At 32.8% G+C, this 144,179-nt stretch overlaps 1 long non-coding RNA gene across 1 annotated transcript; it reads left to right on the plus strand.

Moving 5' to 3' along the window:
- The first annotated feature begins 24,610 nt into the window (after positions 1–24,610).
- Positions 24,611–110,553, plus strand: LOC146998030 (uncharacterized). The gene is made up of 3 exons (XR_015039990.1): positions 24,611–24,849; positions 86,558–86,769; positions 109,894–110,553. It is a non-coding gene; the product is annotated as an uncharacterized LOC146998030 (long non-coding RNA).
- Positions 110,554–144,179: the final 33,626 nt, after the last annotated feature.

Below are 144,179 nucleotides of genomic sequence, written 5' to 3' on the forward strand. Positions count from 1 at the left end.
TGATATGCTAATTTGCTTCAGCTGATAATGCTTCAGCTGATATGCTAATTTTTCGACTTCGTCCTTAATTTTTGCACACCAGTGTATATATATATATATATATTTATTCGGCATATATATAATCGGTTAGTTGACGTTTCAAGGGGAACAAATTAACTCTCGTTCAATGAACAATAATTAATAAATGCGAAGGTGTTTGGTCTTTTATTTAAGTAATAATGATGATACCAAACTGGCAAATTAAGTTAGGCCAAAATTGTAGTTCCGTGAAGTGATGGGATTATAGCCAAAATAGAGTATCAAAGAACTCATTCTGAATGAAGCATTTTCGCTAATAGAAGATTCTTTAGAAATTTTGAGTGAATAGCCAATTTATGTAGTGAAATTTACAAGATACTTGAGTAAATGTCTCTCGACACCTTCGCTTTTATGCACGTTAATTTAAGACTATTTTTATAAAGATAAACATAATAAACAGTAATCTTATCTGGAATTATGAAATAGAACTCAAAGTAATTGAAATAAACATGAGAAAAATAAGAAACATAACTATGTTATCTTTGCAAAAACAAATCAAATAAAAGTTGAAAAATTGAAAGATATATAATAAGAAAGCAAAATGTGAAATGTACATGAAAATATAAAAAGCCAAAAAATGCATTAATTAAGTTATGTCCTTTCTAGTGGGATGTCGGTAAAGTATTCTCTTCTGTGTCTTACTCAGAAGGGGTGTGTGTCCAAAATTCCGTTATAGGCAGTGGCGATACTTTTAATTATCGCAGGCAATGAAACTTTTGAGAAGCTATTTTTGGGACGTGGGAGGGACTAGGAATGTTGGAGGGAGGTTTGTTGCGGAGTTCTTATGTGAGTGAAAACGTCTGTTAAAATCTTGAATATACTAACTAGTGAATGGAAATTGATTCATTTCTGGCTAAATGTCGTGTCAGAACGAGGTAGAAAAAAAAAGAAAGGAAAAAAGCAATTTTCACTGCCAACGAGCTATTTGAAAGATTATAGAGTACGAAATAGGCTCATTTTTTTAGTAAAAGCATAAGAAAAGTCTGAAAACAATTTTTTACATTATATGCAATTTTGTAATTCACTATGTACAAATCCTCCAACTGATAGTCATCCAACGTATACCGCCTTCTCAGGTTTAGGAACAAACTATCATATCCTTATCAGTTAAATGATTTCGAGCAAGTATTTAACGCTTGCCCTTTTAAGACAACGGTTAATAAATCGATTAGGCATTAGATTATTTTTGAGAATTTTAATAAGGAGCAAAATTTCGCGTTGTAGATCTATCGTATCTGCATAAATATTTTTAATTATACATATTACATAATCCTTATATTTATCTATATCTATCTATCTATATATATATACGGATTATATTTATATTATATTTATATGTTATACATACTACAAGTATGAGAGGTGATAATTATCTGCTGATGTTGCTAATAATTTTCACATAATATAAAAATAATGGCAAATATCGAGAGCTTAAAGTTCGTGCAATTACAGAATTTATTTTCACCGGAAAAATTTGGCTGTTAAATTCCGTAAAAATTATGAAATGAAAATATATCTATCTATCAGAATACAAAGATATATTTATTTTCCTTCAAACCATATTTGTATACTGTCAATGCTTTATAAAATCTATACTATTTAATAAAATTTTTTAAAAAAATTGTAAATTATCTTTTGCAGGCACAAAATTGTATGTACTTTATCTTTGATACAGTAGTATTGCTCCAATTAACACTTTTTATTTCTGACATTCAAAATAAGAAATAAAACTCATTTCACTGAATATCTTGTAAAATAAAACCTGTAAAAGAACATTTCATTTGCAGATCACTTTTTTATTTGCAGATCACTGTATATTTACATCATGAATGCAATAGATACCATGTTTCTAGATTATAAGTTAAAAATTAGAGATGTATGAACTTACAAATCTGGTACATAATTCACTATTATTTTTTAGCTTTAAAATTTTTTAATTGCAATTCATTTAAATTTTAAAATGGTGCTTCATTTTCATTAAACAAACGGAGTTAAAAGTTTCGTTTAAGAGGGGTGAATCATCAAATAAACAACACGAAGCAGAATAAGATTCCATGAATAAAATCAGTTTAAAGTCAGAAGTTCCGAAGTAATATAATAAATAAACACAAAACTTGTTGCAACGAGCGAAGCTAATTTAAATGCAAAGAAAAGAAGTTAGTGAGAATTTGAAAGCATTTCATTGAGATAAAAGGATTTTATGCAAATAGATGTTTGAATACCTTGCGCCAGTATATAATTGTCCTTTTCAAACATTTAAATAGAGAAAATATTTATTTGCAACAAATAAATCTTTTCAAATATACGAATTCAACATTTCGCCTTTAAAGAATTTACAGGGTGTTTATTTTGTATTCGTTGCAATGGAATTTGACGAAATAGAAAAATTTCGCCAAATTGTTTCGATGGAAACAGAAAAAAAGATAGCTAAATTTGAACATTTACTAATGAATATCTCTTATAACAGGAATTTGTAGAATTTGAATGTTATCAACTTAAGGCATCGTGACTGGTTTTAGATACATGACAAGAAAATAATGAACTAAAATAATTTTTTTCTATTTGTGATATTGTTAGAAAGAACGGCCTTTACAAATGTCATTTTAAGCTAGATGCCCTATATATAACTTAACTAAATTGTTGTTTTAAATGCTATCTGTATATTGGAGATGTATGCTCATCTCCTAAATCGTTTCTTTGTGAAGTCTTAAAAACTTGCATTTTTAAGGGTTTAGTTTGTATGGGAAGGCATTACCAGTTACCATTACTTTTACTTATACCTATAGGAAACCTTTTTGATGCAGAATAATTCCCATCCATATACATGGCAATGTCAAAAATACAGAAGATCAACAATATGGGACACGAAACTGTGTCTCATTTTCTATACTGTTCTGACATTTTCCCAACAGGATTCATTTTTGTCCATTAGAGTAATTTTTTTTTTTGTCGAAGATAAAAAGCTTTTAAAAGTATTACATTTTTAATGATAGTGACTTCACATAGTGATTTCATTGGTAAAATATATAAGTATAAATATTTCATTGGTGTTATACTTGTATAATCATGCTTCAAAAATAGTTAGGAGTAATTGTAAGAAAGAACAGTCTAGCTTTATGCTAATTAGAAGTCAAATCCAAGGCAGACAAACACTTCATTTAACAGTAAACTGCATCTCCTTCTAAGTATGTTGAATGTGTTTGGGAAATTAAATGAACAATAAACGCAATAAAAAAACTGAAGTCCACTGCTTTTAATTTACTCCGAAAATTGGCTTTGCGCTAGTCGAAACTTTTATCAAAACAAGTGCGCTCTCCAGAACTCCTTTTCCTGAGCAGCTCTAATTTCAGCGCAAACTCATTTATCTGCGTGATGTAGCACGACAGACGGGAAAACTTCGAAATTTCGCTCAATTTCTGAAAGTATCTCTCTTTTTATTACTGCCAACTTCCTTTCATTAAGGAGCAAAGCAAACCTGTAAAGTCTCTTCTAATGGCTACTGCAACTTAGAGTCTTTAATGTTCGTTACCGTTTCTTTCCGATGCTACACGTATAGCTTCGAAGAATTGAATTCTCTTCTAGAAGCCGCATAGTAATTTCATTGATAAATGCGTTTCCAACCTGTCGACCCTTATCGAGATGACGTAGAAGGTTTAGAAATTTTATGTTTTGTTAAACAAAGCGTAGCGGATATATTATAGGGGTAATTTTCTAGAGAAGAGCTTCCTGAATGAAGTGTTTTATTAGCTTGGGACGTCATTACTATGTCAAGAAAGAAGGTATAAATATTTTAGCCTGCAGAAGATAATTTAACATATGACGACTTTAACAGAGTTAATTTTATAGACATTTTAAAAATGCTATTCAGACGGTTGTAGTTTCATTTTATATTTTTAGTGCTTTTATAATTTCTAAATTATTTTATTTCATGTTACTTTCCGATATCATACACAGAACAAATTTGACCTACCTTTCATGCATCAAAGCGGTGTAGTGATTGCATAAGATGACTTGAAGAAGCTAGGTCAACATCTCTGTAAAACTAATTGGAATTGAAGTATCGTTTGACCTAGCTAACGAACAGAACAGACTCATCCCCCAAACGGCCTAATAGAACCTGGTGCCGACCGCTGCATTCCAGGTGCCACCCCATGTGCTATCAGTTAGCTATCCGCAAGTCCGCGCCCAGGGGAGCAAATCTCGCGGGTACCCATAAAAAGGATCATGCTGCCGGGCCATCTCGCCGGGGCTTCAGTAGCCCACGGAGTATTCCGTTCATGTACCCATGCTCAGCCGTGCTTACAGCATCTTTTTCCAATCTTTTGCTTTATAGTTTTGCACGGCACTATATATATATTTATATAGTTATATATATATATAGTTCGCGGTCCTGTAGTGTTCCTTCCAGCATTTTACTTTTTTTATCATTATTATCGACGCTTTTGTGGGTTCCATAATAACCTTGAATGATCTGATGATATTTGTTTCGTTGGCTGAACAGTTTCACTTTTTGTTCGTTACTCTCTTCGAAGTTCATTTTGCAACATACTATTCCCGTTACTTATTGTCTATTACTATTTGTACTCAAATATAACCATTTGCTTGCATTCTTTCAACGATGATCCCTTCGTTGGCAAAGTTACTCTTTTTGGTAAAGGGCTGCAACTAGATATGTAAAGCTTCTTTCCACGCTCTGCGTTTGGAATATTCCTTTCGAAAACGTACGTTGGAAAAAGGCTGTGCCTCTTCATATAGTAGTTCAGAAATGGGTTACTATGTTGTTCTTTCTTGTTGACCTTTGGGATTTGTCATGCAATCTTCTCCCTTGATTGGCACTGTCCCATTCTTGATTCTACAAATAAATGCTTCTAGCAGTTTTTCTAATTTATATTTTAGTGCAGATTTCGGCCGTGGGGCTTTGATCATTTAACTATTTATGTTTTTGATAGGTCCTTCGGCAGGGAATCTGCTAGCTCGTTCCCTAGAATTCCACAGTAGTATTTGACCCATTCGAATCGGATAAGGGTGTCTGGGTTGGAGCCTCTATTGAAGATTCCTTTGACAATTGTGTTCCTACTGTTATGATTTTTTAAGACTTTAAAAGCTGATTAGCTCTCGGATTTGATAAGAATTGATTTGATAAGAACTTTTACATTGATACTGATTGAAGTAAAAATTACTCGGTGGATGATTACTAATTCTGCTTGAAATACTCTCCTCTCTGCCTCCAGTGGAACTTGCCATGTTACCTCCTCTGTTGTTTTGGTTTAAGAATATTGCTGTTTCGAGGTGTTCCATATGAGACTCTTTTAGTGAAAATTATTAAGCGGTTGTTGTCATAATTTCCGTAGTAAGATGGTTTGACTTTGATGTTGGTATTGAAGGCTGGATGTCGTTTGTAAATTATTTCTGCGATTTTGTAATGGTTTTAGTTTATTGTTACATCATCTATTGTAAAGCGAAGTCGTAATTATGGAACGGTTGCTTTCGCAGCATGTTTCTTTGCTTGCAGGCGCAAAGGAGGGATTTCTGCTATAGAGTACATAGAAGTTGATTTGAGGTTGTGTGGAATGCCTTTGTCAACTGAAGAAGAAAAAGTCTCTGGATTATTTTTTCGTTCATTCATTTTTGAAACCCAAATTGTTGTTCCATATTTGAGGATGTCCTGTATAACTCTTCTCTATAGGAGTTTCATTATTCGTTGTTTCGTTATTTAAACCCCAACACCGTCCCTGCATAAAATTAACTTTGCTGTTATTTGCATTGTTTCCTTTTTTAGTTCTTTCAAGTGGTTTATCATTTCTAATTTATTGTATACTAAGAGTCCGAGAAATGTTATTTCCTTGGCATTTTTATTTTTTCTCCTTCTAGGCTGAATTTGGAATGACGAGTTTTTTTGTATGATGGATTGTCTTAGATTTTTCTTGTGATACAATGAGTTTGTTTCTGTCATCTTTTTTAATACCATCCAGGGTTCACATTTTATTAAACGATTTCGCTTAAATGACCACTTATTACTAGGGCTGTGTCGTCTGCAAATGCTAACACAATTTCGTGTCGGTAGGAAAGGGACTTTTGACTATTCGTCACAGGTCTGCAATGAAGCAAGATACTTGTGAACATCCTTTTGTTCGTGTTCGTCTTAACTTTATATTGTTTTGCATCAAAATGCTTTTTCTATCTTTGAAATAGTCATTTAGTTATTGAAAACCAGGAGTTTACCAGGAGAAAATTACCAGGAGATATTTCATGGGAGGCCTGTTTCGCCTACAGCTGTCATTATTTCTGGCCACTATAGGGAATCGAATGCACAATTTGAATCCATACTGATGACGGTACTGTGTTTATTTTCAGCTTTATTTATTTATTTATTTATATTATTTGATCAGTATTGTACTGCAGTTTGGTGGAAATCCCTATTGATTTGGTGTTATTAAATTATTTTTCTAAAGGTAATGGCTGATTCTTTCTGCTATTAATCATTCAAGTATCTTCCCTATGGCGGGAACAGATTTATTTGCCTGTATGAGGACGGTTGTCTTTTATCTTTGTCTTTCTTGGCAAATAATGCTATTTGGTCTGTTTTTAGCATTTTCGAAAATTTTGGACAAAAGAAAACTTTTTTTGTCAGTATTATGAATAATTTTTGTTAATAGGTTGTTAAGTGAATCAGGTTCTGATGCTTTTTATAATTTTCTTTTTATAAAGTTTCCATTATGTCGCGTATTTCTGCCAGGCATTAGCTATCTCTTTTTCTTCAGTGCCTTTTTTCCTTTTGAGCTTTATTGATTTGTTGATCCACTAGTTGGCTTGTCCATAAGTTGGTGGAGTTTTAATTTGAAATGCTTATTAGCAGAGTTTCTGTAATTTCATAATAAATAACCTGTACTTGTTTCTTTTGTATCTTCTCTGATGCACTTCTTCGAAGGTGTTTCTTATATTACTGTCGGATCAAAAGAAGGTTCCAAGAGAAGTTGTTTCTTGAAGAATTGCACCATTGTTTCTTAAGAACTGATAAGTCGAAAGGTCTTTTAGTATAATTTGTTCATTGTAATTTCATTACTCTTACTTTTATCGTATAAAGATTTAATTTAAATATCTAGAATATTTATCATTTTTTGCATGTTTTATTTTCATTTTTTTTCATTCAACAGTAATGCACGTTTTAAAATATTTTGTATTACTTCTGTAAATTTTAAGATTTTTAGAGGATTGAATTCGCATTGAGGTATAGTTAATTCTTTGATATGTAGTGTAAATGTTGTAAAAAATTCTGAGATTGTTTTTAATCCCGTTTTTGCCCTCAAAAAGTTAAGAAGAAAGAAGTGTGTATTCAGTACTCCTTAATTGCTCAGTTTTAATGTTTTCAATAATTACTCCCTGATGAGTCTGTTTGAAACATTAAAATATGAATAATTAATACGCAGATTCCAATTACAGATTTTAGTAATTTCATAAAAAACGGTTTAAATTAAAAAATGTTTTCAAATAAAACTTTAAATAATTAAAAATGTTTAGTAACTAGTTCAGAGTAGTTGATAATCTACAAAATGATTTATTAATCTAAATTTACAATTAAAACTTTTCTTAGGCTTCAATGATAATATAATTTTTATTAAAAAAATTAAAACTAAATAAAATTTTAAATAATTAAAATAATTTAAATAATTAATAAAATTTTAATAAATTTTAAATAATTTTTTTAATGTGAAAATAAAATTTTAATCTTAAGCAGGTTAAAAACTTGATTTTATTATTTATTATTATTATTATTATTATTATTATTATTATATTTTTAGTCCATTTTAGTCCACAAATTATTGCTTTTAAAATACGCGTTTAATTATATATTTTATCTGCGAATATCTCGATGATTAAGAGATAGTTGCAATGTATTGGATATGGTAGCCTAGTAACAATTTGGTGAACGCTTTTCCGAGCAGATACAAAGTTTAGTTTTGTGTTAGGTGGCAGATATAGACAGTTATGAATTTTGTAAAAGCTGAAATTAATTATTTTTTAAAACATTAATTTATAAACTTGTGGTTTTGTAAAATCGGAGTTCATGAACTCATGTATAATTGCTTTTTAAGGATTTTATGAAATATAGCATTAATGGAGTCCTACGACATTACCAAGCATAACGCAAGGTAAATCTGAGTATTAACTTTAAAGTTAGATTTTTGGAGCTCGTATGCTGTGCCTCTCAAGAAGAAAGTAAATTTATAAAGGCAAAGTTAAATTTAAGAACATGCTTGCTAAAATAGTTCTAAGTATACTGTCATCTGTGAAACTAAGTATTAAACTTCAGAATAACCGAGAATTTCATCATTGATGAGACAGACAATGGGTAGAGGGCTGATAACGTATCTCATTCTGAAAGTGACAACATTAGACATTAGGCTGTAGATTGTATTCTACACCAATGAATTAATAATCTAATTGCTTGGCTTGTTGAAATACTGCTTATTTTATTAATAAATAAACTAAATAGTCTTTTAATTTTAAGTATTAAATTAAACTTGGATAGTAGAAGATTGCATTGTACAGTTATTTTTTAAGTTTCATACTTAAATGTAAAAGAGCTAGATTAATAATTTGCGAAAAGGTTTATGGATATAAGAATATAAAATGTAGCCTATATACCACATTTAATTGGCAACCATTAGCTGTACTGAGCTTTATATTAAATTAATTTAAATTGTGCAATAACTACACAGCAAATACAATTATGTACATAATACATTTAAATTACATTGGTAGCCGAAATCCATGGTAACACGAACTTAAGTAATTACAAGTTATTAATCTTCGGTTAACAGCTGCTTACCATTAGGTTCGCATGCAATTATGATTATTTCCAATGGCAATAAATTAATATTATATACTAAGTTTAACAAAGCTATACCTGAAAGTTAATGAATATTCACTTTCTAACCAGGAGGATTAATTAAAATTCACTTGCTGGTAAAGAGGTAAAATTAAATTACATTTCTTCCTATCAACGTAATTCTTAAAGCGGTTATGAATGTTACCTCATAATTAATTAGCCAGCTTGTAAAGCAACTCTGATTCCTCAATAAAAATATTGTACTTTATACTATTAATGTGCTTCCTTTTTTCTCTTTGTACCAAATTAATTTCCGGTTTCCGCAAACAGAAAGCATCTTCAATTTGAAGAACAGTTTGTCAGATTAATTAAAGCTGCAGTAGCTTCATAAAATCTAAAAACTCACGAATCAGTTATCTGCTCTGGTTATAATTCTAGCATTTTATCAGTAACCCTAGCAATCGGTAAGACTGCCTTCATTATTTGCTTAAAATCATGCATTTTTCTTTCATTCGATAATAAAGGGTGATGTAATTTGATTCATACACTTTTAAATTAAAATTAATGTAAATTTCCGTATTTTGTTTTCTTTTTGCAAAAATCAAACTTTTGTCATAAAATTTGAACGAAATGTTATCAGAAAAAGAATAAATAAATCATTATTATTATTATCATTCTTTTGTTTTAAAGGTAAAATATGCTGTCATTTCTTCACTCGCTGTGTGATGTGATGTCAAAGTAAGGGTGAGTTTTTCTCGCTGTTGCTTTTATTACTGTGCAGGCAAGCCTCCACATTTATTCAACATCAAGTCTGTTCACTGCGACTCCTCAATGACAGAGCGAGACTGACGACTACAACCGGTTTTACTTCCTTCTGCTGCTGGACTCCAAACGTGTAGGACGGTTTCTGGACGTTCTCACCGCGGATGACGCCTGTGTGCAATTTTTGTTCTTTTTCGTTCCTTTCTGACGGCCATCTCCATATAGTTTGAAGAGAACGCATTTCGCCTAGAAAATAGAAATTTGTACTGACGATTCAACTAAATTTATCTAGATGCTGACTTCTGCAGTAAATTAATGATCTACGACTTCAAATATCCTCGAAAGGACTTCATGTGCACGTGTTACACCTTCCTGATGGTACGGAAATTCGTCTTGTGTTTCTTAAAAAATATATTGGAATGACCAGTCAACTCAATTTCCTCCGTTATAAAATTTGATTTTTGCTATCATGAAACTTTGCTTAACGAAGATGAACTGAGATTTACTTTGATTGGAATATTACGCATTTCTTGTACGAAAGGTTAGGATTTAAAATGGTAGGACGGATACTTACTGCAGCTGCATGATCACGGTCTATTATTTTCTGTCTGGCTATGTTTTCTTGATTTATGCTGGTATTAATTTAAAATTTCACGATGTCAAGATATAAAACATTTCTCTTAATTCACATTATTTGAAGTGTCATCCTTTGGGGGTAAGTTACTTTAATTTAATATAACTTTCAGATCACACATTTCATCCTGCACGTTTATCAAGTATATCTGGCTTATTGCGCACACCACCATATTTCTTATTACAATTACGTTGAATGGCTAGCAAGATATTCAGTGTAAGAGCGGACTGCAGTTTAAAGAGTACATAATTTTATGCATCTTTTATTATTTGCAATGCTTCTTTGTTTCGCATGTTATTTCTTTATATGTAAGAGTTGATAAATTAGTTAGTGCGAGAATGAAAAAAAATCTTTAGCAGCTGAAAGGACTTTATTGTTCATCAAATATCCTTTGCACTAAGCGAATATTAAGGTATGGTCAAGGCGACAAATAGTCAGGTGCCTCTTGTTTAAAAGAACTATGGACGTTCAAGGTATTATCTAGAAATTCATTGCTTTACTGTACAATAATGAACATAATGCTTAGGGCTAGGAGGGTGGTGCGACATGTCATGCAGCAAATTTTATTCTTGTTAGAGCAGTTTCTTGGAGAAACAATCATATAAGACTTTGGCCATTGAGATTTCCAATCATCGTATCTTACTGGTATGGATTACATTTTGTGAGGATTCATAAAACAAACTATCGCGCTGAAAAAACACTTGAAAATTTAAAACCAATACCACTGCTGCTGTCCAAGGTATAGGTAAAAGAAAAGCTTCATATGTTTGCTAGAAACACATTGAAACGTGTAGGAAAATGCATTCCTTTGAAGGGATGTCATCTCCTATATAAGTCGTAAACAAGGTATATATCATGTGTCTGTTTCCATACGATGTTTTTTGAAACTTTGCAAAGGAATGCTGCGTGTGTGAGATATTTAAGGAATTACCAGGTGATGGATTTGGAACGCTGCTTCTCTACAAATTTTCATAGAATAAATGGCATGGTAAGAAATGAATCGTTGATCTAATGTCTTTAGTCACTTGTTTATGAAGTTCTAGTTACAATTTAATAAATATAAATGACTACATCGTTAAAAACAGCATGCTTTTGTTTTAAATTCATTCACGAAAAGCCGCACTTACACAGAAAGTTACTCATTGTATTTGTGTAACTACCTATTTTAATCTTTGTTTCCATGAAGTGTGCAAGCATATGACGTACATTACTTACCATTTAAAGCTGAAACTGTCTTCTGTTACTTCATTTATTTATTTATATACGTGATTTTGTAACTAATGTGTCTTTCCGTAACTACTGATACAGTGTGCAATAAAGGTAAATTTTGTAAGTTCTGTATCCTCTCACAGAAATAATTGTTCAAAGTCTAAACATTTTCATTAATAATATTCGGTTGTCATTACATTACAAAACATGCTATTAATCAAGATAATTAAATTATATTTACAACTTTTACTATAATTCCGTTATTAACTCTGAGGTTGTATTTGGTCAAGATTTCGAATAAAGACATCAATGCACCTTCAAAAGACTGACAGTAGATTTGAATTATTTCAGAATTATAGAGGTCCTTCTTTTAACATATCTGAAATACTATCTGTGAAAATCAGACTTTAGCAAGCACGAAACTTATATCAGAAATAAAAAGATACTAAATCTTCCATCATTAATTAATGTTAATGTAGTATTAGCAGCCACTTCTTCGGTTTTTTCAGCTAAAATCATTCCAAGATATTTGGAATTTCCATTATTAGGAGGATATCCATATCATTAAAGCAAACAAATTCGATAAAGCTATTTTCCGGAGCTAGACGAAGATGGTTGCTTAACATTTTCGTTTTTATGTTAGACACACAAATGAGGATAAAAAGGAAATAATGTTCCGTCTACTGATTAATGTATTCCTATTTCGTTCTAAGACATATTTATCTGGAATCTTAATCAACGAAATTCCTAACAATTAAGATAAGTCTAAGCGCATTTATAAACATTCTTGAAGTCTATTGTTTTTGTAAGCACACAGAGTTTTCTCTTCTGCAATACATTCGGCTTCTAGTTTATAGGAAACACATTGATTAAATAATGCAGCTTACTTAACAGCAAGCGCGTATTTATCATGGGCAAATAATAAAATTATTCAATTTGTTTATTTTCTGTTGGTTAATAAGACTCTGGTTAGTTTAATAAAATATTTGAAAGTTGAATGTAACTTTGAAAACATATTTTAAATCATTTGAATTATATTTATGTTCCTTATATTGCTTATATACTGCGCAAAAATAATTACTTTTGAACTAAAGTCAGTATGGCTCTAGGAATTGTCTATTCAACATATAAGAGATCATGACTTCCTATGCCTACTATCTTTCTGGAGAATCACTCAGTTTATTTTAGGAGAACTCTTGAGTACTATTTAAGAACAGTAAGCAAGGTAGTCAAGAATTATTATTGATTAAATATTCGTCAAAGCCTTGAAGGTGCGAGTAATTTAAAAATCATTATTTTTGTTAATTAATTGGTTGAGATTTCTTCTATATCATATGCTATATAAGAATATTATAGATCGGGTTTAATAATTTCTTGTTTCAAAATCTTGCTCTATAATTTATATCAAAATGAACCGCTATTAATGATATAATAATTCATTTTGTCATATTCTCAATACCTTCTGACACGGGTCGAGTGCGTGAACACTATATGACAATCTGCTTAGAAACAGTTCTTCTGCCCTATGAAAGTCAAAAAATAATTTCTACATTTCTAGAAATCAGAAGATCAGCATGGGTTACAAAATTCCTTCAGAGGAATGTAGAAAAAAACCCACATAATACATGAATTCCTATTCACCACGAATGTGTAATAATTATTTTCGAGTTTTACTAACAATTAGATGAGTTAAACCTTATTTTATCTTTCTTCACTCGTGTCATAATTTTAGCTCAGCTCAAAAAGTTATGCAAATTTATGTGGCACAGCTTAAAAGTAGGGGGGGGGGCATTACTGAAGTGCTCGCGGTATTATAACTGTCTCTCTGAGCGCTAGTTCCAGTTGTGCCGGTTGAGGCCAAGTAGTTTAGCAGCTGTACTGTTGGTAAATAATTTACGAGTATAAAGATAGTGGAGACCTGCAGAAACTAAAAAGACGGGTGCTAGGTGGATTTGTGCGTCTGAGTTGTTTTAGAAAATTAGTGCATTTAATATGGCAAACAATGCTGAATGCAGACAAGAATGAATACAGAGTGCTAAAATAACTTGATACATATGTTTTCCTGAACCTTTTGGTTGCATCATTTATGGTGCCAAAATACGGAATAGGCCTTTGGGTAAAGTAAAGTTCGACCTGAATAAATTGAATCAATTTATTTAGCTAACTGAGTAATTTAAATTGTTAAAATGAATATCGATGATGAATAAAAGGAAAAAGTTAGATGCCTTTCCAAACGGGTGGCAACAGAGACCATGAAATTGTCGGAAAGCAAAATAAACAAAAAGGAAGGGCCAGTTGAGTTAATTGATGAACTTTTAGCAAAATATTTAGATAAGGAAACAAATGTGACTTGATGATGAAATTTTAAAACTGTACTAGACTGAAAAAATAAAGAAGGAAATAAATTCAGAAACAACAAGAGTACAAAGATAATATTATTATATGTGGAAATTCCATGCGAATATAATCCTGGAAAAAAGGAATGATATTCAAAAAATCTGAGAGAATAAATGTTGTGAAAACCAGATGTGAAAAATAAAACAGAGTAAAGCTTCTTCGTCTGCAGATACCTCACTCCGATGGCAATATATTAAGCTTTAAAAAATTTTATTTTCAATTTGAAGTAGCTATCCACAAAAATACGAGTTTTAGTATTGTAGAGAAATTTGAATATTTAAAATCGTACCTAACAAATGAAGCTGAAATAGCTGTTTACGGGTTAGCTTTGAGTTCCGAAAACTACGAAATTGCCTTAAACATACTAAAAAAGCGATTTGGCCAAAAAATATTATTATACATGCACCTATGTCAATACGTTTAAGCTTCAGTCCATAAAATCATATGACATTAATTCAATGTGTAGATTTTATTCAGAATGAGAGACGCATATTCGAGGCATAGGAAATACAGAAGAAATCCGAATATTTGCAATTTGCATATTATTTCCTGTGTTCTTAAACTCGATCCTCAGAGATTTGTCACCAGAATTTTCTTACAAAATCTTTTCGAAAAATGAAAATGGAATATCGTAAATGAAACAAGAAGTTAAATAGAGAACTTAATTCAGGTGCTTAAGATATGTGACTGGAAACTAAATTAAATTCTTCACAGAAACCTACTCAAATATACTAAGGTTTCATACAAACGAAGTTGATTATAACAAAAAAAAATCAGTTTAATTCGAACATTCCTACTACTTCTTCATTTGTTGTTAATGTGAAAAAATATATATTTTGTGCAAAATTTGAAAATGATCAGTTCTCTTTCTTGTCCCTTATCAACCGAAAATGAAAATTATCCCTTAGAAAAAAATTCCATGTGTTAAGCTTGTTTTTCTAAAGGATGCATTTATAAACAATGCAAGGCGAAAAATGTCTGTGGAGTTAGCAAACACTGACAAGGCAAACCAATGTCAGAAACTTCTTCGATTTTGGAACTTTATCCCTTAACTAGATGAGGACAGGATATTACATATCAGTGAAAGACTCCAGAAGTCAAAAATTACCTTTTAAAATATCCGATTATTGGATTTGAAAATCTTCCCTTCGTGAATATAATCCCTTCATGAATTCGTGGGATGCACACAGCAATGCGTTTCACAAAATTTGATAGAAATACCCAAAAGATACTGGATATTTAAAGGAAGATAAACTGTTATTTTTGTTTCTTTTATGTATTTCGATAAGAAGGATAGTTACCAGAGCCTCAAGGAGGTTGGACTTCTTTTTTGACCCCAATTTTGACACAGTTCACCGAGACGTGGTCCTAGGTTTCCCCCCCCCCTTTATCCTACCATCAAACCACACGAGAGGACTTTCAGTTCGTCATATATTTTGAGTGCCCCATGCCGCAAAGCCGCTACACATCCATACCTTTTCCGGGATTCGAACTCGGTCCTTTCGGTACCGCAGTGGGCCCTCTTAACCACTATACTGTCTGGGCAGCAGATAAACTGTTAAGAACATCTTAAGAAAATGCATTTGGTATAAACGATTTATTTTTTTTTCTGATGTGAAAAAAAATTATCTTTATCATAAACTCGAATACAAGAATCCCCTTTGTTTTCTGTAGTTGGCGGCATAAAGTTTGGTGAACTAATTTGTGCAAAAGATGGTGATGTAAAGAACTAAATCGTGATATTTATTTGTGGAGTTCTTCATTCGGAGTTTGTTGGCAGTATGATCGCAGAAACACTTCTTGCGTTTTCACGATTTATTTCTTGCCGAGGTCATGCTATTCTGAAGTCTTGATGGACAGTGTCAAAACCTTCAAGCAATTAGGACTTAAAATGTATGAACTATCATTAGTCCTCCCCGAGAGTAAAAACCTTTTACGTCTCCCAGAATATTCAGTGGTGCTACATCGCTGAAAAAGTTGCGTGATGGGGTGGCTTCTATAAAAGATTTATAAGATGCGTAAAAGTTGTTTTACAAAATACTGTAAAGAATATTACCTTACCTCGAGATGAATTAGAAATTCTGATTATTGAAATTGAGGGTGTACGTAACCTCTTGTACGTATGTTTTTTTTTTTTTCCCGAATTACAGGAACCTATGCCTCTAACTCCAGTTCACATGCTATTCATAAATATACGCTATTAAAACGTGGAAAGATTAGTTTATCTCCTGCAAAGTTTAATTTTGAATCTAATTTAGTTAACAGGAAAAGGCTAATTAAAAGATTTAACTGTTGAAAAAGATTGTTAAATATGTTTTAGAATACATGGAAAAAAGAATATCCTTTAGTTTAATATTTCATAACTATATCAATTCTACGCGTAAAATTGCTGAATTTAAAGTTAATGATGATAAGTTAGCTAAACAATTTTGGAAACTAGGGATAATCGTAACGGTATTTTCTTGTAGAGATGGAAAATTAAGGTACTGTGAAATTAAATAAGGTACTTCTGTCATTAAATTATCTGCAACTTTTATATATAAGGTACTTCTGTCATTAAATTATCTGCAACTTTTATATATAAGGTACTTCTGTCATTAAATTATCTGCAACTTTTATATAATCTCGATATCAGTGAATAAATTTACTTGTTTATTATATGTTTGTCAACCTAAATTATTGTTTAAAGATTCCAGATCTGTGATGAAAATTTTGTTTTATGAATAAAAACTTTGCAAATTTGCTATCTATTTTATTCCTCGTTACAGGTACCTCTAGAAACAGTTTAAAGGTGAATGATTCTTATTGTAAATGAGTGTAATTTTTCGTATATGTGTTAATGGTTTGAATTGAACCTTTTAAGAACGTCTTTATGTTTAATATTTTATTAGTGAGGATGTATGAATAAGCATCCGAGTTGTTTTCGAAAATGTCGCATTTGATAAGGGAAACAACCTCGAATGCAAATAAGAATGAATATAAAGTGCAAATAAAAACTTTGATGCATACATATACTATATACACATATATATTTCCTTCTTTCTGTGTATTGTGTTCGATATGTCAATAAAAATTTGGATTTAATTAACGTCTTTGACCGAATCGATTTCGTCTGACAAGTAATCGAAATTTAAATTATTCTGTTTGAATTATGTTGAAATGATAAACTGAAACTGAAATTGAATTTTTTGGTTGCATCAAGACCAGTTAGACGTTTAACTTTGAATTAGAATTTTGTTTTGCACACATTTGAAACTTAGCTACAGAACTACCAGTAGCCTCATTGTTTAATACATTTAGACCGAAAAGTCTTACTTTTGATTTTTGTTTTAGTCCAGTAACAATGGCTTAATAAATTTTATGCGGACTTTTTCTGGGCTAGCGTCCATTTCAGCTAAAATGCGGGTAAGCTGGAGTGAGTACAAGAACAAACTGGTAGGCTGCGAGTTCAGCGGTAGAGTAAAAAACCTTAACAAACCCTTTTGGACAACCGTTAAAATCTTTCAGTTTTTTTTCTTCTTTTCATATCGTTATTAGTTTACAAAATTTCGAAATATTCACTACTCAAAAATAGCAGCACGCTCGAGAAGCTTTTAAGATTCGGATTCGAAAAAATGTAGGATTTGGCAGACTGTAGTTTTATTATTAGGCTTCAATAATTAGGAACATATGCGATTAAACCTCGATCCTCACTTTTCAGGTGAAAGGATGTTGCCAAAAATGCTATCACTATGTATTATGTTTTAATAAATAATATAGCGAATATAAGAAATGTACGGCAACACAAATAAACACATGTTGCCATCATATGTTATTTAAAAAATAATTTAGTGAATATAAAAAGTGTACGGCAATACTTAACACTCTATCGAGAATTATAGGCATATGCTGCTGTTAAAAATTTTGAGATTTTTTCGCTGAAATTTATGCCGCGCATATGCGAAGAAAGTGATTTTTAATAATAAAATTAAAAACAGATAAACAGTAGTGTTAGCAGGAGTAAGTCCTGGGGTAGATTGGCAAATCTAGAACTCAGACAGAACCTTAACAAAACCTCTGGTGCGAGGTTAAAATATGAAAACTCTCATATTTTCTTTTTTATTTACTATGAATTTTTCCGTTTTCATTTTAGTTCATTTTACCCTTATTATTTAGTTAATTATACATTTTCACCAATAATACTTAAATTAAGATGAAGAAATAGGACGAGAAGAATTTTTCTCCCAATCCTTTTTTTCCCCCCTCACATAAACATTTTCTCCTCATTGGATAACTAAGTCGTTACGACATAATACAACAGAAAATGATCTAGTACTAATAGTAGTGCCTAGTCGAAAACAGACAGAAGAGAAATAAAGAACGAAATAAAAAGCAGAAAGAAAAGCTTGGAAGGTGGGGAGGGGCATCTTCTCTCTCCTGAGGGAAATCACGTGATCCATCGAACTAGGAGGAGATTCTCTCTTCTTGGAGTAGAGGAATTGTTGATATGACTCATCAGTGAAACTGCATCGCAATAGTACCCTTGGGAAAGAATTCCCTCTGCTCAACGGCACGAAGATTTTCGTGTTTGGACTTACCTTACGTGAGGTCGGCGTTGAGGGAATTCAGATGAAACTATGTTTATAGATTTTAATCTGCAGCTTTTTTTGCGGAATTCTCTGAAGCTTGTCAGCTGAATTAGTATGGAAGATGGTTGGTCTCGGAAATCCTCTTAAATGTTCTTTAAATTTTTAGTTATTTATGTGTAGTATTAGTTGAGTATTTTAGAAACTGAAGAAATATATTAAAGTCTCGAATATTTCTGAAAACCACGTCTACGTAGATGTATTTCAAATATTTATATGTAAACATGTAAATACATACCGAGAGTGTTTATTATATGAATAAAAATCTCTTGCGCAGCTGGTAATAGAACCACGGTTCTAATTTAGAAATAAATAAAGAAAGACAGTTTTTTAGATTTTGATAAATTTGGTCACATAGGGAAAAAAGTACAGATAAAAAAGACGCATGTAATTCAATTTCTTTCAATAAATTATTCCAAAATTAATACCTTTACAGAGGATTTGAATCCAATTTTTTAAATCATCGATATTCTTAATTGTGATTGTATTTTCTGTGACTCCAATCAGCCTATGATTTTTGAACATTTAAATAAACATATTGGACCTTTCTCGGTATGAGGACATGATTAAAAAGTACTGGAGAGTTCGTGAACTAATGGCTTAAGCTCTAATGTTTGACATTTGTAAAATAAATATTCTTAATTGTGTTTTGCGGAAACCTGGGTTTTCTAGTGCAAATCTAAATACAAAACAATTTTTGAATATCATATGGATTACAAAATTCAACACCTAAAATAATAAATAAGCAACATTTTTTATTATTTCTTTTGTTATTGTTGCCTAAAATAATGTGTAACGATATGTAGTTTTGTTGATTATAATTAATAAATAGATCTAATGCTATATGGGTTTGATGATTAATGATTGTACTCAGCCATACTGAAATAAACAAACTTAGAAGACAACAAAGAAGAATCAGAAGCTTGTTCGTATGGAAGTCTGTACATTTTTTGTAATTTATTTCATGTCGTAAAATTATTTTCGATATATATAGCGATAAAATCAAAATACTCTGAATGCTGTATAGTAATGCGTCTATAAATCAGTTATTCTCATCTAAGGGGAAATTACCCCCAAAGAGGGAATATCATAGATTCAGGGCAGAAATTCAGTTTGCCTTTTACGTAAAAGTTAAGTATTTATAGTTTATGAACATAAAAAAGTTTCTTTTATTTAACTTATTTATTTATTTGCCAACATTTTCTATACTATATTTTTGTTGTTGAATTTATATATGTCCGAAAGTAATCTAAATCTAAATAAATCTGTATGTGTAATTTTAAAGTTTCAATTAATAACTTCACTTAATGAAATGTGTGAAATTGTTCAATAAAAATTACAATGGATTTTATGGAAGACGAATATTGATTTTCTCATTTTCCGCATTAAAGTTTCGCTACATAGCAATATTTTCAACGCTTTTTCACAGTGTACTTTTCTGCGAATGGTAAACAAGTATTGTTTCATGCGAAAATTTGAAAATCACTACTTTAATTTATGACTTTCTAAAGTTCAACGTATATCTTAGAAATTCAGATTCGCAAAATTATACGTACATGATTAATACTAAAATGTTTATAAAGCACTTTTCACTGTTCGCACAGAAAAAAGCGACATTAAAACATTCTGATTAATTTACTGCTTTATTTCTCTTTCGGTCAGTTAATAACTTTATGTGTTACATGTGCAGCCGATCTCGGTAAATCAACAGAGGAAATTGTGCTGTAATTTAAAAGCAATATCCAACTTATTAAAGTGTTGCAATTAAGTTTGACTTTTATAACCCCTCCCCTTCCCCCCCAAAAAAAAACAAATATATTGACAATAGAGTGTTGCTTTCCTTAATATCTTTTGGACAGTTAGTCGAAGAATACTAGTTTAAGAAATCAATCAAATAAGGAACGCTAAGGGTAACATATGCTTAATCAAATAAGGAACGCTAAGGGTAACATATGCTTAATCAAATAAGGAACGCTAAGGGTAACATATGCTTAATCAAATAAGGAACGCTAAGGGTAACATATGCTTAATCAAATAAGGAACGCTAAGGGTAACATATGCTTAATCAAATAAGGAACGCTAAGGGTAACATATGCTTAATCAAATAAGGAACGCTAAGGGTAACATATGCTTAATCAAATAAGGAACGCTAAGGGTAACATATGCTTAATCAAATAAGGAACGCTAAGGGTAACATATGCTTAATCAAATAAGGAACGCTAAGGGTAACATATGCTTAATCAAATAAGGAACGCTAAGGGTAACATATGCTTAATCAAATAAGGAACGCTAAGGGTAACATATGCTTAATCAAATAAGGAACGCTAAGGGTAACATATGCTTAATCAAATAAGGAACGCTAAGGGTAACATATGCTTAATCAAATAAGGAACGCTAAGGGTAACATATGCTTAATCAAATAAGGAACGCTAAGGGTAACATATGCTTAATCAAATAAGGAACGCTAAGGGTAACATATGCTTAATCAAATAAGGAACGCTAAGGGTAACATATGCTTAATCAAATAAGGAACGCTAAGGGTAACATATGCTTAATCAAATAAGGAACGCTAAGGGTAACATATGCTTAATCAAATAAGGAACGCTAAGGGTAACATATGCTTAATCAAATAAGGAACGCTAAGGGTAACATATGCTTAATCAAATAAGGAACGCTAAGGGTAACATATGCTTAATCAAATAAGGAACGCTAAGGGTAACATATGCTTAATCAAATAAGGAACGCTAAGGGTAACATATGCTTAATCAAATAAGGAACGCTAAGGGTAACATATGCTTAATCAAATAAGGAACGCTAAGGGTAACATATGCTTAATCAAATAAGGAACGCTAAGGGTAACATATGCTTAATCAAATAAGGAACGCTAAGGGTAACATATGCTTAATCAAATAAGGAACGCTAAGGGTAACATATGCTTAATCAAATAAGGAACGCTAAGGGTAACATATGCTTAATCAAATAAGGAACGCTAAGGGTAACATATGCTTAATCAAATAAGGAACGCTAAGGGTAACATATGCTTAATCAAATAAGGAACGCTAAGGGTAACATATGCTTAATCAAATAAGGAACGCTAAGGGTAACATATGCTTAATCAAATAAGGAACGCTAAGGGTAACATATGCTTAATCTTTTGACACATTTCATCAAAAATATAAAGAAATGCAAACTTTAATATTGACCATCTAATAGTAAGTTCTTCTTTACTTTATCGAAGATATTTTAAAAAGCAGAAGCAGAGTCATAATATTCGCCGACTCCGCCCGCTTATAAAGCTACAGTTTCTTGTTTGCAGAGCCATTATAAGGGTGTGCCTTCATGAGCAATAATCCCAAACTTGAGCAGTTAGTATACCAACTAGAGCTCTATTTATTTACATAGTTCCGCTGTAGTGTTTTCTTCTTTGCGCACTTTTTATTGTCAGAGAGAATAACATGGTCTTTATTGAGCGCCTAGCAAACAGGTAGATCTCAGACATTTATGTAACATTTAGAATATTTGCAACAGAAAATGGCAAAAGCGAAGCTCTCGCTGAAAATGTAAAGGGAGTAAGATGGTTTGATAACAACAACAACAAAAAAAAAAAAAAAAAAAAAATGAAATTTTTCAATTTAAATAGCCTGGATATTTTATAAGTAAATTTCATTGCTTCGTTAAGACGTTTCGTTCAGAGAAAATTATCTTGCTTTTATTATACTACGTCAAAATTTTAATTTTAATTTACAATACTACATCCAAAGCATCATTTGAAACGATGAACTTCATTCGTGATCATATAAAGCTACATATATAGGTTTTTCTTTTTCACAAAAGCGATTTAAACTTATATTGGTATTTATAGATATATTCTGAAATGTGAGTGAACCTACTTTTATTTAATATTTTCGGATTGTTTGGATTTCGGATTTTTACATATTTAAATATTTTTTAAAATAAAAAAATTGCATATGTCACAGAGTCAATTTTTTAAAATTTCTTAACGCTTTCATGAACCATACTTATAAGTTATGATTGCTTCGAAGCTCTCGTTCTTTTATATTTTGGCAATCAGTGCTTATATTTGAAATCATCAATAGTTATTGCTAAGATTCACTGACATTTTGTTTCATAACTTCCGTTTTGTGAGCAGTTTGCTTTCTATTTTTAGGAAGGTTTTTTTTAATAAAGAAAGCTTTTTATTTCAATTTTTACTAGGTGAATATTGGTAACCACTAAAATTATCGATACCTGAGTCAAAGAACATCTTCACCAAAGCTCATAGTTATATTCACTTCTCTAGTTTTAAGATGCAATATTCATGGAACAAATATATTTTTAGAGATTTTGACTACTTCCATGGGTTCTTTCAGCGTCGATTACCGAAAACTTTCTTTTATTGACGGATCTGATTCTATAGAGGAAATGTTTATGCATGTACGTATGTTTCATATAAATAAAGCGTAATGACGAGAGAAAAGTAATAATAAATCTCGATCCAAGGCTCTTAAACCCAACATATAAGTAAGCTTTTCGAAAAATTGCACATCTGTGTTAGTTTACATCTTTCTAAGTTAATTTTCTAGCTTTTGATACTGAAGCGATAGTGCGCTCGTCGGGTAACGCCCATTATAGAGACTGGTGTCTGTGTTTTGTATAAATTGAGTATTAAATACATACAGAACTAAAAACCACATTTATTATACACGTGTGCGTAAGACATACAACAAATTAAAAGAACAATTGACTTCTAACAAAAAATTGATAATGAATATTTTAATGCATAGAAGGAGTTAACTTAGCTAGTAAACTCACTTATCGTTCTCATTGTATGAGGATCTTGCTACGGCAAGAGTCACTCAAATCGAGATTTTCAGAGCAGTCGGTGTAGTTGCTCTACTTGGGACATTTTGCAGATGAACTAAGTGATTCCTTTTTAGTTCTTCTGTTATGTTTTACGTCTTATAGTTCGTTATATTTGAAAACGATATCAGAGAAGATATAGAATCATTGGTTGGTCAGCCCCCTAAATTCGAGAGGCTTTGATAACCGACATTACTAAAATCTCCTGACACTGATCGTGAAGTTTATTATAAAGTCAAGTGGAGGCATTACTGGAAACGTTTGCTTCTGTAATGTAAGAAGAGCATGCCGTCTTACATCTCGTATCAGCTTGAAGATTGCGACTTGTGAGGGAACCGGACGAATGAATTTCTTTGTGTGGTCAGCTGTAAGGCCTTGAATAATAAATCTAAACATGTTAGTTTTATATTTTTTTAATTAGCAAACTTTACTGTATATTTCAAAACCAAATTTGAAAAAAAAAATGCTTCGAAAGTTAATTTTTTCAAGTAACTTAAATATCAGCAGAGCGTTACACAAAATCATAATGAGAAATGAATACTTTTAACTCAAAGTGAATTTCCCTCATTTTGAATATTAAAGATGATCCAACTATGTATAATGTTTAATTTATAATATTTCTTTCTTAAAAGTTCAATAGTTTAATATTTGTATAATAGTAGTATTATTCCTACATATTTATTTTCATGAAATGATATATTCTCGAATTTAGTTGTTTTTTCTTTATTATCACGTACCTTACTAATTCTAAAAATAATATAATTAAATGAATTTATCTGGTAATACTTAGCCTTTCATTTAAAGACCGTCGTCGTGATAATTAAATAAATAGTCTAATATATAAGCAAAGTGGTTCAAAAGTACTTGACAGAAAGGTAAAGGCGGAAAGACGGGAAGAAATAAGCAGATTTCCACGCGCTTTCCATTAGAACGTGTGCACGGATATGGCGCATTGAGGTAGTACAGAGAAGTAGGCAAAAGCAATTCTGCTGGTGTAAATCGTTATCGCCTGGCACATTTCTTGTGCACTTTTATACGAGCGCGGAACCCACTGATATGCATTTTATCTATGGGGCTGCGACGGAAGCGGAGTACTTGTTCAAAAGAGATATTTGGGAATTGTTCTTTGAACCTCCTGTTACATCTAAACTCCGAACTATCAGCGCCTCCACATCTAAACTCCGAACTATCAGCACCATTACATCTAAACTCGAGAATAATCCTACGTAAGAACGTAGTTAGAACTCTGAACCCGAATTTGAATGACTGTTAGCCGGAGAGCGCGTAATTTCCATGTAACCTAATAATTGTATATAAATGTATATCTGTATCTAAATATAATATCTTTATTTATACAGAAGTGTCAGTCTTTATGAAAAAGCTTGGAATTATTTAGATATTTCATCGAATAAGAATTAGAATGGAACAAGCTCGGCTCCCGGGTGAAAGAAAAGGTAAGAGATTTCTTTTTACCTTTTAGAATTCTATTGAGAGATACAACAACAAATTTTGGCATCCCTGCCGGGACGCCCGAGCTAAGAATAAGAATTTAAATTAGACAATAAAGATTAAGAATACAATTATTGATTACTTTTTGAATTTTTGAACTGTTAAGAACATGTCTGAAGAGATTTTAAATAAATTAAAAAAGAAGCGCGCAGCTCTCCGAACATCAGTAACGAAATCGCTTAAAGATTTGGAATCGCAGCTTTCGGAAATTGATCTGAAAATTCATGATTTGGAAGAAAATTTAGAAATATTAAAGAATAATTTCGAATCGCTTAAAAGTTTCGATACAGAATTAGAACCTCTTTTTAAAGTCGAAGAATTTGATGCTGAATTCCAAAAATCTGAAGAATATCGTCAAAAGGTCGTTAAATGCAGTTTCCGTACCTCCAAAAGAATCGACGAATTAAAACGCAAATCTACTGAAACGGTAGTAAATAACCAGTTCAGTACTGACAGTCAAAGCGAACCAAAACATAACGAGTCTGTTCGAATTAAATTACCTAAGTTAACTTTAACGAAATTTTACGGAGATATAAACAACTGGCTAACCTTTTGGAACAGTTTCGAGTCTGCCATTCATAAAAATGATTCATTAGATAAAATAGACAAATTTAATTATTTGAAAGCTCATTTAGGTGGTTCTGCTTTAAATACAGTCGAAGGATTACCGATTACTGCTGCTAATTACGATTCCGCAATTGATCTTCTAAAAGAAAGATTTGCGAAAACAGTTGTGCTCATTTACACTCACATGAATAACATTTTGAACACTAAACCGTTGAAAATCTCGAATGATGTTCGCGCCTTTAGAAAATTTTATGATAATATTTCTATCGAATTAAGATGTTTAGAAAATTTGGGTCAGTCTCTCGAGAATTTATCAAGGGTGTTATGTCCAATAATTCTGAAATCACTTCCCCAAGATATTTTGCTTGAGATTAACAGAATGAGTAATGGAAGTGCGTATTGTAATATTAAAAGCCTGTGCTTGATTATAGCTCAATGTTTATATTCACGCGAAAGGGCGGAAGTCATAAATAAGAATTCAGAGCATTCTACAGCGAATAGTGGGCGCCGTCAGTCTGCGTATGCAGTCCAGAAAATAAACACTCGTCATTTCAGCGATGGAAAGAGAAATAAATTAGAAACGAAAGCTTCTTCTGCTTCTGATTTAGTGTCCACGGGTATTAAAGAAAAATTGATTAAGGCATGTGTTTTTTGCGGAGATTTTTCCCATTCAAACCATAAATGTCCTATTGCCCATAAACTAACGAATGACGAAAAGGTTGAAATACTACGCAAAAATGGCACTTGTTTTAGGTGTTTACAAAATAAGGGTCACATCAACAAATTTTGTGATTCTAACATTTTTTTGCTCCCATTGTCACTCTAAGCATTCTATGATTATGTGTAATAGAATTAATTCCGAGAGTAAAAAGGGAACAATCAAAACTGTCCAGGAATTTGAAAATAAAGTACTTTCGAATCAAAGCAACCGTTCTGAAGTTTATTTACAAACGTTGGTCGTAGGGGTAGCTGGGAAAACCTTAAAGGGTTATTTAAGATTGCTAATAGACACCGGAAGTCAGAACACATACATAAGTCAATATGCTGCTAAAACGTTGAAATTAGAAAAGATAGGAACTGAAAGAATTAAACATGGGTTATTTGGGGGTGTAGAAGTTTCGGAAGATCATAATCGTTATCAAATAGATTTAACTAGTTTAGATGGAAAGTACAGGTGTAAAATCGAAGCACTGGACCAGAGGAAAATTTGTTCGTCACTGCCTAAGATCAAAGACGAAAAGTTGATTGAAGTAATGGAAAAAAGGGGAATCCTTATCAACGACAATCATGCGAATGGAAATCTCTGTCTGTTTCAAGAAAATCCGGAAGAGATTCATATGCTGTTAGGAGCGGACACCGCAGCACAATTGTTCACTGAAAGAATTGAACATTTTGCGAGGGATTACGTAGCCTTTGAGACCAAGTTAGGCTGGACTTTAATGGGCAAGATTAAAGAGAATGCGAATACGTCGAGTTCCCTGTCCGTTCTTTCTTTATCCTTACATGTTTCCGATACAAATTTGTCCAATCTTTGGCGTTTAGACACCTTGGGGATTTCAAGCGAGGAAAACAAAACGAAAAGTGCCTTGGAAGAAGAAACCCGAAAACATTTCTTAAAAAGTGTAAAACGAGATAGCTCAGGGAGATATGAAGTAACCTTACCCTTTATTTTAGATAAATCCGTCTTATTCAGTAACCGTACTGTGGCAGAAAGACACCTCGTCAAAATCGAAAGTAAACTAATTAACACACGCAGAAGAAAAGATTACGAAGAAATATTTGATGAGTGGGAAGCGAAGAACATTATTGAGGTAGTAACTGAGGAAAAGGAGGAAGGAGTGCACTACTTGTCACACAGACCTGTAATAAAAGAGTCTAGTGAAACTACAAAGATACGGCCTGTTTTCAATGCATCTGCACGTTCTAAGAATTCACCCTCTCTCAATGATTGTTTGAGTAAAGGACCAAATTTAATAGAAATTATTCCACGTATATTGAATCGTTTTCGAAAATATCGCATAGGAGTGTCATCGGATATCGAAAAGGCCTTTTGTCAAATCAAAATAGCAGAAAAGGATAGAGATTTTTTAAGGTTTCTATGGTTCGATAATCAACATAAGTTTAAAATTTACAGACATAACGGAGTTGTTTTGGGACTCACATCAAGTCCGTTTCTGCTAGCCGCTACACTAAGTCACCTTTTGGCTACAGTCCCAGAAAAGTTTCTAGAAACTTCTAATATTTTGAAGGTTTCATTTTACCTCGATAATTCGTTAATTAGCTTAAATCATGTAGATGATGTATCTAGGCTCACTAATTATCACTTATAATTAAAATTTGTGTTTGTTATTGGCCATTCTCCCTTCTGTTATCGGCCATATCTCGATCACTGGTAGTAACTTAATTACGTTTTTTGAGCTCCCAATTTTAACCTCAAACATTTAAAGGAATTAAAACAGGATTTACTAACCTATTTTTTCCTACCGCTAAACGCTGAGTAGACATTTCTGGGATTTTATAAGTACATAATTTAAATGCTTGCGTTTTGAAAAGATACTACAGCATGATGTGCTTAACCCGGAATTCGAAAACCGATTTCCTTACCCAACGTGCAACCGAGGAAATATATGTGAAAGGACCTGAATGGGCTTTCTTGTAAGATTTTTAACACACATCTTGACCAAGATTATAGTGAAGGCTGGATTACTAGTCTTAAATGATATTAGCGTTAGAAATTAAAATTCTAAGCGTTATAGAAGCGATGGTGATTTTGTTTGCAGTAATATACTATCTGACGTAATGCGCGTTGTAATATAACGTAATAAAAAGGATGTAGAAAAAATCCTTGCCATTTTACAATAGGAATTAAGGTGAGTTTTTGTAAATAGCGTATACATTATTGACTATAGTCATACTTATTTCTTTCTTTTACTTGCGTCATACACATAAGACTTAATTAGATTATTAGATTACAAGTCAAATTAATTAAGAAAATTAACGTAGCGGTAATGAAATGAGGAGACATGAACATTGCATATGAGAATCTGTTATTGATGGATGAATTTATTAAACAGAATCTGCATGGATGGATCACTAATCTGTCTATATAATATGTCAACATGAATCATCCGTAATCTTACGTCATCGTTATCTTCGGTGAAAGGAACCATCATCATGAATAAACTGGAACCAGAAAAGAAATTTTTTAAAAATTCGAAAGGAGAGGGGAAGATTATGTGCTAAGGATAATGCTAAAAGGAAACACCTTAATTGTCCTTCATCTTTGCAACTTTAGCATCGTCAACATTCAACCCTCACCCCATATTTCAAAAATCTTCATCTTGCACGATAAACGTTTTCAATTTTTAGCATTTTTGGAAGCCTAATTTTATCTTAAAATAATATTAGAATAATAATTTAATAGTTTTAATAAAATTGAAGTAAAATTCATTATTATGTAAAAACTACAGTTCGTTATCACTTATATCAGTCGAGATTTAAATGTCACAATAATTATTATTATAGACGTCTACTTTTCCTTAAATACAATTTTAATATATTCCTATCAAATGCTTATATGTACTAATTCTTCGTGATTTCCATCTTTTGTAACGTCATAGATGTCATTATTCTTTATTTTTATTATTCAGCATAGTCTTAAATATTTTGAATTTAGCATGAGGTTTGGCACAAATAGACTCCTTTTGATTGCAACCAAATCATCAATTTTATAACATTTTGGAGATTGTCTTCAAAATTAAATTGTTAAGTGTTTTCTTATTTTTTTCCTGAACTTTAAGTGTTTGTTTCTTTGCACCTTTAAGAAGTTCTTCGTGGTAAGTTTTAAAATTAGTTTGAAGTTCTGTGTCAATTATTTCTTTAATTTTAACTATGACATTAATTTTTGTACTAAATAACAACTCAGATGGATTAATATTTATTGTTGAATTAATGAATCTGAAGTTGAATTATTTAACTATTGCAGTATAATTTCAGTATTCGAATATGTGGAACATTCTACAACAAAAGTTCTTTTCTCGGCTATGTTGAAGAATAGCATGAGCTGAAACTTATATTCTTGTTTATGGGCAGCTTCATTTACCTTTAAATTATTTTCCATGATTTTTGCATTATTTACAAGTATTGAGGAATGGAGGCTTCATATTTAAGAGTGTCATTATTTATGGTTCTGTTCTCATCAAGTTCTCATGCAGCTTCCAAATTCAATGCAGCACCAATTTAAGATTGACGTTCACCAGTATCTAATCTTCTGATCACTTGCATTTTAGTTTCTAGTGAAGTGCCTTTTCTTGCTTTATTTTCGTGTTTTTTATTATCATCCATGTTAATAATAATTGTCACTATATCAATCGTTATATTATATAAATTTATACTTACAATAACATCAACAAATGTTTGAAAAGATAAAAATATGTTCGTATAACACCGCAGGAAAGAACAAACACAGATAAACTGCTTCGGATATCGGGAAGCCTAACGCTGTATGCAATTTCGGGGAATCCCATAATTCAAATCAAAGAGCGTTAAACCGAAACAGCATTAAGCGGTGTCTTACTATATCTTTAACCGTAAATTAGGATCCAATTTTAATTTTGTTCTGTATTTCTTTTTTAAATAAAACGTGGAAGAAAATACTTGTTCACATAAATAGATTGTGCAAAAAAGGACATAAAAATTTAACAGCTTTATTTGAAACACCTTTAAATTCTTTTTTTTCTTACAAAAGTTAACAAGTGTATTACTTTTGAAATCTTCAGTTAGAGTTCGATCACAGGAAACTTCTATAAAGTTCTTTTTCTCTTCACCAAATTTTGAATTTAATATTTAAAAATACTTGTTGTGATGTACGTTTATATAAAACAAAAATTTATGACAATAAACATTATCTACCAAACTTCTTTTTATTTAGAGCGTTCTTTGCATACCACTTATTGTTCTCTCTTCCAATAAAATAATTTCTTTAAAAAGTGTTAATCTGTAACTCGCATAATAATTCGGACGCTCTAAATCTTTTGTTAGATAATGTTTATTGTCATAAATTATGTTTTAAATAAAAGTAAATCACAAGAATTATCGTCTTCAGTTGGAAATTATTACTTGTTTAGCAAAATATAATAAATATTTCCGTAACTGAAATGAACATGGCAAGATACTAAAGAATAACAGCTAATTATGTTATAAATTGAATAATTAGTCTTTTAAAAGATGGTAAAATTATTCGAAATATCCATAAACTCTTGATGTAAAGCATTCAGCACTCTCTGATTTTATAAAACGATGCAAACTGCGTGGAACCGTTCAAAATGCACTAAAGTTTGGACCATATTCGAAGCTTAGACCAAAGAATTGCAGATTTATTCTATGAAAAATCAAACAATAGTAAAAATTTAGCACTGTAAAATGTTCAGTAGATTTAGAAGAACGGTTTGCAATGAAAGTTATTTAACTCTGAAACTTTTTTAAGTAGACTTTTCCAATGAGTAATTTAGGGATAAGAATAGGGTGTTCGATCAGCAAGAAAAAAATTATTCGTCAACGAGTAAACAAGGAAAATACGTCTGGCGTTCTTAAAATCCATAGTAAAAAAACTTTTTTTGTCATACTAGACATACAGAAAAGTCAAAATGTAATATATTTGGATTAGACAGACAGTTTAATGTATGGCAAAGACAAAATAAGAATTAAATTCGAGTAACCTATTGCCTACTGTTGTTACATACGGGGTCAAGGCATATTATTTGAGAGATGTTTCGCTGCTTCTGGGAAAAAACATTGTTCATTAAAAAATTTGGATTATAGATGTTTATAGAAAGCATAGTATTTCCAAAAAATGTTATGCAGTATTTATCGAAAACAATATAAATATATAAAAATAATTTCGATGAAACCCTGAAAGCATCGGCAAGAAAACTGGGAACGGAAAATCCATTCACGTTTTATCTAGATAATGATCCTAAACACAGAGCCCTAAATATTTGCTTGTGATTATTATAAAAAAGTCTTAAAATTTTCAAAACTTCTTAACTCCTAACTTCTGTTCCCCAAATTTAAATCCTATAGAACATGCAAAGAGTGAATCGAAGAACAAAAATAAGAAAACATTTTTCTTCGAAAGTTCTAATAAAAGCAATTCTTAAGTAAGAATGAAATAAACGGAACTTTTGTTTACGAAAAAATTAGTTGAATCCATACCAAAGCGCAGAAGTATATTTTTACTTGAGGAACAGCGAACGAAATATTGAAACATTCCGTTATTTTCATGTTTTTATTAAATATAAACTTTTAGTTAAATGTTCTCGAATACCTACATGAATTTATTTTCAGAACTTCTTGAATGAGTAATTTTTTTACGAAAAATATTTTCTGTAACTTCGTTCAAAACTAGCAGGTTTTAAACTAGATAATAAATGGTATTTATCAAAAAAGTTAAATTGTTTTGCTAGCATTTAGTAATTTATATTGGCAAATAAAACTAAAACACACAAGTGTCCGATAACAAATGTGAGTCATTTTAAATGCAAAATTAGTAAAATCTCTAAATCACTTTCTTTTCTGTCCGTCTCCTTTCATGAAATAAAAATTTAGGTAACAACTTAATCCAACTTTAACGTATTTTAGAAATACTTCGATTTCTTTTATATCTACTACCTTCATATTTCAATACAGAACAAAATTTAAAGTTGACATAGAGGTTTTAGAAGTATTTTAGTCCCACGTAGATGGAATGTTATCCTTTTCAGAAGAATGAGAACAATTGAATCGTCAGTTCTTAATGCAGGAGCCCCCCAAAATTATGGGACTTTACAAAGCATAAGTAACTACTTACAATGTTATTTATTAAACATACTTTATAACAGTTAAAGTATTTACAAATTATATGTAATATTAATGACAACGTATTATCTTACAGAAACGTCGTATGTTCATCTTGCTTCTTACGGTTGCAAAATACTTACGTCGGAATGAATGAATGGAGTTGGATATTTTGGAAACACATGTTATATATATACATATATATATATAGTTTTAAAAATATAATTTTTCACATTTAAGCTCTAGATATTCTAAATCCTTAATTCCTTCATTTTAATTGCTTTATTAAATAGTTGTTTAATTATATACATACACTGCCCTCCAAAAGTTAAGTAACATGTTTTCAAAGCATGTTTTTCAAAGCTCATTATTACAAAAATGTCGGTAATATTTAAATTCACAGTTTATATGCATGATGGTAACGAAGTTTAAAGAAATATATGCAAAAACAATATCTACAACTTTTACTTTATAGAAATGAACACTTGTATAGAAGTTGGAGAGAAAAAATGCAAAAATTGCAAGTTTTGTTCACGAGTGTTGATCTTTAATTGTTATTAGCAGTTTCGTTAACAATAGTCAGGAGAGTCTATGAATGTTCAGGAAAGTCGTTTGCTCGATTCGTTGAGGTCGAGGCCGAACAAATGGATGGAAATGGGGATGTCACAAGATGATGATGTTAAATGTCTCAATGTCTCTCGTAGCGTGGTCCACCGACTATGGAATCACATTCGCTCCGAGGTTTCTGTGTCTAGAAGAAATGTTCTATGCAGACCAAGAGTTACAACACCTGTGGTAGACCGTTATTTAGCTCTTTTGCTCGAAGCAGAAGCAACATTATTGTGTCTCAGTTCATGGCAAATGATTTAGTGACAACAAGAATTCGCAGCTACTATAGTACCTAGATACCTGCGCAATATAGGTATGTATTCAAGAAGACCACTTGTTTGTGTTCCCACAGAGGTGCCCGTTTATGTTGCACAAGAGGATACGTCTGTTGAACCAGTTAACAACTGGCATCTGTTCTCTTCACAAACGAGTCCAGAATCATCCTGGAGGGTGATTCAGGTCTTCAGCTGATCTGGAGGAACTAACGCTACAACTAATTGCACACTGTTGAAAGACACAGTTTTAGAGGTTGTACGATTCTCACTAGTGTATTTCTCAGTTACTGTAGAAAGTGACGAATCTTACAAAATAGTTAGTGAATAATCACTTAAGTTCGTGTAACAAGAAACAACAAGATGGAAGAGTAACTAACCCTTTATTATTCCAATAAGATTTAACAAAACTCCGTTTCGGAGTGTACAATAAAAGCCGACACTTGGGCATGAACTGAAGAGACTAAGAAATAAACTATAACTAAGATTAATAAAGAGACTAAAAACTTGTGACGTAATATTTCTCCAAGACTAGGTTTTTCTGCCAAAAATGCAATTTTTTGTTCTAATTTATGTTTGTGTTGAACTTTAGAAACATTCTATGTCGTATAGATTTGTTTAGTGAAAATGCTATCTGAATTTCTTGTTTTTATGTTGCTTTCTCAAATTAGACACACAAAACATTCTATTTCTTAACTTTTGGAGGGAAGTGTGTCTTTATATATATAAAGAGATGGAGATGAATGGATAGATAGACAAGACGCAATAATTAAATATTTATGTGGTCTCTGTAAAAATGTCTTTAATATTTGAGTTAGCCAAAAAATCAATTTTGTATGAAACAAAATACAGGATGCAATTATTAATTAACATTTTAACACACACAAATACTGAATGAAGTTACGCATAGAAAATATTTCAGTTGTAAAGTTCTAAAACATACATTTAAATAAAAAAACATGATTATATAAGCAAAGATTTCAAATTCCCATTTATAGAAGTCTAAAATTTTAAAATCTTTATCAAGCATAATTCAGTTTGTTCATAATTCTTAAAATCTATGCTTTTTTCCATTTATATTAAAGAACATAGTTTTAAATTATATAATTTTATTAAGTATCTCAAAGTATTAATATCTTTTTTCTTCATTTTGTGCCTTCATTTACAAACAACAAATTATGTTACTTTCTGTTTTCCAAATAGGCCGGCATAAAATTAAGTTCTCGTTAAATCTTTTAAAAAATTTACGAAAGTTCAACTAATATGATATCGTAAATTATTTAATTAATTCGTTTCATGAATCGTAGATATAGATTTGAGGCAAACCTTTTAAAATCGTTTATTTATGAAATCCTTCCAAAACAGCATGTATGAATATGATAGTAAACATTTTAAGCTAAATTTATGCTAGCATTCAAGACACTGCCTGAGCAACATATGCTAAGCCTATGATCTGAATTACTTGACAAGAAAATCCTTTTAGCCTTTTGGATTCCTGTATTTTGAGTATTATGGCTCAATTTGGGTTAGCTCAATTTTTTATAGCTTATAAATTGTTCATTTCTTTAATTTTGTATTTGGTGCTGGACATTACTACTCACTTTGCTAATTTTCAATTTTTTTGGGACATCTTTGAAAATGGCCAAATGGCTCTACAAGGGAAGTCCAAACTTAAAGTTGGTGGACAATAATTCGATACCACCAGAGTCCGTTAAGGTGCTCTAATCCCTAGTCGCCCTTTAAAAGTGGTAGTATTTTCTCCTTCCTTTAAGCATGCCTTCGTGGTGTAATTGGAAGCTCACTCTGCGTGTATTCGAGAGGTCTAGGTTTGAACCAGGTGAGAACATTGCACATTTTTCGCATCTCCTGCTCCAAAATAACTCTAAAAGGCATTCTAAAAGGATTATTTTATTAAATTGTCATGAATACTAAGTATGAGTTTCTATTAACTAATTTATAAAATTAATGATTGATTACGCTATGCAGTGTTTAAGCAGTTGAAATTGCATAATTGCTTGCTTTGCTTAAAACTGTATTTGTAAATTATTGATATAATAACTATTCTATTAAATTAGACATGAAATTTAGTTTAATAAAATGAAATATATTTAATTATTTTTCATTTGGGAGTATATAATAGACATTTCCTTTTTTATAAGCTCAATTTACACTTTCTAGCAGTAAACTTAGAATGAATAAATAACCGATCAGAAATAATATTAGCTTCACTTTCATAACATCATAAGAAATCTAATCTTAAGGAATCTAATTTAATCTATTTCTGTGCTTCTAATGTCGTATCTTGCCAACAACTGAATAAAATTTGATCCGACGGAGAATACTGAGATGAGTTCATTTGTATAAAATAAAACGAGAAAGTTTTTAAAGATCTAAGATTTTGTTTGCTGGAGAAATTCATACTGTGATCGAAGTGTTTGCATAACCTTAAAAGCTGAAAATGAAATCTAGATCCTTCAAATATCCTCGGAAAGATGTTAGATTTTTGCTTTCGCTAAATTCGTTAGGATAGATTTTTGCTATCGTAAGGGAAGATAAACATATTTTTTCATTGTTCAGATAGCCTAACCGCTTTCAGTCTATTGTTAAAATAAATCTCTGCTAAAAAATCTGGAAGAATTTGAGAATAGCTGAAACGAAAAGAAAGAGAATTACAACTTTTGCCTTGACGTCGAAATGCTTCATGCCTTAACTCTGTCATTTTAATTAAAATTTTTAGCTCATGAAGTATAAACAATGCGTAAAATTAACCATTTCAATGTAAATAAAAAAGCTATAAGAGTAAATATGGGCGGACTCTCGCATTAAAACTAAATTAGCTATGTACATTAAGAATCTCTTTGGATACATTGAGACTTTTATTAATGTTTAAATTTTTTTTACCAATGGCGAGCCCTCAGCTGACTTCGACTTGACCCTTACTAAAGCCAAAAGTAGTGGTCACTTTATTATGGAGGCACCTAATAGGTAGGCCACCTTTGCCTCCTATGAAGTGACGGACAATTACAGCCATGCCTTCTCTGGGATTCAAATTCGGACCCTTTGGTATCGCAGTCAGCTCAAGTAACCACTATAGCGTCTGAACGGCTTAATGTTTAATATAAAATATAGAAAAGTTTTAAATTAAAATTCTTCGCACGGTTTGCTGCAAAATTTATGTTGCTATATATTGATAAAATGAATTCTTTGCTTTTAAGTATTTTACATTGTATAAGATCAGATGCGAATACAGAATCAAAGTTTTATTGACACAGAGTAAAGAAACGTTTAATTCTTACTCATATGTAATTCTTACGCATATGCAATCATCTGCCACTTATGTGACCCAGTGATATACTTGTTTCATATGAAGTTGACATTTCTGGACAGTAGTTAATAGTTTAATTGTGTAAAGTTATGTAATCTAAATGTTAAGTACCCTTAGAAGGAATCCTCTGCAGATACAAACATTACAAATATCACCTATCATAATTAATAGCCACTTACTAATGATTAAAAGCTAATACGAAAAGATTTACATAAAACGAGAATCTGTTCCGTGAGTGAATGTGAAGCATGAGCTCTTACAATGAATAATAATAAAGACGTCAATTATTAAAATAAGTAGTGAAATTAAAATTGGAATCTGAATTTCATTTGGGGCATATTTTCGTACAGCACAATAGCGAAGTAAATAATAATCTATCTGTTCTCCAGCAATTTATAAAAGCGTAACTGTTTCGTTTCGATAATTATATTACTTATATCATTGAAAGTTAATTTACATGCGAATTTCAAATCAGCCTTTGAAAATTAGTTTACGTAGTTGCTGAGAGCATTTCCTGTCTCAGTGCTTATTGGCTGTTAAATGTTTAATTTGTCAGATATATGAAAATCGTTGTTTAAGGAATTGTAGAGATTTGCTGAATGACAACAAAGAAAGAGCAAAATAAGAAAGGAAAAATAATTTGTGAGTTAATCTTAAATTAGTTATTCTGCGAAATTTTAAACTTCTATGAAAAATACGTGCTACAATTTCAATACTTGTTATAACTGTTTAAGATATAATTCATAGAATGCAGCTATAGTTTAAATTTGTATTTGTTACTAAACATAGATATTGTTACGTTTGACAATGTTTTGGTTTACATTTTACTCTCCTTGGAAATTTTTCTGTGATTTTTCACGACATTTTAAATCAATCAAGTACCATCAAACAGCGATTCTCTCGATGTTAGATTTTACTTTCTCTAAATTCGGTAGGATAGACTTTTGCTATCTTGAAGGAGATGAAGATCTTTAGGCATTGTCAGATATCCGCATGCAGTGTATTCCGTACGGTGTTGCTCGAATTTTGAAAATAATTTTAAAAAATTTGAAAGTGTTCCTCCCAAAATGGTGTATTACAATTTTTTATTTTGTCGCTGAGCTGACAATCTACCAGACTGCTGTTTCATTCACTCCTGCTGATCCATTTCGTTTTGTCTTTTTAGCTTTATTATTGAGGACTTTCTTCGCACTTACGCCATATACAATTCAACAGCAAAATTGTAAAAATTTTAAAAGCAGCGTAGCAACATATATTTAGAATCACCCGTGTAGTGCTAAGTGTCGGCATAATTTTTTTTTTTTTTTTTTTTTTTTTTTTTTTTTTTTTTCAGTATCATCTCAGTTTATCATATCAAAAATCAGTTTCTTTAGTCAGATGGCTCGCAAAGGTCTTTTTTTTCTTTTACCTTTTTATGATTAATGTTTTGTGAATTATGTTTATTCAGTACGTAGCATTGTAAATTTATTAAGTACACTGCGGAAACAATGTGGCAGTTCTATATCTCCCGTTCTACTGGGCCAATTGAAAAAATTCAAATTGCGTTTTTAATGTCTCGAAAGCGCGACTTAGGATATATATTAGATTTATATATAGCATCATTCTAATATGGGTATTTTGACACAAAATCGGAATTTTGTGGAATTACATGCCATTTTTTACCATATTTCAGTTCTACGAATGAAATGTTATCTAAATACTAAATTTTGTAAACTTTGGTGCGAAATTGACGGAGAAATTCAAAAATTAAATTTATCTTGGCTTATGTTTTCTCAGTTTTCGCCAAGAATAATTTATTTGGCGAGCTTCTTAATTCATAGCAACCTATTTTCCTTTTTCTTTAAACTTCCTTGTACGAAGTAAAAAGGAAGTATTGTAATCGCGAAAAGTTTCAGGCAGCATATTTCAACGAAAATATCCATTTTGACCGCTATCGAATGCAATTTAACGATTTTTTTGCGTGATAGCTGTAGGTAAGGACAGAATAAAAGACTCGTTTCCTCGAAAAAAAGTATAAAACTGCTTTAAAATTAATTCTGAAGAGAATTTTTCGTGGCGTCTGTAGGAACGTATGTACGTACGTGCGTATCTCGCATAACTCAAAAACGAGTAGCCTCAGAACGTTGAAATTTTGTACATAGGACTGCTATAACATGTAGATGTGCACCTTGTATTTTGGTTGCAATCGGCCGCACCAAACGTATATAAATATATTTATATATATATTCATTCTGTTACCCGGCTCAGAGATCTCAGTTTCTTTAACTCTTATATGTTTGTAAATTGTACATTTTTTGCTTTAAAATGATTGAATTATGTTGTTTTTATCTTCAGTTTAAGGTTTTTATGCCTTTCGTAATTCTGGAAGCAATATTTGTACAATTATCAACAATTTAAAAGCTTTTTAAGTGCGGTTAAGTTTTAAATAACATGGCGGACATATTTGTTTACATTTGAAACAGCAGAATTGTAGATTTGTTGCCAATCTAGAGAGACTAAGCTTCGCAACACAAAAATAACGCCTTCATTTATTATTGCGAATTAAATCATGCTTAATTCTTTCTGGTAAATAAGTGTTTACGATTTACTTCGTAATTTTTAATGCAGATATTTTGAGTTTTTATGTATTTTTGCCTTGTCGCTAAGTAAGAACGGAATTAATTGAATGAGAAGTACTGAATCGTTTGTGAAAAACTGTTTGTTTTCTGTTTTGTTTGCTCAGTTTCTTTCATACATCGTTTTAGCTTTATTATAGTATTTGAATAGAACATGTGGCAACGAAAATTCTTCAAATGATATAAATTTTGTGCATTCAGAGTGTCGATATAGTAAACAAATATAGTGAATTTTAAAGAGTGCATTTATACTATTGTGGTTTATGCGCTGTCGACGAAGTAGATTTAATTCAATCAAATCAATTTAAATGAAATTCAAGAAAAAAATGCGTGCAATTTAATATTCCGTACAAGGAAGTCATGTGGTGTACACATCAGATTTTTTTTATTGAAGACGAGCGGAAAAGAAGTTATCGTTCGTTGCTTTCAAATGACTTTAACAAATTGCATAAACCACATTTTCGTTATTATCGCTTATATTAAATAATCCAAATGTCAAAACGCGCTAAATGACTAGGAATGTAAAGATGTCATTTGGATTCTGTCAATGCCGAGTAGTTTGCAGAGTTCTTTGATTACAGCCGAGGTAAAATTCCTTTCCTGATAGGAATGTAAGTGAAGAGGCACTTCGGACCTGGATATCCAGTGCTGTATCATTACTTCTGCTACTGTGACAGCCTCTTGATCAGGAATAGGATATGCTTCAGGCCACTTGGTGAAGCAATCAGTTACACCGAGGATACATTTGTTGCTATCAACAGTTCGTGGCAACGGTCCTAAGATGTCAAAGGCGATACGTTCAAAAGATGCTTCTGCATTCCAACCTTGCAGCTTGCCTAGACTACGTTTCTTCGGTCCTTTCCGACCTGTACAGGCATCACAAGATCGGCACCACTTTTGCAAATCATCCTTTGCATTACTCCAGTAGAAGCATTCACGAATTCTCTGCAAAGTCTTCATTATTCCGAAGTAGCCTCCTGTAGGGCTGCTATGTAGTTTTTTAAGGACATTCGAAATTCGGAATCTTGGAAGTATCAGCTGCTAACTTTCCTTCATCTGATTCGAATTTCCGGTATAAGACGCCGTTTCGAATGTGGAGTGTGTCCCATAGAGTATGTTTTGCTGTAGGACTATTGATCGAAATGTTCTGGCAGGTAGGTTTTCTCTTTGAATACTCCATTAAGTCAATTATGGCTTTAATGTCACCATCTTCCAGCTGGATTTTCCTGACTTCTTTGTCACCACATGGGTTTTGATCAACCGATGTTGCTGTAATTTGACATGGGACTGGATTAAGCAGCTCGTATTTTGCTTCGACCCTGGAACAACTTCGGCAGCTTTCTGAGAAAGATCATCTAGACAGGGCATCGGCGTTTCCATGTGATGATCATTTCCGAAGATGAATAGTGATGTCATATTCCTGGAGTCTCTGTATCCACCTGGCTATTTGGTTTTCAGGATTCTTGAAATTTAAAAACCAGGTAAACGAAGCATAATCCGCGAGGAGCAAGAATTTTCTTCAGTAGAGATAATGATGAAAATGTTCTACCGCTTTGACTATGGCAACTCTTTCCTGGTCACATAGTAATTCCTCTCTGGTTTAGACAGGTACCTGATCCAGTAGGCCACAACACGTCCTTTGTCGTTTATTTCTTGGTACGAAACAGCACCTATACCCTCATTTCTCGCATCCCTGTCGAGAATAAATGCTTTGTCGAGATGAGGATAGATATTGGATTGCAGCCGATGTTAAAGCTTCCTTGAAGTTGTTAAATGTATCTTCACATTCGTTTGTCCCCGGGAACGTTTCTTAACTTACTCTCAGTTTGTGCACGGGTCTTGCGATGGAAGAAAAGTTCTTCACAAATCCTCCTATAGTAGGTACAATGCCCCAGGAAACGTAGCTGATGAATATTTTCGGGGCGTCTCCAGTCTGTAACTGCTGACACTTTTTCAGGATCCGTACACACACCTTCGACAGAGATGACATGTCTGATGTAAGTCACTTCCTGTATAAATAATTTGCATTTAACGGGACTCAACTTTAAATTGGCTTCTCTCAGATTCCGAAGTTCCTTAGCACCTTTCTACGATTTTCTAGATGTTCTTCAAAATTCTTTCTGAAGATGATGATGTCATCCAGGTATACCACTCAGGCTTCGCAGTAAAGACCTTTCAAAACAGTCCCCATTAAGCGTTCGAATGTAGCCGGCGCATTAAAATATCCAAACAGCATCACTTTGAACTGCCAAAGTCCTTGTCCCGTAGTAAATGCTGTCTTTTCTTGGTAATCAGAATGTATCTCTACTTGCCAAAACCCACTTTTTAAATGAAGTGTCGAAAACCACTTGCTTGGAGAAACAGTGTCCAGGATGTCGTCAGTTCTAGGAAGAACTGTTTTTATTCTTAATCTCTTTCAACCGGCGATAGTCAGCGCAAAATCTAACTGAACCGTCTTTGGTTTTCACCAGGACTATGGGAGATGCCCAGGGACTTGCTGAAGGCTCGATAACATTGATATTTTACATTTCCTTTAGCAGTTTTCCTACCATTTCCTGTTTAGCAATCGACAGACGTCTTTTAATTGGTGGGTTATCTCCGGTATCGATTCTATGGTTTATCAAACTGGTTCGACCCGCGTCAGAAGACGAGAGGAAGAAAACGTCTTGAAATACTTGAATAACACGTTTGGCAGCATTTCTGTATTGATCGCTTAATTGAACATTCTGCAATAATTCCGATATAATGCTCTCTGAAGACACAGATTCTGGAGTGTTACCGTTTGTTTAACGCTGGCTACTGGAGTACACTCTGCAACCACTTCACCTTTCTTAATAACTCTCGCATTCTCAGTTACATTGGCACCGGCATAACGGTCCTCACTATGTCAACGAGTGCTGAAGCTACTAGTACTCCTTTCGTGCTGTTACAGTTGTTGGAATATTCTATGATGCCGTAGCGAAAATTTTTATTTTCGGCTTTTGGTCCAAGAAGTAGAAATCTAGATCTTGCTGTTATTGTGAAATCGTCTTGGGTTATGATTTTGTGGAGAGATTTAACTCCTAAATCAATAATTTCGAATAGTGCTATATCTTCAGAGGCAGAATGCAGTTCGTTACTTTAAAGTCTAAGGGAAAATTGTATTTCTTTAGAAAGTCCAATCCGAGTATGCAAGGATCTGTAATCTCTGCCACATATGCCGTGGGTGGCAGGCGGCACTTCAAAACATGATGTTAATTTTCCATCAATGTCGGTTTTATTACCGGACACAGTCTGGAGGGTAACGCAGTGCGGCGTCTAGATGAGATTACTTTTCAAATGTTGAGCCGTATCTTTTCGAATGATGGTAACATTGGTTAATGTGTCGATGGTCATATTGCAAGGAACTGCATTGGTATGTCCCGCTATGAAAAGTCCATTACTGCCCCCACTCATAACAGAAATCTGAAGCGCTTTAAAATGGGGCTTCTCATTATCAGGCAACCTCCGCCGCGCGGAATGGCCACTAATTAGTTTCCCGCCTTCTTGATAGGAGCGGTATTAACATCCGTGCCCTGGGGTGTTCTGCAGTTTCTTCGTATGTGCCCTTCAGCATCGCAGTTCCAGAACTTTAGTGTCTGTTTCTTGTCTCTAATATTTCGTCTCGAGGCATTGAGTTTTCTAGTTAAATCGTCTAGACAAACAATGAATTGATCCACAGGTTCCTGGACGTAAGCAGCTGTGATTGGGTGGTGGTCTCTACGAGTTGCTTGTTGGGCTGCTTCGAATTTAATGGCGTACAGAGTGCTTTTCAAATCTTTGACATCCGCCATTCGTAGAGCTTTCTGTATTTCAGGATTTCGGATGCCGGATTTCAGAATTCCGGAAAGTACTGCATGGGCATCATTTCCCTTGTTTCTGTCGGGCATTCTGAAAAGGCGAGATGGACAGCCTTTCAATATCTGTTGCAAGTTTCTGAAGAGTCTCCGTAGGCTTCTGTTGACGAGGTTTAAATTGCAGCCTTCTGCAGTCTTTTAAACACTTCTCCCCAAAGCGCAGCTTCAAGCTTCGAACAGAGCTTCGAAATCTAGCCTTTTGTTTTCAGGAAGAGTCTGAAGGATATCCGCTGCGTCTGCTCTCACAGAGGCGGTGAGATGACAGGTCTTAGCATGGGGATCCCATCCCTTCGCTTCCGCCACTATAGAAAATTGTGTCTTATATACTTTCCAGGAGGTGTTCGCATCCTACATGGAGAACTTCAGAGAGGGACGAGCAGGCATGGGTAAAAATTTCAAACAACCGCGTCAATTCTGGCTTCCATAGCCTCGAATTTCTTTTCTATTATGCAGGTAATTTCTCCTTTCATTTCCTCTTGCTTCAATCTATTCTTGAACAGCATGTACTTCTGCTTTAACAGATACTTGACAAGCTTTCATCTTTACTTGAAACGCTTTCAGTTCTCCTTTAACGGATTCTTGGCGAGCTCTCATATCTTTAACAGAATCTTTCATCTCTTCTTTTAATGCAGCAAAGGCTGCCATCAGCTGTCTTAACTGTTCTTCCGTCACTGGTGTTATTGGCATTTAATCCCACTTCTGACACCAAAAAGTGTTGTGTGCGTACGGGTTCGTAATAAATTGCATGCACAAGTCCGATAGAAAGTTAATAAAATTTATTCTTATCACAAGAGTTATAACAAAACGCTGGATGTTTCCTCAGCGATCACACAACATCACAATATCACGCAGGTTTTATGTTTAAAACTACTAAAATGTTAAATAGAACGCAATCCGAAGCACAGAGAAAGCTAATCTGATCTCACCGCGAATTCATTACAATCAACAGCAACAACTAAGTAAACAACTGAGCTGAGAGATCGTAGATCATAAACATTACGTCTGGTGTGCTATTAGTGCTATTACTGAGAGTATTAGCCAGTACGTTAAGATTTGAAATATGTGAATTTAGAGATACATTTTTATGTATCATACCCGAGGGAAAAAAATAACTGAATGTAATAACATAAAATAAGTAATGTTGAAGAAAGCGTTAGCCGTAAAATATTGACTGAATGTGGAGCCATCTATAGGCCATCAAGATAACTTTAACTCAATGGAAGGGCGAAAGGCAGTTATTAGGGTCACGTGATGTTATGCTAGAGTTCCAGTTGGTCTCTTGACCACGTTAAGTAATTTGCACAAAATACGATAAAAAGGATGAAATACTTGAAGAATACAGTTTCAAATATGTACAGTACTATCTATGCTTTGGTAGAAGACACAAAGTCTAGTAGTAAATAAAAGTTTTCGCAAAATATCAAAGAGATGAAATTTAACTGATCTGAGATGTCTCCCTCCGGCTTTTTAAAGCTTTTTAAATCAGCCGCACGAGATAGTTCTAGCAATTTCTGGAATACAAAAACAGTAGAATTACGGTTACAGCTAACATAGTAGTCAATTACATTTATTCAAATTAAATATGCAATACCGGGATAAACTTTTATTCAATGCTAAATGCACGCGCTCTTGTATTTTTTCTTTTCCGGCGTAGCGTTCTCTTAAAACTTGTCACGTGCTGCATTGGACGGGGAAATAAAACAATTTTAATTATAATTTTTCTAAGATTAGGTATTTAAATATGAAATTCATAACAGTATTTCATCTACTTTCATTAGATATGCCTTTTTTATTCAATTCAGTTCTCTCTTCGCAACAAGGCAAAAATATATAAAAACTCAAAACATCTTCATTAAAACTGTAAAATAGAGAAAAACGTTAGACATAAAATACACCAAAAACAGTTAAAAAATTAACGATTAAAATAGTAGCTCTTACGTAAAAACAAGCAGTTCGGGAAACGAAAAGGAAGACAAAATTTTCGGTGCATTTAAAATGAAAAGTTAACTTTTTCTCTCACTGTGCAGAAAGACACGGAAGTTGGTGCATCAACTGACTTAATTCACTGTTCTCATAAGAGTTTCAAATTTAAACAAATGGTGGCTTCATTGTTCCTAGTGCCTCTTAAACTTTTAAACTGTTGATAATGCCATAACTACTGCATGCAAATTATCTAAAGGCATAAAACCGTAACCCTGCATATAAGAACAACATAATTCAATCACTTTTAAAGCAAAAAATGCAGAATTAATCAACTTATAAGATTAGACAAACTGAGCTCATCGAGCTGGGTAGCAGAGTGGATGTATATATATATGCGTGTATTAATATATGCTTGGTGGAGCCGTTTGCAATAAAAATGGGAGATGCACAACTACATGCTTAGCGGTCCCTTATGCAAAATGTCAACGTTCTACACTTAATCGTTTTTGAGTTATGAGATATACATACATACATACGTAAGCACAGACTTCACGAAAAAAATACCTTCTGAATAAATTTTACAATCCGTTTTGGAAAATATTAGTCCGAACGTATAGATGTCACTCGTAAAAGTCATTCAAATGAATTGGAGATCTGTCAAAATGGATATTTTTTGTTGGAATAGGATACCCGAAATGTTTTGCGATTACAGTACTTTCTTTACTTCATTCAAGGAAGTACAGTGTAACTTTCGATGGAGAATTTTAAGTAAACCAGGTTAAAGAAATAGAGTTGGACTTTCGATGTTTGAAAAAGAATTCAGTTTTAATTCAAATATATGTTAGGAACTTCAGATATATGTGGCTAATTTTCATTTGCTACACATCTCACTGTTCATTCGAATGCAGTAAAAACGATTTCGCTTTACATTTATTTCAGATTTAAACTTTCTAATCAATCATAATAATAATATCAAGAGTATTTTTTTATAAATCTTCTAATTTACTTTTCTTTTCAAATTTTAGAGTGTGTAAATGAAATAAGCAACCAAGAAAGAATGAATAAACAGACGAAAGAAGCGGCAAAAGAAAGAAGGGGTATTCCTAAGCCAGCCAATCACAGAACGTAGAATATCACGATATGGCTATGTTAAACAATATGAATATCGATGATAATCAATACTATTATTTAATTATACTTTCAGAAAATGCTGGTCATTTTTAGATCTGGTTCCTTAAGGACAGAATTTTCTGCAAGGTTTCACAGTATGAAAATGAAAATAGCTACCAAAATAAAAATAAGTTCCTGATTTATTATCACTTAATGATGTATTATGGAAGAGCATTCGAAAACTCTTTATTTAGTAGGAAAGGATTGTTTTTAAGGAAATCTTCTTAAATAAACTTTTACAGAATTAACTATGTTGAAGCGTATGTAAAGATTTTTTATATCCCGTCAACGTTAGCTGAAAAATAAGCATATTTTAAAAGTGAAAACGTATTAGCTCCAGGTAAAATTTTTACCTGAACTAATTATCATTAATGACAAACATGCAAAAAAAATTAATTTAAATCACTTAAGGATAAATTACACTAGTTTACATTTGATACATTACATTACTAATTGAAGCTCTAGAAATTCAGCTTATTTAATATCAATATAAGCAGCCGCTTCCCAGTGTAAACCATCCAATTCTAAATTTGGTCGCATCTGGAGAAGCATCACCTTGAAATGGTCTGGGATGACACTTTGACATGAAGATGCCGCCGGTAAATCGCGACATTTAATGAGCTACTTTTCCATCTCGAGTGACGACCAGCTGTCGGACGAGATATCAAAGACTTATGCCATTGTCCGTTTCAAAGTACACATTCCGTGGCCTCATCCTGGCTAATCGAACACGTTCTCGAAATTGGGATTCGGGTGGTGAAGTAGAACTGACTGAAGGGAAAATTCGGAGATATCCAGAAGCGAAAGGAATCGTTTGGGATAGTTTATTTTCGCAGCCAATTAGGCATCATCTGATTAGACCTTTAGGCACTTCCAGAAGAAGTACCTAGTCTCAGTCTGTGAGTTGGTATCGGGTAATTATTAAGCTTCGGTTTATGATGATGATGTGTGTTCTGGGATTGACTTTGTTCTGATTCGCTCTACTTCCCTTTTCTAGAAAGCTCTCGCAGAGAATATTTGATAGAAAGTAAGCATTTGTATTCCTGAATATCGAACATTTTCTCGAAATTACAATTCGAGAACAGTCGAACAGGCTAAAGAGAACTTGATGAACGCGTAAGTGGAAAATGCATACCAGTTAAACGATAGATTCTAAAAAATAATATTACTTGTCCTATTTAGTTATACAGTTATTTCCCGAATATTTTGTTATATGCGACACTGTAGGATGGTTACCTTTCTTATTCAACTTACGAACTATGTAAAAAGTATGTATATAACAGTAAACTTCCTTATAAATTGACGAGTAGTTTTATGTAATTTTCTGTGTCTGATTTGATATTTAAGAACTTTTTAATAGTTGTGGGAATAAATTTGTATTTTTCTTTTTGCAAATTTAGATATAGATATTAGCAATATTAATTAGTAATATTTTCAGAAATATAAAAGTGTTTATTATTCTATTAAAGAAATTAGAAATGCTTCAATTAAATATTAAATTTTTATTATTAATTAAATTTAAAATTAGTAATATGTTTTACAAAAGCTTAAGACAAAAATTAGAAATATTATTAACATATATTAATATTAATGACTATATATATATTGTAGAAAAATTAGGTATTTTTTGGAAGCAGGCAAGATGAAAAATATGCAACGCTTTCGCCGGGAAACGAACCACGGACTTCTGGAATACGCGGCCAGCGTGCAGACCACCACACCACGAAGGCATGCCATAAGGCGGGAGAAATACCTTATAATATATGTTGACGCCAGAGGCGCCATCTGTGAAAAATATGTAATATTTGTGTTCTAAAACGATGACGCAGATGTTTATTGATAGCGCCACCTTGCGGCCACTTGTATTGAGTTTGAGTGTGTTCTGAGAAGCCGGCGGGAGATGTGAACTAACTATGCCGCTTTCTGAGTAATTAATAAATTTTAGTAAGCAGTCCATTTTTGAGTTTTTGTGTAAAGTGATTTATTTAATTATGAGTTTTACTATATATATATATATATATATATATATATGAACTTAAATAAAATAGGAAAATTAAGAAAATTGCCCTAACCGAAACACAAATAACAGAAGTTCAATGATAATTGAATTAAGATTAAAAGAAAATTCAAAGCAAATTCACATATCATATTTAATTCTAAATCAAAAAATGAACTGGTATAAAATATTTTGCAAACCCACAGAACACTCACTTTATCTACATATTTACATCAGCAGAAACAATTAAAAAATTATTTAAAAACTTAAAAGCGAATATATTTTATATTTCCCGTTACATCTTCATCATGGAGTTGTTGTCTCGAGAAATGTACGTGCTACACAATACAAAATTCGAGAATGAAATAAATTTAATCAGGAAATATTTTAAAATTAAATTGTGAATTTACCAGCCCAATCCCCACAGGTTTGAATTAAAAAAGCATTTTGCTTAAATTCAACTAAACACTAAGTCATAAAACGAAAGGGTCAAATTATAGAACAAGTCAAATATAGAAACAAGAATATAGTACAGAGAAAAATTTTAATTTCTTTTAAAATTCGAAAAATTTGAAACAAGCCTGCAAACAAAAAATTATAATTGGTACAATGCAAGTAAAACTTTCTAACAGAAGCTATAAATTATGTATTTATCTGATGTTCTCAATTCAAAACTGTTTTTTTTTCTTCATTATTATTTACTGCGTTCTAATATCAAAATGTTTATATAATATAAAGATTTTGATATCTATATGAAACAAGATATGAATAAGATTTATAAGATTTTATATATATATGAAACAATAAAAGCACAAGGAAAAGACGGAACACTGTTGATGCGTACTTAAATCCATATTCAAGAGGAAGAATTCTGATTTCATAGTATGCTAATATGTTGACTTCGTAATATCTAAAAAAATTTGGCAGTCGAGGCAGTTTTAATTCAATTTTTTTTGCAACTGATATTTGTGGCCACAAGTTCACTTGGCACTCGAGTTGTGCCTATTCAAGAACATTTAGATTTTTGATATTATTGTAATAAAATGCAGCATAGCAAAATTACACCCAAGCAGAGCAGAGACAGAGGCTGAAGTGCGTAGTTGTGCAGTATGGAAACACGGGAAGAGACAAGTTTTGTTTCCTAATTATTATGTCATCAGACCTGCGCAGGCCATAGAAAGATCTAGAAATGACGCAATCCCTAGAAATTATTACGATTTTTAGAAGAGAGAGGGAGAATTAAAGTTTTACTGTTAGTTTAAATTATAATTTTTATCTATATATTTTTTATCTTACATATTCCCTAGACCAGTTCTTTCGAGAACATTCTGGCATGTTATGTAACCGCTACTATAAATGAAAAGTTCGCGCCATTTTTTCATCAGATTTCTTTTTTCCACCTACGCTGTAAGATCCTTTGCTTCCGCTCTTCCCTTCTGTCTTTCTTTGTTTGAATAGTATGACGCAGTAAATTTAAAGCGAATCATATTTAGTCTAAATTACTATCGCGTATGTAATCTTGGAGAATCTAAAACAATAATGATTTACCATTTGAATTGTGGAATCAAAACAGCTAAGTTCTTCTGTGTCATCGTTTCATGCCAAGCTTCAGGCCCTACTGCCAAAATAGGACACACATTTTCGAGGATGCTTCCTTCTAAATAAATTACAAGTCGGTAACCGAAAGAGATTAACGTTATTCATAACGTACTGAATAGTATATATATATATAATACGCGCGACATGCTTGATTCGACGAAAACACGATATGGAATTAGCTGGATTTGAAAACCATTGTGCATTTCCCCTGAAGAGTCCATAATGAGATTCGAATTAGGCTAATTTACCATTTACCGCTCTTTGTATTTTTGCTTATATAACTTTTTCATTTCTATTCAAATGTTTTAAGATAAGATTAAATTAACTTTAATCAACATATTACTTCCAATTTGATTTGAGTTTTTAATTCGCTTTTTATTTGAGAGTATTCTAGTGATAATTTCATTTATCTTGTATTTACACCTTTAATTGCACTTTATTTTAACTTCTCTTAAAATTATTCACTGGAACCACAGTATCACTTCTGCTTTAAAGCAAAAGCACGAAGAATATTATTTTTACCTTGTTTTCTAATTTTTGCAGCTGAATGCGATAATTTCTTCACAAAGGTCTTTTTTAGTTTGTTCTCCTTTCTTAAATTATATATAATAATATATATACTCACTATTCAATACGTTAGTAATTTTATTAAACAGTAATAGTTCAATTTGATTGAATAGTAGAGAAGTATTCGATGAAATTTGATGAAATAAGTTTAAATGAAATGCAGCAAAAAATGTGTATAATTTAATAGACCGTACAAGGAAGTCATGTGGTGTCCACATCAGATTTTTTATGCAGACTTGACGAAATATTCGACTTAATATTCATTCAAAATTTAATATTATCAGTTTTTTGCCTTTAGGATGTTCCTCTTTAAAACAAATGTTCAATTAAAACATTCATCAATGAGACAATGTTTTTCAATCACATGTTACAAAAGGTTTTTTTTTATTCTATTACACACCTGCTCGTTACTTCGTTTTAGCTTACTACTTAATTTAGTCATAAATTATTTCTCAGCGTATTGATTATCATAATAAAAGGTCCATTTTCTTCATGAAATTTCTAAGGCCAGACGGGCCAACAATGACCAATCGACAATGAATAGACCAGCTGCATCACCCTCCCATCTTACAAGTCCCGAAAACAGTAGTGACAAGTACACAAAAGTTCCATTTGGCGGGAGGAAGACTTCTCTGTTATTTATTCATGAGGCTGTCAGGATGTAAAAAAAAGACAGTTACATGGTAGCAAAAAAACTTGAACATACGGGAGGGAAAAAAAGAGTTATCTGCCACAAACTGTGACATCAAAGACATTGTGCTGACCATTCTTCTCGTCATGTCTTATTTTGTGATTCCTCTAAATTATGCTTAACGTTCTAAGTAAGAAACGTGTTATTGTCTGTGTAAGTGATAAGAGACAACAAGGAATATTCGTGGGTCTTCTGGAGTAATTTTAGGCTATCCTAAAGACTTTCAGCACATAAAAATATTAATCAATACAAAAATTATGAAGATAAATATTGAAGTATTTAAAACAATTGCAGTTTTATTACTGGAACTACAGACATGGTTTTATTTTCAAAGCAAAATGTTTAAAAAAATTTTGAGAGCTAAGTAACATGTTTTTAAAAGCTATACTGTTTAGAAGAACAATTATTTAGCAAAGTGATTAGCTATTGAAGAAAGCAGATTGTGTTTTTAGCACAATTCAGTCAGATTTTTCTTTCAATGCGATTAGATGTTTCGCATACACTATAAGTTCCTTTGTAATACTTAGATTGATTTCAGGCAGCAGTAATAAGATGATTTTAGGTATATAAAGTATCATTCTTAGTACTGAAATTTCAGTATTTGGTGAATCATTTTGTAAGACTGCGAAACTAATGTGGTGCTAAAAACAGGATAAAGTCTAAAAAATATAATTCTGCAATTTCAGATGCAACGATATTTTAACTGTGCTTTAAGGCATTTAAGGTTCACCAGCGGCCGAGCGGTAAAATCGCTGAGCACTAATAGTTCCGACTTGGGTAACTATCCGTCCCCTTAGCTAGTTATACCTAGTGTGCTTTACCATAATAAATTAAACAATTAAATCAATAAAAATTCACTAAATATTTTCCAGTGATTAATCTTTCAAACTGCATCTGGAAGTTAAAACATCATTTAAATTAAAAAAGACCAAAAATAGACAGCACCAAGTACTGAAATCAAACTAGGAGAGACACTATTCTATCAAGTTATAGGAAACTCCTTATTTCAAAGTGAAATCGAATAGCGATTTAATACTAAACAATCCAATAAGCATCAGCACGTAAGCAAATTAAGCTCAAAATATGGTTTTTTTTTTTTTTTTTTCAAATTGCTGAATACTTGCAACTCAGTTCATTTGTATGGAATGTCTGAATGCATCGATCATTTTGCCATCTCATTACCAAAAGCATTGTCTAGGTTGGACCACAAGGGGAGGGGCGACCGTTACAATCATGTGAAAAGAGAGAAGGATATGCATAAACAACCAAGCCTGTAGCAGCATTGGAATCCAGGCTTTAGGTTTTAGCCTAGAATTCAGCCTGTGGCAACCACTAAGTCCACGAAGGGCGGTAATTGAAAAAATATCGAGTCTCACTTTGTTCATCCGTAAATACCAGCGGTAGCCATTCAAAAGCGTAAGAAATATGTTCAATTGTACCCTGAATACTATCGACCTCTATGGTCGGAAGCCATCTGTGATGCACTCACTCACGGGCACTGAATGCTATAGAACGGCAGGTATAGATTCTATTTGATGGAAACTATATCTCACGTGTGATGGTACCACTGGAAACAGAAAGAAGTAAGTATATGTAAAAACACATAGAGGAAGAACCCTCAGTGATTCTCAAAAGAGCAAGTTAGTCATTTGGTGGCATAATATAGTTTGCAATATCTTTTTAAGACCTATTTAAATCATTTCGTCAACAAGTAAAATCAAAAACTAAGAGTGTAAATACATACGAATATATATGATATATAATGATATAATATATATGATATATATAACCGAGATTAAATTAAACTGTTTGCCAATAATAATCAGTCAACTGAAAACCTGAAACAAAATATCTCGTTTTATGAATTTATAACAAACTTCATAGATAAAAGAAATGAAGCTTCCATTGCTTAACCACAAAAGGCATTTCTTCAAAATATCTCAGCTACAGCTTCAAATTCATCCCAAAAGTGCTTTTGGAAAGAAGGCTAGCAAAATCTGATCGAGGCAAACAATCAATCAGCAAAATCGGAAACGTCCTTGTAATCTGACGTGTATAGGAAGCAATTTTCCTTAGAAGGTCCTCAATAAAGGCAACCCTTCCTTTAGGCAGGCAGTCCTCGTGAGCTTCACCGTGATGAAATAAACCAAACTAGTCCTTGCATCTGGAAAACTTAAACTGTTCTTAAAAGTATGTCGCTTAACAGTACTTTGCTAAGGATTACTTGATTACTTTCTAAATGTCGGCGAGCTACCGCTCTGCAGAATACTTACACAAGCGCAGGATAAAATTCAACAAATTTTATTTCTTCACTCCTGGTGGATTACAACTGCAGCGTGAATTTCTGAAAGGATACCAAAGAAACTAGTGAACAACTTTGTTACAACCAAAGTTGAATCTAAAATAAGACATACAGATTTATCTTTGGCTGATCTTTATAAAAGAGGGTACTTAATCATCTTCGAGCTCTACTCAGCTCCTACCAAATCTCCTTTAACCAAATCTAAACGCTTACAACAGAATTTAATAGCGTTACAAACTACGAACAGCAAGAAAACCTTTCACTCAATCTAAGACAGGCGTTCTTCATTTGCTAGTTTTTAACTTTCTTGCACCTTTTTTCCATATTTTACAACCTTCTGGCCCGAGCGAATATATGTGACTTGAATGTAAGGGAAGACGGGAAGAGCTGAAATTGAGCTTAAGGTATAATAAAGATTTTAAATAATTGTTTTATCCTAATGCTTTTTAAAATTATTCTTTTATATAAAATTATAATGAGTGAAAAATTAAAAAGAAACTGAGGTTTGCCTTGTTATCAGTGCTATAAAAATCTTATTGACGGGCCAGAAAAAAATATTTACTACGCTATGATGGAAGTTTCAGGTATAACATTACAATAGATAATAAGTCAACAAATATAGTAATTTAAAAATGCGATTTCTGGAAAATCATCATTCAGTTTCAGTACCTGTTTAAAGCTTCATAGATTCTTAGTATACTTCGTTAATTTAAGATCAAATAAGTAATTTTGTGCACATTTTGCAGTTTTCATTTTAATGCAGTCGCACGAAATGTTCTCTACTACGTAGGTTTCCATTTATTTATTGATCCCTGTTATATGAACCCAGAGTTGTAAAATAAATATTTCGCGAGAGAGAATATCAACTACTCTCGAATCTTGTCTTTAATTACTTCGACTTAATGAAATGTGAGACTTGGAGCAAAAGTTAACAGCTTGCAAGCAGGATAGTCTTTTCTATTTAAAGAGAGATAGCAACATTTTAATTACGATTAGTTTGGAGCCTTGCTATTATTTGCAAAGAACACAAAGAGCGACGTTATTTGAGAACACTGCATGTTTATATATTATTCCTGGAAACTGGAAGAAAACAGAAGATGCAGAGCAATAATTGTAGAGTAGCGAAATGAATCAGACAATTAATAAATTGTATATCATAAAGAAAATGAATTTCAATAATGTAAGATATCATTACTAGAATACTTTGAAATTTTTTGGAATGGAGATTTTGAATGTATAAATGAATCAAGAAATTAAATTTTTTGTTACACAACCACGTGTGTTATATTGTAAATTTTGAAAAAATGCAAATATGCTGCAAATATGTTAAAATGTTTTATGTTAAAATTCATTATAAATTACATTTAGCAAAGGACACTACCCGAGCGGTAAAGTCGATGATAACTGGTAGTTCGAATCTCGGGAACGGGCCTGCTGCATGGGCGCTTACGTAGTTTTCCCTATGTGTAACGTACGTATATGATCCAGCTTTCCTTAGAAAGTCCTGCACAAAGGCATCCCTTCCCTTAGCGAGATAGCCCTCGAGGCCTTGCCAGAATTAAATAAATCAAAACCATATATTTAGCAATATTTTGCGTTGAAATTTTAATTTTTATTCAAACATTTGCGTTGCGATTCAAATCTTGCTATTTTAATTTGTTATACGTTATTCACAACGTGCGTTAGAAGCATTAATTTTAATAAGCTTTAAACATATAAACCATAAATATTAGAATATAATCATAAAAATATTTATTAATATTATTATTAATTTTGTCTTAGCGAATACTGATCCTAGTGTGAAGGTCACAGGCACAGAACCTTAATTAAATGTCGTTTAAATAGCGTTAAATAGCTATAGGCATCAAAGGAAAAGCAAAAAGCTAATTTGTATAAAATACTTAAACATTTTTTAGGTTTATGATGACGTTAACAAAATAATGACTCATTGAAGAGCGAACTCATTGAATATTAATATGTTTCATTAGTCATGTTTTGAAGTACAGTTGAGTGTAAGAAAAAGCAAATTTCGCTGACGTCAATTTTATTTTAGCAAAAACACTTTCAGCGATTCAAATACAATCGGCGACGATTTCGTTCGTAACGCTTAAAGTGCTTCTGCTAAAATAAAAAGTCTACATAAATCAATGTTTTCTTACACTCGGTTTCTCTTGGCATGTCATGCTTTTCCACATATAAGTATAGTATACAGCAGTAAAACTCTATTGATTTGTGGTTTTGGCAGATGCTAACTTATCCCAGAATTTTATATTGTTGAGAAACTAGTGATTAGTGTTCCAGTTGAAGACTAATTTTAAAAAACATTAATGTCAACCATCTAAAACAGTAATGTTTTAAGACACATTTACGACAGTACTTTTAGATTATTTCTGAAACGGTGTCCGCCGAAAACATCGCGGACGAAAACGTCGCGGAGAAAACTACATAAGGCGAAAACGTCACTGTGAAAAACAATGTGGGAGGAAAGAAAGCAAAGAGAAAACATTGCACTTTTAAAACATCGTGGTCGAAAAAATTTCGCAGTTTAAAAACGTCGTCGTCGAAAATATCGCGGCAAAATATAGAGTACCTATAAATCATTACGTGACGATAACATGGCAAACATGCGTTTTTCAGGTTTTAAAAGTAAATGCATTTTCGCATAATGATTTGGGAGCACAAGAAGGAAAGAGGGATATTTTTACTTCTATATTTCATATTTTTGAATGAATTAATAATTTTTTGATGAAAAAGTAAAAAGGAAACTTAAGCATTTGAAAACTCAAGATGAAAAGAAAATTAATGCAACTTATAGCACTTAATTTTGGATTTACATAGTTAATTAACGAAGGTCATTAATAATTTAAATTTTTTAAGAAGTTTTACTGATAAGTTTTCATAAAAAATACAGTCTGAAATGTTTAGAAAAGGAAGTCAAATAGCTGCATGAGGTTACCTTGTAAGGATCTTAAGTTTTACTAACGTTTATTTTATTTTAAATCTTTACTATCACTTCTTATTTTCTATTTCCGGCCAGAATTATAAGCGTGAAGGAGTTTATGCAAAGTTGTCTGGCGAACGCCAAGTATTTAAGTGTGGCCTTTTTGCCAAGCAGAAGAGAGGAAGCCGTGAGTTCGAAGCAGGCCGCTTACCTTAGAAGTTACGCAGTTGCTACTTTGCCTTCCAGGCCAGAGGTTTTAATCCTCTTGATAAATTAAACGTATTGTAGTGTTCACAGTCTCTGTGCTACATACGCTTCCTGTTATTATAAGGCCAATCTTATTCTAAAGTTAAATTAGGGTTTAGTTTTATTTTGATATCTTTTAAGTTAGACCCCGAGTGGAGGGTCATTGTATTCCGAAGTACGGAAGTCATTGTATATAAAGAAAAAAAATAAAGGGTTTTGTATACCCTTCGTCTGTATCCTGTCTACTTACTACAATTAGTGAACATAGCTTTAGTAAGCTCTCTGTTCTAGTCAGGTCATTGTATGTTTCCGAAGAAGGTTAGAAGAAACATTGAACCTGATAGTGGCGCCCGACGAAGAAGAATAAACATGGCCGAGTTTCAAGAAGAACCTGTGCTGCCTGCAGAAACAGCTCAGAATCCAGAAATGCCAGCTGCCGCCCTGGAAGGATTTGGGTACATTGTCCAGACCATGCGCGCTTCGATGAAACCAGAAGCAACGTTTAATGGAAACTCACAGGTAACCAGTTTTTTGGAAAAATTGGAGGACCACTTCATGCTCTACCCCGTGCACGAGTTTCAAAAAGTTACCTTAGCTACCAGCGCTTTGAGGGGCCAAGCGCTTAACTGGTTCAAATGTATCGGCAGAAGTCTCTTGGGTCAAACAGGAAGTCCCACCTATACCTACGAAAATTTCAAGACTGCCCTACTAAAAGCCTTCCCTGTTGTAAGGGATCGTGCGAAATTAGAAACAGAACTTTTCAGTATATATCAACAAAGAATGGAAAACCTCTCGAGTTTTATTTTAAGAAAAATTCACGTTTTCAAGCTCTTGTATGGAAACCGTCCGGATCCTGAAATAATTCAAGTGATTTTGCCGAGGTTACTACCCCAAGTGCAAGACTTTATTGAATTGAGAAATCCGACTACACTGGAAAAATTATTTGAGCTAGCAATCCAGTTTGAAAGTAGAAGAACGGCGGACGTCGAAAGAAGACGCCAATATCAACAGCGAAACCAATTTGGTACGCCAAGACTACAGCAAACTCAAGCACATGGCTACGGAGAAAAAGCGAATCAGTTGGCAAGGAAACCCGAGCATTCAAAAACAGCCGGCGAACGTCGACAGTTCAATAGCAACCCAGGAAAAAAGTCTCAAGGCCAGTGGAGAAAGAAGGAAAGCACCGAAAGGAAAAATAATTTAAACTAAAACGGATTTCTGCTGACGAGAGGGTGCGGAAATCCGAAGGCCACGAAAACCCCTCTTCCTACAAGTTAAATACAGTAATGGTGAAAAATTTAACTCTTCCGAAGATTGAAGTCTTGGTAAATAATATCCCGGCCACCGCACTCCTGGATACCGGCGCGCAGTGTTCCTGTGTGGCAGAAGTCTTTTTTAGAAAGTATTTTCGCAAATACCGCATATATAATGCGGATAATACAACAGTATTAGCGGCGCAAGGAGAACAATGTAAGTGCGTAGGTAAAGTACCTTTGTACATCCGTATCAAGGACGAACAAGTAAAGGTGATGTTTTTTATAGTAAAGAATTTGCAAGCACACTTAATACTAGGAATAAACTTTCTTTCAGACGCACAAGCTACACTGGATTTTAATGAAGCGTCTCTTAAGCTGACGATGAAACCAGTGCGTGTAGAAAAGGTTGAACCGCCAAGGTTAAATCTTGACCACCTGCCTAATGACGAGCAAGATAGAATCCGACAAGTGGTAAGTGAATTTGCTTCCTTATTTAGTGATATTCCAGGATTTACCCAGGTTACTAACCATAGTATTGACACCGGAGATGCATTGCCGGTTCGTCAAAAACCATACCGGTATGATAAGAATAAGGAAAAAATTATAGAATGGCATATTACCGATATGCTACGTAAAAAGATCGTAACGCCTATCTCAAGTAGTTATGCTAGTCCGGTGGTTTTATGTAAGAAAAATAATGATTATCCTTTGGAGCATCCAAAAAGGTGGAGATTCGCTATTGATTACCGTAAATTAAATTCCATAACGAAATATCTGGTATATCCGTTACCGATTATAGAAGAAATTTTAAGGAACATAAAATCAACCAAATTTATGACGACTTTAGACTTAACGAATGGTTATTTTCAAATAGGGATCAGGCCTGAGGACGTGCCTAAGACTGCTTTTATAACCAAGTCTGGCACTTATGCATTTTTGCGAATGCCGTTTGGCCTTTCAGGCGCCCCAGCAACATTTCAGCGATGCATGGATATTGTGTTAAGACCTGTTCTCGGAAAGTCCACATTTATCTATTTAGACGATATCATTATTACTAGTGATAATCTAGACCAACATGTACAGGATTTAAGACAGGTGTTTTCTTTATTAAATGAGGCCGGTCTAAAAGTTAATGTCGAAAAATGCAAATTTGCAGCCCCTGAATTAAAATATTTAGGTTACAAAATATCGCAAAAAGGGATCGAGACAGATGAATCAAAAATAATCGCTGTACAAAAGTATCCGACTCCAAACACGGCAAAGAAGCTCTCTTCTTTTCTAGGACTTTGTTCATATTATAGGTCCTTTATAAAAGATTTTGCGGCTATCGCTGAGCCATTGTTAAAATTAAAAAGGAAAAAGGCAAGATTCTCGTGGACGGCCGAAGCCAATAGTGCTTTCGAAAAATTAAAACAAGCATTAACGCAAGCCCCTGTGTTGAAATTTCCTGAAAAGGATGAAAATTTAGAAATTTCAGCGGATGCTTCGGATTATGCGGTAGGAGCGGTACTTTCGCAAAATCAGCAGCCAGTTGCATTTTTTAGCCGAACTTTAAATCAAACACAAAGAAACTATTCCGCGACCGAGAGAGAGGCACTTGCAGTTCTGTTAGCAGTGCAAAAGTTCCGAGTCTATTTTGGAAAGGCGCCGATAACAGTATATTCTGATCATGCGGCGGTAACTAGATTGTACTCTGGGAAAAATTTATCCCCAAGGTTAATAAGATGGGCACTCAAGCTGCAAGAATATAATCTGGTAATCAAGCATACCCCCGGAAAGGAAAATATCGTAGCAGATGCCCTGTCACGAATTAAATTAGACGAACAGGGTAATACCGTAAAAGTTGCAATGCTGACAGCGTGTACAATAAATTCCCGAGAAACTGTAATAACCGAACTGGGTAAGGATCCTGAGTTTGGAAGTATTTATGAGTATTTGAAGGATCCTGAAAATTTTAGCCACCAAGATATTGTGGCGATAAGAAATAGGGCGGCCCATTACGAACTAATAGATGGTCTATTATTTTATACAAAAACTATGAATTCCAACAACGAATTTCGACCTGTTATCCCAGCTAGTCTTAGATTAAATATCCTGCAAGAGCTCATGACAGCCCTTTAGCTTCTCATGCTGGTATTCGAAAAACTACTCAACGCGTACGCGAGGCAGTCTACTTTCCTGAACTGCAAAAGTTAACAAGGGCGTATGTCCAGTCCTGCCCAACATGTCAAGCCGTTAATTATATTAATTTCCGCCCGGCCGGGTTTCTAAATAGTATTAAATCCGAATTTCCAAATGAAATAATTGGCATCGATTTATTGGGCCCTTTCCCAAAAAGTCAGTTAAATAAAAGTCGCTATCTCCTTGTTATGGTTGATCATTTTAGTAAATGGACCGAAATTGTTCCCTTAAAACGAGCCTCCGCGAAATTAGTTACTGATTCTATTTTAAATAAATATATTTTAAAATACGGGGCGCCCCTAAAAGTTATATCGGATAATGGTCCTCAATTTGTAAGTAATATATTTGAAGACATGTGCCAAAAACTGGGCATACGTCATTTAAAAATGGTCCCGTATCGGCCGCAATCAAATATAGCGGAACGGGTCAACAGAAATATAGTGAAAATTATCCGTAGTTATGTTAAAAATTTTCATAAAAGCTGGGATAACTATGTCAATGAATTTGCTTTCGCCCTTAGGACCGCAAAACATGATACAACGGGCAAAACTCCTGCTGAGTTATTTCTAGGCAGAAAGGTTATAACACCGTTAGATAAACTATTTTATGTGCAACAAAGAGCCCCAGAATTTAAAATGGGTGATATAGAAAAACTAATAAAAGAAGCAAAAAAGAATACGGAAGTAGCACAAAGAAAACAAAAATTGTATTATGACTTGAAACGACGGGGAGTAACTTATAAAGTAGGGGATGAAGTACTAAAAATTAAGCATTCACTTTCTTCAGCACCAGAAGATAAAACTGCCAAATTTTTTCCACGCTTTGAAGGACCATATGTTATAGAAAAAATAACTCACGCTGTTGTAGTGTTAAAGGCAAGAAATGGTGAAACCTGTTCCGCAAACATTGATCAAATCAAGCTCTACTTCGATCGTAATAAAATGCAAATCTTTTCAGATCTTTTGCAGGATCCGGTACGGCAGACACCGCAGGTACAAGTTCCAGAGGTGGGAAAACGACAAGTACAAGGGCAAGCCAATGAGAGACAGAAGCAAGTGAAAAGAAAATTGCCCCGCGGAAAAACTGAAGGTAAATAGAAAAAGAAGCCGTTCCACCGTCCAAAAAACAGAGTTCACGAACACCCCCAGAATGAAGAAGGGAGAAGGACGACGTATGTGGAAAAGACCGGGAGAAAGGACGGCAACTATAACCTGGCTGTGAAACGGAAGATTGACTCATCCGACAGAACTCTCCGCAGCAAAAGTCGCCGAACTGTGGAAGGGCCATCAGCGGCGGAGGAAAAAGTACAAGAAAAATTTGAACGGCCAACAACGAGGTCCAAGCAGGATCACGACAGAAGTTTCCCGGTTCCACCAAGACCAGCTGCCTTCAAACGGCCGAGACCACAAGCAGAGCACAAAAGGAAGATGTTCAAGGGTGGCCGTAGTGGTGAAAAACGGAAGCTTCCAGAGGAAAGCACTGAAGGGCGAGCCCGTACAAGAAGGAGGATCAACCAAGCTACGGTCTGCAGCACCTTTAAAGACTGGGCCCAGAAAAGGATGTCTGAATATTACAAAGATAAGTAAAATTTTATGTTACTTTACAAACTTAAGTTAATCTTTCATTCTTACTGCAAGTGGCAGATTTCAAGAAGTTTTACCTCATGCGAGGTCTACCTTTATCGCCAAAAGGGCGAGAAATGAGTTGTGACCGATTTTCTTATTATGTTTTTCAATTACTCGCGCGTAAAACTAAAGTTGATGTATAATAGCGTTGTATAAAGACTTAAATATTGTAAAAAATTATTGTATAAATTTTATTTAAAACATTCTAACAAGAAAGAAGTTTTAGTCTGAAAGACTTTTTGAAATGTAGTATTATTTCAATGTAGAAAGAATTGGCACTTGCTTTGAAAAGAATAGAAGTTAACAATGTACTACTAATGTATGTTTTCAAATGTGTAAAATTAACGGCATCTTGATATGTTCTTGTATACATGTGATCTGTTATTTTGAATGTTTAGAAATACCGTGATATGGTAAAAGTGAAAGTAATGTTAAAAATTTGTTATTCGTATGACTGTAAAGATTAAATCATGGTGAATATGTGTTAAAGGTTGAATGATGTAGTTAGGCTCTCTGACGCTACACTTTAGAGTTAGCCACTTTCAGAATAGTACCTCAGGGTCTAGAGTTGAAATTAGGGTGTGTTAAGAGATCTCGTATGTTGAATTTTAACACGTTAGTGTTTTGATTGTAGGAGGAAGTGTTGAACACATAGACAGAAACACATTCGTGTTTGGTGTTTTTACAACACATGTCAGAGAGCACGGGGAGAGATAATTAAAATAGTCATGAATGAAATAAGAATGTTAAGAAAAAGTATATTCTATATGTTATTTGCAATGTCATTCTGTAACATTTCATTAAACTAGTTTTCCTTCCAGATCTCTGGAAGGAACCAGAATTGAATAAAGCTCCTGTTTAGATGCAGTACAGATGAAAAAGAAAAAAGATTGTTGTATATTCCGGGAGCTGCTATTGTAACAAATTTCTTTCTTTTAAAATTTTCTAGTTTTAACTAAGTTATGATTGTAAAAGGTTGGCCTCGCGTTAGTTTCTAGAGCTAAAAGTTTTCAACAAGGTCGTTTTTTTAGACCTCAGTTTCAAACTAATTAACTCTGGCGGGAAGTATGTAAGGATCTTAAGTTTTACTAACGTTTATTTTATTTTAAATCTTTACTATCACTTCTTATTTTCTACTTCCGGCCAGAATTATAAGCGTGAAGGAGTTTATGCAAAGTTGTCTGGCGAACGCCAAGTATTTAAGTGTGGCCTTTTTGCCAAGCAGAAGAGAGGAAGCCGTGAGTTCGAAGCAGGCCGCTTACCTTAGAAGTTACGCAGTTGCTACTTTGCCTTCCAGGCCAGAGGTTTTAATCCTCTTGATAAATTAAACGTATTGTAGTGTTCACAGTCTCTGTGCTACATACGCTTCCTGTTATTATAAGGCCAATCTTATTCTAAAGTTAAATTAGAGTTTAGTTTTATTTTGATATCTTTTAAGTTAGACCCCGAGTGGAGGGTCATTGTATTCCGAAGTACGGAAGTCATTGTATATAAAGAAAAAAAATAAAGGGTTTTGTATACCCTTCGTCTGTATCCTGTCTACTTACTACAATTAGTGAACATAGCTTTAGTAAGCTCTCTGTTCTAGTCAGGTCATTGTATGTTTCCGAAGAAGGTTAGAAGAAACATTGAACCTGATAACCTCTATATAAATTGCTTAATTAATTTTCAAATTATTTTCTTTCACGTTTGTTAACCTGTTATTGTTTTAGTGAAAATTATTTATTGTTTTATTTCCCGTTTATTCTTAAAGTGTCGTTAACACTTTAAGAATTCACTCTTTTCCCCTCTTTCCTTCTTGCGCATCCATTTCATTATGCGAAAATACATTTACAACTTTTAAAACCTAAAAAAGGCATGAGTGCGATGTTATCGTCACAATATTGCGATGATTTGCAGGTACTTTATATTTTACCACGATTTTTTCGATGACGATGTTTTTTAACTACAAAGTTTTTGAACCGCTTTATTTTCGACTACGATATTTTGTTCCCCTAATGTTTTAGAATTGCGACGTTTTCTCTTTGCTTTATTTTCTCCCAAGATGTTTGTACCACGATGTTTTCGCCTTGCGTTGTTTTCTCTGCGACGTTTTCGTCTGTAACCTTCTGAAAGAATAACATGTATTTTACCCATATGGAAAAATATTTATGTAGTTTCATTAATTTTTCAAATATAAGAACTTAACGGAAACTTGCAAAATTAATTTTTTCTTTACTGTTAGATATTTATTTGTTTGTGTTTTTTAATATATTTTAATTATTGTTGATGAAGTAAAAACTGTAAGGGCTTTAAAATTATAAACTACTACTGATATATTTTCTTAAAATGCTTCAAGTGACTTGACCTCCTCAGATAAGATGTAGAATATCACTCATACACTCTGTTGGATTGATGCCTGGAAACTTTCGTTCAGAGCAATATGTTGTGTAGTTTCAGATGAAGTCATCCTACAATAATTTATTTTAATTAAAGGATATTAATTAATTTTTCCTCGTAACAGCTACTTACCACAGTGGGATATGCATTTCACCGCAACGCTCCACGCATGCGGTATTCTTGGCAGCAACTCGTTCACTCTCCTCCTTCAACGGAAGCTCCGCCCGCCACACTTCTCAGTGTTTCTTTGTAAACATATGACAGAGAATCTCTTGACGACACTGCTGATGACGCAAGATACTCCCCCTTTGAACCTTCTAAGTTCAATAAAAAGAAAAGACGGTCAATTGGTTACAGTAACTAATAGCACAGTTTATAACTCGAGCATAAACGTTGAACAGTCATAGTTGAGATGTTCCAACAGTATTCTCAAATGGCAAAATGGAAATCTTTGAAGCAACACTTTTAAACATATCATGTTTTGTTTTCACGTTTTCTGCTCATATTTACCACTCATACAGGCAAGCTTCATAACGTTTTTTTAGATACAGTAAGAACAGAGTCTTAATTAGGGTAAAGTTTAAATTCGTAATTTAGGAGAACTTCTGTATGTTCTTTATTGCTTGGTGGGTAACATTTCATTACGCCGTTCATGGACAGGAATGTACTTTAAGTAAATCATTATTATTAATATATCTTTTTCACTCACCTCTAGCATGATTCACACACTTTTTTCAATACAATAGTGATACATTATTTCACTACAAGAGAGGGTATCGATTTCCGCATATTCTGTATTTCAAATTTAAACACTTCATTCTTCCGTTGTAACATGTTTGTAAGTGAAATATTACTCTGCTAATTTCTCTCTTATATAATGTGGAGATTATAATGGCCAACAATGCACAGAGTTTACTTTTCTTTGGTAGCATAAATGTTTTATACCATAAATTTTACATTTACAGTGTCAAAATTTCATGATATTGTTTGAGAATTTGAAATTCTTAATTTGTGGAAGATTTTCATAAATTCAAGAAAAGTTTCAGAATTATTAGTAGTTAAAATATTACGTAAATTATTTTTATATTAAGTTTCCGAGGCCGAGATAAGGAACTGTAGCTCACTTGCGAAGTTCCAGTGTATCCAAGCTTACCTTATTTAATTCTTTTCTTAACTATATCACGGTTTATCTTTTTTTTAACTATCACTCTGTATCTACGACAAACCTCTCAAAGTTCGTGCAATATTTTTTAAACATCCTGTATATCAGTAAACCATTTAAATAAATACAAAATTCATTTTTACCTTGAAGGAATACTAATCATTATAAATTGAAATCTTGATCATCATGTAGTTGAAGTAAAACTGTTAAACAGAAAGGTATCATTAACAATAAATATACATCCATATTTTCTATATACTGCTTTTATATGCAAATTTCTCCCCAAACTAGAATTCTCAAAGCATTGCAAGAAGATTCTAAACTATGTGCTTCCAGATTCGAGTGCATAAATTACGAAACCGTATGCGTAGATTACACTTACTGCAACAGCTCGATTACTAGCTGTGGTGCACTAATTGCAGTCACGAGCAAAATTAATGCACCATGAATAATACTCGCGACGCAAATTGCAGATTTATAGACTACCAACACAGACGCATAGATCTCTCAACTCTCCACATATCATGTTAGTTTGGTAATTCTAACTAGTTTTGAATTGCCATATTAAAACGTAAAATTCAATAAATACACATTATCCAAAGTATATCACATTTCCTTAAAAACAATAATTATATTCACATTGAATGATGGACAGAAAACAATTCTTTAAAGATACTGAAAAACGCCAATAAAAATTGTCTTTTTAGAGATTAAAGTTTGAATCATAATAACTAAATAAAAGGGAGAGTTGGTCCTGGTTCTTCCATATTCGTCATTAAAATGTGGAGGATGGCAAATATTTCGGTTTCAGTCAGAAAGCGATCATAACAGAGGAACAGTTCTGAATTTCATTTGCATAATAATGATTGAAATATTATGAGATAAGAGGAGAGTGATGGTGTTTGCGGGAAAGATGGCATGCAGATAGCCTTTAATACCACTCAGAATAAAGATTATTAATCGAAGCAGAGAAACATTCTGTTTCCTTTTTTCACAGTGATTTTCCCTGTTTATTATTTAATGAAGATTTCTCCCCAACAAACTGCATTAGAATACTGAAAAACAAGAATGAAAGAATGTCAGCTTAAATAAGTAAGGTTTTTTAAAATTACTTAAAAACGCCTGTCAGACAAACTAAATCCAGTTATTTAAGTGCGATCCATGCATACAGCGTTAGAAATATAGGGTGGTCTTTTTTAAAGTGACAGTGTTTGGAGCGCCCTGTAGCACGATCTAATAGCCGAAATGGCACCAAACTTGATATTTAAACTAATCAAGACATGGGACATCAAGACATACAATCGTACAGATAAATTATTAATTTTTATTTACTACATCAAGTTCCCGGTTAGGAATTAGACCACATTCAATGTGAGCACCGTTCTCAGAAATAACACCGTGCATTCTGTGCACAACGTTCTCCACGGCCATATGGAACATGTCACGAGGAATATTCCGCACTGTTTTTGTTATGCTGTCCTTTAGACTAGACAAATTTGATACTCCACCAACGTAAACTTGAGATTTCAAATAACCCCAGAGCCAAAAATCGCATAGCGTGAGGTCAGGGGAACGAGGCGGCCATGCAACTGGAAAACTGCGACTTATGACTCTATCATCACTGAAGGTTTGGCACAACAGCTGCTTAATACTAATGTGTGGCGGAGCACCATCCTGCATAAAGATTGTCTGTTGGAGACGGTTTCTTTGCTGAAGTTGTGGAATAACAAGCGTTTGCAGCATTTCGTGGTACCTTTCTGCATTTATGGCGCACGTTTGGGCTACTGTCGGAGTAATAGTCTCAAAAAAGAATGGCCCAATTACGAATTCGGCTGTGAAACCACACCACAGAGTGACTTTTGGGGAATTTAATGGGATTTCGTGCACAATGTGGGGCTGCTCAGAAGCCCAAATTCGGCTATTTTATGTGTTTACGGACCCATTGAGATAAAAATGGCACTCATCTCCCCTCAGAATGTGCCATGGGAAAGCATCATCAATTTCTATCCTGGCAAGAAATGATAGAACGAATGTCACTCGCTTATCATAATCACTTGGCTTCAGTTCGTGAAAGCGGCTGATTTTGTAGGGGTAAAATCCAATAACGCGCCGCAAAACTCTCCATACCGTGGAATAATTCATGTCCAATTGTCGAGCTACACCCTAGGCGCTGCTAGTACCAGCAATGGTTCCCTGCAATCTTTCGACAATTGCAGTTGCCACATCAGTTATTACATCTTCTGATACTGGTTTACGTCCTCTCTCAGCGCGAATGGTCAGTGACCCCGTTTCCTCGAACTTCTTAATTATTTTCTTAAGACCATTCAGTGATAAAGGCCCCTTTTGTACTTTTTTCTGGTTCGAAATTCCCGAAGAGCTGCGGATGCATTACATTGATTCATATAATACAGAGGTAACGTTTCAGTAACGTGAGAGGCATGTCCACTGGAGCTCGTTTACTTCAGCTGAGATTATTTGTCGGAGCTGACTACTGCTTGCTTTTATAGCCCCTATTACTAGCGCTGTCATCGCACAACATTTGCATTTTTCTCTGATACCCGTATTTTATGCTAATTCTCGTTATTATAAGCTACAGCAGCACCACAAAATGCCCTAGCGGCGATTTTTGGAACTAAATTTTTTGTTCACCGAATCCTTTTCCCCATGTCTTGATTAGTCTAAATATCAAGTTTGGTGCCATTTCGAATATTAGATCGCGCTACAGGGCACTGCAAACACTGTCACTTTAAAAAAGACCACCCTGTACTTTTATTTACACTGAAGTGACAAAAGTCGTGGGATAGCAATATGCAAATATACAGATGGTAGTAGTATCGCGTAGAAAATGTATAAATGCGAAGTGCTTTGGCGGGGCTTTCATTTGTGCTCAAGTTATTCATGTGAAGAGGCTTTGACGTGATTATGGCCGCACGATGAGAATTAACAGACTTTGAACGCGGAATGGTAGTTGGAGCTAGACGCATGGGTCATTCCATTTCGGATATCGTTAGGGAATTCAACATTCCGAGATCCACAGTGTCAAGAGTGTGCCGAGAGTATCTAATTTCAGGCATAACATCCCACCATGGACAGCGCAGTGGCCGACCACTTGCACTTAACGACCGAGACCAGCGACGTCTGCTTAGAGTTGTCAATGTTAACAGACAAGCAACACTGCGTCAAATAACCGCAGAAATCAATGTGGGACGTACGAGGGACGTGTCCGATAGGACAGTGCAGCGAAATTTGTCTTCCTTGGTCTATGCCAGCACAAGACCGACTCGAGTGCCTTTACTGACAGCACGGCATCGCCTGCAGCGACTCTGGGCTCGTGAGCATATCGGTTGGTCCCTAAACGAATAGAAAACCGTGGCTTGGTCAGATGAGTCACGATTTCAGTTGGTAAGAGCTGATTGTAGGGTTCGAGTGTGGCGCAGACCCCACGAAGCCATGGAACCAAGTTGTCAACAAGGCACTGTTCAAGCTGGTGGGGGTTCCATAATGGTCTGGGCTGTTTTTACATGGCATGGACTCGGTCCTCTGGTGCAACTGAACCGATCATTGTCTGGAAATGGATACCTTCAGCTACTTGGAGATCACTTACAGCCATTCATGGACTTCACGTACTCAAACAACGATGGGATTTTTATGGATGACAATGCGCCATGTCACCGGAACACAATTGTTCGCGATTGGTTAGAACATTCTGGACAATTCAAGCGAATGATCTGGCCACCTAGATCGCCCGACATGAATCCCATCGAGCATTTATGGGACATCATCTTGAGGTCAAAATCCTGCACCGTCAACGCTTTAACAATTATGGACGTGTATAGAGGCAGCATGGCTCAATATTCCTGCAGGGGACTTCCAACGACTTGTTGAGTCCATGTCATGTCGAGTTGCTGCACTTCGCCGGGCAAAAGGAGGACCGACAAAATATTAGGAGGTATCCCATGACTTTTGTCACTTCAGTGTATAATTGCTCTGCTAAGTGTTAAAAAATCTTAGGCTATTAAACTATCAGAAAGTTATCCAGAAAAGAATAGTTTTAAATGGCTCATATTGTTTAGAGGATTAATGAGCAATATTCTGATAGGATTTAACAGATTAATGAAAGAATTTTATGCGACGTGGTTTGGTAGGCTTCCTGTTGCTCCATAATGATCATGCGAAGGCCTTGAGTGTATCCACGGCAGGTGGTAAGTAGAAATTTACATTACTTACTCTCAATATTATCATATATTGCAAAGGTATCTGATGAGACTGGTTAAGGGACGCATTGGAACAATTACATTAGATACTCTAAAGAACGTGTTTAGGATTTTAAAGGAATATTCTAGGATGTCCTTAGGATGAGGCAAGTAGGACTTTAAACTCTTGTGTACTGTGTATAACAGTACCGACATATTGTATGCTCTCACGAATATCTAAAGAAGATATCCTAGGAATATAGAGAATGTGACGTTAAGCGCTTAGAAGGATGTGTTCAGGAGATTAGAAGGCTATTCCATCTTGTTCTAAGAATGTACGCTGAGTCCGAGAGCAACGTTCTTATATTATCTGAAAAAGGCTTTTATGCTATACTGGGATGAACATGGTTGCTATTAGCCTATTAGCCTTTGGTTTTTATCTATTAGCCTTTGGTTTTGATCTCTTTATCCATGCTATATCTTGCTTTCTCGTCAGGTAAATGTTCCATATCAGTTTTCATATCCCCTGCATGATTTCTACCTCGCGCGTCAGCTAACATTTTAAAATCAAAAAGTATATAGGTGTCTGTAGTTTTTGTAACAGAAAGATCAATATACTCATTTGTTTCTTATCCATGCTATATCCATGCTATATCCTCAGAACAGAATTTGAACAGCTTAAAACTTTCTGCTGACCCTATTTTTTGAATTTACAATACTAACTTCTTTCGTTTCTTTCTTAAAAATCTGACAAATATTTATTGGAGGTTTAATTACTGATCTTACAAATGTAATTTCAACGACATTTTGTCTGCAATACGAATACTTCTTTTATGTAATATAATGCAAGGTATTATTTCCGAAAAGAGTTAGTTTCACTTTTTAAAAATAGCATATTTTATAAACAGCACTTAATAAATGTATAATAGTTTAACGTATTTAAAATATTTATAACTTCATTTTTAGGAGAAAAAATAAATATACTTAAAATTTTTTTTATTGAAACTATGGTGTCACATGATGAGCATTATCTTGCTTAACTCTGTGAGCATGTGCATACGAAGCGAGGAAATAAACTATAAAATTCTTCATTCCAGTACTGCCCATGCAACAGAAAGAATGTATGGATCTACATGAATTTTAAGCAATATGCGAAAAAGTTAAAGCAAATGATTTTAGTAACAATGGACTTAATTTACTTTATAGGGACATTAAGTAATTTGGAAGCAGGAAAGATGAAAAATGAGCAACAGCCTTCGCCGGGAATCGAATCCTCTGTAAAACCGCCCCAGCGTGCAGAATCACTACACCACGAAGGCACGCTAGGAAGGCGGGAGAAATACCTTATAATTTTATTAAATTAATTAAAAATTTAGGAGTGACTTAAGAACCAAAAGGACTATCCTCTGGAATCAATTTAAAGACTCCGACACTATTACTTTAGAGGCGGAATAAGGTTGCAAATGTTATATGCATTTTAAGATGGATATCTGCTTATATTTGTTTGCAGAAACAGCTGTTTGACAACTAATCATACAATTTTAGGGCTTGCTGTTGTCACGGGCACTTTTGCATTGCGACATTCTACTCATGAAAATGCTTTAATCGTAAACAACGCCAAAATGTAAATAAAATAACGGAAATAAGTTTAGTGGTATTTAGTTGTACTGGACTTTAAACAAGAACTTCTATCAGCTTCAGTATCTTCATGATTTAAAATTAACTAACGATTAAATCTTCAGTTACTTAGAGCTATCAAAGACATTTGAAAATGTAACATATTGTCATACGAATTTTGTATAATGTAACATGAAAAGTCTGATGAGAGCGAAACTCTGACAGTCGCAACCCGTCGCAAAGAAAATTTATCTTCTAGACAGTTGACGTTGGAGCTTGACGCGATCTCTAGAGCTTTTATGTCATGGCAAAGTATATAAAGGAACCTTAACGAGGGGAAAAAGCCTTTATCCCAAGAAGCCAATGATTTGTGCGATGCGGAGACGTAGATGTGATGGAGAAAGAAATAATGATCATTGAACTCTATAGGCATTCAAGACAGAGTATTGCCCAGACATATTACGATGAAATCACAACTATAAGTAAATTCTTTGAAATGTATGTGGAACTTACTTTACGTTTGTAGACTATCATTTTATTTAACTGAACATTAACAGCAAAAAGCACATTCACATAAAAGAAAAAATATGGTTGGTGAATTTCTGGGAACGGGAAACACCGAACAAACCAAATGGTGATAAAAAAATCTGTGATTTGAATCACAGAGAGAATGTTTAGAACGCTTTGCGAAAACTATTGAAGGCGAATTTCTTCTAATGGGATCTCAGTATTTTATAAAATCCTATCAATAGAGGAATGGCACTTAATGCTCCAAATAGTAACTCATAACCTTATTGAGAATATGAAGTTACATTGTGATAAGCTATATCCTTCTTTAATGTCAAAAGCCTGCACTTATTTAAAAAACTTTCTACTTTTTTTTAAATTTTGCTATCTCATGTTACATCAGTTTTATAGGTTTCAAAAGTTTTATACCGCATGCTTTTCATATTTGGATTTTTTCCGATTTGTATTTATGTATTGTAATGTCTGTGGTCACTCGAAGTAAATTCTGTGATAGAAACAGAAATATTCAATAGTTTTAATGCTTTGAAATACAAATAATCAAATTTTATTTTAAAACTAGCGAAATAACAGTACTCTCAGTTAAGAGGCGAATTATCATATTTGCAAATCCATATATCTAAAAATCATCTAAAATTTAGCTGACCGGAGAATTTTATATTCTTTTGGTTCGCCTCTTCATAACAGGAACAAAACGATTCTTTTATTCCTAACAGGAAATCTAGGGATTCAATGGAAGACATAACATTCAAATTTTTCAATTTCTGAACTACATAAAATAGCTAAATATCTGTAACGTGGATCACAATGTTGCCTCTATCTAAACACAGGCACTAGGAGTCACTTCGAAATGGCTTTAAATTCCGCATATTCCCTGAAACAGGTTCTCGACGCAAGTGTTTTATTATGCAAAGGAGTATGTGTTTTTATTGCACTTGGGAGTTTTATAACGAGTTTTCGGGAACAAATTTTTATTTGCCTTCCCATCTTTTCTTTACGGCCTCCTTTACTAAGTTTTAGTAATGTTATGGTATCGGAAATATTCTGAGGAATATCGATTTCATATTTTGCATATGACAGTAAATTTTCGATAATATGCAGAAGAAAGATACATTCTATGAGGTACATTCGCAAGCATATTTTGCATTCTCATTTTGTATGCATTTAATGTCATAGTAAATATATGTCCCAATTTGCTTATGTTTCGGGGCAATAATTGTGCTCTTGTGCGCTGTAATAATACACTTAATGCATATATTTCGCTATTTCGAAATCTCTACGATGTTATAACTCTTCTCATTAATACACTGTTACGTGTTATTAGATTACATATTTCCATTACATTATAGAACAGTTTGACGGCTCCTGCCGTAAAATGTTTGCATCTATAAATGAGATAAGAAATTAATGTTTCTTGTTTTTGTATTCCATTAATATTTTATTAATGATTATTGTACGTATTGTGCTATTACAATAAGAGAGCCTAAAATATTAAGCTTTAGATAAATAACTATAAAAAAAAACTGATATACGTCTTCTGCCTAATAACTGTTTCGAGATTAGTTGACATTAATCAAAGCAGGATTTAAATTAAGTGATGTTTGTTTTGAAGGAGGATGCTTTCCTGGATAACTTTCTAAAGCGAAATTCATTTTTATTCCCATGACACATATACGACCAAAAAAGAAACATATAGAGCCAACCTTCTCGATCCTGATACTATTCGCACTTAGCACCTTATTCACTCAGTAATTAGTGGAACAGCTGCATTTGAAGACTTACAAAAGGATTGGATTAGTCAATTATGGCAAAGCACACGAGGGCTATCAACCTAAAGGGGAATGCCTTCGTGGAGGTCTTTCTAAGGGAAACTGGCTCGTATACACGTTACACATGGGGAAACCCACGAAAACGCCCATGCAGCCAGCCCGTTCGAGGGATTCGAAACTCGGACCGAACTACCTGTGATCAGCGTCTTGACCGCTCGGCCGCTGGTGGGCGAACTTACAAAAGGATACTGGTTCATATATACCCTAAAATCTGCGAAGTAACCTATTGTCTTGCCACGGAAATTAAGAGGAGGAATAAAACATGTTCACGAGAATCAGTCACAGGATAAAACAAATTGCATTCTTAGTTCTGAGACATTTTGAAATTGATAAGCTGCTAAAAATGTGTTGTTTTGCTCTTCAGTTATTGCAAATTAATGTTTATAATTGCTGCTCATTTCTGTTCACATTTAACTAAAGCGAAACTTCTGCCAGGGTAGAATCATTAATTATCACTTAAGATGTATAGAAACATACTGTTGTAAAGAAACAACAGATAACAGTGTTTAAAGAACATCAAAATACAGCAGCAAAAACCTGAAGAATTTACTGTAGGATCTAGTTCGCTTACCTAGCATAAAAAGTGGCTAGATACACTTGAGTGTGATCCTTGCGACTTCTCGCACATGACTGAGGATGAACATCACCAGAGAAAGGTGTAAAAGACCCTTTTATTAAATAAAAAATAATTAAAATAAAGCATGGACTTGAGTGCTTACACAAATCACTGACTACATGTGGTGGGAACTAATTTGATATTAAGTTAAAAGAAGTGCGAGACTACGCATTTCGCAATAAACTAACAGGTTGACTCAGAAACCTACACCGGCAGGATACTAGCTCGACGGCAAAAATTTGTAGCCTCTATTAAGATTAACAGCTGGTAGAAACTAACAAACGTGCGTTCACAATAGCAGAATCACGCTCTGTCGAACCTCTTCGCTCCAACAGTTTAAATACATTTATTCATCTTACTTCACTTACATTCGGGCGACAAAACGCAAGTGTAAATGAGAGACTTCAGAAATAGCTCACAAAATAAAGTAACTACTAGTAAAAATAAACAGTATTCCACATAAGTATTCGTGAAAAATGATAAATGAGTTAGAATCCTCCGAGAAATTCACCGATTTAGCGTGCAGAAGGGTGGTTTTCACATTTAACAATCACATAATTACGTAGAAGTTTAATTTAAATGTGAATGCTATGCCATGTTATGTTTTTCTTTTATGATATGTAGTAATATTAATTAATAAAGATGACTTTAAATGCGATTTTTTTTGTTTCAGATTTTGCATTTTATCCTTTTACTACATAATTTACAATGATATGCTATCGAACGCTAGACTAATAGACGAATGGCGCTGCGTATCTAACCGAATTTTATGATGAATCTAAATGCCACATGTAAATTTCTATATGGGAGGTTCAGATTTATTTCTGTTTAAATCAACATTCAGTCTAGTTTAAATGAGAATTTATTAAAATACCAAACAAATTAAATCTAGAATCTATTTATCATCTCATCAGCAGCATTTGAGCTGTATCAAAAGAGATCTAAAATGAAGTTTAGACTGTTGCCGGTCCGAAGCACAAAAAAGCTTCTATTCAAAGCGGAACATATATTTTTCATTCTGTTGTTATTTTTTGCTATATTTTAATGGTTCATTTTATTTAGCGAAGACAGTAGCAATTATATTAAACACGGAAGCTTCCCTTTTCTCGAAATTTTAATATGTAAATTAAATTGTATATAAAAATACTTTTTAGTTTGAAAATTAATGCTTATTTTAAATGGCATGATGACTGTACATATTGATGCACAGAAGTATGTAGCTAAAAGAGGTGTGTATTGTGTTTGAATTTCAAATTATTTTTCATCACATTAATCTCTTTTTGATTTGAGAAGTAGATTTGCAGTCTCTTACAACTACTTGCGAGATGCGAATCGAAAGAATCCATGAATATCAATAAATTATTAATCTTTGAAGTTTCTCTTTATGAAACATATGCGAAATAAGAAATGAAATATTAGAAAATATAAGCCAGATTTAAGGCGAGAAATGAAAGATTACGGTAATAAAATGTAGATTTAGGTTGATTTCGATTGCATTTCTTTTCTTTCCTTTTTTTAAAAAATCTTTTTCCTCTTTTGGGCTCTATCTCTCTCTCCAGTTACTGCACGTTTTCAAATTTCATTAAAGGGCGGTTTAAAACTTAAATAAATTTCAAACTGCATTGTTGTGATCTTTCATTTATGATGTTTTATTTCCCGGTTGTAATAAAAAGATACTGAGTAATTCGATTGTTTTCGCACATTTCGCATGGCATTCTATGAAAAAGTAACTCATTTTCTATGAAAATCTTTCAATTACTTATTATGAAGTATCTAGGCAATATTTTAGGATTTTGTTAATTTATAAAAAGAAGCATTTCATAAAGATCTTAATTATTTGTATTTACATTGTTACATTTTGCGAAAATGTAATTATACTATTATTCGGAATTATTTAAAATATCTTTAAAGATTTCTTATGAAGCACTTTCATTTTAAATGATGCACAATAAATTTTTCCACTGTTAAAATGGTTCCAACAGAGATACTCGATTTCTTCCTCATTCACTGACTGATTCACCTTTGACTATCATTTTGTTAAGGAAACATTGGCGTCACGATAATTTATGATGCATTTTACTTCCTTCGTTCAATTAATTAATATGTTCATTGTATCCAAACATGATTAGATTTTTTTTTTTCCGAGTACAAAACATAAAAATCTGATGTTCCTTCTCCGCGATTCAAGCCACGGAACTTTGCATCTGCCAGTTTGTTTGAGTTGCATCAGTTGCATCATGTACACTGCGGAAAAGAAAAAAAAAAGGGGCGCAGTTCTGTACCTCCAGTTCTACTGGACCGATTGACGAAATTCAAATTGCATTTTTCATGTCTCAAAAGCGCGACTTACAATATATGTTAGATTTCTTTACAGCATTATTCTAATACAGGTATTTTGACACAAAATCAGACTTTTTCTGAAATAACATATCAATGTTTTTCCATATTTCGATTCTATGACTCAAATTATGCTTAGATATGAAATTTTATAATTTTTGGTGAGAAGTTTATGGAGAAATTAAAAAATTTGTCTTGCCGCATATTTTTCAGTTTGCGCCAAGAATAATTCACTTGGCAGAATAATTTAAATACTTACATAGTGACCTACTTCCTTTTTTTCATCGACGTAAGAGAGGTCCATAGTTCATTCTATCAAATAATTTTAACAAGGTGCGCAAACCATATTTTCGATATTATCGTTTATATTAAGTACGTCAAATTTCAAAACGCTTCAAAACGTAAATTCACGTATATCTTAGGAAATTTTGAATACAAAACTTTAACTTTTTCCAAATATGCTTAGAAATATATCTACTTTAAGATTATGTTAAGAATTTTATGGGTTATAATACAAAAATGTTTTCGAAAAATTTACAAAAATATTGAAAAATACAAGTTTTAAAAATAAACAATAAAAAATGTGCGAATTATATCTGGATTATATCTAAATTTCGAATTCTGAAGAAAGAATCAAGCAAGTTATCAAGCAAGCAATAAAAAAGAGATATTATTAATAAATATATAACAAATTCAATTATCAATGAGGAGCTAAAATTTTGAGAGCTAATTTTATAAAAAGTAATATGCTTAATAAAAATAATACGCTTTTAAAAATTAATATGCTTAAAAATTAATATTATAACTCGTGCGCGATTTTTACAAAACTTGGCATTTTGGCATAATTTGAGTCGTAGAATCGAAATAAGGAAAACAAAAATTGGCATGTCATTTCAGAAAATGTCCGATTTTGTGTCAAAATACCTATATTAGAAGAATGCTATATATAAATCTATTACATATCGTAAGTCAAACTTTCGAGGCATGAAACACGCAATTTGAATCTCGCCGATCGACCCAATAGAACGGGAGATATAGAACTGTCCCATTTTTGTTTTGAGCAGTGTTACATGTACACATTGTAAGGGGGGATATGATAATTTCTCATATTATCTTCTTCTCAAAGAAGAGACAATTGAGTCGACCACCAACTGGTGGCGAATTTACCACATTTTAGTTCAAGCTTTACTGTAAAATCTTTTTAAAACTTTATTGAGAGAAATGTGAAAAATCATGTTTACCATTTATTCGAGATTTGAACCGCGAAGCTTCCATTGCTAGCAGTAATACTGTTGTAATACTGCAGTAATACTGTCAGTTGCTAGTTGTCAGTCAGCAGTAATACTGCTAGCAACTGAAAGTAGCAGGCTTACAGTAGCAGAATTACTATTGTAATACTATGAGCGCAACGTTCTGGTAAACACAAACATTTTTAGATATAATCAATTAGCATCAGATTTTCAAGCAGCATAGTTTCTAGCAATTTAATAGAATTTTAAATATTATTTTGTTCTGAATTTTAGATTAAAGTTTTAAAGTAATTCTCTGGTACCTTATTCGCTATATTAGAAAGGACGTTTTATATTTGGAGAAAAAGGGGAAAACGAATATTTTAATTCATTAAAATATGACATTTTTACATAAATATTTTAATTATAGTTTGAAACGTTTTAAGAATTCATTCAGTAGTATTAATAATTTTAAGTTATTTTTCAAAGCCTTGGTTAACGAAATATAATGGTATAAGGTATTTCTCTCGCCTTCTTAGCATGGCTCGTAGTGTAGTGGTCAGCACACTGAGCGCGTATTCCAGAGGTCCGTGGTTCGATTCCCGGTGAAGGCGTTGCTCATTTTTCATCTCTCCTGCTTCGAAAAAATACCTAATGTCTTTACACTGGCTCCAGAACTAAAACGAGTGGTGGATGATGATTCTCCACACCCAGGATTTGGCGATCGGGTCCACTAATCCCAGTCGCTCTTTAAAAGGATGAGTATATAAGGTATTTTACCCGCCTTTTTAGCATGCCTTCGTAGTGTAGTCAGCATGCTGGGCGCGTATCCAAGAGGTTCGTGGTTCGATTCCCGGCGAAGGCTTTGCTCATTTTGCTTCTCTCCTGCTTCGAAATAACCTAATAACTCTACAATGGAAATAATTTATATTTCTGAACCTGTGGAATCTTTTCGTGACTATTGAAGTATAGTATTTCCGTTGTGAAAAGCAGTTTAATGTTTTATAAATTTCAAACACATGGTCATACAAAGTCATTCATAAAACTGATATTGAAATAAGTTACCATAATCAATAACGAATATAATTGCATTTGTTTTCCTAAAGCGTTGGAAAGCAAATTCCAAAGTTTTTAAATGCCGTTCTTAGAAGAAACGAACAGGTTCAAACTGATGATATATTTTGTTTCTTAAATTGCAGCTTGGATAGATCCGCAGTGTGTATTAATCCAGGTTGAAACTGATATGCAGTTCTACTTGTGAAGACTTTAATTGGGTATGCAGATGTAATGCAAAACTCTCATATTATACAAATGATCATTTTAATAATTCCTCTAGATTACTTGCTTTCTTTACAATGCATTTATGAAGTGTAACGTGACGGGCCTTCTCATGATGCACCCTGATTAACACTAAATCTGTCACAGCGTTGCCTTGCTTTCTTCTTCCTTTTGAGCATTTGGATTACTTTATATTCTGATGTCTGACCGTGTAGTTAAGACTACACTGTTCGCTGACGATCTAGTCTTCTGGAGCTGTGAGCCCTTGTACGGCGACCTTATTTTTTAATACCTAAGGATCTTTTGTGGTACCCCCTTTCCTTGATGTCTGAATAAAGTGCTTAAATTGCTTAATAGTTAATTCATGTCGGTAAAAAATAATATCATGTAAGGGAATTTATAGCACTCACTTCAAAGGTAGATTATTTAGTTTATTTTTTAGAATTTGTGAAAGATGTATAAATTTTACTTTTCCTTGATTTATTAATATAGGCTTTAAATTTATAAAAGCTTTTTGATATTTTATTCCTAATTCTTCTGTATAAAACACAGCATATCATGCAACTGAATCTGAAATTTCTGATGTCTGACCGTGTAGTTAAGACTACACTGTTCGCTGACGATCTAGTCTTCTGGAGCTGTGTTTCTTACAGCCCTTGTACGGCGACCTCATTTTTGAATACCTAAGGATCTTTTGTGGTGCCTCCTTTCCTTGATGCCTGAATAAAGTGCTTAAATTGCTTAATAGTTAATTCATGTCGGTAAAAAATATCATGTAAGGGAATTAATAGCACTCACTTCAAAGGTAGATTATTTAGTTTATTTTTTAGAATTTGTGAAAGATGTATAAATTTTACTTTTCCTTGATTTATTAATATAGGCTTTAAATTTATAAAAGCTTTTTGATATTTTATTCCTAATTCTTCTGTATAAAACACAGCATATCATGCAACTGAACCTGAAAATTTATTTGAAACAGTGTTAATGAACATACATAAAAAGGACGACCCAAGTACACAGTTTTAACCAAAGATTAAAATAATCTCAATAAATTTGTAGAATTGTTAAGAGTGTAAAGTACTTCAAAGATTTAAAGTTATATTTAAACAGAATTACTGGTAATAATTACCCTGATAATGGTACTAACTAGATTTTGCATAAAAACTTTGATGAAATGACTAATCATTTAAAAGACGAACATGCTGTTTATTTAAAAATGCAGTGTTTTTTTAAATCTTTATTATTTAAAAATACAATCTTTTTCTGTATCTTTAATTATGAAATCTGAATTTATCTTTTCTATGTACATTTTAAATATAATTGCAAAACAAATAAATATTTAGTATTTCCAGTCAAATCAGAATTTAAATTATATCGAGAATTTCCATAATCCTTTGTTTTATAGGCAAGACATAGGAAGTAAATAAGCAGATTTGTAAGTTTAAAAGTTACTGACGTAATCTAATTTGTTGAACAATATATCAACCTGAATTTTGCATGCTATGGCAAAAATCAGATAAAAGTAAAAAATAATCTTATGTTTCAAGATATAATGGAACTTTATTCGAAGAAATGGAACGCTATTAACATAATTTTCTCTGCAAAATACTAGAAGCATTTTTAAGTGCTAATATACAGATACTCGATGCACTTTCGAATAAAAGTATTGCTTTTATAAATCTAAAGTGTATTTAAAATGGAAATCAGTATAAAAAATCAAAACTTTTCCATCGAATCTAAAATGTTCAAGAACATTTGAGAAACAATAACACATAGATATCGTTTTTATAGAGTTGCATTATTTAAAAACAGATCTTTGTTTTCCATTATTGTCTGCATTTTGAATAAAACTTTCGTTTTAGCATAAGCTTCATAAAATAAAATCTTATATATATACGGGTCTAAATAAGCAAAACGGACTGGGAGTTTTCTTCTTGATTATTCTCTAAAAGCGTACTTTTCCATAAAAGTAAGAATAAAAGTCCTTTTATCATTCCTTTCAGAAATTTATTTTCCTCCTTCACTAGAAGTACTCTCTTATTCCAATCGTGTATTCAGAAATCAATGTTATTCTTGAATTATTTAGGCATATTTTGTATAGTTCAAGATTATTCATACACATACTTAATGGTCGGTTGATTTTAATTTGCATAATATTTAGGAAGAATACTTTTGATAGCAGTTTTGCTCGGCTTTAACATGTTAGATGCAAATAACGAATTTAATCCATATAAGAATTTTTATGCTGTATATTATGTTTATAATTCTTACTATATATGCACATATTGTTGGTAAATTTTAATAATTCATGTGGTAGAGATATAGTGCATTATTACAGGAAAAAATGGAGAGACTGATAATTTATTTGAACTTGTTATCAGGACAAATTCTGAAAAATGTTATAATACATTGAAGTCTGATGAAAATGACGCTTAGGCGGAAAGTGGTTAGTGATTCTGACTGTCATACCGAAGGGCCGTGGTTCGATTCTCGGAGAAGATATGGATGGAAATTGTCTGCTCTTTTATAAGCAACGGTGGGCAACTTATTAGGTGCCTCCAAAATAAAGTGACCATTGCTTCTGGACTTACTAGTGGCCAACGCTTATAACAGATAGTGCTGGCCATTGGATTTTTAAAAAAATAAGTTGATCAAAATTACTATGCATTTTACGATTTCTTACAAAATTCGTTTAAAATCAGAATACTGCTGAATTGCCTAAAATTAAAATGAACTCTCTCTGGAAAGTATCTGGATAACTTCTGAGGTCTAATAAAAATCGCCTGAAGGAAGTTTCTTCTAGAGAAGAAGAAGAGGATAAAGGAGAGCATGTCTACTGTAACTACAGTAACTCTTGGAAGGGATACCTCTATTTACTGTACAAAATTCTGTTGCTTATGGTCTCTTTGAATTAGACACGTATTTACCTCTTAATAAGGAGCACCTCTTTTTAAAGGACAAAATATTCGGTCCGGTGGATGTTCAGTATTTCCCTTACTACTATAGCCGACACATTTTAAGAAGTGTAAATTCGAGTGAATCAAATCCCTCAAGATTAAAATTTATTTCATTTAAAGTGAGAAAAGGTTCTTTTTACAATAAAGGCATCCCAGTAAGCTGAGATAAACAGAATGGCTGACCTGTTGAATAACAGGACTATGCACTACTTTAGGACAACCCTGAGAGGGATTACTTTGGACAACTTTTAAATCGCTTTAGACAAATTCTTGAAGCCTACATCATCAAATTTATCAGAGCCAGGTGTGAAAGTAAATCAAGGATTGATGAGTTTTCTATGTCCAGCGCAATATGGGAAAGACTCAGACTAAATTTAATTGAAAAGCTTTTCCTAGCATTTTAAAAACTGACCACACTTTCCAAATAGCCTTCTAATCGTTTTGCGATATTTTGTGATAATGAAATGAGTTCGGGAGCAGATTAAAAACATTCTTATAATAATGCATGACAAACAGTATCCTGCATTGTGAACGCCATGGCGGATTACTTGTTCGTTAGGGACACCGTTGTAATGAAATCTCTGACGTCATATCATGATTAAATTATCTTCACCGTCAAAATTGCATTCTAAGATATGTAGAAAAATATAATGAAATAGTAAAATGTGTAGTAATTTTTATAAATTCATTTGCTGATGAAAGGAGAATTGCAAATTCTGTTTTATTGTTTTAATTTAATTTAGTCAAAACTTTTTCAGTTAGTTCTCGGTAACAAACATACAAGCACATGAAAAGTTATCTTAATTATGAAATGATTTTATTTATTTAGAAAATAATAGTATGACTAGTGATCTTGAAGTAGAAAACTACTGCAATTATTTATTTTCTAAGGATTATGTTAATTTTATTAACAGTTAAATTTTGAGTTAAACTTCCTTTCCTATCGGTTCTTAATTTCAATTTACCACTTCCGGCCAGAACGCAGTTTTCGAATCACGTTTGAATGCTAACGAGGAAGAACGGTATTTAACCGCGAATTTCTACTGTCTTAGTGAGAGAGCTGCCAGATGTTCTGGCTAGCACGCGTCCGCCTTTTTAGGCTACTCTCTCGTTAATCTGTTATTTCACTCGGCCGTACTTTAGCCGTACTTTAGGCCCTTGATAGTTTCGCAGTCAATTAGCGTTAAGGTGCCAACTATGTTAGAATTTTGATAGCTTCGGCTATATTTTTTTAGTTAAGATTAGTTTAGTTTATTTCTTAGTCTTTTAAGTTGAAGCCCGAGTGTCGGCTTTATTGTACAACTCCAAGACGGAGTTTTGTTAAACTTTAGTTGGAATAATAAAGGGTTATTTCACCCTTCTCACTTGTTGCTTTCTACCCCACGAACTCAAGCCATTATTCGCTTACTAGTTCTTAAGATTCTTCACTTTCAACTGTAACTTAGAAATACACAGTGGAGAATCCTACATCTGGCGCTCGAAAATTTTCAACGGACCATGTCGTTAGAGACCGGGAAGCTTACGTTGACCCCTCCGACCTTTCAGGTCCCTCAAACGGCCGCGAATCCAGTGGAAGAATTCGGATTCATCGTGGAAACCATGCGTGCCCCTATGAAGCCAGCCGCAACGAAAAATTCAAATCTTCAATTTATTATATGGAAAGAGGCCCGATAGTGAACTTATCGAGGTAATTATACCCCGTCTACTACCGTCAGCTCAAGATTTCCTCGAAGTCCGTAATCCGCAAACATTAGAACATGTATTCCAGCTCGCGGTGAAGTTCCAAAGCAGAAGGAACCCGAAGAAAGCTCGTGCTAGCCAGAATATCTCGTATCTCTCTCACTAAGACAGTAGAAAATCGCGGTTAAATACCGCTCTTCCTCATTAGCATTCCGACGTGATTCTAAAGCTATGTTCTGGCCGGAAGTGGTAAGTTGAAATTAAGAAGCGATAGGAAAGGAAGTTTAATTCAAAATTTAACTGTAAATAAAATTAACATAATCCTTACAACTGTAAGATTACAAGTGCTTCTAAGCAATACCTATTATTATATATATTATTTACAGCTTTTATAAGCAAATACGAAAATGTTAAATCGATTAACATAAATGAATCACACTCAAAAGTTTTCAAAAGTATATCACTCTGAATATACTATATATACTAGTTGGAAATTTGTTGCTCCTACATTTATCAGAAAGTCAGAGAAGGACGCTTAAAAATAAAGAGGTTTTGGAAAATATAGTTATGTACAATTCATTATTTCATTATATATATAATTATGCATTCCACATTATTAAGGATTCCAACTATCGTAATAATACAATCAGGTTGACAAGAATTAAACAAGTTCCTCCCACTATGTTTTTGTAGTGTAATGGTGATTATATCAGTACGCTAATATGAATACTTGGGCTGAATTCACCAACAATGCGTACAGGAGTTTTCAAGAAATTCGCATGCAAAAATCATTATATCTGCATAGTAGCGCCAAAACTAAAGTTGTTGGACTATTGTTAGACAGAGACTCAAATTAATTGATTGGAGTCAAAGTTTACCGCAGTCGAACTTCATGCGCGATTCAATGAAGGAATTGAAGACCCTGCATTCATGTGCTCTTGTAATATAATGTTGGAAAAAAATCGTATAATCTGAAGACCTTGTTCATTTCCTGGCCAGTGCACAGTGAATGTTTCATTTCTGCATTGATCAATAATTCTTAACATTTCTGCACCTGGAAGGAAAAATATATATTTCTTTAGATATCAGTATTTATTAAACTTAGGGCAGAGATAATACATCTGAACTTTCAACCTTGAGTGACTGATGCTATGGAAATGATCACTTTAAGCTGTGGATATGCCCTAACAGTAAAAGGATTGCTAGCTGGTTGTGGCTCTGGCATAAGTGAAAGTACACTGGCTTCCAAATATTAAGGCAAAATAACAACAATTAGCGAAAAGTCGTTCAAAAAATAAGCCAATCCGTATAAAATTTGAACATGTTGTCAATTAAAAATTCTTGATAAAACCTGCAGTATGTGAATTAGTGGCACTGAAACGAAATAAGTTATCTGCGATGAGCATAAATGGCAGGTTTCAGAGAAAGCCTATAAATTTCTTTGTGATACTGAGATAAAAAATCGGGGATAGCCAATTCGTAACAATGACCTCCGGGCATCATTTGTCAGAAGAACTGCAATGGAGAGCGATTGGGAGACTATAGGAAGAACAAAGTGTATAGAAGTATCCAAATGGCTAAATATGAGTTCTTCTGTGGTTCATAAATTTTAGCAACAATTTTGACCACAGATTCGGCATCCAAAAGGAAGTTCAGCCAAAGACGGCTAATCTCTATGAAGAGCGCTGATGACAAATGTTTACTGTTATGCGCACAAAGGAATAGAACGTCAACGCCGACTCGACTTAGATCCTCCCTTCTGCAGAAACTAGAAGGTTGGTCTCATCGTCAACCATGCGTAGAAGGCTTCACGAAGGCGTTATGTACGCCATGTGACCAGCCATTTGCGTGCCGCTCACGTCACGTTATAAAAGGGAACGTTTGAGGTGGGCACGTCAACTGCCACTGGACAGCTGATCAATGGAGTTATTTTTTCTGTATGGATGTTTTCTTTATTGATGAATCCAGGTTTAGCCTCCAAAGCGATAGTAGGCGTTACTTGATTTGGACAGAACCTGGAACCCGATATCATCCTTCAGAAACCCGTGAAAGAAATACATACGGAGAAGGCAGTATCTTGAGTATCTTGAGGCAGTATCTTGAGTGGACGCAGAGACCTCCATGTCTTTTCACGTAGAAACGTGAATGCTCAGGCGTATAGAGATGATATCCTTGATGCTCATGTGCGCCCTTATGCTAGTAGATGATAATTTCCAATAGTTTATCCAATAAGTGATAATTTCCTGTTACAGGACGACAACGCTAGACCGCACATGTCGCGCATCGTGGATGATTATCTTCAGCAGCAAACGATTCATGGAATGGCCAGCTCCATGACTGAACCCGATTCTTAAAAGGGATTTTGGATCCTGGCATGTTTGAGATGCTTCAGGAAGACCTATAACTGCTCTCAATCCTCCTCTTCAGACCCTTGCCACGCTTGCAACTGCTCTGCGAAAACAATGGCTCTCCCTTCCTACGGAACTGTTAGAACTGCATAATTGAAAACATCCTCATCGCTGTACGTGTTGTCTTGCTTCAAAGGGAGATAATACTCCATATTGAAGGTTATGTTCCGGTACCAAATTGACACATCCAATTTGTTCATTTTATACATGTGTTAATTTCTATAACACAATAATTGTCTGGTAATTTCTTTGGATGTTATTTTGTACCTTACTATGTGTTGTATACTGTGGGTCAGTTTCATTAAAGTTTACACGTAATGTTTGAGTAATCGTCATTTTTGTGATTTTTCCTTAATTAATGATAACCAGTATATGTTATCTTACAGTACCTAAAGCTTACTAGTACAGCTAAAGTTCTACAGTACACGAATGATATGCACATATTCACTACAGATCATTTGCACCAGTTTATAAAAGCCATATTCCACGGGTGATTAGGGTTAGAAAATATAACCGCCAGTTATCAAGCAAATGTATAGACAGAGAACTAGCTGAATGAACTTATGAATTTCAGGTGCTCCATTGGTTGCCGCGTTTGCCAAATATGTAAAATTTTTAAGATTTAACTTGCAATATAATTAAAACTTTTTAGTGACATGCAGTTATTTATACTGTCATAAATGCAAATGTATTATTTCCTGTGATAACTTCCTTATTTTTCCTGCAACTGTCACCATTTCCAATGACTGCATTTATTTCCATTTACATCAAAGACAACCTTGTGAAGGCTTCTGTATATAATGTTTATAATTTCATATTACATTTCTGCGTTAAATATTGTATTTTCAGTACTTTTCACCTGGAATCTCTAAGTAACAAAACGATGCTGAAGCCAGCACACGAGACAGTAGTCACGCCGCTTCACCCCACCTATACCACCCGGACTTAGCTCCAGCATTCATTCTACCTCAAGCGCCTCCAGTGGCACCTACCTTACGACAGCCGGATAAAAACATGCAAGTTGCATGTTATTCTCGGCATAAAGCGGAACCTGGAAACTGGTATGTATCATTTAACCATCCTAGCTTCTTTGTTGGATTGAAGATCTTATTCATCACTTCCGTCGTATGCCCACTAGGTAAATTCACAGGGAGGCGTCAGTAGCTCGACTATAATTTCACTGAGCCCTATTTTAACATTGTTCTATGTTAGTGTTCAAAAAGTGGAATAAAGAATTTAAGAAGAGTTAAATTTGATTGATTATCTTTCATGAAACATTTAGAGTAAGCACTGAAATAAAAAATGTCATGTAGAATTTTCCTAGTTCCTGTTTGCTTTTTAAAGATAAGGATGAAAACATAATTAAAACGTACTCCAAAAATTAAAAATTTGATGCTTATATTCGACGAATATAATCGTTAAGACATTTAATCAGTAGATAACTGAGGTAGTTTAGGCTTTCAATCATTAAGTTCTTTAAAAAGTATCTTTAACGTTTTAGATGAAGATACAAGTTGTGATACTGGTAAATTTACTTCTGAACATTTTCAATTTCTTCAAAAAATTGAAATGATTCATTTGAGATTGAACGTATTGCCTTTAATGAGATTTATTTTACTTCTATTCGCTTTATCTGACTTTTGTAATTGAATAGTTTCTTTCAAAAATGTTTACTTTGGAACATTCATAATATTTTCAGTAACGGCCTAAAAATGGTTCATTAAAACTAATATGAATTTTAAGCTAAAGATATATAATATTCTATATTTGGCATTATATCTTCGTTTATAATTGATTTCTTACTTTATTTGAAATTTATCAATAGAGAGAAAATTAGAAATTGCTAGAGTAAATATTTATTCCATTATTTCTGTCTCAATTAAAATCCAAAGAATGAGTTCTTGTTGAAATACATCCTTATGAAATTAGAAATATTTTCTCTTTAATTATTTCTTCAAACGTTGCAACGATGATTAAAAAACATCCGCATTTTGGTGATGCATTTTTTATGAATCTGCTTTAATCTTCGAGGAATGTTTTTGGAGTAAATGAATTTATCTTTATCAATTGATATAACTCTTCTTGAGATACTTTTGAACACATACGTGTCTTTTAAATAGCTTTGAAAATTAGATTAATTTTATTAAATGAAATTCTTTCACCACTGTGAAGAAGCGGATGGTTCTTCCTCATTCGTTTCTTTTCTTTGACATTTGTTCAAGCATTTCTGAATTTCTAAGAATTCTTTGAACAAGTACTTCAGAAGAAGAAAACTTCTGAAAAATGTTTTATTTTAATAGTCCAAACTAAAATATACTGGAACACATTATCATTAATTTAAAAAGAAATAATAATGGTAATTTAAAATATGATAATGCAGACGTATGTAAAATATCTTATTCAGGGTTAAGAAGTAATTCAAAATTTACAATTTGTGATTGATTATAATATACAGAATTTAAATTGCATTTGAATTTTAGTATTAAAATGTGTTATAATAATTACAATAAAGTTTTTTATGAGAACATATTAATTATTTTCTCTTTATTTCTTATTGGAAAAGTTCATATGTTCCAGGAGTTTAATGGAGTAATGAGATTTACCGAAGTAACATTCTGGATTAACCCATATATAGTAGCATACAAAGGTTAGCGCATCTGGCTAGCTTACAGACGATACCATGTTCGACACCGTAAGTAGGAAACGTTATTTCAAATATATTTCAGTCCTAAACTTTTCCTTGTCTTGGATCTCTCTATTACGCGCCGAGTGGGCTAGCGTGACATCACGAAGTCATGCAGAAAGAAGGGAGAAAATACCTTATAGTACTACCCCTTGCTTCTCCTTGCCAAATTTATTGAATATAAAGAGCAGCTTTGCTAAAGGGTTCCACCAAATCACTATTTCTTGAATACATATCCTATATTAGGAAAAACGGCGAAAATCTTCTTCGAAATCTGCAAAAATCTTCATCATCTAGAGATAAAACATCTCGATTCCGAACTTGGTAGCAGCATTACGAATTATCATTAGCTGGACTGAAGCCTAAGAGATAACCACTGAAACTGTCCGCCATAGCTGAATCCACCATATTCTTGGTGGAGTCCGGACTCTTTAGCCAGGCAAACACATCTGTGTTTCTCTTTATCCATTTCCACACCCATATTCCATCGAGATAGCCTTCTGAGCATGCATCCTTTTCATATGCGGCATGACATTAAGTATAGTGAATTTCTCTTGTAATAATAATATTTCTAAGAAGGCCTTTTTGAAAAATGATCAGTAGTTCTGAGAGCATACATAAGCATTCGTGCTGAACTTGAATTGTAAGACATTCGAATTAAAAAAAGAGCCAAATCGCATGAAACAATGGATGGTCGTCTTAAAGACTGTTCACTGAACATCTTCGTTACATTGAATAGTTCGCTTTCTTTTCGGTACACATATCTCCAATATTTTATGAATTTTATGCTTTATGGATTTCTTTTCCAAGAGGAAAATTTGCGTATAATTGTGGGTATTTTTCATGGGGTTAGTACATATTTAATTCAATTAAATAGTCAATATAAAGGATTTCGTGAGTTGCGGTTTTGCACAAGCTGCTATTTGTGTATTGTACAGAATATTGCTGGAAACGGGTTTATATGCGCATGACTTTACTTCGAAGATATTTCAAAGTCTACTTTGGAAATGGCACATGCCGCGTACTTTATACACATGCTGATAAGAGAGACTAATTTCTGTTCATTCAAGTGCAATGTTTAAAGATTTACTTTTTCACATTTTTATTTTTCCATTTTTTATTGCTATTGCTAATATATAGGAATGAAATTAAGAAATTAACTATTAAATGTAAATGCTAAGATGAACAATGTATATAAATGAGAAAATAATAGCATTCTTAGTTTCATAGCAAGGAATTCTTCACATTCTTAACTTTCTATATTTTATTGACATAAACTATTGAATCGAAAGTTAAAAATACGGCAAAGAAATATGAGAAAGGTTGAAAGGAATGAATAGTAAATGGGACTAACTCATGAAAAAATAAATTAATGATAAGGACAAAAACAAGTAAGAAAAATTCAATTATTAAGATGAAATAACTCGAAGAACATTTTTAATAAAAAGGGAAAACTAAATGAGAAATCCGTTTAAAAACTAAAATAATAGTAACACTCTATACAATAATAAAGTTAAGAAAAAGTTATTAAATGAGAGCGCTGTGAAGAACAATGGACTTATGAGACAAGAATAGTATTCTAAAAACTTCGTTACTAGTAAATCTTTGTAGAAGACAAAAAATAAGCTTAATGAAACGAAATGAATATTAAATGAGAAATCCATTCTGAAAAAAATTCTGAAGTTATTATACTAGAATTAAGATGAAGCGAAAGGAAACTAAGAAAAACACAAGCATGCACGATGCTTGCGTACAGCATAAACAGACGAATTAAGCTAAATGCATGTTTATGCTCATGAAGAGATTATAGTAGGAAGAAAGCAACTGGTGAGTTTGGGATACTGTTGCTTTCTTCCTACTGTATTTCACCATTCTCAGTTCTATAAAAATGGTAGATGATAAAAACTAGAAATTTACAGCAGCAGTTGTGCAAAGAAGCCAGGACGTTTTGAAAAATTGCTAAATGAAGCACAATGATGTTAATAAAAGATAAGTAAACGAACGCTAAGAAATATGCGCATGGAAGAACCATATTTCCAGAAAAGGAATACACGATTTAAAATTTCTATAGAATTGCCGCCAATGAAGTCAATGACACATATCTTAAAAAAGAAAGAAACTTATTCACTTAGTTTATAAAGTGTATGCAGTGGCATCAGCATTAGAAAGAAAATTATTCAGCATAGTACAAAGTATATAAGTTCATAAAAGGGAAGAGAATTACTCAGCAAGACTGTGAAGTACGTAACACCAAAATGCCAAAAACTCAGCATAGTAACAAAGTATCTAATGTCGTAATGAAAAAGAAAGGAAATTGCTCAGCATAGTTACAAAATTTGTGTTTGATGATTGAACAAAAGCATGGCATCCCATACTTTGACTAAAGCAAAATAATGAACGAATGGAATATGAAGCAATAAAATGCTCATGCATTGTTTGATAAATTTTAATTTGATATTATATATATACATATATACAAATGAAGCAGGAGCCAACCCACACATATATATACATATACATATGAAGCAGGAGACAGGTGACGGAAGACGGGGACACCTGGTGTCTAACAAAGGTAAGCAGGTATATGTTCCACGCCCTCCACTATATTAAACTGGCAGCTCCCGAGACCCAGGATGCTTGCTTCGGGAATGCATTTGCTTCTCTATGAGGTCGCATGAACAAACTAAAAGCCTGGATAACGTAAGATGAATGCGTGAATATATAAGCATTAGCTATTAGAATGCATGTAACATCAGGCAGGAGATATGAAAAAATGAGCAATGCCTTCGCCGGGATTCGAATTTGGACCTCTCGAATACGTGTCGAGTGAGCTAACAGTTACACCACGAAGACATGCAGAAAGGAGGGAGAAGTTACTTTATATCCCATTTTCGAAGTATCGGGTTTTAACGAAAGTTTTCCGCCACTGCAAATATCGTTTGCGAAAACAGCTTCGCGCTGGCGTGGCTAATTCTATTTTGTCAAACGATTTTCGGCATTTGAGAGAAAGAGAATTCCTTTAGAACACTGTGAAATTTGTAAAAAAACCTCGTTATCATTAAATACAAGGTGTCTGAAATGGAACTATCTTGCTGCCAGATTAAAACCATCATTTACGTCCAGTTCGTTTGCAAAATGTCACCAAATCATGTATATAGCTTTAGGTACTTACTTACCACCAGCTGAGTTGCTGTATCACCTGTTATATGACTATCAGGATTTGTACTCATTTGGTGTAGCATTTTATTATCGCTAGGCCAATCCAAAAATCTCTATGAAATATTAAAATTTGTAGCGGAATTTATAGTTACTTCGGAAGATGGGTATTTGTGACCTGTGGTTATTAAAGAGACCATGTCAAGATTTTGACTGCGCTGAATGAGGATTTTAGCAACACTTTATGCATTGTGATTTTGAATATACAGAGAATGTTTGCTCTAGAAGTCAGTGGTAACTTGGATACAATAAGAAGTTATTCAAATGCATTATACTGAACACAATCAACAGGGTATATTAATGTATATCATATGTGCTGTTACCATATTTTCAGAGTTCCTGTGTAATATTTGCTTGTCACATTCGTAGTAGTCACTTGTGTTATTCACGTATTTACGATTTGCTTACTTAGGATAACTGCAGGTGACACTGAGAAATAAAAATCAGTGAGTAGAGTTGGAAATTTATGTGCTCATTGAAAAACATATGCGGTTCGCTTATATACAAAGCATCATTTTATATCTTATTGGCATTTTTGCACCGGTTACTGGTACAGGACACTTGAAGATGGGACTGTAAAATATTCCCTTCATTATAACACCACACGGCCGCTAGATATGTGTTCATAGCTGAAAAAAGCTAAAACTTTCAACAGTAAGGTGTATAGCGACATACTAGTCTACGTTGATGCTTCCATCAAGGAAAAATGTCGAACTGAGTTCCGGTGCAAAAAAGTTAATGTTCCATCAAGATAATGCAAGATCACATATGTATTCTTTCACTGATAGAAGTCTGTACTGACACGAATGGGATCTTTTGCCACACCACCATGTAGCCCCAACATCGCTCCTTCAGACGTCTACTTTTTTCATATCTGCAACTACATATTGCTGTGCTGTCTTCCATTCTGCACAGAACGTCCGAAATGAGGTTGATGTATTTTTGGACTCTTGACCACCAAGTGTTCGAAGAGAAGGTTTTGAAAAATTACTAAAACGTTGGCAAAGGATCATAGGTTTGGATGGTGATTACTACTCGCGCTGAAGGTACTGCTTTTATGTTTCTATGTCTAACTTTATTAAGAATATTGTTTTGGCGTAAAACGTTCGTTGCAACCAGATAAAAGTATTTTAAACATAAAAGGATCGAAATCGATCAGCAAGAAAAATATTCTTGGGTATGTGGTTCTATCGATAAAGGACAGCTTGAAAAATGTGTATACACTGATTCACCACTAAATTTAAAACATTCTGAATCAAATTTTGAAGCGCTTAAACTAAGTACACCAAAACACTTCCAAAAAAATCTCTGGGCGAAATTTCGTAGCTTCATGAGTAACAAACTAGCAAGTTACTCGAAAATCTATCAAGCCATTTTAATTAGAACAGAGAAAGATTAAACTGAAAACATGCAATCATACTTCACATCCGACGGATATAGATTCTACGACCTCTGCAGTTCTCAGTTAATACCGCATGTAACATCATATACAATGTCATGATAATTCTAAATATAGCGAAACACTCGAGAAATATGCAAAAATCCAGCAAAATTTAATTTATAAATTACATGAAGTTGAATATGAACAGCATTAAACAAAGTAAGAATGCAGCGCATTTACTTTATATTCTAAATTTAATTTTCTTACAACCTGCGTTCTTAAAAAAAGATTCTAATGATTTACTTCAATACTGAAGAAATGATAGAACAGCACGAAAACACGATATCTATAGTAGATAGTATTATGTATGTTTTCAAGGTATTATAGAACAATAAAATTAATGCTTTTTATAAAGTCACAGAATAAACAATGAAACATCGTTTAGAACTAACTATGAATCGCATATGCATAATTGCGCTCGTGAAGAGTTTATAGTAAGAAGACAGCAATAGGAATGTTTGCACTGCTGTATTTCACCACGTTCCGTTCCTGGTTGGAACGGACTTTGAAAATTAAAAATTATTAATCTCTTTAATTTTCCATACTTTTTGTTGATTCATCATTCGTGGATAAATGCACAGTGGTTGCTGAAGCCGCTTGAAATTTCTGCTGTCAATATCTTTTCATTGAGAGCTCTAAAAATTTTAAAAGCATTTTTAATCATATGTATGAGTTATGCCATTCACATCTTTTCTCAGATTTAATGTTAGTAATTTTTCGGTAATTACAATCAAGCAATTCTATGTTTTTCTATTTGGATGTAGATTTTTTAAAAAACATTCATAGATGTTACGATCATGTATCTCTTGTACAATATTTGAAGGAGATAAAAAACTTTATTCGGTTATTTGTCCTTTAATCCTACCTCCGATTCAATAAACAATAAATTTTACAGCTTACTCTTTCATCTGTGTCCAAATTCCTTTCTTTTGTTTTCAGAAAGAGAACTGAAGAACAAGTTTTCCCCCATTAGCCCAAAGCTTAGTGCGTAATGCTTATGAGCAAAGTTCTGATTGAGTTAAGGTCCTCCTGATTGGCTGGTTCCCCGATTGAGGTCGAAACAGAAATCGAATGATGGCGAACAACAGTCAAACAACTACTAGTTCTTTTCTCAACGGCGTCAACTAGTACAAAACGAGAGAAATTCTGCAAAAGAAATCTTGCGGGAGTGAGGTTAGAGCAAGGTTAGGGATTGACAGCAGCGCAGAAGGGAAAGAATGTGAAGAGAATAAACTGAATTAGAATAGCAGATAAACTGCCAACTATAATTTAGAGAAGATTTAGAATTAGAAGGATTGGGCTAGAAATTGTAAATCTATCTTTTAATGAATTAATTTTAAGAGAAAGGAACTTATACTTCAACAACTTTTTACAAAAAATTCTTTCACTGCTATTTTTTAAGCGAAAGTTTGAATTGATCAAGAAGCCTATCATAAATCAGAATAAATATTTAGTATCAGCCAACAAATTGGAGTCGTTATCGATGTGGTGGTTAGTGGCGTTGTCTGCCACATCTTTGGGTCCAAATTCGAATCTCGGAAAGAGGATGTACAATATATTTTGTAAATGTACAGTGTATTTGTGGCAGAAAAGGGGCACTTAAAACACAATCGAACCAAAAGTCTCCTCGAGAGATTCGTGATAGAGAAACAGATTTATATCCTTGGATCGATTGCCTAGTGTGTTCTCTATCAAAACGGAGGCTTATGTCACTTATGATGTGCCCAAGTCCTTTGCAAATGAGATGCGATACTCTCTTCCTCTTTACCACGATAAACTCGTTCACTTGATATGATTATTGAAAGTTAAATAAATGCTGGCTACTATATTGACACAAGTTGAGCCTGTCGCTTCTTGCACAGCGGTTCTTTGTTTGGATGTATGCTAGTAAGCTTAATTGTGAGACTAGCACATACATCAAGTCGATTGTGGTACTTTGCTTTCCTTTGAGTAAATCATGAAAACTCTTTTTCACGCAGATAATATAAAGTCAAACTGAAATGCAATTTTGAAAGCACCACTGCACTGTTTACTATATTCTGTTTCCACCGAACTACTTTGGATTCGAACCTAAGCAAATAGCATATGATGTGCATGATTGGTTTTCTTCATGTGTAACAAGAATACAAGCCAATTTCCCTCAGAAAGTTCTCCACGAAGGGATTCCTCTTTCCATATAAGCTTTGCTTCATTCAAATAACCTAATCTATTCGCTGGTAATGAAGCCTAGAAATTAACCGTATCTTCAGCTTCGAATTTCACTTTAAATCCTGTGTTACTTGAACACTTTATATTTCAGGTAACTGTTTTCTTTCATTTAATGACAGTTTGTTATTTTAAAAATTGCAATTGAAAATTCAGGAACCCTTCTAAATTGGTTAAATTTACCACTTTGAAAATATGTTCCAAATAATGCACTTGGAATTTCGAGATTCGAGTGCATGCCATTGCATAACTCGTTTTCAATAATGTAGTTAATCGCATTTACTGAAAGGATTCTAAGTTTAGAAAAAATGAAATATTTTTCTGTTTTTATACCACTAACCCACAAATAAAAATTACCCTCAGATTCCTTTGATTTCTCATGGGCAATGATAATAGTCAAACAATTACTTTGTAGACAGAGATTTAGTTCATTTTATTTCGAGAATACAGCTGAAATATATCTCATTTGTACTTAGCCACATATCATCAGGAAGAAATGATGTAAAATCTGGTTAATTTCGTTTAAAAATAACAGGTTATCTTGAAAATTCAATAGGACTATAAGGTCAGACTTCGAGGGCAACTTGTGTTCCGCAGACCACACTTAGAAGAATGCAACTGTAAGAAATTATTTCAAAATTATTAATATTTGAAAATCAATTTATACAGAAAGTTTGGGCTCAATCTGTATTGAAATAATATTTGCTGACATTTTACTGAATTCGGTATAAACTGATTTGCATCTATGCAGCAGTCGACTACACTCGTCTCATCGCCTTGTTCACAACAGTCATTTTTTGTTCGCAACTGATAAAATTGTAATAAACTACATTTTTGTATCCAGAATTTGCAGAATTATAATTAAGCTGTAAATTCATTTGAAAACATTTTGTTGTCTTTTTACACCAATAATTTTTCTTGGAAGGATGACGGCCTTTAAAAAGGCTTGACGTTGTCCCAAGTAATTTATTACTTTCATCAGTAGCGCTTTCTTTCCTCTGAAATTATACAAGCCAAAGACATAATACTTAATATAAGATCAACTTCGGAATAGCCCACCAACGCAGTAACGATAAAGTCGTTGAACACTGATACCTCGGTCCAGGGTTCGAATGCCGGTGAATGGGCTTGCTACAGGGGCACTTTTTGTGATTTTCCCCATGTGTAACGTATATACCAGCCAGTTTATACATTAGAAGTTCTCCATAAATGAATTACTTCTTTTAGACAGAAAGCTCTCGAGTGCTTTGCCATAATCAAAGAAACCAAACTTTGGGAGAAAACTATGCTGTTGCTTTTAAAACATCAAAAATCTTCTTCCTCAAACTTATTTTGTTATTCATAAAATTTCTTTATAAAATTCAAGCTTTAATTATTTTGTAACGTTTTCGTAGAAAGATGCTAAGGGTTTTAAAAGACAAGTCTTCAAATTATAAACTATTTAGTTTTCAACCAGACAACTAACATGTTTGGAATATATTTCATTAAATATGATTCAGACATATCTGTCAAATATATACAAATTATATTTGCAATCTCACATTAAAAAATAATAAAATACATCTTTCTTTAAAAGCGACCATGAGATTAATTTGTCTGACGGAATTAAACCTTTCTTGCATTTTCCCTAATGTAAAAAATCTGACGTGTACCTCACATGACTTCCTTGTACGGAATATTAAATTATACGCATTTTTTCTGCATTTCATTTAAACTTATTGAATTAAATTAAATCTACTTCGTCGTTAGAGCATAAACCACAACAGAATAAATGCGCTTTTTATAATTCACTATATTTATTGACCATACCGATACTCTAGCGCTATGTTCACTTAATAGCGTTAAATTTCGTTCATTTTATAACTCAGAATACACAAAATTTATATCATTTGAAGAATTATCACATGTTCTATTCAAATACTATAATAAATCTAAAACGATGTATAAAAGAAATTAAGCAAACAAAAGAAAAAAGAAACAGTTTTTCACAGACGATTCAGTATTTCTCATTCCATTAATTCAGTTCTCACTTCGCTACAAGGCAAAAAAAAAAAAAAAAAAAAAAAAAAAAAAACTCAAAATACAAAATATCTATAAACATTACGAAGTAAACCTTAAACACTTATTTCCTCGAATAAATTCCAGAATGGATTAAGCATGATTTAATTCGAAATGATAAAAGAAGGCGTTATCTTTGTTGCGAAGCTTAGTTTCTCTAGATTGGCAACAAATCTGCTATTCTGCCAAGTTTCAAATGTAAACAAACGTGGCCACCATGACAAAAATAATTAGACTTAGTCACACTTAAACAACTTTTAAATTGTAGATAACTCGACAAATATTGCATGCAGATTTACTAAAGGCATAAAAATCTTAGCCGGAAGATTGGAACAACATAATTCAATCATTTTAAAGCAAAAAGTGAACAATTTACAGACATATACGAGTAAAGAAACTGAGATCACTGAGCCGGGTAGCAGAGTGGATATATACATACATATATTTATATACTTTTGGTGCGGCCGATTGCAACCAAAATACGAGGTGCACAACTACATGTTATAGCAATCCCATATACAAAATGGCAACGTTCTGAGGCTACTCGTTTTTGAGGTATGCGACATATGTACGTACGCGCAGAAGCCACGAAAAGTTCTCTTCAGATTTCGTTTAAATCAGTTTTATATTTTTTCGGGGGGGGAGAAAGAGTCTTTTATTTTGGCTTTACATACAGATGTCACGCAAAAACATCGTTAAATTGCATTCGATAGCGATCAAAATGGATATTTTCGTTGAAATATGGTACCCGGAATTTTTCGTAATTACAATACTTTGTTTACTCAGTACAAGGAAGTAAAAAGCAAATGCTCATAATAAAGAAATTAACCAGGTATAAAATTATAGTTTTTTGCCATTTTTAAATTATGAGTACTTATGTTCTTATAGTTTAACCTCAGATTCCAAAGCGTTTTACTTGAAATTGTAAATTATACGAACATTTTGTTATTTATTTTTTTAAACAAATAAAATATTTTTTCAATAATTCAATGCTATAGAATTCTTCAGCATTTTCAATAATTTCATTACATAAGAGTATGTATGATAAATAAGGTTATATAATTAATACATATTTTCAGACACCTATTTTGAAATGTTTCATATATGTCTTTTTCGTAGTTTACGGGATTATGTTTTCAGCTATATTTAATTAACGTATTATATTCATAAAATTACTAATTAGATATGTTATACACTGCTTTTATTATGAAATAAAGTTTATTCAAATATTTAAGTAATTTAATGTTAATTGCTTCTCTTATTGAATTAAAATCTGCACAAACATAAACATTATTAGCCAGAAGTTTCCAACAATTTAATTATTTTACAGCTTTTTTCTTATTTTCGGGCCGCATTATTTAAAAACTACAGTTAAATAACTAATTAAATACAGCATCATTAAATGATATTTGTTTCATGAACGTTTTCTTTTTCGCCTTGTAAAAATTTAAGGGAATATTAACTCATTAATTTGCTTCTGTTTATTCTGTGCCTTTTGAGGAACTGTAAATTGTTCTCGTTTTTATCAAATTTACAACAAAAGGTCTAACAAATAATAAATTTTCTTTATAATAAATTAAGTATATTTTAACTTAATTATTCATTGTCTAAGAAATATTAAGTTGTAGAGCAATCAAAATTGGAAACAAGAAGAATCAAGTATTCCCTTGCCAGTATTTGAACTTTAGTTTTCCATTTGCCCGCTTGACGTATATCCAGTTATTCCACGAAATTACGCTATGACGAAGGAGAAAATTCTTTATAATCTCCACCATTTAAAGGGAGACTGGTGAGGAAAAGGGTTTAGACGCCAAATCCAGATGATTACGAGTTATCGTCTACCACATTTTTAATCATTTTTTTCATCACTCCACTCTAGCGTGATTAGTTATTTATCGGAAAAGGAAACATGGAAATTTAATGAATTCGAGCATCAGACCTTTAGACTGCCAATTAAACCACCTACTACAACATAATTACTCCATAACGAAGGTACACGGGGAAAGTAGAAAATTCTTAACAATGTGACAACTTCTTGTGCTTTCTCAACTAAATATACCTGTAAAAATAAATTGTCCCTTACTCACTCTTTGCCCGTTTAAGCGGAATTATTGTGCTTGAAATAAAATAAATGTTGTTAAATTTCTCAACGCTTATGAATTAATATACAGTCCACAACTACCAATTCCTATCAACATTTTGTTCCGTCGAGCCGGAGAAAGAACAGCAACTATGGATAATATAATATCTCTGAACAGGCAACGCGGTTGCCTAAAAGCGAAAGTAACAAAACTGGAACATTCTATGCGTGACTTCGTCGAAAATTAAGAAAGTGAATCATTTTTAGAAGTGAAATTGCAATCGCTATCAGGAATAAAGCGATCCTTGGATGAATTAAAACAGCGGTACTTCAGTTTACCAGCAGAGGTCTCCATAGAGGAATGCTGTGAAATTATTGAAGAACTAGAGGACGATCTGGAGAAAATGAAGGTAAGTCTCAAATACCTCCTTTCAAAATTAAAATCAAAAGTTAATGCTTTACCAGTACTTAACTGTACTGTTGAAAATATTAATGTTAAATTGCCTGAAATGCCGTAACCTCAGTTCTCTGGAAAATGTGAAGAATTTCATGATTTTAAATGCCAATATATAACCTTAATTACTGAAAATAAGAAATTAACGGAAACACAAAAGCTTTATTATTTAAAGGCTGCTCTTAAAGGAGAGGCAAAAAATATCGAGAATTGTGAAGACACATACCGATCACTGTTTCAAGCCTTAGAATTACGTTACGAAAAAAACGAGAGATAGTTGATAGTCATATCCAAAACATTTTGAACCAAGAGAAAATTCAGCAAGAATCATCCAAGGGACTTCGCCGATTATTAGATCATACCAAACGCAATCTACGCGCCTTAAAAACGTTAGAGTACAATCTGGATAGGCTATCTAACGCAATTTTAATAAATATTCTCCTTCAGGAAATTGACAAGGAAAATCTAAAGATGTTCCATTACCTGATGAATTTTTAAGTTTTCTTAAAAATCGAACTTTGGTGCTAGAACGCATTCATAAAAATATGCCTATCAAATTTCCTCTAAACTCAGTATCGGTGCAAAACCAAAGGGTTTTGTTATAAATTCAATTAATTCCAACTCAAAAAAATGTATCCATTGTAAAGGAAACCATACCCTCTTTAAATGTAGTGCATTCAAACAAATGGATGTTGAAAATAGGCTCATTATCATCAAAAATAAAAAATTATGTGTGAAGTGTCTAAAAACTCATTCCAGAGAATGCAATTCAAACTTTTCGTGCAGTTACTGTTTCCGAAAACATCATTCCCTTCTCCATAGGTACAATGACCCTCAGTGTCCAACGGACACTCCCTGCTTTCCGCGAAACCAGGGGAAAACAAACCCCTCCGAAGAAGCTTCGGGTGACAATATACAGTAAGCAATACATAGTTTTGCATCCACTTACGGTGCGGGAAACTCTGTCTTACTGCGTACGGTGGTTATTTATGTGACGAATGTGTTCGGGTAGCGCTGCAGAATAAGAGCCTTACTGGATTGCGGTTCACAAATTTAATATCATCACCAAAGGACGCGCAGAAATTTTGGGCTTCAAAACTAAACTCATCCGTATGCACATTTCGGGAAAAAGTGGATCAGCTCATTCAATCAAAGCGAAGATTTTCGCCCATATTTCGAACTTAACAGAGACCTTTTCTCACAATTTAGAATTATGTATTATTCCAAAAATAACTGATGTAATTCCTTCGACAAAACTGAATATTTCTAATCTAACGAAACCGCATGACATTAAATTAGCAGACCCTAACTTCTATACCCTGGTAAAATCAATATATTGATAGGAAATGAACTATTCTTTAACATCTTGAAGGAAGGTAGAGTTCAAGCGCTGAATGGAAACATAATATTGCAAAACACAGAATTTGGTTATTTAATGGCAGGGGTTCTGCCTATTGTTAATAATCAATCCTACTGTTATTTGATAAAGGAATCAAGTCTCGATAATGCAATTGAGAAGTTTTTCTAATTAGAATGGGGATGGTAAAGAAGTCGTAAAGAATGAAAAAGAAAGATTTTGCGAAAGGCATTTTAATGAAACATACTCGCGTGATAAAACAGGTAGATTACATAGTAAAATTACCTATGAAGGATGATGCTACGTCTATGCTGGGTTCATCTAAAGAAATTGCTATTAAGAGACTGAATACAGTTTGGAATCGTCTTGATGCTAATAAGACTATGGCTAATTTGTATAAGGAATTTATGGACGAATATTTAAACTTAAATCACATGGAGCCTGTTATGTCTGTGGATAACTGTGACACTTGTTACTACATTCCCCATCACGGAGTGTATCGCCCGGAGAAAACTTCAACTAGATTAAGAGTTGTTTTCGATGCATCGTGTAAATCATCTAGTGGCTATTCGCTAAATTCAATTCTATTGAACGGAGGAACAATTCAAGAAATCGTTTTTCGATAGTTTCCAGGTTTAGAAAACATCGCTTTGCCTTCAGTGCAGATATTAAGCAGATATATCGACAAATATTGATACATTCATCACAAAGAAATTTACAGCGAATTGTTTGGAAGCCAAGCCGCGAGGCCCCTGTTCAAGTGTATAGGTTACGTACGGGGACATACAGCACTACTAGCTCTCCGTTCTTATCCATGAGAAACTTAAAGGCATTGGCAACTGACGGACCGGACCATTTTCCCAGGGCGGCTGCGGTCACATCTACGGATTTTTATATGGTTGATATCCTGACAGAAGGAAATACTTTAGAAAAGCAAAGAAGCTTCAGTCTGAATTAGTACAAATGCTTCGTCGTGGAGGTATGGAGCTACATAAATGGGTGTCCAATCATCCTGAGCTACTGCATGATATTTTAACAAAGGATTATTCCTTTGAGTCTCAAGATAGTGTAGTGAAGACGCTAGGAATGCTCTGGAAACCGAAGGATGATCACTTGACTTTCTAAACAGCTGTGAACAATCAAGATAGTTTTACTAAACGTCAGGTGTTATCTGAAATAGCTAAGCTTTTGGATTGGATCCCTTGTGTCTCATCGGGCCCATAGTAACGAGGGCAAAAATATTCATGCAGAGATTATGGTTGCTGAAACTGAATTGGAACGAGGAATTACCTCCCAATGAGTTGTGTGAATGGAAAACATTCTTTTCCCAGCTTCAGTTAATCGATCAACTGAATATTCCCAGACATGTTTTAACTGAACATTCCGTTAGAACTGAGATTCATGGGTTCTCGGACCCTTCGGAAAAGGCTTTTACATTTTTACGGCCATTTACATGTGTTGTACTACCACTGATTGAATGAATTTTGCCAATCTCCTTTGTAGAAAATCCAGAGTTTCTTCCATAAAGCCTGTTACAATTCCACGTCTTGAATTGTGTGGAACATTACCTCTGTGTAGGCTTGTGTCAAAGGTAATAACAGCTCTGCAGCTAAGTATCGATGATTGTGATTCTACTATTGTTCTAGCATGGATAAACACGCCTGCGTAGAAGCTCAAAACTTTTGTGAGCAATCGAATTGTTGAAATTCAAAACTTGAGTCACCAATTCAAATGGGGTCATGTTGCCTGAAAGGAAAATCCAGCGGATATAATATCCCAAGGAGCAGACACTAGTGAACTTTTGGCTAATTCCTTGTGGTGGTAAGGTCCTGAGTTTCTCAATCAGCAACTTCCATTGCCAGAATGCATTTCTTATTCTTCGGATGAAGAGTATGAGAAAGGACTGAAACAATCATCGAATCCAGTTTTGACTTTGAATGAATATTTTATAGACTCTTTTTTGAAACTTTCTAATAATTTTCATAAATTAATCAGAATAATATGGAAACGTTAGCAAATAGTTGCAATCACTTGCAACAGCGCAATAAATGGCAGTTTCAGAAATCCAATGTAGAAACAGGTGCAATCGTTTTACTTAAGGATAAGAATTTTCCTCCTTGCCATTGGGCCTTAGGTAGAATTTTCGAGAATATCTCTGATACAGATGGTAAGGTACGTGTAGCTAAAGTTAAAACTGCTTCAGGAATCTGCACTAGATCTATATCAAAGATATGTTTATTACCAATGTAATATTCAAGTTTCTACTGACTTTATATGTATTTGTGGAATCAGTTTATACATGACAAGAATTTAATAATGATTATATGGTGAAATGATTTGTATGGCTTATTTTGAAATGTATGTGTATTGCAACACCTTTTATGTCAACTTATATTGTTTGCATAATTGCTATTTTCAATATTTAATGCTCTTAAACTCCATACCTCACTTGTAGATCTATCGTAATCTCACAATTATTTATGTGATTATTAATTTTGAACTATTGTAATTTGTCATTAATTAATTAATTGAAAATTTTGTATCAAATTTCAATGCCGGGCGGAATGTTCCGTCTCGGTTAGAATATTTCTGTGTATTTGTACTGGCTGAACGTTTGCAGCGCCACGTAAGGTCAGTGGCGAGAGCACAGTACTAATCAGTAAACAATAGGGATGCACTCGATCCACACCGAGTCTCCGTTCCTTTACTCGAACAAAGCGGCATTATTGTTCTTGAAAGAAAATAAATGTTGTTAAGTTTCTCAACTTGACTTTTATGAAATATTACTTTGCTTTTTTAATTTCGTAGCAAAATGTGAGTACATTAGAATGCAAATTTGGATCTGATTTAGGATATGAAGTTAAAATATGCTCCTTTGTTATGTCACCTATAAAAATTCAAGAGGTGTAGAAGACACCAAGGCATCTGCAGCACCGGACTTACCAGGGTGTCAGAAATCTTATTTCCCAAGGTGTCAGCATGGGAAGGAATCCACTATAGGCGAATCTGATAAAACAAGGACAGATGCTTTTAATAATATTCACTCTTGGTTTCCTTAAGACACTCATATAGTCACTCTCCCTCTTTTTCTGCAGACTTCCTCATCGTGGCGAGAAGGTGTTCCAAGGTGGAATGGGTGAAGTATGTGGGTAGTTTACTCCTGGTAGGGCCCCCTTAGGCGTGAAGGCCATTTCTTTTTACCCAACTAAAGCCTGCAGGCAAAGGATATGAGTCAGTCTTCTATCATTGGTGCACCAGGCTTTTACCACAGAAACTTCACCACATTTTTATCCATTCCATGAATAAAAGTCTGTAGTATAATGGCTGAGAGTATTAGGTCATTTATCAGTGTTGTGGATAAGATCGAACTGGAATTTATTTCCGGATGAGTTTGAAGGAATTACCGAATTTTCTCACAGAATGTGCATATTTTAAGTAGTTTTCAACTGGTTAGTTTAAATAATTAGCAACATTCAGTTAGAAAAATGGAAGGTTCGTCTTCCAAAACTGATAAGACTTAGTTGTTATCTCCTGTTTCCTAACTATGAAAAAGAAACAAAATCCTACCATTTGGGCAAAGAAACCTTTTCGTTGTTGTTAATTAAGTTCTTAATTTTAAAACAAATTTTCTGGCACAGCTGTTTAAGGTTGAATTTAATAAATACTGGTATTTTATTGTTTAAAAGTTTGTATATTACAAACACAAACAATCAGATGCCGGGCACACATGTTTTAATCACTAACAATTAAAAGAGCAGAATGCGAAGGAATTATCTCACACGAGAGATACCCATCTTATTCTATTTCCGAGAGCAACTTGCTTTTTTCTTGTTTCTCGAAACGGAGAAATGTTCTAACGTGGAAAGAAGATAACGAGAAAGTAATCGATTTCGTCGAAACACAATTTCGCTTTCCTGAATTTTTAATGGATTCAAGCCGGTACATTTTCTTTGATAGTTTAGAGGAACAGAGACACAAGATATACCCAGCTTACTCAAGTTTAAATTTTTACTACAGACGAAATTCGATGCCTCTGTGCTGGGGCTAAAGATAAATTTTATTAGTTCTTTCAAAACAGAAGGGAAAGTGAGGAAGTATTAAAGAAATAAAATTAGAATTTTCAGATAATTGTTTCAACCATTTCCCCTTTATGTTCACTGTAAACTAATATTATATATTATAAACAATAGAATCAATGCTTTCAGACTGCCACACTTAAGATAAAACCTAATATTTTTAAAAACTATTTTGTGATTTAAAAATCTTAAAACTATCGTTTTAAACTATTTAAAATGATTAGCGATAACACTCTGAATAAAATACAGTGTTTTCAAATTTTTATCGTATTTGCATTGACGAAATTTAAAACATGTTTGTGGTGTATATTATTTTTCTTAATAGTTATTTTAATTTGTTAGCCTTTCCTGTTATTTCTTGTTTCTCTCGCTTTTTCTCGTGAGGATGCAAATGAGTTAGGGCGAAAGAGAGTGTATTTAAACTGACGTAGCGATAAGACTAATCTTACAGCGTGTTTCACTATTGAGTGCGTGCGTTGTTATTTCTAACATCCGTTTGAATTCTGAATTTCGGCAGAGCATTCTTGCCGCCGAAGTTTAGTACCACATCGGTGTAGGTTTCTGAGTCAGTCTGCTAGGATAAATTAATTTATGTAGTTTTGAACTACTGGCGTACCCTAAAATTTAGTTTATCATTATCTTTACTTTTGTCGCCACAAATGGATGATGGATTTGTAAGCATAAAGACTGTGCCGCCAGTAAATATTTGAGTTCAATAAAAGGGTCTTTTACATCCTTCCTCCATTGTATTCATCTTCTAGTCTCAGAGATAAATCACTAACAGTTTAGCTAAGGCTGAAAGCCTTAACTAAAATTTTATTAATAAAACTCTATTAATATTAATACTGCTATTAATGTTTGTGGATTAACTAACTAAAACCGTTCTAGCTAATACCCTTACTACATTAAGGAAAGCGCCTAACTTTTATAATCTTAATTGTGAAATTATACAACAGTTCATTAATATATCATCTTCCCTCTACAGACATTTTTAACCTTGTGTATGTATGATTATGTTACGTATGTACAGAAATCATTCGGATAATTTTGGAAATAAATTGTGTCAGAAGTAACATAAAAAATGAAGCATGAGAAGAATAGTTAAAATTTTATGAAAGGATGAATACTAAATTCGATATTCTTTCTTTTAGCTTTGCTAAGGAAATTATAGCTAACACGCATAAGGAATTTCGTAGTTATAACACATATTCCTGAAAAAAAAAAATATCCGTGTATGTGTTTACAGAAATTCACAGAAAACCTCAGGTTTTTTTTTTATAATCGAGAGCTTTTTGCTAGAACAGTAATGTTTTTCATCGATGGGCATGTTGCAGAGGTCCCTCAAAATTAGCATTTTGTGTGGTGTTGTTTTATGGTTAGTCAGGATCTTTCTCAGAATGTATCTCAGCAGTATCTAATACGACTAAGAAATGAAATCAATCGATTCATTCCATCAGGTTCCTTACGTCATTCATTATAGGCTCCTTTCTCTCTGAGAATACATTTCACAACGATATTTCTCCACATTGATGCATTTAAAGTTGTATCTACCATAATTGACCGCTATGTTGCGCTTTTGACAGAAAGTATCATTCCCTTCTTGCAAAAAGGCAACTGCTGTACAGCGTAACATTCATACAGGATGAACAGCCTCCGCACAAGTCCTGCACAGCATCTAAAAGCAGTGTCGTAACTATCGCCTAGGCAGACGGAGCTGTGTTCTGGAGCCCCAAGTTTAAGGAGTCCGAATTCAGAAGAAAATTATTTAATGTTTTTTAAATTGGATGTACTATTTTGAAAAACTTATAAAACTGATAGCTTTATATATACTTGATAAAAATATTTATAATTTCACTTTTAATGCCCGAAATTATGTGTGATGATTAGTAAGAATCTTTCGCAGAATGTATCCCAGCAAAATCCAATACGTATTTTCCCTATTCTTCAATGCGAAGTTTTAAAATTTCTAAACATTGTTTCAAAGTCTACGCAATCTGAAACTGTACATCTATTATCAGCAAGGTGAGCTGTGATCCACTGTAATCCCGCTTTATGTCAAATAAATATTTTTATACATATTATTGTGCCTTTTTGTTCTACTCGGCGTCACACACTTCATATTAATTTTTGTAATTTTCCCTCACTAACCCTGGCTTCTATGGCAGTTTTTCCTCTTCTTGATATTTACTGTCACTCATCTGAATTTGTCAGTCGAATTCGGCAACACCCTGCAGAAACTAGTGCTTTAGAGCTAGTGCTTATCGTGGTGCTTTAGAATTTAGCATGTAGCCCTATACACTGTTGTTCTGAAATATTTCAAATAAATACGGTATATTACATTTATATCTGTCAAACATTTTATGTTAAGACTGATTCTCAAAGATTCGAGGAATCATAGTTATTTATATATAAACAAAAGCGAAGACTCAGAGAACAATCATTTGTATAGCGATTTTAGCAAGGAGATAGGAGTATGGAAAAAAACTGTAAATTGGTTTTTATGAATGGAGCCTCAATGTGTTATTTATATCGTTTTGGAATCTTCATTTATCAACAATTTTAAACAATTATTCAAACGGGAATAAAATAGCTCCATCTATGAAATTGTCAATTTCATATCTCTTTCTAAAGTATCATTAGTCATTGATAAAATAAAGAAATCTTTATTTAAAATTACACTTGAATCCTTTATATCTATCTATCGATTCCCAGCAGAGTGAGAAATGATTGTGCCGATAAATTTATTTACAGTTGACTGAATTTTTGCTCTTTAAATATGCAGCTTTAATCTAATATATGAAAGAATACTGGAACCATTTATCGTCTCTTGTTCCAATAATGTTAAGTTTTCTTTCTTCGATTATGTAAGAATTAAAGAAAGCGTAGAAAGATAACATTTTGTTAGCGGAGACCTCCTATAAATTATGAAAACGTAGCAATCCCATGAAATCTTTAACAAACCTAAATGGAATACACCGAGGAAAAAGAGGCCACTAATTTATACAGGCAACTGCTAATTAGTTTTGCAAAAAAGCCATTTTTGTATATGTTCCCAGTCCTCCAGAAGAATCACTATACTATTATAAATAAAAATAAAAACTCAATAAAATGAAATCAGATAACCAAAACTTTAAGCGAGTTAAAAGCAAGAAATAGAAACATATGTAACATTAAACTTAGTTTCACGCTTAAACTAAGTGCTCGTTTAATCTTTCTTGGTTGGGGTATAAAGTATTTTTTTCGCCTTCCTAGCGTGCCTTCGTGGTGTAGTGGTTCTGCACGCTGGGCCGGTATTCCAGAGGTCCGTGGTTCGATTCCCGGCGAAGGCGTTGCTCATTTTTCATCTCTCTGGCTCGAAAAATAATGTCTCTACACTGGCGCCCGAATTAAAAGGATTTGGATGATAACTCTCCACACCCAGAATTTGGCGGTTGGGTCCCCTAAAAACCCTAGTCGCCCTTTAAAACGGGGAGTATATAAGGTATTTCTCCCGCCTTCCTATCGTACCTCTCGTGGTGTAGTGGTTCTGTACGCTGGGCCCCTATTCCAGAGGTCCGTGGTTCGATTCCCGGCGATGGCGGTTGCTAATTTTCATCTTGACTGCTTCCAAAAATATACCTAATGTCTCTACAACGGAACACTTGCCATCTTAGAATTTAAATTAAAAGTCCAAAACACTAATTGTATACAGCAAGAATAAAATCTAATCACAAGTCTATACTTTTGCTAATGCCGGTAGGTACAAAATAAAGCGTAACAATTTAATCACCTTTCTTTGTGGTGTCTCTAAATACACAAAGTTAAATATGTGCGAAACAATTCGTAAATTAAACGTCCAGGGAAAAACAATGCTTACGAATGAAAACAAAAAAAAAACAACTCTGAACCCCCCCCTCCCCCGAAAAAAAAACGCAATTAATCAGGCAGGTGGATTACGAGAGACACCCGCCACTAACAGATTGCCAAACTCCCTCTTCAACTACACTTTCGATCACTATTTAAAGTCAACCTAATTTACATATTTGGTAGAGTTGATGGAAAAACATATGTACAGGACAGAGGACAGATTTAACAAAATATACCGCACTGATTAAATTAAACTTTGCCGATGCACAATCCATGTAAATAAAAGTTACATATGGGGCATATTTTCACATGCCAAAATTTAGAAAACTAAAATCCCACCGGATGCTTTAAAGGATAACAAAAAGTGTTTTCACCTCCAAAATTTAGAAAACTAAAATCCCACCGGATTGCTTAGAAGGATAACAAGAAAGAAGCTACTTTATGTTGGGTAACTGATAAATAGTTAATGAGACATGCAAAACACTAAATGTAAGAGGAAGATGTCAATCAGTTCTAATTCAAGTTCTAAGTCATTACCAAGAGACATTATTTGTGCTTGCTCACATACGGAAAATCGTGTTCTGTCTGATATTAAATGCACGAAATATGACAGTGAGCTTATCTGCTTAAAATGACTTTACTAATGAAAATATCCTGCAAAATATCCTTAATCTGCGTATTCCTTTACAATTAAAATCATAATTTATTTTTCAGTTGTTGCATATAACAGTCACCGAAAAATAATTTTGCCTTTTACTTTTTATTGTAGGTGGGAAAACATTGGTATTCTTTGTAAATGTTTCTTCAGCTGGAAAAGTGACATAGCCTTTTGTGAAAGTGGACCTTCTTTAATAATTGAAAATGCATATTATTTTTATAAGGAAAGCCGCTTGCTTCTCTCTTTGCTATTAAGGTATAAGTGACAAGCTCATCCAGTAAGCATCCAGGTATCAAATCCCGTCGAAGCCATACTTTACTTATCTCAGCTCATGCTTCAAGAACCATAATAATTATGTAGCGGCAGCCAAACAAAAATTCGGATAACAATAATTCGTCACTACTTGGATATCGTCGATTAGGTCTCATCTCTCTCCCTAGACGTTTTTCAGTGGGAGAATAATGTAAGGAATTGTTCCAGTCTATCTCTTGTGGATTTTAAGTTTCCAGGGCATAAGTAGCAGCATGGCCAGCTAGCAACAGAATACTAATGTTCTGATTTTCTTTTAAGTTACAGTTAATTTCCTATGTGTCATTGCTTCGAAACACGTAATGATATCTTCATTTTAACAGTCACAGATTGGAAATAATAGCTATTTATAACTTTAAAAAGACGGTTGCAAAAGTTCTATATATCATACAAAACTAACATCCCGGAGCTGTACAATTTATAAGCAAAGTACTTAAATAAATACATTTCTTGAAATTTTGAAATAATGAAACAAAATATAGTGTGCTGTTTTTTGTGAATGAAAAAGAAGATTTTTCAGAAAGTAAAGATAGTCTTAGATCCGAATTTATTAGTAACTTATATTTTAGTTTCAGAGTTTTGTATTCAAAGCATACGAAAAATCACAAAAGATGAAGCTGGAATTAATGAAATAGAATACAGAGTTATACAACTTTTTCCAGACTCAAGTTTAAGCCTAACTTTATTTTCTCAACTTGCTTTAGTATGGATGCTACGTTTTCATGTGATTTACAGCAATAGTAAACAAACAAAACTCAAATAGGAATAAACTTTAAGAACACAAATGGAAAATCTGCAAAATCACCAAAGTCCATTGCGAACAAAATATGTGGTTATATAAAATTATAAAAATGTCTGCACTCTTTACAAGAGTGCTTGCACAGTACAATATTTTACATGTTTAGAAATAGGGGCCCACCAGCGGCCGAGCGGTAAAGTCGCTGAACACTGGTAGTTCGGTCAGAGGCTCGAATCCCGCGAACGGGCTGGCTGCATGGGCGTTTTCGTGGTTTTCCCCATGTGTAACGTGTATACGAGCCAGTTTCCCTTAGAAAGTCCTCCACGAAGGCATCCCTCCCCTTAGGCAGATAGCCCTCGAGGCTTTGCCATAATCACACATACACATATGTTTAAAAATAATAAATCACTTATTATGAAAATTAAATCGTTCTATTTCTTTTTTTCAGAAATTTGAAATAAATTTTTTATTCCCAATTTTCGTGTCAAAATTAAAATGATAGTAATAAGGCAGCACCATAATTTCCTGCAATACGATAATGCCATTCTGTCATACGGTTCTTACTTTTTCTTATAAAGAAATATGATTTGTATCTCTTTTAAAGTATGGACACCCTATGAAAACATTAAATGAATAGAACAGTAACTGAAGATTTTAACTAAAATTAAAATACAATCTAAGGAGTTAATAATAAGATTAAATAATCGTTTAGAACGCCCATTGACGTAAGAGTATTAGAGTAAATTCATTACAAAATATTTAGCATAATTGTTAAATACTTGGATTTGTAATAGCCTGTTGCAGAAATAATCAAACGTCTTTAGATATGATTTCCTTTTGTTATATGGTAAAAGTTCTGCGACGATTCTTTCATTAAAATAACCTTTATTTCGTGGTATTAATAAGGAAACTGTTAGTGAGAAAATACAACAGGCTTTATGAAAGATCTTATTTCATTTTGTTTTGAAATTTGTTATTATACAAACAATAAGTAAAATTTAATTATCTGAAAGATATTGCTGTATTGCTGATTTTTCTGCTTATTATACACCCGTATTGCATATATTGCACTCGGCATTGAAGTAAAGCTTCATTACCGATTTCCGTTTCATTCAATGTTAATTGAAAATTCAGAGTTCATTCCTTGAAAGTCATAAGGAGACTTGAGTTTTTATCGTTTGTCATCACATGTTCTAAATTACTGAGCAAACAATATCATATTGTGGTAAGTGTTTAAGTCACTAACAGTTCTAAAACTTTAGGAGTGCGAAAAGCGCCAATTGCAAAAAATTTCTGAAGTTACTCTGAGGGTCCTTATGAGCTGCGGTCTAAATAGTTAGTGCAGTTGGAACTATACCCACATTACCTATGTTTAAACCCTACTACTACTACTGTACTTGAACCTGATATGACCTGCCCCTTTCCCTAAATAACGCCTATGCCTTTATAAACGTCGAGAACAGTATAATCTTCTTATGCTCTTTAAGAAGCCGACAGACGTTTAAGAAGCCAACTCTTTAAGAAGCCGACTTCTTTTTTTTTTTTTTTTCTGCCGACAGACTTAAATACTCAAATATGTAAGACGGAATATCCGTTTTTCATTAACAGATGTTTTAAAAACTTTTATCATTGTTGTTTTGCGCATAGAGGCAAACCCACGGATCTTTAAAATTCAGGATAAATTACCACATCTGATATGTTAAACGAATAGAAGTAAAAACATCTATCATAACATTCCAGTATTGCTATCATGACTTTAAATTTTCAAAGGCTAAAAATTAGTATTATATTAATTGGCCCCTTAATTACCTAGAAGTCTCTTAAGTATGCTTTTTTTTAAGTCTATAAATAATGTAGAACGTATTCGTATTCTTGTAGAGGGGTAGAAATGTTTGTTGCGAAGCTTCCGTGACCTTTTTGGACCAACATTCCACTGTGTATATCACTCTGTATTACAAGGGTTAACAGTATCCAAAAAATACAATGTTCTGGTAAATATAATTATTTTAACTAAATGTTTGATAATGGGTTTCAAATTAATAACTTCTATCAGCAGTAAATTCTATGTTAATTTTTAAGTTTACTGCGTTTGGAAAAGTAACTCTTTTCTTTTTCAAATGGTGTATGCACTAAATCGTATAAGTAAATATTACGCTAATTCGTAGTTTCCCATTAAAAACGGGTCACTCATAGCTTTTTACGTGTAAATGTTGATAGTTTACAAATTAAGCAAAATATCATCATGTTTTTTTAATATTTATAGATAATGAAAGAAATAGCCAGAAAAGTTTTCTGGAACCAGATGCAGTTTTCCTCCATAGTGCTTCATTTTAAATTCTAAAATTTACGATAAATAGGCAATCAAGAAAAAGAGAAACTGTCATTTCTGCAAAATATTTCAGAAATAATAGAATTTACACCTAGATGTAACAGTCTAAATAAATTTCTATTTCACATTAAACCCTGTGAAAACACAAATTCATGGCAATTTCATGACATTTGTGAAGGCTGGAGCAGTTTCATAGAAATAATCAAAACGCAAACAATAAAAAACTTTTAATGATGCAGTTTTCGGCATCATATCGAAAGCATAGGTTTTAGTTAAATGTAAAAATATCTTAAATTTATCCTTAAGGTAAAATAAAGTTAAATAAAATAATTTGAAAGCTTTTGATTGCATTCTGAACCTGAAAGAAGAGTCTTCACGCTAAACATTTTACATATTTAACAAGTGTAAAAATTAAGAAAAATTGTGTAAAATATGTCAACTATAAATGTGAAAGATTTGTTAATATAATTATTATGCATTAATGTCTTTCAGATGTTCTATTTTTTAAATATCTTTTTTCGGTTTCGTTTTATTTAATGCTGGCAAAGCATGTGAGGACTATTTGCCTAAAAGTAAAGGGAGGGATGGCTTCATGGAGCACTTTTTAAGGCAAACTGGCTCTTATACATGTTACACATGGAATCTTCACATGAGTAATTCAAAAAGTTATAGAATAGCAACTGACGAATATTTTCAATGAGTTGGAAATTGATTGGTACAATAAATAAATAATGAAGATATAGTTCTGGTAAAAAAATGGGAACTCTATTGCAGTTAAATTAAAGAAAAAATAGCCTACTGTAGAACACAAATCATTGGAACTTGGTAGAGTCTCATTAGAGTTTCGGATAATTAAGACAAATAATATAACATTTATTCTATCTCAGTCTTCCTCTTTTTCTAATTACTCATAACTGTTATTAATTATTGAAAGGATTTAATATTCGAAAGACCTAGATCATTACCATAACACTCGCCTTCATTCTGATCCTCAGTTGGAATTTGATCTCCAGAAACATTTATATCAAAATTTCAGAATTAGTATCCGTTGAGCGTCATTTAAATCTCCTTTCTGTGATTAATTTTGCATTTCTCACATTCATTACCAAATTGTCATGATCTGGATTTTTGTTAACTTGCCACTTGATATTGAAATTGGATTATTGAGATGTTATCTTAATTCAGATAAATTGGATTTTAAAAATTTGTTTCAGCGTATGTGCCATTTGATTTACATTGATATAATATGTGTACAACCTAAATTATCAATACTTAAACAGACATTAAGAGTTTATAAACACTTTGCAAAACTAAATTTAAAATCTAAGTAAACATTTTAAAATCGTTTAATCAAATTTTCTCCTTCATAGCTGAGCATAAATGGAGCAAAGGTAATTAATCTTGTGATGTTAGTCTCATCAAAATGGAATATTAGTCTCGAAACGGGATTTTGCGTTGAATCACTATAAATGGCGTATCACCTTTCAAGTTGTTACCACGAAATATTACGCCTGTATTATATTTATAGAAATTAAATAATCAAGAATCTGCATGGATGTATGCATAGAACCATCAAATTTTGAATAACGTAGTCCTCCATCTGAGCACGGGCACCAGGAAGCCCAAATTGTGATTTCAGAATTTGTTTTACTATCTAGAATTTGTTATCTGCAAATTCAAAGTGAGCAGTGGCACCAAGGTACGGAATAAAACATTTTTACCTCCAGCGAGCGAGTCTATCGAGAATTCTAGAGATATGCTGGTTTAAATACTTTATGATTTTGCTGTTGAATCGAATTTTATTTGGCGTAAGCGCCAAATATATATATATATATATATTTGCCAAAACCTAACGCTGCATGGAGAATTCCAAACGTATACTGCTATGCAGCTTTTATCATTTTTGTAATTTTACTATTGAATTGTATACGGCGTAAGCGCAAAGAAAATGATGCTAAATAATGAAGCTAAAAAGACAAAAATAAATGAGTTAGTAGTAATGAGTGTAACAGCAGGCTAGTAGACTAAGAGCTTAGCGAAAGCGTTGAAAAACCTTAACAAACACTTGTGAGTAAAAGTTAAATTTTGAAATAATGCAGATTTTTTTCTCTTTTGTCCCGTTGAAAAGAATTTCCATTTTAAATAGTCTCCAAGTGATTAGAACTCCTGCATGAAATGTGTAATGAAATCTCTATAACTTCATTTAAATATTGTATTGAACTGAATTAGTTAATTACACTGTTTTAAAGAATGCGAGGGCTACCTACCTATTTTCATAAAAAACTAGCGTTATTATGAAATATTTATGAACGCACGAAACTGATGTATGTAATATTATAAACTCTTTCGTAATTTTTTTAAATGATTCACAAAACATTTGCAGACTTTTACTAGGAACTGTTACAGTACTTAAACAGTTTGTATTATATGAATTTACACTATTTAGGATATTTACATTGCACAGCTTTAGAAATATTTAGGAAGTTTTGTAATTTCAAAATATTAATTGCAGTCTGCATTTGTTTCGCACATTTTGTCATCTTATTATGTATGTGCTTGTAAAGTTTTCTTGGTGATTTTTTAATGTAACTGGAAAGAAAGTCCTGTTAAGAAATCGAAAGATCCGGATTTCGAGTCACGAGGGGGCTACGAATTCTTCATGCTTCCCAGTTTCTCCTCCCCTTGAAATAAATGTAATGGCTGTACACGTTTGCTGCATTTACACATTTTTTTTACATTAATACGATCTGTCCAATATTTTGGAACACATCTTTCAACAGTCCTTTGAAAATTTATATCATGTTAATGCATTGTCCTTAAGTAACATACAGATTCTCTATGTTTTGTAAGTCAATGAAGTGAACAGAAAAAACACTCGAAGATGATAGTACTCTGCTCGTGGCATCACTGTTGACTTATAACTAAATATACTTAAATATTATATACAATGAAATTAATTTAAAAGTACTCTGGAAAGATATTAAGCAACTAAAGATTTAAAGATTTAAAAATTTTTGTATCTAATAAGCAAGAATAAACACAAATTCTTTAACGGCTTTAAATAAATAATAAAGTAAGTCTTATAAGCATTCTAAGTAAAGTGAACCAGCTGTTTCCCCTCTTGAAGAACATGCTACTGTATGATATAATAACTGCACATAAAAAGCAACAATAAATGCCTCTTTATATTTTCTTTTTTACTTTAACAACGACCAGAAAAGGAGCTATAAAGAAATTCAAATTCTTACGAGAATACTAAAAGCGACAATTTCGGGAATGTAACGTTTCTTTCCTTGGAAATTTCCAGAAGAATTCGTGAAGCTCAAAGAATTCCTACTTGATGTTAGAGAATTTTTTTGTATATAAAATGGCTCTTTGTAGTTTGGGAGCTCTCAAAATTCTCTTTTGTTTTTTCCTTATTTCCGTGTCTACCAGAATCTTGTTACATACGCTGAGATATACTTTGCAAGTATTGAGGAGCTAGTTATAAAGTTGAGAATTACGATGTAATAGGATACCTGCTGGGATATTTTCTAATAATATATTAGAGTATTTAAGGGTAGAGAATAACGTTGAATGAAATAAAGTATTCTTGCGTTTTTTAACGCAGTTGGAAATTTCTATGAGAAGAATGTGCGCAGTATATGCTACCATTTAGAGTTTCGGAAATTGGTATATCTCGCATTTTGAAAGAGAAAAACACATTTTGAAATTGCACGACTACCTGGCTAAAGTTTTTTTATATTGATTAGCTTTCAAAATGGTACAAAAAACATAAAATATTTTATTACAAAAAATATTCATTTCATACAGCTGTTAATTGAAATAAACGTGTTCGTATTCATTACATAGAGCTTCAAAGAAACGAAATATATTTCTACAAAATGATTTACTGCTAACCAAAGTAGGAAACATTATGTAACAGGGCTGTGCTTTGAAATATTCTAAACTCTCCATTTACGGCTCTTAGCGTTTGATTTAGATAAAACAGATACCCTGGCAAAAGAGTTTGTAACTTCTTGTGGAATTCTTAATTTTGATGAAATACGCAGTTGTTATAATATTTATGTTACTGGAAGCATATGTACCCATAACAAGAAGATATTAAATTCAATTTTGTAATAACACTTTACTTTGTATGTACTGATTGTGCTCAATAATCATACTAGTGAATGAGTTAAGTGTTCTGTTAAACTATGAAACAAATAAGAAATCTTTTTATGAAATTTGCGTAAAACTTCCAACAAGATAAATAAAAAATGAAAAAAATTAAGATATTGTAGTTTATTCTATTGCTGTTTTACATAACCCCCATATTTGAAGAAAAAGTACGGTACTATATGTTAACGAAGAACTATGGGAGATGCAGGTCTTCACAGATGACACGGCATTGCTCCTTGAAGATAAGTGCAAGGAACTCTTTTATACTCGTTTAGTTATATTACACAGCTTGAATTCACATTCATAAAAGTAATGCTGAACAATGTAACAAAATAATTCAATTAGGGTAAAACTGGAAAATATCGATTATATATACTTTTTAAATGAAAAAAACTTAAATCATTGTTTTTATCCAGCTGATCTCTGCAAGCGCATCTGGGAGGCAAAAATCCCTTTGGTATCATTGAATGCGTTTAAACAACATAAATTAATATGGCTGTCTATATAAACTATTATTGTTCACTAAAGGCCAGATGTCTAACGATGCTAAACTTTGGTAATTCAATTTAGATTTAAACTGCTAGAATTTAACGAAATAGTTTAATGTTAATCACCTATCGGTTGTAAACAAAAGTGATATGAACCGTTGGCGAGTTAGTATCTCTCATATTGTTTAGATAACAGCTCAGGTATATAATTTACACTGCATTTTATTAATAATTCCTACAGAGATTTACAGAAATTTAAACGAACTCTTCTCGTACTTAAAACACGTAAATCAGACATTGATGATAAATTTGTATATTTACAGTAGACTAAATGCCGAACCTACTAACATCTTTAGTTACAATGTGTATAACTATCTACTTAACAAACAAAACAAACAACAACTTAACAAGCTTAACCAAACTTAACAAAAATAGCAAATATTTATCAGTATCTCCTTCACAATTTCTTCAAATAAGATGGTAGTAGCGAGACTGCACTACGTTACACCGTCAAGATTAATAGCCTCCTTTTAAATTGCAATTTCTCATTTATTTTTCATAATATTCTGGTTTAAGCGTGTATCTTGATAACCTAAGAAGGATAGGATAGAATTAGCTTCAAACTAACTGCTAGTAAAGCTGATGAATATTTGTTACAGACTGAGCTAGATGTACTTAGGCTCCTTAGGACAGATACTCTTAGCATGCTTTGCCATATCTGAAGAGATTTTCGTCGTATAAAAGTGCTCCGCAACCTTTTCTCACCTGCGACGCACAAAAAATCTTTTTGGAATTTCGTGGCACACCAAAGAGTTCCGAGTTATCAAGGAAGTGCCGAAAAAATTCAAATGCTGACACACAATCACACACACAACAGTGAAATATATAAAAACATTTAAAATAGACATTATTAAGGAAAAAATTGTCATTGTGTATTGAATACATGATAAAAAATTGCAAAATGTCAAACACATGTATTTGATTGCGGCACACCTATATCCTACTCATGGCACACCAGTGTGCCGCGGCACACCGGTTGCGGAGCACTGGTATAAAACACATTCTCCATTTCGCAAGTCGTATTTTAAGTTCTTCTGTGCAGTTTTTAAATTTAATATTTCTCTTGGATACTGGACGTTTGTTGAGAGAAGACAAAAGGCAACGGGAAGTTGGTTAATTTATTTATTAGGATAAGGAATATTGCTTATTTCATTGTAATTTTGTGAAATGTAATACATAAAAGTTTGTGGTTTTTTTTCTTCTTTTTTTAAATGAAGTTGTTCTGCAGAGTGAAATTCTGCGCAGTTTTTAAATTTAACGTTTGGTGTTCTCTTTAGGCATTTTTCCGGTACATTTACAAGCCAGACGAAGGCTGGAAGCGTAGCTGCTAGTAATAAATAAAATTATTTAAAAGCATTAGAATTTTATTGTCTATTTTAGTATCGAATTAGAGGAAAAAGAAGTGTAATTAAAGCATTTACTTGTTACTAATAATAAACGTAGACTTTAGCATACATTTTACGGAAATCGTATTGTTATCACATATATTTTATGGAAAGTTTCGGTTATGTTTTCCAAATATATTTATTGGAAAGATTATTCAGATAATAACTTTTAGATTGTTTCGAATTTTTGGCTTCTCAGCTGTATTAAATATTCTCAAATAAATCTCAGTTGGATGGATTTTCTCTTACAGGAGCAGAGAAAGAATAAAAGGAACGGAATCAGAATTGTTCGACACAAAATTTCACAGCACGTTTCAAACACATAGAGTTTTCGAAGGGTGCTAGGTGCTGCATATTGAAAGGGTGGCTACGGAAAACAGTCCTCTACTCGCGTAAACTTTTAGAGTCAATAAAACGTATGAGTTTTTCTCTGTTACCAGGATTCCAGATTTCGACATCACCTCTGCTTGTGACTTCTTTACTTTTTCTCTTCATCTTTACTTTTACTATTTTTTATACTCTGCTTCCTAGCCCTCCTGCATAAAGCGTTGTGCGAGGACAGAATTTTTATGGGCTTCACCGGTTCCATGCATTACGCTTTATTGTAGCAAGCAGAGGAAAGCCTCGTATATTTCAAAAAGTATTTTACACATGGATAGTGAAGTGTCATTCTGCAACCGCAATTCCAGTCAAAATCTGCATTCTGACATAAAAATACACTTTTCGGTACAAGCTGCAAAAAAATTGAAAACTGTAAGTTTCCATTTATATTAATTAGTCTGACATATGGCCTGATTAATACGCAAACCAGGGCGTCATATATGAGTTGGCCCTAAATTATCCTATAATGTCCTTAAACTTCTATTTTTCCTTCACAAACACTCGGAAAATAGCCACCGAAAAGCTCTGAAAAAATGCTCAGCTTTGAGGCGGATATTGCCTAAAAAGGGCCATTATCTGACATGTATATTATTGCAAAGGTAATATATATGTATAACATAAAATAAAATAAAAATATGTTAAAAATTCATCCTGTATTCAATTCGGTGTAAAACAAATCCAAATAATAATAATAATAATAATAAAAACAGAAGCAAATGGAAAATTACATTTACATCTTTCGTAACTTCATAACCAGGGAACTGGCGCAAAACGTAAATAATAAAAAAGCCTATTTCTAAACTGACAAGGACACAAATTAAAATTTAAAATTTGAAAACAATCAAACTAATCTGTGTCTTTATCAGTCCAAACAGGCAAATTTTTATTTCAGTATTGGAAAAATCAAAGCTAAATGCAAATTTTGAAAACAAGAAAGCACAATTTATAAACAAGCAAGAAAGATTAAAAATGTAATGATATTTTAATATGTGAAGACGGAGTCCAAAATCATGCAAAACACAAGTATATGCATGAATAAAAGAAAAATGAAAATTTCATCTAAAAATTAAAAAAAAAAAAAAGAATAAAAATAACAAATAGAAGATTAATTCTTAAAATCTTGTAACACAAGAGCAACAAAAGGTTTGAAATGAAAAATTATATACACTTCTTTATTGCAAAGCCTAAAATGTGTTAAGATAAAACATAAATTTAAAACTGATTGAAGCTCATAAAAATAATCAGAATTTTTTTATTGCATAACCAAAATAAAAGAGAATAATTTGAAACAAAATAACGATTTATTATGATAATGAATCCTAAAACCGCTAATTTGAGTTCAAATGAAGTATCAATTTGCTTCAGTTCAACGAACAAATTAAGTTACAGAATAGTTATAGTTTCCATGAATTGAAAGAGCCGTAATGCAGACTACGAATTTTAAGCTGATTAAACTCGATAAAAATAATTAGAAAAAAATTCTATTGAAACATAAAAATTAATTATTTGGAAATGGGGAAAACATGGAATTACTTTGATAATGAATCCAAAACAAATCTGAATTTGAGTTCATGTGAGGTATTAATTCGCTACAACTCAATGAAATGAAAAGACTAGTTCAACGTATGGAAAAAGTTGTAGTGTTTAATAGAATAATAAATTTTGTTTTTAAATTGTAAGTCATCATGGAAAATACTTTTAGAACATGTAAAGATAAAATTGTGAAGAATAAAAAATTAAAAAATTAAAACTGTGATATAGTGAAATAAACTGTTAGCAAAGTTGTGAGCAAATGTAGAGAATGTAAAACAGGAATTAAAAAAAATGTTATAAATTATAGTTAACCTAAAAAAGAATAAAGGCACAGAAAAAAAAAAGGGGGGGCTACCTTGCCAGTAGTTTGGTACGATAGCCATTTACCTCAATGTTAAATAGGCCTGCCCTGTAATCTTTTTTTTACACCAGAGCTTCATTTTTAAGGCACTTCATATTAAATTATACAAGAGATACTACAATTTACATATTGTAATGTTCCAACCTATAACTTACAGCTAAATGTGTGGAACCTTAAGAACTGGTAAGCGAATAATCGCTTAGTTCAGAAAGATAGAAACGTAAACGTACGAAGGGTTAATTACCTTTTATTATTCAAAATAAATTCAACAGTTGATCATTCTTGGAGTGTACAATAAAAAAAAAAGCCGACACTTGGGCTTGAACTCAGGAATACTAAGAATAAAACTTAACTAAAGAGAATAGCCGAAGCTATCAAGATTCTTCAAGAATTGGCCCCTTAACGCTAACTAAACGGCAAAGCTATCAAGGGCCTAAAATACGGCCGAGCGTAGAAATAGCTTTAGAGTAGCCTAAAAGGTGAACGCGCGCTGATCAGAATCTCTGATTCTCTAACGAAGTCATAGAACTTCAACTTTAAATACTTGCTCTTCCTTCATTTCCATTTAACCACGATTTTGAAAACACGTTCTGGCAGGAAATTGTAAGGTGAAATTAAGAAAGATAGGAAAGTGACTTTAACTCAAAATTAACTGTTAAAAACTTAGGATAAACCTTACAATATAATATCATTAAAATTATTTATATATGTATTAAAGTCGTAATAATTTGCATTATTTTAGCTAGTTACCAAAGATAGGGTTTAAAATATCTTTTAATTTATTCGCATTTTATTTTCAGTAAATAGTGCAATGATTTATAACTAGTTTCATGCCATAAGTTTGATAATCTGTGTAGAAAAGTTCACAGTTTTTAACATTATGCAATGTGACAAGATTTTACATATTTCGCCCAGTTTTCTGATAAATCGAAACTACATTTAGACAAATTGGCACTCGATCTAAACACAGGAAATCAAATTTGCTTTATTACCTTATTGAATTGTAAGATTTTGTCAATAAACAAAAAACAAAAGTAAATTTTACAAAAAAAATTACATAAATGTATTTTTTTAAATGAAAGACTTTCATTTTAATTAGAAGAAGTAAAAAACCAAAAAGTAAATAAAGGACAAAGTCGCCGATGCGTTAAAGTTGCCAATGCATTATGTGTTTACATCTTTCAGGCTCAAATTAATTTGAAACATAACATTTTTATATAATTATTAAACATTATGTAACATTTTTAATTTAATTTGTACCAAGTATTTAGGAATTTTCAAATGTTTATTTTGTATGTAGGAACTTTATAATGAAATATTCATCACAATTAAACACATCGCATTTTAAAATAAATCTTAGGGATCCAAATACCCAATCCCTAAATCTAATTTCTAGCAACAAAACCACATTATTCTGACAGCATGCTAAAGCTGTCTTCAAATAAATTTTCCAAAACATCATTTGAGAAAGGAAAAAAAAAAAGCTCTCCTTTGTTCACAAACCGAAAACGTAATCCCTTCCAAGGCGCAAAAATTACTCGAAAATCCCTAATTCAAATCACCGGAAATTTTTCTTCTTCCACGTAAATAAAATGGCGTCATCGACGATGCTGCCATCTTATTCTCCCAAACTACTTTCCTCTGCTTCATTAAACACAGACGAAAATTGAGTTACGGCTTAAAATTTTAATCTCTAAGATTCCTAGTGTTTTATATTTGACCGAACATTGATAGGAAATTTTTGTTTTATTTCTTTCTTCGTTGATGATTTCTAAAGCTAAAGTAAAAGATTAACCGAGCCGTTGAAGTCTTAGCACAGTTTTCGATTATTTTTGAAAACTATTTTAAGCGTTAAAAGTTGATACGAATTATATAGAATAAATATAACTGATGAGGATGGAATATTTAGAACATAGACTTCAGTCTGTGAAGTTGGTGCGTTCAAAAAAAGAAAATGAGAAGCAACAAGGAACGAAGTAGCAATTTTATTCATCTTTTAAGAAACTTAACGCTAATTTTGCTTTCTAATCGTATTGTTATAAGCAAGTAATATTAGAAAAAGTTTTAGAAACTTCGATATAAAGTAAGAAATGCCAGTCATTCTCTCTAATCGTGTTGGTATAAACAACTTGATATTAGAAATATTTTCACAGACTTGAAAATGAAGTCTATAATTTTATATCTATAAGATTTTCATCTTCCTTATTAAACTAGTAGAATTAAATTAGAATTTTGAAAGTTGATTTACCTTGTTCAAATATCTGATTGAATGTTAATAAAACATATTATCCTATTCTGAAACTTAAATATCAATTTATCGCAATAAAATATACTAATAGAATATTTTCTTTTTTAAATCAGTTTATATGTAAAATCTCTGTTTTTTACTATTTTAGGATTTATTGCTTTATTATACTTTATGCAGTTGTATTAGTGGTATGAAATTTTAATGAAGTATAATTCTTCTGATTCACGCTTGCATCCAAAAAATAAATTATTAAATTCCAAAAAGCTACAATATTAAATTCTAGCAGTTTATTTCCTGAATGCTTCTATTGAACAATGACTTAAATATGTAGCAGGTTATTTATATCAAACTCTATTATTAGTAATTATACACTAATGTTTGTGAAAAATGCAACACCATGAAACTGTCGGGAATGAATAAAATTTATTGCACATACTACTGATATAGGTATAAAAAATGATCAAATTACAAGATTGAAAAAGAAAATGAACGTCGGAAATCAGTACTTTGTCGGATACGCTGAGGGAGGAGAGTTTCTACCCGTCCTGGCATTGAATGATAATGGTTCTGAATATAATCCTGAGGAATGGCATTCCATGTGGCTTCGACTTGATGCCAAAGTTCAGTCTTAGTGTGTGCTTCACCAGCTGTACAAACGAGTCGCCGACCGATGAAATTCCATACATGCTCAGTGGGCGATATAGCTCGGCAAATAAGCAGGCCATGGAAGAAGCGAAACCTGTTGTTCCCTAAAGAAGGCTTGTACAGTTTGAGAAACATGTTCACGGTCATCATCCTGCTGAAATACAGCGCCTGGAATGCGTCAAACAATGGGGGTGGGACATTTAGCTCCACAACGTTCCTTATATAGTGATCACTGTTGAGGTTACCTGCAATCTGCACTAGATGGGACCGATAAGTTATACCCAATAGCTCCCCACACAATGATGCCAGGCGTTTGTGCGATATGACGCTGGATAAAGGGGCCCCTTTATAACTTCTGACACGCACTTTTCCATCATTATAATCCAGATTGTAGCGAGATTCATCGGAGAAAACAACTTGCTGTCACAGGGACGCCACACACTGTGTTGCCGTACCCATTGAAGTCGGAAGCGTTTGTGATACAGCGACAGAAGAATTCTGCGTCTAGAAAACCTTGCACGCAGTTCATGCAGCAATAGACGATGACGAACAGTGGAGCTAGACAACACCTGCAGCCGTCCTCCAAGGTTGTGCTAATACATAAGAGAACTCTATACGATCCGTCACAACTATGAGGTGTCTGTCGTCCCGTGTAGTTGTGCTATTGCGTGCCTCACTGCGAGGATTTCCCCTTGTTTGCTACCCTTCTGTCTATTCAATTTAAATACGTGTAGAGACATTAGGTGCTTTTGAAAACAGGGAAGACAAAAAATGAGCAACGCCTTCACCGGGACTCGGACCACGGGCCTCTCGAATTCGCGTCGAGCGTGCTGACTACTACACCACGAAGGCATGCTAAGAAGGCGGGATAAATACCTTATATACTCCTCCTTTTAAAGAGCCACTGGGGTTATAGGGGACTCAGTCGCCAAATCGTGGTGCTGAAGAATCATCATTCACTACCTTTTAGTTTGGGAGCCGCTGTAGAGATATCAGGTATTTTTTGCAAGCAGGAGATGTGAAAAATGAGCAACGCATTCGCCAGGACTCGAACCACGGGTTTCTTGAATACACGCCGAGCGTGCTGACCACTAAACTACGAAGGCATGCTAAGAAGGCTGGCAAAATACATTATGCTGCGTGTACGAAAGTACAGCCTCTCACGTACTGACGATGCAGCCTCGTTCGAACTCAGTTAATTGGTGGTATGTCACCCTCCTCGAGACATAGTGACCTCTAATTAAACGTTCACCGCATGCAGAGGAGTATAAACAGATTTCAACGCAACTTTGGCAGTCCTTTATGTACATGAACAAGCGGTTCCCATTCCACGCATGCGCAATCGCTTTGTAATTCTAATAATTCGTATGTTTTGCCTCACTTTACATTTTCTGGAAGTTTAGTTCAGTTTGCATAATTCCTTCATTGTGCTGCAATTTTCATAAACATTAGCGTAATATCTCCAGCTTGCGAGTATCGCAAAGAGCGATCTGGTTGCGAGGTAGTTTTTCTAAATCTCTCCATTTGTAACATGGATACATGCCAGTTTCCTTTAAGTCTTCTGCAAAGGAATTACTCCCTAATATAGCTCTTGCTTGCTTTGCCGTAATCTAATCCAATCCAGCAATCAGTTCGGAAATTTGAGCACTTAAATATAAAACTGGTTAAAACCTGTGACTGTGCATAAACAGGTGTTTCTATTTTCAACTTCTAAGAAATAATCTATTAAGTAACGCTCATCAGTTCAAACCTATAAGATTTAAACTAATCATCATTTATCGAAACGACAATAACTAATTCACTCCCAAACTTCAACTTATTTCTTAAATGTCGCTCTCTGCATCATAGAAGTAATAGCTTGAAAGGTAGAAGTGAAAGGCACATCAGAATTTCGGCTTTGATCCTGCAGGCTTGATTTCCGGCGTATTAATTGCGCAGCTCAATCCAATTTTGAGGAAGAATAACCCGTGGGTGGTAATTTTAAGTCCGTCTTGCCACAGACGTATTATACGTTTACAAAAATGCACGCCTTGTCCGGGATTTGAACACGGGGCCATCGATACGACAGTCAGCATCACTAATCATTACAGCGACAAAAATTCAACTCAAAACATGCTACACATGGCTTACCTTATTTTCTATTATTTTAATTTGCATTATTTCTGACTTGATTGATAAAATCCGAAAAATGACCATGGAAAAGCCACAGAAAGTTCAAATATTAGCTTATTGATAAAACTGTACACAGAACGTAACAAGAATTGCTTATTAAATTTCAAATGATACTTTAAATACTTCTTGGAAAAGCACTAAATTCTTTTCCAGTAAAATGAAATAATTCCTGTAATTGAAATTCAATTCCACTCTCCTTTATTTCATGCGCGAAGCTTTCAAACCTAATTATTTTAAATTTCTTGAATGGCGTGATTACAAGAAGTTAGTGATAAGTAATGTAATTAACTCTAAATAATGTAAATTAACTCTAAATAATTTTGTAATTCTTTCCTTTATTTCAGATATCAATATTAAGCATATTGTTCAGGCAAAAATATTGCTTAAAAATTAATTCTAAAGAAAGCCGTTAATTAGCTATATAATTTTTCCTTTTAATAAAATTAAATTTAATACACAGTGACGTAATCTCACAAATGAGAAATAAATTTAAACTTTTTTCCCAAACGGATGAAATAAATGCAATCTATTTTTCAAAGTTGGCAGCTTTCTTACAAAGTAAAAATAGTAAATCGGTTTACATCCAATGATTGGTGTACTCGAGACAGATATATTACTTCCAAAACTGTCTAATATAAGTGGATTGCTTTTAAAATAAATTCCTGAAGTTTCTGGTAGTATCTGGAGTCACTTATATTAAGGATAAAAGATAAAGTAGAGTAAAAAGTCAAAATGGAGTTTTTACGTTTTTTAGCGCGGCATTCAATCGACCGATGTTTTTAACCTATCATTTGTGTGCATTGATTTAAAATGCTGAGAAGTTGGAAAAATTTCCAATAAATTTATCTGTGGAGATGTTTCACTTTATCTTTAGATGCTCTAAGACCTTTTATTTATTATCCGAAAGCAAATGTCAAAAAGCGGTGGAATAATCAGATTTCTGTAAAAGACAATAAACATCCAAACCTGCAAATATTACTTCAAAAAGATCTGAAAAAGTAATTGCATTTTCTTGCATATTTATTTATACTTAATATATAAGATAGTATGATACAATGCACTTGATAATCAACATAATGCTTAAAATTTAGATTTTAAATGCACCTCAAAGCTACATTCTGTGTTGCAATTACTGTATAATATTTTATATGTGCGCAAATACAAATTTACGATGGTAGAATTAAAAGGATTACCTTTTATTTCAAAACATAAAATGCATTGATAAAACGAAATGTAATCGATTAAAATTTTAAGTAACCATTTTTTAGAGCCTCCCTCGCTTAGATCTGATACCAGCCTCCCCCAAAAAAGGGGGGAGAGAATGTTAAGCAAAATATTGAACAAAATTTTAGCATTACGTTTTCTTAATTAAAAAAATTCTTACGTCTAAACATTTAACTGAGGTTTTAAAACTTAACTCTTTCTTAATAAACGGAATTACTTTTAAGTCAATGCGTGTTAACAAGATTTATTACAAGATGTATAAAACAAGGACTGAAGATTTAAAGATGGTGTTTGCATCTCTTAATGCTTCTCGAATCCCAAACCGAAATGCGGTAAATCCTAATATGGCTTATATAATAAGATACTGCAAATACAACAATAAAAAAAGAATAATTTTGTGCAATTTTGAATTAAGTATTTTTAATGAAAGTTGCTGCAAAATAATCTTGCGTTTTCTGTAGGGGTGAAGTGAGAAGACGCTGGTATATGAGATCTAATAAAGAATGACTTAAATATTTGCAATACTTTAAACCTCATATAGGTTTCTTTCATATTTTCTATGAGAATATACATCAAAATATGTGAGCAGAAAATTGGATTTCTGAAGCTGAGCAGTTTTTAGAAAGACAATATGCTTTGGTATAACTTAAGAAGGTGCAATTTACGTTCTTTAATGCATCCTATAGTGAAGAAGGTTCACTTTCGGAGCTTTAAAGATTAACTTTGTATCATTGTCCAGTTATCCACACTACCTAATAAAGAAGATGAATCTGAAGCTCCTTTACGTCATCTATATCACGAATTATAGTAACAAAATTTTGTTTAAAAGCTTGAAATTCTGTGGTTTCATTTATTATTATGCTCACCCATATTCACAAAGCCAACCTTGGAATTAGATTCTTTTTATGACAGTAAGTGGATAGTACACAGTTCCTTTTCTCCATGAATAGTGACGCGACGAAAATTTTCTGGATTTCTGGAAATTAAAACTGGATTAGCCTAAAAACAAAACTATGAACTATGTATAGCTTTTGAGTACCATTATGAGTTATGATTATTCTGCATGTTAAGATAAACGGAATCAGTTCTAATTAGATTCTTTTTTTTTTTTTTTTTTTTTTGATGAACGGCTGATTGAGCCTACCATTTCATAGTCCTCACAATGCATGCTTACTCTTGTGCGTAAGGGAAGGTGGAAGGGTAACTTGCAACTTAGCAAATAGAAACAGTTTTCTTGAACCTCTTATAGAGTGGTTTTTGAGAAAATGTTACTTGTGCACCGGCTATAAGATCTTCACTGCTCATTTAGGTACCGTTCTGTGATGTCATTTCTTACACATAATAAACCATCTGAAGTTTTACAATGCTTGGCCGACTTTATACTGATCGTCGTCTAACGCTTCCTGTGGTTTGGACTCTTCATCCTAACGACATCTTACTTAGTAAGGATCATTCATTAATCTGAAAACCCTTTTTTTCTGTTATGAATCCAACAAGATAATAATCCAATTTTGCTAATAAAAATCAATATATTCTGTATTATAATCAGTCCTACTCATTAATGACATATCCATTGGTTCACTGGAACTGAAAGAAATTGAAATTTGAAATGCTAGTTGTATTTAGGAAATTGAATTGTGAAATACACATCTAATCATTATAACACTACTAACTTATCTACACCTACATAACTTATATCTGCTATCACATAGTTCAGATCACAATATAGATTACATGGCGGTCATGCACGCTGGAGATAAAAAAAAGTTTTTTTTCGCACAGTATTGCCACAGCTCGCTTTGATATCGTTGAGTGTGTTAACCAAAAATTTGTGAAAGTTTTACAAAACTTGAAATACACAATAAAATATTTAAAAATGGCATACCTTTAGAATTTCCGATAGACAGCCCCGCGCGCCTAAGATAAAAATGTTTTTTTTCCCGTATAGTGTTGCGATTGCTTTGAAATCATTGAGTTTGTTAACCAAAAATGCGTTAAAACATTATAAAATATACAATAAAACAATTTCAAAATTCGGGCTTCCAGGTGTTCATATTCAGGGAACTACATTATTCAAAATATGATGCCTCTAGGTACGGTTGTTTTTTCACAGTGCGAAAAACATACAAACATTTATGCACATTCTTCATTATTTAATTTCGGCCCACCAGCGGCCGAGCGGTAAAGTCGCTGAACACTGGTAGTTCGGTCCGAGGTTCGAATCCCGCGAACGGGCTGGCTGCATGGGTGTTTTCGTGGTTTTCCCCATGTGTAACGTGTATACGAGCCAGTTTCCCTTAGAAAGTCCTCCACGAAAGGCATCCCTCCCCTTAGGCAGATAGCCCTAGTGTGCTTTGCCGTAATTAAATACACACACACACACACACACACATTATTTAATTTCTTTAAATATGATACAGGTCAATAATATTTGGTGGCAACAATTTGAAAAGTGATTCAGACATTTATAGCGATTGAACGCAAAATCCCGTTTTGAGACTAATAGCCCTTCTGCGCTAACGTTCATTTGGGCTAATAAAATAAAATAAAATAAAACCTTAATTATGAATATTTCATGAATTATGTATAGCTTTTGAGTACCATTATGTTTCTTAAATCAGTTCTGTAGTACTGTGTGGCACATTTGCATGAAATCCAAGATCTTTTTGCACTTTTTATGATAATTAACAAATACCTCACATTATTATTCTTTTGGAAATTCGGGCAGTTAAATTTACTATTGTAAAACTGGCAGAAAAATATTGCAACAGGTAAAAAAGAGTTTTGATGTACACATCCGTAAGGAATAAAAGAAATAATGAGAGAACACAGAAATTTGCTTATGGACATTAATGTTGATAAAATCATATTTTAATGATTTTTGCTGATTTAAAATTTTAACCATTTAACTGATAAAACTACAAGGAATGATTCTTTTCTCATGAATATAATAACAAATATTAAGTTAAACATTTATGACGTAAATTTACATTGAAAATAAAAAAAAAAATTGCTCTTACCTGTGGAAAAAGCGAGTGTTGCGTTCGCGCAATGTCAGCGGAATTAAGACTACGGATGTTTAGTGAGTAGGATTGTACTCGTGCTATATTTCCTTTGAGTGGAGCTCTGGATTACGTTTTAGCTGTATAACGCTTTATAAATCTACAAATCCCTTTACTTGTAATTAATTTAATATTAAAATATACATTATATTTCTTAAAGTATGAGATTAATTATTATAAACAAAATGATTGTTACTTTTTTTACAGAAATAATGTTCATAATATTCCCTACACAAAATGATCTGCTGGTGTAAAATATATTAGATAGTTATAAAATACACGCATTTATTTTGACGTTGCGTCAACGCAACACCAGCGGCTAATGGGTTAAGAGATTTCGAAGATACGCAATTCAGTTTTGAATAATTGTTGGGAATGATAAATGAAGTTCTTTCTCTATGTAATGTTAAACAGAAAAGGTAAACATCTCTTAGAACAGGCATATTTATTAAAATTTCTTTAATATTATTGCACTGAATGCAATCGCATCAAATACTCCCTTAAATGAGATTGAAAGGAATTATATCTCAGCCTTATCTTATTGAACACACAGTTCTCATATTCGGAATATAGAATTACGTTTCAAAAGCACACATAAAATATCATATTTACTTAATAACAGTCAAATGAGCTCGAAATGTCCTTATTTACGTCCTGAAAAATAGGCATAAGGAAAGGTGAGAAAAATAAATAAATGAATTATATTTCCTTTTTTGTAGCGGAATTTGCGCTTATATTTACTCCTAGAGCACAGGTTCTTTATACTCAAGATACACACATGCACTCAGAAGAAACAACACTATTTCCGGCGGGAAAAAAAATACCCAGAAGAAGGTTTTACGTAGTGCCTCTGCTAGTGGATTAGATTAGTTTTCTAAGGGAGAACAAATCCGTATTATCTTAGGGGACAATATATTTGGTAAATAATGTTTATTGAAGGTAGGTTTAGTTATATGTAAATAACTTACATCAAATAAATATAACTGAAAAATAAAGGTTTATTATACTTTTGTTTCTCACTTTGTTGAAAAGGAGCATAAGGATATTTTTAAAAATATCGGGTTCTAACGAAAGTTTCCCGCCACCGCTTATATCTCTTCGCAAACAGTTCACGTTGGCGTATTTAATCATATTTTGTCAAAAAATTTTTGGGATCTGAAAAAAGAGACTTGCTTTAGAACACTGTATTGTGAAATCTGTAAAAATATCGTTATCATTAAGTACAAGGTTTCTGAAAAGTAACTATCACGCTACCACATTAGAACCATCATTTAGGTACAAATGTTGTAGCTTTAGATGCTAGTGGTTTCACATCTGCAACTGCATCTTGCTGTTGCTATCTTCCATTCTGCACAGGACATCCGAAATGAGGTTGATCTGTTTTTGAACTCACGGCCACCAAATTTTGAGGCCGAAAACTTGAAAAAACTATCAAAATGTTGGCAGAAAATCATGGATTTGGTGGTAATTACTACCTGCACTAAAGTTACTGCTTTCATGCTTGTTTTTCTAACTTTATTAAGAAAGTGTTTTGGCGGGAAACTTTTGTTATAACCAGATATCTTGAAAGCGTAATTCCTAGGGGGTAAGTTACCATATGCCTAGGGGGTCAGTTTCAAATATAAATTTAAGGATTAATTTATAAATTCTGCCAGCCCTCCTTCTTTGCTGAGTAAGGGAATTATCTGCGTATGAAATAAAAGTATTATCACAGTTCCATACCAGTATTAAAATTTAATACCGAGAAAGGAATGATGTGTATCCATCACATCATTTAAGCCTGCACTGTTTTAAAGAAATGCAATAAATAGTGTCAAATAATTTTTAATAAACAAAGTATTTCTAGTCATACGAGATTAAAAACCATGGAGTTGCTAAGAATGACAGATTTTAAATGGAAATTTTCAAAGAGATACTCTGAAAATTAAATGTTATGATTCTTACATTTATATCATTTCCTTTGTATTATTTATTTTGTTTCTCAAAACCATGTCAGTATTCAAATACAGTGCCTAGGTAAGCTGCTCATAATTTTAAATTTTAGTAGCATATGACAAAGTGCAGGAAAGTTGGAAAAGCAACTTTATAAGGGTAACATGAGTTTTACGTCTCAGAGCATTCAACTAAAATAGTGGAATATAAATTTTTCCTTTATTTTTATACATTTTTATTTGTTAATCGAGGAAAAATGCTAATGAAGTAGTACCATTCTCTCTAAATACAGGAAACCTTATTGCTTCTTATCAAATAGCAATGATGTATTCGCAATATCATCCTTTTATATTGTCGCTTTAAATTTTCTGAACTTTTTTGATGCGAAAATTACGTTAAATTCACAGAAACATCTATTAATTTATAAACCCTTTTTTTATCAGCGTTTAAAATCCTGAATCTTTTTCAATGAAGGAAATAACTGTTTTTGATTTAGTCCCTTACTGTTAACATATATACTACAAACTAGAAAATAGACTGACTATTATAACATTAACCAGTATCTGATCAAATTAAATTAGAAAATCCAAGAAAAATACCATTTAGAAGATTACTTTCAATCTACTATATAGCGCAAAAGTCAAAATTTTGCGGTGAATTTCATCGATAAAAAGCGTAGAAGATAAAATTATGAATTATTATAGAATAAAAAAGTAACTCCACTCAGTATTGAATTGTCGTTATATATTTTTTGCGATTTTTTAATTAATGACATTTAGTTAATTTAATTCAAATTTCTTTAATTAATGATACGGATTTTTACATCAGTATAAAAGTTTGATTTCTCTGGTCTATAAATCACATTGTTTGGAACGACTGGCTTGCTTGCTCTAGATCAGCATTCTCCAAACGTTTTTGATCGTTTACACCTAAGACAAAAATAATTGTAATATAGGGCTATGTAATGTAATATATGCTATGTAATATAATGTAATATATGCTATGTAATATAATGTAATATATGCTATGTAATATAATGTAATAAAGTGGAATTATAATATAATGAAATTAATATTAGAATAATATTATAATATAATGAAATGGATATTATAATATAATGAAATATTATAATATAGATGCTCTTTAAATAAACATGTATTCGTATGCAATAAATATGCAGTAATATATAATACGCGTGCGTTTCCAGACGTTAATGAAATCAGACATAGTGACAATGTACGGAAGAACCTCCGTGCCACAATAGAACCTCGCTGTCACAGGATACGTAATCATACGCTCGCAAATGATTATGATCATGAGTCTGCTTTTTGGCGTACCCCAAAGTTATGACTTCCCGTACAATCCTGGGGTATGTGTACCGCACTTTGGAGACAACTGCTCTAAATAACAGTATTATTGTCGTTTAATGAATCATTTTGCTAAATTTGATTTAACACATTTCTTAAATCAAATAAATTGTCCTGGTATTGATTTTACAATATTTGGTTCGTAACGGATTATGTTTTGCTTGAATTTGGGTAACATGCCTTTTCTATTCCAGACTTCAGTTAATGAAGTGATAAATCCATAAATAGTTGTGCTATTAATTTAATTAATTGAAGATTTTTTGTATTCGGTACAGTTTTACTACGGATTTTAAAACTGGACTCGTTTAGTAATTTTTTGCAGCCAGCATTTTGGTTTCGCAAAATCATCTAATTTTTACCAACTCTTTATTTTACTTATTTATAAGTGAATATATAACTTATTTGTAAGTGAATGCTTATATGTATATTTATTTAGAAGTGAATGCTTATATGTATATTTATTTAGAAGTGAATGTATATATATATATATATAAAACCAATAATTTATAATTAGAAAAGTTTTATATACCATCTCCAAAGAACAGAAATTTAATTAAAACATTGTATTATTAAAAACAAATTTATTCAGTTTATTTAAAAATTTAAATAGTATTATCTAGACTTTTATTGCTTATATATATATGTATATATATTTCGCATCCGCTGGCGGTAGACACATACTCGTAATTACAAAAATGTTATAAAGGCACAAACATTCAGGTTGTGGCATCTCTTTACTCCCCTCCATCAAAACAAAATCTATAAAACTTACGAAATCTAACGTTTTACACGTTCTTCCTCAAGTCCCTATATTTAAATTTAGGAATAAGTTATATTCATTGTAAAAATAAAATACAAAGCGCTTGATATTTACAAAATTGATTTTGTAAAATTTAAATATGCAACATGAATATTCTCATCAATTAAAACAGTTTTGTAATTGAAAATATTTGACCAAAAGCTGTGAAATTAAAAGCTGGGTCCGGGTTTTTGAACATACGGTGTATATATGTACATATGCGCGTGTGTATTAAGGTTCGAAGAAATTGGTTCTGCACAGCGGAGTCAAAATAATTTCAAAGTGGAATTTTATAAGTACAGAGATATTTCACTGAATAAAGTCGTAAAGAAACCATTCTGCATAGCGATGAACTATGTGATGTTATGCCCTTATATCAAGAGGTCTTTCCTGAAATGCGTGCTAGCTTATTTATTAAAACAGTTAGACCTGAACATATTGATGAAAACTCCTCATTTTTAATTTAAATATCAGTACTTAAAAAGAAGAGAAAGAGTAATAGAGAAGAAGAATTATAAGCTAGAATTAGAAGAATTAGAAGCTAGATTCAAAAGCTGCTGAATCATCAAATAAATCGATTTTTTTCAAATTGTCTTACACGTTTATTCAACTTAAAGATAGTTTTAAAACATTTGATTGTTTACCTAAAGATGTGCAGTTCATTTATAGTTTGGAAAAATCTGCTTCAGTTTTATGTACTAAAGTGAATAAAAATCATCCATTTTTTTTTTGGATCATAACTTCAGACTGTCATCATTCTCAGTTGAAAATTTGGCTTCATATTTCAGTGACATTAGGTAGATTTTCAGTTCTCCTTAATGATACACATGAAAAGTTAAAAAATAAATAGTACCCGACTTAGAAATTTGTTTCGAAGTGAAAGGAAACTAATCCTTGGAACCTTTTCTTGGATCTAAGAAATGGCTTTTTGGAAGTAAAAGAAAAAAGACATTCTCGTTTTCGTAACGACAAAACTGAAAGCCAAGAGAAAAAAAAAGAGCTTTCTAATTTTCTCAGCCAGTTGCTTTTTGAAGTTCTATCATTCTACTACATCCCTTTAGCTGACATTTTCTGGGTAGCATGATTGCTTTCATCAAAAATAATGGATATTTCATGAATGGATTTGTCGAGTTGTTTCGTATAGCTGAAACAGCAGATTCTTAAATTATTGAAGGAAAGAAAACTGCGCTAAAAAGGAATTTTTTTTATTTGTCTCCTGTTTCATTTAAAATGTACGAGAAGCCTTTTATGCACTCATATGGTAAGAAATGTTTTCGTATTTTAAGACTTATTTTATTTTTATTTAAATATTTTAAGATTAACTTTTTTTTTGTAATGAAAACAAGTTCCTTCTTTTGACGGTATATCTTTTAACACCTTAAATCATATGTTTAAATTATGTAAATTTAAAACATGGAATGTTTCAAATTATAAAATAAAATGCGCGAACTATTTATTATCCCTTGCTCGAGTTAACTGTTAATCGCATTAAGAAATAATGTAAAATGTGAGTTTTGAATTTAGCTTATAAATTCAAGCAGCGCTGTGTATTACTGGTTCGCGCCATGCTGTTTATTTAACATCAGTAAGTTTTGTTTTATTTATCATTGTTTAAGATTCTTACTCTTATAAAACTGGACTGTTTACACATGATATTGCTTCCATGCAAAGCAATATGGAAATTCACATGTTAGTAATATAGAAAATTATTGCCCGTAGAGGAAGTTCATAATGTTTCGTTTATCTTGTATCTTTCATTTATCATGTAATTTATCTTGTATATTTTATTTATCTTGTAATGTATTTTCCATCTTTCATTTATCTTGCATCTAATAACCTTTCATTTATCTTGCATCTAATAACCTTTCATTTATCTTACTTGTATTCTGAAAATGCACTGCGTATTAACATGACGTAACTAATGTTAAATAAAATCTATATTTTATAATAATACTTTGTAACAATTATGAATGTTTATATCATTAATATATTTTATAAAAGGCGTTTGTAAAACTTCACAATGCGTAATTTAATTATTAAGTTTCTTACTCTGCTTTCCATGCATAATCTTATCTGCATCAGTAATGAAATCTATTTATAATGATATAATTCATGATAAATTTACATAATAACATACAAATGACTATTGCCCAATATTTGGTTTTCCTTAATTTTATATAAATGATAATAAATAGACTTGAAAAAAATATTTTGATATTTTTCTACTTGTACTAATTTAAGTATGAAAACGAAATCCAAAAGCAAATGCTCGAGCATTTTTACAGTGAAAAATATTCGATTTAGATGCAAATTCTTAGTATTAATAATGCTCACAGTTGCCCTCAACAGTATTCGGGCTTTTATTATTATTATCAAAGAGAAACTCAATACTTCCACAACCTACCTTCTGTTGTCTTGTAATTGTGTTAAATTCGGTTGTTTTCATGTAATTTAAAAGCTTTACACGTCTTGATTATTTATTTATGCTAGGTACGTACGAATAAATGTTTCTATACTTTTAATTTACGTTTCGTAAGCGTATCGCGTAAATATATAAAAATTAAATTTGATTGTAATAAAACAAACTAAACAATTGTAATATCAAAACTAAACAGAACGTTTAAAGTAATAGTAATTTAGCTTTAAATAAAAATGAGAAATTATATAAAAAATGTACGCTTAACTTTAAATTCATATTCACATGAACAGCAACAATAAACTGAATATAACAGGAAGTTGAAATAAGGGAAACTCAAACGTAACAGTTCATAAAAAGGTCATTAAAAAGCAAAAAAGGTCTTACGTTACTCTCGTGACATTTTGATCAGGGAATTGGTTGGTTTCGCAATAAATGTAAAACAATAGCCATTTAAATTCTTGGGAAATCCAAGTGAAATTTGATTGGAATCAGACTGCAGTAGTTTTTTGAAGGGGTATATAATGCCGAACAAATAACATTTTTAGTCCATCATAACGAAAACTACTGTTTTATATTTTGATCCTATATCAAAGAGGGAATCTATGGAGTTAAGAAAAGTGTAGAAAGTATGACCAAAAAATAATAATAACAAAAAAGACCAAAAAATTCTAAAAGATTTCAGATTTTAAATTACGTTCAAAGGGGTGTTTTTTTAACGTTTTGTGTGTTACATTTAATTATTAAATATCATGTGCTTCGGACTTAAACCATAATATTCAGTTCAAGAGCAATATCTCAAAATAATTTTAAAATGAGCATATTTTCAGAATTTCCGATACACAGTCTCGCGTGCTGGAGATAAAAATATTTTATCTGTACAACGCTCGCTTTGAAATACTTGAGCTTGTTAATCAAAAATTCGTTAAAGCTTTATAGAATATGAAATCGACAATAAAACAAATTCCAAATATCAAATCTGGGCTTTCAGATGTTTATATTCACAGGAAGATTTTCGCTAATCAAAATTTGATGGCTCTAGGTACCGTTGTTTTATCACAATTGGAGAAACACACACGCATTTATGCAGATTCTTCATTATTTAATTTCTTTAAATATAATGCTAATAACAATACTTGTAGAGATTCAACGCAAAGTGCCAAAACGAAGTTAATAGTCCTTCTGGACAAATTGCCCTTTTGGACTTTAAAAAAAAAAAAAAAAAAAAAAAAGAAAAGAAAAGAAAAGAAAAGAAAGAGGGGAGGAGCGCAAAAAAGAATATGGCCGCATATGGCCGCAATGTTTTTTGTGCTGTCTAAACGGATCTTCTGGCCACTTTTTAAATAAGGTAACACGGAACAAAATGGGGAATATTATGCATAATTTCTATATGACTTGTGCAACAATAAGTCATAATTCTGAAGAATATGTTCAAACTATTCCAAACGGACTACTTGAAACAAATACAGCGATGCACAATTTTTTTATTTGATCACCCGGTATTTCTATCCTTTTATGAATGCATTCAGGCTGCTACACATTTTGTTTGCGAAAAGTACCTGCGCTTGAATACATAAACATTTATTTTAGAAAACAACATAAATAAAGTAATAATAAAATAAATAATCTTAGGTAAAATAGTATTTGGAAAAATAAATTTTCAAGAAATATTTTAATTGGAAGTAAAAGAACTAGTTTATTAAAATGAATTAAATTTTTTCTACCCTCGTCATATTCAACATAATAAAGTTTTTTATACTCACTTACTAATGTGAAACTCAAACTAATCTATCTTAAACTAATATTTATGTAGATGTTAAATTAAAATTAATCTGCAAAATGCAAAATACAATTTAATTTGATAAGAAGAACTTGTGTAAGAATTAAATTAAAAGAATTAATTATGAGCAACATGAATTGGCATTGTATTACTAATGCGCTTCTGCTTTACTTTCAAAATCTATTAGAAAGTGGTTCACTTTCGAAGTAATAAATAATGCATTTGGGTCTCCCATATTTTTCATCTGTGATATTATCAAAACTAATAGAATTTAAGAAAATACATGTTACCAGAATATAAATCAATTTCTTGCTTTGATAGCTGGCAGTTAAAAATAACAAGTTCGACTTTAACAACTGTGGTTGAGTTTCGTTAGAAATAGGAAAACATTCTGCTAAAATGAAATTCCTCTAACTATGAGGTTAACTTGAACCTAGGACTTGAAAGCTTCCAGATTTCTCAGAAGGAAACTTAAATAAATAATCTTAGGTAAAATATAATAATATAAATAATCTTAGGTAAAATATAAATAATCTTAATATTTTGTGCCCGTTTCCTTAAGAATTACTAACTGTGTGCTCATAAAATTCAGTTATTTTCTATTATAATAATATTTTACACGATTTTAAGTAAATATATTTACATTGTAAAATATTTATCAAAACTGTATTACTATTATGTGTAAAAATTAGTTCATTAATTGCTATTTTGACGAAATAGGCATTTAGATCGTTCTCTTTAGTGCAAACAAAGAAAACTTCCAGGAAAAGAAATTATGTGAAAAATTTGGGAAGTTGTTTGGGTGTATCACCTGGTATTTGTTATAGCGTCTGCTATAGGCATTTCTTCTATTTAGAGTTATTAAAACAATTCTTACATTTCACATTCATGATACTAAAACTAAAGTATTACCTCACTTAAGAACTTATTACTTCAAGTTGCTGTTATATTTTTGCGGAAAATTATTCCCATTATATGAAGCATTAGCAAATTTTATTTCAAGAGGTGCGCAAACATCATCATGAAATACGGGTAAAAATTGCAGCAAAAATTTCTGAACTAATTCCCAAAGGGCATTTTTAGTTATAACCATGTCCAGATTTAGGCTTTAGATCTCTAATAATATGCAAAGGAGTAGTAAGTTCAAGAATGTAATGAACTGCACAGATATACCTATGAAGTAGTAAAGGTTGTTCACACAATCACATGCAGAATGATAGTTCGATTTGGATTCTAACAAGAGATTACTTCTTCATATATTGATAACGTCATTTGAGTATTTAGGTAGATGATTCAAATGAAAAACATTAAAAGTGTAACAAATTTCCGAGTCATTGTACTATTGATTTGTAAGCTGCTAGGAGGTATCCTTGCAGTTCAACTAATGAACTGCAGGTGGAAATACGACGCTTCATCGCTAAAGAAGCAAGAAACATCAATGAAAGGATTGTCGTCCTAAAACCTAAAATGTATTAGGACGCACTAGAATAGCGTTTTAAGATGCATTTTTGAATTATGAAGGTGTTAGAGTGTAAGAGGTTTCCAAAGAAACCATTTCTGAGTGTGCAGCGCCACAGCAGTCATTTGCAAATCATAACCGAAGAAGGACATCGAGCAGAAGATCATCCGATAAGGAACGAAAATACGGAGAAAGTGAATAGAACATACTAATTCCCAGAAAGAAATAATGGTCGGCCTCTGCATGTACTTTTTGGTAATGCATTGACCAACAGTTTCATGTTTCTGCTAAATTGAACCTCAATTTCGAGGGAACCATCCGAAATTGAAAAATAAACACTCTCATTTTCTGAATAGGAAATGCAATGAAATTTTGTTTTCGTCGAAACTCATGACAATCCTTGTTAAAACCAGTGCTGACTGAAGAAGTAATGAAGCGTTTTATCTAATTTGCTAACCATCAGTTGGTGAAGTTCATGCCATTTCAGAGATTCTTAATAAACCTTGTATAATCAATATTGTTAAGTGCAAATTTTGAAGAAAGTATCAAGCAGTTTGTTTGATGCAAAGTTAGCCTTCAACATTCCTTTTTCAATAACATTGCTCTTCTAGACGTATCAGAGATATGACAGATGACGTAAAGAAGGCAGTTGCATCGGGTATACCAGATTCGGACTACAAGTGTGTAAATAGATTGATATCTCTGGATTGGCGGTTTTAGTAATATTTGTTCGCCATAGGTTATCAAATGATTTTCTTTGGAAATCGCTATCAATCAGCACTTTAATAAATGAAATACTTAATGTTTTTGGATAAATTCTTTTGACAAAATGCAAAACAATGTGTTAATTGGGTGAAAAGACATGAGTGAAAAGACATTCGCAAAAATGATGCCATTAAAATTGTTTAAGGGGACTCATACACCTTAAAACTCATAAGATCTTCGAATATGTGGTTGTTGCAAGAATTGGGATAACTTATTTATTTTAAAAGCAATTACTTCCAACTTTTTACAGCTCACTACATAATATGGCTGCTTTCTGAAATGGTAATCAGAAAGTTTGTGTTTGTGTTGATGGCGGTTTTAGTAATATTTGTTCGCCATAGGTTATCAAATGATTTTCTTTGAAATCGCTATCAATCAGCACTTTAATAAATGAAATACTTAATGTTTTTGGATAAATTCTTTTGACAAAATGCAAAACAATGTGTTAATTGGGTGAAAAGACATGAGTGAAAAGACATTCGCAAAAATGATGCCATTAAAATTGTTTAAGGGGACTCATACACCTTAAAACTCATAAGATCTTCGAATATGTGATTGTTGCAAGAATTGGGATAACTTATTTATTTTAAAAGCAATTACTTCCAACTTTTTACAGCTCACTACATAATATGGCTGCTTTCTGAAATGGTAATCAAAAAGTTTGTGTTGACACAAATAGTTTTGTAATTGAATCCGCTTTGTACCAAAAATTTTCGCCATGTTTCCACCTTACGCGCACTGTTTAAAACATTCTGTTGAATAATTTAATTCCATATTTAATATATAGCTTTTATAACATTAGCAAACTATTGTGAACCAAATATTCTAAGAATTTCATGTTAATTTTTTTATTTGGAGTTGAGTTTATAAAATATATTTTATTAAAAAAATCTGTAATGTTTTCGTGCATACATTTTTTTAATATTAAAATATTCATCAGATTTTTGGTTCAGTTAGAAAATAGTGACCATATAAAGAATTTCATTAAATTTCAAATATGTACCATTAGCCAATTTTAAAATATCATGCGCGCAAGGTGGAAACAGGACGAAAATTTTTTTCACGAAGCGGATTAAATTACAAAAATATTTGTGGCAACACAAACTTTCTGGTTACTAGTTTCCAAAGCAGCTATATGATATAGTCAGCTGTAAAACGTTGGAAGTAATTGCTTTTAAAATTGGTAAAATATATCAATTTTTGCAACTGTCACATATTCGAAGATCATAAGGGGTGTAAGGTGTATGAGCCCCATTAAAGTTCCCATGTTTTAAAAGCAGGATTTTAAACCTAAAGAAGATACGAGATACCACCATGAGTTTTTTCTGCTGAATGGTAAAATAAGGCGATTGTCTTGGAGTAGAGTTAACAAGCTTGATGGAACTGTGTGCAGAGGTAGTAAGAAATCTATTTGATGGACCATTATGGTCTAATACTGACGGTTTTAGGCTATGAAAACTGAGTGTGTAAATTAGCATGGTATTTGGCGGGCATATTTAATAGAATGAAGAAAACTTAGCAAAGAAAAATATGGTACAGAGATTTTGGTAGAAACTCCAAAATGTCTTCCTTTATTAAGAAAGTGTAAATAGATCGGAATGCGTAAAAGTGAAAAATTGTCGACTGCTTCCCTCTTATAAAACGTCCAAACATAAAAAAAGTATTCATGTGCATTTTGAAGCTTTGCAATACTCTTTCGAACATTATTCTCCATCAGATAAAGCCAAGGGACTTGATGATTTAAATGGGTGCTGAACGGATTCTGAGTATTGGAGAGGATCAAGGAATGCTCCAGCTTGGAGTACGATGTTCTCTTAGATCTCCCGCCCCTTCATCTGAAAATAGAAGAAGTTGAAAAATTAGCCACATTATTTCACCTCAAGAAAAACATAGAAGTAGAATATCAAAACTTGAGTCCCCTTGATTTCGAGCAGCCTTGAAACCCTTACCTAAGACACCCTACACTACATGCAAAACTCAGAATATCTACAAAAGAAGAAACCCCCAGTGTACCTACATTTCTAGTAGTGTACACAGATGGGTCAAAGATAAACGAAGAAGTAGGATCCGCATTGTTAGCACTCCTCTCAGAATAAGAAACAACAGAATGGAAGGGACACCGAAGAAACAACAACAGTGTTTTCCAGGCTGAGATTTCAACCATAAAACACGTTATTCTGTGGGCTCATCAAAGGCATTTAACATACGTTACCTTCTTTAGTGATAGCCAAGCGGCAATAAAACTGTTGATGATGCAAAACCAAATCTTCAATAGTACAAGTTATCTACGGTTTAATATCACAGCACAATTGGACGTCTATAAAAATAAAGTGGGAAAAGCGCATGTAGAACAAGCCCAAAATGAAAGGGCAGATGCGCTTGCAAAGGATGCAGCTCAAGAACCTTCTTTACCATCAATCAATGTCCCATTCCCAAAATCGTATGCGAAACATATGCTAAGAAAAATTACGTTAAAGAAATGGCAAGCTGAATGGGAAAATGCAGAAGTAGATAGAAGACTTTATAACTTCTATAAAAAACCCACATATGATCCAATGTTCTTTATCAACATCTTTTGTCTGGACGTGGTTCTTTACCCACGTACTACTCTCCGTAAAATCTGAGCGACTCAGACAAGTGCGTATGGGGGGGAAAGGGAAATCCAACGCACTTTACTTTTCAAGTGCAAGTTCATAAAAGCACTTGAAAAGAGCTGCACTGCAAAGAAAAGACACAAATTACGCCTGAGTACATTAAATACTAACGCTCCCTAAATTTCAAT

This window comes from Stegodyphus dumicola, chromosome 3 (genome assembly GCF_044657685.1).
Source record: "Stegodyphus dumicola isolate Sdum_Otavi_A_Nest chromosome 3, ASM4465768v1".
Lineage (NCBI taxonomy): Eukaryota > Metazoa > Arthropoda > Arachnida > Araneae > Eresidae > Stegodyphus > Stegodyphus dumicola.